General features: G+C 38.3%; 15 protein-coding genes, 1 long non-coding RNA gene, 2 other non-coding genes and 2 pseudogenes across 21 annotated transcripts; 9 read left to right on the top strand and 11 right to left on the bottom strand.

The window, feature by feature from the left end:
- Window positions 1–11,780: 11,780 nt before the first annotated feature.
- LOC126784972 (probable ATP synthase 24 kDa subunit, mitochondrial) lies at window positions 11,781–15,192 on the top strand. The gene is made up of 7 exons (XM_050510542.1): window positions 11,781–11,939; window positions 12,123–12,225; window positions 12,362–12,506; window positions 12,899–13,009; window positions 13,398–13,544; window positions 14,466–14,588; window positions 14,910–15,192. The coding sequence occupies exons 1-7, from the start codon at window positions 11,901–11,903 to the stop codon at window positions 14,971–14,973; spliced, it is 732 nt and encodes a 243-aa protein (XP_050366499.1). The 5' UTR covers window positions 11,781–11,900; the 3' UTR covers window positions 14,974–15,192.
- A 5,359-nt stretch (window positions 15,193–20,551) lies between these two features.
- On the bottom strand, window positions 20,552–31,446 carry LOC126804977 (RNA cytidine acetyltransferase 1). The gene is made up of 26 exons (XM_050532057.1): window positions 31,200–31,446; window positions 31,014–31,105; window positions 30,750–30,921; window positions 30,538–30,660; window positions 30,236–30,409; window positions 29,942–30,052; window positions 29,725–29,858; window positions 29,525–29,618; window positions 29,253–29,351; window positions 28,272–28,408; window positions 28,023–28,111; window positions 26,498–26,621; window positions 26,314–26,401; window positions 26,129–26,228; window positions 25,998–26,050; window positions 25,464–25,640; window positions 25,310–25,347; window positions 24,440–24,530; window positions 23,926–24,105; window positions 23,743–23,833; window positions 23,578–23,647; window positions 23,363–23,510; window positions 22,508–22,636; window positions 22,141–22,266; window positions 21,160–21,225; window positions 20,552–21,051 (listed from the first exon to the last, which is right to left on the bottom strand). Exons 1-26 carry the CDS (start codon window positions 31,302–31,304, stop codon window positions 20,779–20,781), a joined length of 3,084 nt encoding a protein of 1,027 aa, XP_050388014.1. The 5' UTR covers window positions 31,305–31,446; the 3' UTR covers window positions 20,552–20,778.
- A 1,312-nt stretch (window positions 31,447–32,758) lies between these two features.
- LOC126791285 (protein SLOW GREEN 1, chloroplastic) lies at window positions 32,759–36,045 on the top strand. Its single transcript, XM_050517721.1, has 4 exons — window positions 32,759–33,439; window positions 34,200–34,346; window positions 34,520–34,600; window positions 35,323–36,045. Exons 1-4 carry the CDS (start codon window positions 32,789–32,791, stop codon window positions 35,506–35,508), a joined length of 1,065 nt encoding a protein of 354 aa, XP_050373678.1. The 5' UTR covers window positions 32,759–32,788; the 3' UTR covers window positions 35,509–36,045.
- Window positions 36,046–37,438: 1,393 nt separating this feature from the next.
- On the top strand, window positions 37,439–39,809 carry LOC126794376 (violaxanthin de-epoxidase, chloroplastic). Its single transcript, XM_050521083.1, has 2 exons — window positions 37,439–37,711; window positions 38,158–39,809. Exons 1-2 carry the CDS (start codon window positions 37,700–37,702, stop codon window positions 39,478–39,480), a joined length of 1,335 nt encoding a protein of 444 aa, XP_050377040.1. The 5' UTR covers window positions 37,439–37,699; the 3' UTR covers window positions 39,481–39,809.
- A 96-nt stretch (window positions 39,810–39,905) lies between these two features.
- Window positions 39,906–39,976, bottom strand: TRNAG-GCC (transfer RNA glycine (anticodon GCC)). The gene has a single exon. It is a non-coding gene; the product is annotated as a tRNA-Gly (tRNA).
- Window positions 39,977–41,875: 1,899 nt separating this feature from the next.
- Window positions 41,876–41,946, bottom strand: TRNAG-GCC (transfer RNA glycine (anticodon GCC)). Its single transcript has one exon. It is a non-coding gene; the product is annotated as a tRNA-Gly (tRNA).
- Window positions 41,947–44,024: 2,078 nt separating this feature from the next.
- Window positions 44,025–45,230, top strand: LOC126802327 (F-box protein SKIP23-like). The gene is made up of 2 exons (XM_050529943.1): window positions 44,025–44,680; window positions 44,879–45,230. The coding sequence occupies exons 1-2, from the start codon at window positions 44,025–44,027 to the stop codon at window positions 45,228–45,230; spliced, it is 1,008 nt and encodes a 335-aa protein (XP_050385900.1).
- A 204-nt stretch (window positions 45,231–45,434) lies between these two features.
- Window positions 45,435–64,231, bottom strand: LOC126802336 (tRNA(His) guanylyltransferase 1-like; annotated as a pseudogene).
- Window positions 64,232–68,021: 3,790 nt separating this feature from the next.
- On the bottom strand, window positions 68,022–69,853 carry LOC126790665 (glucan endo-1,3-beta-glucosidase 8-like). Its single transcript, XM_050517027.1, has 2 exons — window positions 69,513–69,853; window positions 68,022–69,117 (listed from the first exon to the last, which is right to left on the bottom strand). The coding sequence occupies exons 1-2, from the start codon at window positions 69,851–69,853 to the stop codon at window positions 68,022–68,024; spliced, it is 1,437 nt and encodes a 478-aa protein (XP_050372984.1).
- An 897-nt stretch (window positions 69,854–70,750) lies between these two features.
- On the bottom strand, window positions 70,751–72,326 carry LOC126797696 (glucan endo-1,3-beta-glucosidase 8-like). The gene is made up of 2 exons (XM_050524391.1): window positions 71,992–72,326; window positions 70,751–71,855 (listed from the first exon to the last, which is right to left on the bottom strand). The coding sequence occupies exons 1-2, from the start codon at window positions 72,324–72,326 to the stop codon at window positions 70,751–70,753; spliced, it is 1,440 nt and encodes a 479-aa protein (XP_050380348.1).
- A 1,326-nt stretch (window positions 72,327–73,652) lies between these two features.
- On the top strand, window positions 73,653–80,102 carry LOC126803384 (S-adenosylmethionine carrier 1, chloroplastic/mitochondrial). 2 transcript variants are annotated; one of them, XM_050531225.1, is made up of 13 exons: window positions 73,653–73,732; window positions 73,817–73,901; window positions 74,221–74,328; window positions 74,578–74,660; window positions 74,914–74,990; window positions 75,683–75,773; window positions 76,139–76,192; window positions 76,271–76,366; window positions 76,550–76,639; window positions 77,406–77,457; window positions 78,570–78,631; window positions 78,817–78,897; window positions 79,796–80,102. In XM_050531225.1, the coding sequence occupies exons 2-13, from the start codon at window positions 73,835–73,837 to the stop codon at window positions 79,919–79,921; spliced, it is 987 nt and encodes a 328-aa protein (XP_050387182.1). In that variant the 5' UTR covers window positions 73,653–73,732; window positions 73,817–73,834; the 3' UTR covers window positions 79,922–80,102. The 2 variants fall into 2 exon arrangements, with proteins under 2 accessions (XP_050387182.1, XP_050387226.1); XM_050531269.1 differs by lacking the exon at window positions 73,653–73,732 and having other exon boundaries at window positions 73,819–73,963.
- LOC126803520 (probable fructokinase-4) lies at window positions 75,665–81,580 on the bottom strand. 2 transcript variants are annotated; one of them, XM_050531336.1, is made up of 2 exons: window positions 80,595–81,558; window positions 75,665–75,667 (listed from the first exon to the last, which is right to left on the bottom strand). In XM_050531336.1, the coding sequence occupies exons 1-2, from the start codon at window positions 81,537–81,539 to the stop codon at window positions 75,665–75,667; spliced, it is 948 nt and encodes a 315-aa protein (XP_050387293.1). In that variant the 5' UTR covers window positions 81,540–81,558. The 2 variants fall into 2 exon arrangements, with proteins under 2 accessions (XP_050387293.1, XP_050387342.1); XM_050531385.1 differs by lacking the exon at window positions 75,665–75,667 and having other exon boundaries at window positions 80,568–81,580.
- Window positions 81,581–85,556: 3,976 nt separating this feature from the next.
- Window positions 85,557–86,408, bottom strand: LOC126802342 (disease resistance protein TAO1-like). Its single transcript, XM_050529964.1, has one exon. It carries the CDS (start codon window positions 86,406–86,408, stop codon window positions 85,557–85,559), a length of 852 nt encoding a protein of 283 aa, XP_050385921.1.
- Window positions 86,409–89,252: 2,844 nt separating this feature from the next.
- On the top strand, window positions 89,253–91,393 carry LOC126803664 (uncharacterized). 2 transcript variants are annotated; one of them, XR_007673122.1, is made up of 4 exons: window positions 89,253–89,381; window positions 90,038–90,461; window positions 90,732–90,812; window positions 90,922–91,393. It is a non-coding gene; the product is annotated as an uncharacterized LOC126803664 (long non-coding RNA). The 2 variants fall into 2 exon arrangements; XR_007673123.1 differs by lacking the exon at window positions 89,253–89,381 and having other exon boundaries at window positions 89,946–90,461.
- A 3,368-nt stretch (window positions 91,394–94,761) lies between these two features.
- LOC126783424 (phosphoribosylformylglycinamidine cyclo-ligase, chloroplastic/mitochondrial) lies at window positions 94,762–98,598 on the bottom strand. Its single transcript, XM_050508897.1, has 9 exons — window positions 98,459–98,598; window positions 96,578–96,917; window positions 96,396–96,490; window positions 96,214–96,315; window positions 96,062–96,121; window positions 95,726–95,898; window positions 95,495–95,597; window positions 95,225–95,383; window positions 94,762–95,115 (listed from the first exon to the last, which is right to left on the bottom strand). The coding sequence occupies exons 2-9, from the start codon at window positions 96,900–96,902 to the stop codon at window positions 94,954–94,956; spliced, it is 1,179 nt and encodes a 392-aa protein (XP_050364854.1). The 5' UTR covers window positions 96,903–96,917; window positions 98,459–98,598; the 3' UTR covers window positions 94,762–94,953.
- Window positions 98,599–105,852: 7,254 nt separating this feature from the next.
- Window positions 105,853–106,368, top strand: LOC126802354 (uncharacterized). Its single transcript, XM_050529973.1, has one exon. The coding sequence runs from the start codon at window positions 105,853–105,855 to the stop codon at window positions 106,366–106,368; it is 516 nt and encodes a 171-aa protein (XP_050385930.1).
- A 6,555-nt stretch (window positions 106,369–112,923) lies between these two features.
- On the top strand, window positions 112,924–118,117 carry LOC126802363 (uncharacterized). The gene is given in 18 exon segments (XM_050529985.1): window positions 112,924–113,095; window positions 113,194–113,477; window positions 113,632–113,808; window positions 114,406–114,522; window positions 114,600–114,721; window positions 114,802–115,123; window positions 115,126–115,521; window positions 115,896–115,930; window positions 115,932–116,137; window positions 116,396–116,420; window positions 116,422–116,520; window positions 116,522–116,561; window positions 116,741–117,066; window positions 117,143–117,188; window positions 117,226–117,400; window positions 117,403–117,498; window positions 117,501–117,658; window positions 117,661–118,117. Coding segments are annotated over 18 exon segments (3,030 nt in total). The 3' UTR covers window positions 117,895–118,117.
- Window positions 118,118–129,503: 11,386 nt separating this feature from the next.
- On the top strand, window positions 129,504–133,468 carry LOC126788720 (probable WRKY transcription factor 13). Its single transcript, XM_050514739.1, has 3 exons — window positions 129,504–130,063; window positions 130,192–130,434; window positions 132,996–133,468. Exons 1-3 carry the CDS (start codon window positions 129,738–129,740, stop codon window positions 133,165–133,167), a joined length of 741 nt encoding a protein of 246 aa, XP_050370696.1. The 5' UTR covers window positions 129,504–129,737; the 3' UTR covers window positions 133,168–133,468.
- A 769-nt stretch (window positions 133,469–134,237) lies between these two features.
- LOC126797096 (protein BOBBER 1-like) lies at window positions 134,238–134,897 on the bottom strand. Its single transcript, XM_050523778.1, has one exon. The coding sequence runs from the start codon at window positions 134,895–134,897 to the stop codon at window positions 134,238–134,240; it is 660 nt and encodes a 219-aa protein (XP_050379735.1).
- Window positions 134,898–141,885: 6,988 nt separating this feature from the next.
- Window positions 141,886–142,546, bottom strand: part of LOC126802373 (2-alkenal reductase (NADP(+)-dependent)-like) — a 7,872-nt pseudogene continuing 7,211 nt past the window's right edge.

A 142,546-nucleotide genomic window follows, 5' to 3' on the forward strand; every position in this document is an offset into this window, starting at 1 on the left:
AGAACCATGGCCTTGGCTTCCTCAAGCATTGATTTAGATGCACAAGTTCAAGGAATAAATCAAAATAAAACCTAAAACCAATTCGAAAACCTACTGCCCCTATTCATCTAGCACGGCATACATACATATTTCAATGAATTCATACAATCAAAACATAAAACCAAAGAAGTCTGAATTTATGCTCTTCATATATAAAACCGAAAATCACATCCAAGAATTCATACAATGAAATCGAAAATTGCAGAAAACCAAAAGAAAAATTACAAGCCATGGATGAATCACACTTTAGAAACCTTCTAGGATGAAGCAAGGATGATTCGGATTTGGATGAGGAGGAAGATGAGCAAGGTTTTGTGGTGATGGATGAAGATTTTGTGGCTTGAATTTTCTGGATGTATTTGGGCAGCAATTCGGCTGTGTTTGTGGGAGAATGGAGATGGTGAATTGTGAGTGAGGCCGTGCCTTTTATAGAGGAAGGAGAAGAGGAGGGGCTGTTAGGGTTTTTGATGGGCTGATCCTCTATTTCTTTTTTTTTCTTTTGTTTCCTTCTTTTCTTCTTCTTTCCTTTTAATTGCCGGATGAACCTTCCCTCCTTTGAGGCTGCATACTTCTTCCTTTTCATCCCATTCAGAAACTAAATTACTTATTTCCTTTTTCTCCTTTTGTTTCCTTCTTCTCCTCTTTCTTTCCTTAATTTCCAAGCCATTATCTCTCATTTAATTCTGAAATAAAGAAAGAAAATAATAAATACAAATCACAAATGTTACAGAAATGTCGAATAATAAAAATCCTAACCAAACTAGGTTTCCTAGTTCGACAAGGAATACTACTCTATAGTACTCTCGACAATTTCTGTATTTTACACTCATTTTAGCACCAAACGGGAACGAACGTCACTAAAGACTCGTAACTCGACTCAATGACTCTATACTACAATAATAAGAGCTAAGCAAAGTACAAATGGAAGTAAAAATATGTTAAGAACGTCGCACAAAGTGCGCCTATCAAGACCCGCTCTCGCCAGTTCGTTAGAGTGTTGCTCTGTGGCTCGATTATATGTGGGGCGAACTTCCTCCCCCGGGGCGCCATCCTCACACACCCTTGACTCCCCCACTTTGGGGAGTGCTGGGGCGACCAGCTCGACAAGAACTACCTTCAGCACAACTTCCCATGCCTTAATGACCGAAATACAACTATCCTCCCCAGCAACTACATCCACATATTCGGGGTGATTTGCCCCGGGGCGATGTTCAGACACGATAACGTGTATTGAACGATGTACGCTAGTGGGAGTGTCACACTGCGCACCTAAGCATGCTCCGAAAGACAGCAGTTCCCCTCCGGGGGAATGTGAAATAGCTCCCATTCGGCCAGAGGCCTCAAACTAATACTCTTCGGAATCTGATACACCCTTCGGATTCTGACCAACTCCTCTTTCGTTGCCCTACGACAGGGCATGTCCACCTTCTAGTCGCCCAGCCAAAGTCTCGGGTCATCACCACTCGTGCTCGCCTCCTCGCCATTTCTATGCTTCGCCATTTGGATAACCTGCACTAAAAGAACGAGTGGTTTACTTGATGACCCTGCATCGTTCACCAAGGACAAACTCCCGGTGTGGCCCTCTCCCCAACTCACAGTTTGCTCATGATGAAGCATGGACACTTGAAGAAACATCTTCCCCACTCTAAATTACTCCAGCCGACTTCCCCATTTGCTACAACCCCTAAATCTATATATTAGCCCATATCCCTAAATACTCACCTCAAACACGAAACAACCAATAATTAGTTCGAGAGTGTACCTCTGGTAGTTGAATTCGGAGTTGACGTTGACGATGGTGATTGCAAACGTTGGGTTCTTCGCACTATTCTGAGTAAAACTGCCGGAAATCTCTCTATATTCTCTTTCTCCTCTGATTTCAACTTTTGTTCTCTACTTTCACTCTCAAACAACGATGAAAAGAAACCAAGTCTTATATCCCTCTATTTATACACGTTCGAATTCATCGGGGCCGTCCAACCCAAATGCCAACGCCCGTCGGATGACCGCCACGTGCCCCACTACCCACATGACTCCTCGGTTCTCAAACCAACGCGCCCCACGCGCGCGCATAACCTGATACACCCATAATTGAACCCCACTTGCTAAACTTCCCCATGCGTCCTACGTCAGCATTGCCTCGTTTCCTCAAAGGCCCCACACTTGTCCTTTGAATTAAATGCCAAACCCCCAGGGGCGGGCTGGCCACTTGCCCCGACCGGTTTCGGTGCATTTTGTTCGAGACGTCCCTTGGCTGGGGACTTTGGGGACTCATCACGATAAGATGGGTTGTGTTAAATCACCGACCCGGGCCAATCTCCAGATCTATGGATGCTCCGGAGGCTAGTTAACCCACATGCCTAGCCCCAAGATCCTAGGTTATTCCAGATCCATGGGTGCTCCAGAGGCTAGTTAACCCGTATGCCTGACTCTGATTGTTAGTTAACCCAAGTGTCTAACACTGAGACCCTAAGCCACTCTCCAGGTCCTAGGCCACACTCCATGTGCGAGGATGCTCGAGCATTCAGATAACTCATACCACTGATTCGGAGAACCTCAACCACTAGATCTATGGATGTTCCGAGGGATAGTTAACCCTCGTGCCTAGCCCCAACATCCTAGGTCACACCCCGGATCCATGGATGCTCCGGAGGCTAGATAACCCCCGAGCCTTGCTATGAGATCCTAGGTCACTCTCCAACATGGATGCTCCGAGTGTTAGTTAACTCATAGGCCTAACATCGAGCTCCAACGCCATACAACTGGCCGGCTCGGGTCCCGAGCATTTTGAACTCGGACATTTGGGCCAGAAATAATAGTACAAAACTCTCCACCCAAGGAATCTCCTCGATTGGGGACTTGTTAAAATCTCCCCCTGAATGGGGTTATTCCCGACTAAATCTTCTCTGATTCTGGTCGTCGGACTGGTGACCGGTAACGCCGAGAGTCATAATAGATAGCAAGGTAGCAATATCTTCGATCTGAACCTCGCCATTGACGCCGCCCAAGGTGGCACGTCTGAATAATAAATGCATCTCATGCTGGTTCACATTCCCACATTGAAGGAAGAACCCAACACTTCTCTCAATGCGCCTATAAAAGGTCCACGTAGACCACTAGAAAAAGGTAACGTATTCATATGTTATTAACTCTCGAACTTGAATTCCGTTCCGGATTCTTAAGCTTCGGAGGGGCAAAGACCGGAACACCATTGACCCTTTAACTTTGACACGTGTTTTGTGCAAGTCCCACTGAGCTGACACACCGGAATACAAGGCTACGAGAAGTTAGGTCCCCCAGATTTAACACTCGTAACACATATATTTTAGAAAGTAAAATGAATCATTGGCAATAATAATGGCCGGAATTTAAGAAAACTAGATTAATTTTGCAGGATATCTGGATGAAGATAATTGAGCTTAAAGATTGGATCCCTAATCTAATTAGTAATCACCACTACCAGAAATAATGACTTAGACGACGATAACATTTTGTCACCTAAAACTCTATTATTGTCGTCTTAAGTCATTAGGCGACAAAAATGTTGTCATCTAAGTTCCGTCAACTTAGCGTTGTCACTTAAGTACTTAGATGACAACATTTTGTCTTTCGTCACCTAAGTACAACGTAAGACGACAAAATTACTCTTGTCGCCTGATAAATAAAACGACAAATGTAAATAGTTAAACGACGAATATAATTCGTCGCCTTAGTTAATGAATTTTATTAATATCTGAATTTAATTGTTATATGAATGATTTTGTTTTTTTTTCTATTATTGCTTTATACTGTTTTTTAAATATTAATTAGTAAATATTAATATGTGGTTAATCAAATTATTTGGTACATTAATTAAGTTTCATTAGTCTTAATTGCCTTAATCAACCGCCACCTAAACTGTCACAACTCACCACCACATCGACTTCCCACCATTGAAACCATTACTACCACCACCGCGCCACCACCACAACCAAGCAATGGCAAAACGGCCTACTGCCTCCCTCCCCTTCTTCTTCAAAATCCTAAAACGACCACCATTTACACAGCGGAGCTCACACTAGATTACCAACACCACCACTAACTATCCGAGCTCGACGATAACCTAGATCCCAAATACACCAATTAATTTTAGAGCCACCAAAAGCCCATCCAAAACCCCAAGTTTTTGAAACTCTTTGATTCCTTACCTGGGTATTAGGATTAGTCGATGAATACGATGAGTGGGGCGATGAATGGTGACAAATATGTGTTGATTGTGGCGGTGCCGGAAGCTCTTGATTCGGAATAGTGGGTTTTGGGATCTAAATGGAGAAAAGATTGGGAAAGAAGGAGGAAGAAGAGGAGATCTGTGTGTTTCTGTGATTATAATGGAGGAGTAAAGAAGAGAGGAGATTAATGAGATAGATCTAGTTTATGTCAATTATAATGGAGGAGGAAGGAGATGGAATTTGGTTGTGTGGGTGAGTATGGAACGTTAGATCTGGGATCATCCAACGGCTTACATTATTGATCCACACCATGTCTTTTAATTGGAGAGCAATCTGCACCTTTGTTTTATTTTATTTTTCGATTAAAAGACCTTTATTTGATTTCTACACTAAGATTTCAGTTTCATTTTGTTTTCATATATTCTGATCGATTGGGGAAAGCAGGGACTTCACGTATAATGAATATACTATATATGTATGTATATATATATATCCAATTACTATGACTATTTTCAAAATTTCCTACCTTATATATGTGTTTAAATATACTAAATTGAATACTAACGGAAAGAAATAAAATTGACATTCTTAATATATCCAAATTTCTAAATCAGTGTTAGTGGGAAAGCAATAAAATGTTCCGAAATAATAACGCTATACGTCAATCAAATACATTTACAATGTAAATTTCCTTATTAATTGATGCATATGTAGGATTTTCTTTTAATAGCCTTAAATTTAAGAATTAATAGAAATAGTCTTTTTTATAGGGGATATGGATATGAGATTAATCTTAAATTTAAAAGTTTACCGTATAAATTTATCATAATTTATCTTAATTTTCTTTGAACATCAATGGAATAAAATAACGGCAGGGACTTCACATTTAATGAATATACTATGTATATATATATATATATATCCAATTACTATGACTATTTGCAAAATTTTCTAACTTATATATGTGTTTAAATATGCTAAATCGAATACTAATGGAAAGATATAAAATTGACCTTCTTAATATATAAAAATATCTAAATCAGTGTTAATGGGAATGCAATAAAATGTTCCCTAATAATACTCTATAGGTATCTATCAAATACATTTATAATGTAAATTTCCTTATCAATTGATGCATATTTAGGATTTTCTATTAATAGCCTTAAATTTAAGAAGTAATAGAAATAGTCTTTTTTTATAGGGGATATGGATCTGAGATTAATCTTAAATTTCAAAGTTTACCATATAAATTTATCATACTTTATCTTAATTGTCTTTGAACATCAATGGAATGCAATAATATGTTCCCTATTACATTTTGTGTCACTTTTGTTTTCTTTTCAATATATATTTAAATTTTGTTTCGTCATCTAAACTACAATTTTCGTGACTTTAGTGAACACTTAAACAACGAAATGTTATTTCGTCATCCAAGCTCTAACTTAGGTGACAAATTTATGATTTGTCATCTAAGTACTCACTATGATGACTAAAAAATGTGTTTGTCGTCTAAATTGGCACTAAGACGACAAAACAATTACTTAAGTGATAAAAATTTATTTCGTTGTCTTTGTTCGACTTAGGCGACAAAATTTTTTTGGTGTTGTCAGCTAAATGCTTATTTCTGGTAGTGCACACGCATCAATTTAAAAAAATCAGGCCAAATTAAGTGAAAGTTAAAAGCAGCTTGGGTAATTTATTGGCATTAGCTAACCTCAGCTGGCCTTGTTAGTTTTTCTTGTTTCTAAGCAACTTCTCTAATTCTTGTTCTTGGACCATAACTTTATACCCCTCTGTATTGAATTATTAGAGTAATAATAAAGTAAGCTTGTTGCTATATTCCAGAAAAGTAGATCCACTACCGACACTCCTTAGTAACATCTCCGGTCATAAATTTCCTGCTAGCCATCGATCTAGACCCACTCATAAGTCACATTCTACCATCCTTTGAAACAATGAGGCTATTACCATGATTGATAATTCTAGTGAAATCAGAGAACCTTTGTCATTATTCATAATAATTTGCAAATTGTGACTGAGCAATTTCACTATTCAAATCTATCATCAAACGATTACTATCGGTTTTCTAAAGTTTTAGGTGCTAATCGGTATAGGACGTTAAATTCAAAGTGAATGCAAACGACATTTCCATGAGATGATGCACTTATCATCAACTTCAATGCGATCAACACACTCTTAATAGTCATCGCAATTCATCATATATCATCCAGGATCGGATAAGGTTAGATTGGAAAACCATCACGGCATTACCTAAAATCAGATTCATCAATCAATTGTGATCAACTAATTAATAACATTAAAGAGTAAAGCAAAGGAGTATAAAAGCGTACCAAAGAAGCGCGTAACAATCCCGATGTCGTTCAAAACGGAAAGCCGAATTCTATATCCATCTTTGACAGGTCGGAAAATTAAAAAAAAAACATTTAATCACGAAAATGAAGAAAAACTCTAATTTGGTCGTTAATACTCTTTCCGACCAAATAAAACTGGTCATGCTCAACCACGAGATGTGGTGTAGTAGTTTCTGACTGCGGCAACTCTTTGACCGGGCTTAAACGTGACATTGGTCAAGAGTTCGATCGTTGGCGGAGACATTACACACCTCTTTGTTCCTAACTCGGCCACAATGGATCTGAGTTGGGGCATTTAGGACATTACTGTGGCCAAGGCATCCGGTTTCTGGACTACCGAGTTGTAACAATTTCACATTGATCCCGTCAGAGATTAGTCCCATGCCGGAGGAATTACCTTCGGTGTGCAACAGTGTACCACCGTGCATCAGTGGGGGGTTTTTCTCCGCTCGGTTTGCATTTGGGCCCCACATAGGAAATGTATTGGAACTGGAAATCAAAAAAAAAATGGTCAAGCTCGTTCGGTACTAACCCTATCACAAATACTCTTTTCTGACCATTTTGATGGAAATAATAACCATTTATGACCAAAGTTACCGTCGGAAACTTCGTTATAAATGTCACTCTTTCCAACCAAAAAACACTCGTCGGAAATGATCGGGAATAATATTATTTCCAACTAAGTATTTCCGACCATACCGTTATTTAAATATTTATTTCTGACAATTTAGTTCCGACCCAGTGTTTTGTTGGAAAATCCTTTTTCCACTGACTTTCCGACATTATTGGAACTCTATTAATCATATGAATTTTCTATTTCCAAATTACAGTAAAATTTAATAATTATATTGATCTCACTTTATTTCAAAGAAAATAAAGAAGAAAATAAATGCACAATGATGATTTAAACAAACAAAATTTCATTCATAACATCTTTACTAGTAGAAATAATACAAGACTTTATCCTTAACATCCATAACAGTAGAAATAGTAAAGAAATATTAGTAAAACAAGAGCAACGAGTTTAGTCCCTTAGAGCATCTTTAGCAATGCTAGTCATATTTTAGTTAAATTTTAACCAAAATAGCTTAACAAACATTTTGGCTAGTCAATTTAGAAATACGTCTGCATCAGTTCTCTCTATTTTAGATTTATTTGAATTCAAAATTCAAAATATTCATTACATACCCAAAATGTATTTTAAATTTAATTGTAAATTATATATAATTTCATACAATGAATGTTTTAAATTCAAATGTTTTAAATATCGCTAGACAAATTTGTCAAGTGTGATAGCTCAAAATTAAAGCAAAATTATAATAGAGAGTCTGATGCAGCTCATATTTATTGTAAAAAGCCAAACAGGTTCTCTCAAATAGCTAAAAAGTTATAATAGAGAGTGATAAAGATGCTCTTAGAGGCTACATTGCCTCATATTAGATATTTCTAGATAACTATATATAGGTGATAAGCAAACATATAAGGTGTCTAACAACTACAGTCTACTAACTCCTAATCAAGGTGCACGCTTCTCTTCAGAATCTTCATAAGTAGGTGAAATGATTGTGCCATTTGGAGGTGAACTTGAAGAAGCACCATGTAACACATAAATCCATGATAATAAGTACAAAATTTATAGCAACAGTTATTTATTTAAACTTATGTTTACCTATGATAACAGAACACATTCCCCCTAAGAAAAAAACAGAAGACACACTAAGGGGGGCATTGATTTGCTAAAGTAGTTTCAAAATTCATAATGGGTAGCACACTAGCACACTAGATCTAAACTAATCAAATTTATAATGACTATGAGATTGAAGCACTTGCTTCCCATCAACTTAATTACTCAATGACAACACGAACAGAGGAATACAAATACCCAATGACATTTCGGGTAAATCTACCTGTCGAGTTTGTTTTGAAGCTCCTTGCTGATAATCATTGTTAGAAGTTCAAATCCCAAGCTGATGGCATATTATGGAAAATGGTCACCAGCATCATTCTTTTCTAAATTAAACTGCTGACAACAATATATAAGAGAATAACTCAGAGAAGTTGATACACTCCTGTTGCAAAAATGAACATACATAATTTATAAAGAGATCGAGCAGTGAAACTATCTTTTAGGACACTACTCAAACGAAAGCCTTATTTAGTGTTAGCTGACCATAACAACAATGCCGCGCAGCCATGGTTTCAAGCCCCATGTATATTCTATCATTCACTTCTATTCCCCATTCTTCTTTCTGGTCTAACCTGCATAGATCAAAATTCCTTTTTTCCCATTGTAGGATGAGTACACCAAAATTACATTTGATGGTGAAAATTTCGATAGTTACATCATACTGACATACTTGGCAAAATATGGCATCTTATTGGAATTTATTTGGAGAAGAAATAAAGTTACCTTACACCAAAGAGATGCACCAGTACTAGCAGCTTTGTCTCTCTACTTGCTTGCTATTATGATCTTCCTGGCAAAGCACACAATTGACAATATGGAGATTCAAAATGGAAAACAGTACTACCTCAATTACGCCCCATCCAAAAGAGTAGCCACACTCTCATGATTACCAATTTACCATCCTCTTATATTTAGGAATTTGGTTGTTTTGCTCAAATTCGAGAAACCCGATATCATATCCTCTAGAAAAGAGGTGTACGTCCAACTCAACTATGAATCCTCAAATTTAGGGGTGGCACTTCCGAACCGAAAAACCAAAAACCGAGCCGAAAAAAACAGAATTGAAGCCGAAAAAAAACCGAACTGAATACAAACCGAACCGGAATTTAGAAAACTGAACCAAACCGAATCAAATAGTTTGGTTTCCGGTTTGGGCACATAAGAAACCGAACTGAACCGAAAACCGAACTATTCATAAAACAATGTCGTTTTACGTTTATCTTACCGAATATTTGATTTGATTAATGTGATTTTAGGTTTGTATCATATATAATTATATGTTTCTCTTTTGTAATGTTATATATGTATATATATGTAGGCCTATATATATATATATATGTTTCAAATAAGTTTGTTAAAACAAACATATATATATATATAAGCGGATCTGTAATTACAAATCCGCCTCAATATAATATAAGAATAAATATTTTTACATATATATATATATAAGCAGTTTAGAATAATAAAATATTCTACATGCATATTTTATTAGGTTTAGAATGAAACTATCGCATTATGAAGCAACTATATGAAGAAAACTTCTTGGGATCGATCGACACCGATCGATATGATCGGTATATATATTTAGTGACCCTGTAAAAATTTCATCAAATTCGGACCTCGTTTAACTGTCGGAATTTCCGGTAAACCGAAAAACAACACTAATATGTCATAAGGGAAGACCCATTACCAAAATGCGAACACCGAAAGCCATTTGCATATCTGAAATCACCTATTTTTTGTCACTAATCATGTGCGGTTTCACCAAGGAAACCCATTTGGCAAAACCCCGGTCAATGAAGATTTTAATATGTCACAACGCTTCTTTTTTAGTTGACTGTTGGTACGAACGGTCAAATCATGTCCAAAACGGACTAAATTTTTACGAAGTCACTAAATATATATATCGATCACATCTGCTGGTGTCGATCAACCATATTTCGAACTAGAGTTGGCGATCGCCTAAGTGTCCACTAATGTATCATAACCTTTATATTAGGTTTATAATAAAACTATCACAATATGAAGCGACTATATGAAGAAAACTTCTCAGAATTGATTGACACCATCCAATGTGATCAGTATATATATTTAGTGATCATTTTAAAATTTCATCTAATTCGGATCTCGTTTAACCGTCGGAATTTCTGGTAAACCAAAAACAACACTTACTTGCCATAAGGGGGAACCTATTACCAAGATGCGAATGCGGAAAGTTGTTTACATATTTGAAATCACCTAATTTTTGTCATCGATCGTGCTTGGTAGCAACGAGGAAACTCATTTGGCAAAACCCCGGTTAATAGGGTTTTATTATGTGAAAACGTCTATTTTTTTGGTTGACCGTTGGTACGGGCGGTCAAACCATGTTCAAAACGAATGAAATTTTTACATGGTCCCTAAATATATATATCGATCACATCTATTGGTGTCGATCAACATTATTTCGAAACTAAAATTTATTTGTGACTTTTTTAAAGAATGTTTTATAATAATTATTTATAGTTTAAAACTCTTAAATTAGAGTATTATATTTTTTTCCTATACAAGCCCGCAAAAGCCCGTTGACGAGCCCTAGATTCAGTCAGATTTTTTTTTTCAAAAAAAAAAACCCGAAAAAACCGAACCGAAACGAACTGAATTGTTTCGGTTCAGTTTTCAGTTTGGTCTATTGGAGAACCGCAAAACGAACCGAACCGAAGTTTAATTTCAATTTGGTTTCCGATTTGAGCCCAAAACCGAACCGTTTGGGCCGAATTCCACCCCTACTCAAATTGTTTCCCAGAGCACCTTTTTCCATTATCAAATCATATATATTGAGAGCTTTAGGAAATCTGCACAACAGTTTTGGTTTTTGTGGAAGAACAGACGGTTGTCTCCGCTCGTTTATGTTGAACATGGGTGAAGTTCCATTTAGTTGTTAAGAAAAACGACAACTGTATTAAATTAAAAGAAACGAAAATGCTGATTTTCGTTTTTTTTTTTCGATTCTATTGTTGTATGCGATGCGATTATATTAACATTGTGTCAACAAAGTATAATTTTTTTCATCGAAGTTCCTTTTAAAAAAATAAATAAATAAAGCAAGCTGGAATATGCAAATACACAACAACATCCATCGCATATTCTCATACAAGTGAATGGTACCAAACTGTCACCAAACATTGGCTCGTTTGAACATTTTCAGTGAACTTAAAAGATTCATACGTATTGAAATAGAATCTACCAAAATTACAAAAGTCATCGATCATCAAAAACTCCTTCTCATCCGATATTTGAATGTTTCAATCGAAAATTATTTTAAATAAAACAGATTATAATTGAAATTTTAATTATTTGAGTGTACCTATTAACTTATGCGTCGAAGCAATATTGTAATTAATAAGAGAAAAAATGGGAAAGTAAAAGAGAACGAAAACGACACCGTATGAGGTGAGAGGGTCCGCATATAAGCCAAACTCCACTGGCCGCGTTTATTTCACTCTCTAATAGCTCCCAGGACTCGGATAGAGGCCCCCCTAAAATCGAATCGAATCGGAACCCTAAAACAGCGAGGCAACAAAAGAAGACGACCACGACTGAGCTCCGATCATGGCCTTCTCTTCCCGTCTCTTATCCAAGTCCAGACAGGTACGGATTTGCCTCACAAATTTAAACTCTTTAACATTTCAGATTCGTAACTAGTTGATTATCAATCCAGTAGCATAGTCACAGTTGTTGATTTGAGATTTGATTGATGATCTCATTAGGAAATTAGGGTTTGATTATCACAAGGCCAATGAATTGATTTCTTTTTGGGTGGTAATGTTACAGGTGTGCGGCAATGGAGTCGTTCTCCGGCAGGAGCGTGTTATTCCGGTCCGTCACTTCGCCGACGAAGCGAAGTCTCCTCCTCGCCCAGTTCTCAAGGGTGACGGTGAGCGCACATAGGCCTTCAATTTGTTTATCTGCATTCTGTTTTCGTTGTCGATTTTGTGGATTTATGTTAAACATTTTATTGGATTGTATGTTTTGGAATCTTACGGAGGTTTTTGATGTTTGTGGGGATAAAGAGATGCTGAAGAACATTTTTCTGGATGTCAAGAAGAAGTTTGAGGTTGCACTCGGCATACTGCGCACGGAGAAGATCACCATTGACCCCAAGGATCCAGCTGCTGTGTCTCAATACGCCAGGGTCATGAAGACTATAAGAGAGAAGTGAGTTTCTCCTTGCTTGTTTGTTTTATGTGCATCTGCGTAGTTGTGCTTAGGTAGTGTGATTGGTAATGAAGACAGCTTTTAGTCTCTGTTCTGTTCCCTTTTTTGTATTATCTTGGACCATGCGTCTTTTGGGGCTAAAATTTTATGTCTGGGCAGTTTTATTATCTAATAGCGGTAGGGCACGGTATGTGTTAGTGGGAGCAAATACTCATAATCCCAAACTGCATAGCTCGGTTTCCAAAGTTTTCTATGTGTAGAAGTGCGGATACCTCTTTTCTTATGTGTGGTTATGTATTTTTGGTTTTGTTTGGTTGGACTTTGAATTTGACCAACATTTAGTTTTCTGAAATATTTTTAACGTGGCCGGTAATGCATCTTGTATCCCGTAGGGCGGGCTTGCTCGATGAATCCGAACGTATCAAATATACTATTGAAGAACGCACACGAGATATCCCAGATGTCAGAAGTTATTTTTTGGCACTGAAGGAGATTAGGATCAGGTATTTCCTATCTGTTCGTCAAGTGGTTGGATCTCTTGCAATATATCCCATCTGGTTAATGAATTAATCTGTCCACTTTGCCTGATCATTACCTTTAAATGTTGCCCAATAATGTCTATGAAGTCTGACATTAGCTTTAAATGTGATGCTCTGTTGAAACTGAGTGCAAGATTTTGGTCTTCATTAATGTGTACCCTTGATCTGAAGTTGTCAGCTTCTGATGAACTCTAGTAAATTATCATTCGGGGATTTTTTTATGTTCACACATGTATATGTGTCATCTTTCCCTCCCTTCCTCTCTCGCACGCTCTCTGTCTCACTCTCTGCAGTGAACATACACGCACACTCCCATAACTACATTGCTTAATTCTTTGAGTTCTCTTTTCAGGAGAGGTCTCACTGATGAACTCGGTGCAGAGGCTATGATGGATGATGCATTGGAGAAAATTGAAAAGCAACTGAAGAAACCTCTTTTGAGGTCAGATGAGAATGGAATGGCTCTTCTCCGGGCAGAGTTTGCCGTAATAAACAAAAAGTAGGTGCCATTTTCTTCTCTATGTTTTATGAAATTTGAAAAAAAATGATGTTGTTAAGCTGGATTAACTTCCTCTATTGGTATCGTGTACTAGTGTGATTGATTTTTGTGTAGTTTACACTCAACCTAATAATCTTAACTAATGTACTGGAAATCAGTAATGCATTTGCCAGTCTAGAAGATTATATGAAGGTGGGCTTGTACTGTTGTTTCTTTGCTGAATATTATCTTGATGTGGTTATATTTAACTCCATACTCTAAACTTAAGTCGCTATCTTTTGGTTCAGAAAATAGACGGGGGCCTATATAGAATATAGCAGCATTTGGTTGTAAAAATATCCATGAAATGATGATGTCCTTCGATTTTGTGACTTTTAATGCATTTTCTGTGTGGAGTTTTCCATCCACTCTCGATTTCTTCACTCTAGTCTGGTCTAAATATTTGAGGTGCTGATACAGCAGATTACTAGTGTCTTACCACTTTAATTGATAAATCGTGAACCACTCATAAAACTTGCATCTTGGGTAGCTCTCCTCTATCTTGTTTGATGGAGCTGGTGGTTCATTGTTAATTCTTGGTGGATGAACCTCAATATACAACTAGAATATCTTGCCACAGGAAGTTAATAATTGTGCTGCACCAAAACTTGCATCTTCTATCTCTCCTCCATGCTGGTTGGATGGAGCTGAGTGGTTCATAATTAATTCTTGATTAGATGAATATCTATGATTTTTTAAGGAACTTCCGAAATTCCAATGTATCTAATTTATTTTATTACTACAAAAATTCATGTAGAAATATTGGTTTTGTATCAATTTGGTTTCTTGACATGCTACTCTCTGCTGTTGACTCTGAAGTTAACATTGGATGTTGTCAGTTCTGCGGTTGGTGGATATTTATCAATTACCTTGCATTTTCAGGCTTGGAATTCGGCCTGAAGATCTACCAAAGTATGCAGAAGAACTAGAACTTAAGAAAGCCAAAGCACAACTGGAGGAACTTGAGAAGGAGGCTCTTGAGGCAATGGAAACTCAAGCAAAGAGGTAATCTATACACATCATTTCTACCCCTCTTTTGTCCATAAGTTTGTAGCTCATAACATTTAGGACAATGAGGGATATTTTTAATTAATATAATAATACCTATTAGATCAGTCCTTTTGTTCTGTTTCCGTGTGAGCATTCTTGGTCATTGGTAGATTGCTTGCATACTAGCGTAGCTTTCTTTTCTAATTCAGTCTAATTTGCAATTATTTGATACTTGCTTAAAACTGAGCATGGATAGATGGTGCAGATGGAAGTTTTGCTTTTGCATAACTAAATATCGTTACTCTTCTGAGTTCTCGTCTTTTTACCGTCTCTCAGGGAGGAATTTAAAGATGAGGCAATGGTTGAGGTAAAGTCTTTGGACATGCGGAACTTCATGTAAGGATGACATTGTTTCCAATTTCTTGTTTTGAGGTTCAACCCAATGATGTTAGATCTGGAAAACTGCCAACTATTATAGGGTATGGCGAACTTGCCCTCCTGTTTAATAAGGCCATATTGGTTTCAAATGCAGTTTTGTTCATTTATCCGATTATGTAATTTTCTGGTTTTGTTACGGTGCCAGGTTAATGCATTATATAAGTCACTTGACCGTTACTCATCTCTCATCTCTGTATGCTTCATCCTTTCCAAACTTAATTAGAGTTCACTGGTACTATTCCATTGGAGCTATAGAAGTACACAATTGAAACAATGTGGAATTGCAAGAACACCTCAGACCTTGAAACCCAAGACAGCTGCCCCCCAGACACAATCCTTGAAACCCAAGTATAGATTCATAAGGAAACAATGAAGACCGGTAGATTACCAATGTCAGTGGGCAAAATTACATCAGGTTTAGGAGCTTCATGGCCTAGATCTCACCTCAAATTGTAATGCCAAGGCGAGATACAAATAGCTCTCATCTTCTTTGGTTCCGTTTTCCTAGTTTCCCCCGTGTTATGCGGTATGTTTTTAGGCAATGAATTTGCTGCTGACTGCTATTTTTAGGCCGATAATTGGTCAAATGGTGTATCAGCATTGTTGATCTTACTTGAGGTTCAGAACTTCAGATGTAGATGGAAACACTGGTGGAAACTGAATATGCCTCCTCAAATTTAATGATTGTTGCATGGTTGATGGCTTCAGAATTATTACTCACCTTAACCGATTTAAAAGTGGAGGAAGAAACACATTTGGCACCACTGTCTTAGACCCTGCAGACTGCAGTAATTCAGCTACTACTGTTTCTCAGAGCATTACTGAACGGAATTAATTGGCTGGCTGATACCTCCGATGGAAGTTGATTTCTTTGTGCCCTTAAAAATACTGAACAGTACAGATATTAAAAAAAAAAAAACATTATGGATCGAAGGTCTAGCTTATTTTGGTTCTCTTTATTCCTGTTCTCTCAAACTCTTATCAATTAGCCACCATACTTCATCGTGGAGTGGGTAAGTAACTGAAGACGGTAAAGTCTAAATACTACATACTAATGGCTTTAATACAATTTTTCATCACAGTTCCAACTAGGAAGAAGAACACCAAGATTTGTTCTGAACAAAACTGAAAGCAGATAACTTCAGAAACCAAATTCAAGTGTTTGAATAGGGCTAAATGCATCCAAAGCAAGAAAGAAAAATGTATGTTAATGCTGTGAATCTTGTTGCTTTGCACCTGTTTTTCAGTTTTCAGATGCATTACAGTTTGAGAGGACCTTATAAAGTCGCAAAAAACAGTAAGGCTAAAACACAGGTTTTTCAATTTCATACATATATCATTGTTGCACTTACGGTTAAATAATCGTTCATTCATGAACGTACGTTTCACAAATCAATAACTTCGATTGAATCATAAATTTCTATCTACAAAATGTTGTCTAGTCCGTGGCTTGCTTAATTATTCCCTCAGGATAAATATATGCTTGATAATTTAACGATATTGACCTTCTCGATATTCACCTTCTTGTAGCTGAGTAGCTCCAAGAGCGGCTGCGGCTGATCGGAGAGTCATTTCGGCCATATCGCTATTATTTTGTTTAAGATAATTATCAGCTTTATGGACCGCATGAAGAAACATTGCTCCGTTTTCGCCACTACCTAAGTCTTTATTTTCTTGAACCATATGATAGAATCCGCGAACAATTTGTTGAGCTTTCTTAATATCATGACCTCGAAGAGCATAATAGGCATCGCTCAACTGCTCACCTATTTGGTTCTTTTCTATAGCAGTATCTGAAACAGTGTGGTGAGGGTGTGCTTGTTCGTGTAACTGCCTCTCTGTACCTGCTCGCAGTTGTCCATGATGCTGTACGAAAGTTTCTGCGATTACGTTAATGAGAGCTACAGCCTTGACTTTGTTGTCTTCCTCCACTGCCTCTTCAATTGCTTTAAGCATTTCTGCAAACTTGGCTTGTTTCTCTGCGTCAGACATTTTGGTAGCACCTAACCTAGCAGCAACTCCTGCAACCATGGCCATAGCTGTTTCATATTTGTCAGCTTGAAGAGCAACCTCGGCTCCGCGCAGAACATTTTGCCATGCTCCGAGCTCCTCCTCAGTTGGTGGCCTAGTATTCTCATGCCTAAATTCATTCATAAACAGATATAGTCATCAACTCAACAACACAGACATCAATGAAAAAACGAAGAAGAGCAAAATAAGTCGAAACGTACGTATACCGAAATGAAAATATAGATCTACTGGCTACTGCATACCGGACAACCCAAATACTGCCGGATGACAATGCCAGCCATTGCACCAGAAACACTCCAATTAGAGGTGAAAACTTGACCATCTTTCTCTTTTGTTCTTTGTTAATACTACTCTGGAAGACGAGAAATGCTTGCTCTGAGTTGATATGATCACTAGATCTATGTATATATGGGTCACTGAGTCACTGGTTGAGTAGTTCTATTGCGGAAAATCTGAGAGGCCCTTCATTTCTTCTCCACTTGTGAATCAAAGCTTTGCAGGTTTACCGCATATCGCGTGCCTTTGAACGAGTTTCCCACCGTGATTTGCTCTATTGAAATTCAAAGAGAATCGAAGCATGCAAGTAACAGTGTACGTAATACTCACTCGCTAAAAACAAGTATTTATGCATGTAAGAAATTTGTGAATGAATACGTGTAAGAAGTTAGCAACAAAATTGCAACTACGTATACATCCCTGCATCACTTTGACCAATAACATGTTTTGCATCAATTTGTTTTATTGCAAATAACATTAGTATACACTACGCTAGGAAAAAACAATAGTGTTAACTTTTAAGTAATTAAAGGACTCATATGATACAAGTTCTTAGAATTTACCCTCATAGTCCATGTTAATGGTCCAAAAATATTTACCATCAAGGCAATAAACCTGAAAATGATACAGAGTTATAATATTAATTACTCATCATTCGAACTCGATCAGTTTCTTTCTCACTCGCTCTTTACAATCTAGGCTCCATCAGATCGACATCAAGAGCTTACTTTACAAGACCGGAAGTTCATGTGTTTGGTGAGCTAGCTAGTGTAGCAATGGAAAATGAAACAATTCATCACTTGTGGATTTTTGTTCGCAATATCGTAGAATATATAAAGGCTTTGAAGAATTCGCAACTTTTGATCATGGTGACCAACGAAGGAGAATATATATGAAGACTATGCAAAAGAATATGATATCTTTGACAGGAGGTTCTATTTGCAACTCCAAATTTACTACATAGACCTCCCTTGTTTATTACACCTCTAAATTACTTTTTATCATACTTAAAAACCTAAATGAACCTCCTTACTCTTACCAAAATACCCTCAATCTATCTCTAATTTTATTTGCGTGATTGACGTATTTCTCTTTCACGAATAAGAATCTTTTTTTTATGTAGTTCTCTCCTCCATGATTGAGCAAGGTAAACAACTCGTGTTTCCCGTATTTGGTTCGTGCTTTTCTGATCAACTTTTCTTTTTACAAGTTTTGGTTTAGATCAAGCACCAATTAAGGTTAGGGATAAATTCAAGTCTCCATGTAAGAGTGATCGAGAGAAATTGATCAAAGAGAGAGAGGAAGAATAATTCCACACACCAAATTGTGATAATGAATCTTTGTCGAAATTTCAGTTAATATTGAATTTTTAAAGATCAGAAATTGAAATTTTGAATTTGTTCTTTTTTCATAGTCGAAAGCTTTCTTTGGGAACTAGGTAGATGTGAAAACAATTAGTTAAACTTAATCAATCTTCAAGTACGATTCCTGTTGTGCTTCTTACACAAATATATTTCGATAAAACCCAATAGTTCTATTAGATATGAGTACAATTATCATAGTTTCATGAAAGTTAAAACAATCCAAAACCCAATTCAAGGAATTTAAAAGCGAAAAGAAGATCATTCGTGTATTTGTGATTTAATTTCATTGTTATTATGTGTCTTTTCTTTTGAGCTGATAAAGTCAAATGAAAATATATATAAAAAAATAGAGGTGTGCATAGCCAATTTTGAGGTGCAACTAGAATCTCCCATCCTTGACGCAACCATAGTCTATGCCCGTTTCTGTTTTACGAATATTATCACACCTAATATAAGGACCATCTCCATAAGTAATAAGTTTCTAACCGATAATGCATGCAAGTTAATCAGTTGTTTTCGCTGATGAAAATTCCAGGGAAATTCAATCATACGTACAGGTATGTCGTACACATTTACGTAGAAATGTAACATTACGAGTTTAGAGTAGTGGGGTACGTAATGTTGAGTCTTGGACTTTTTTGCAATCTTAATTAATTCTATTTGTAGTAATTACATAGCTTACAACCTGACTTGTTACAAGTCTTTCAATGATTTCATTGTCGATGTGATTTTGATTCAATTTTCTGTCAATATGGCAATATTGTCATTGTTGTGATACGATTCATATACTTTGTAATTCGAAAGTTTACGTCAAATCAGTGTATGATAAACATCTTTGTAACATGCATGGCTTGCCTCCACAATGAAGATAGGTAGAGGCTAGGAATACAGCAGTGTTCTAACTTTTTAGCAGCATGATCTGAAGACAAAACCTGGATTGAATCATAAGTTTCTCGGATCTTAGCTACCTATTCCTGAATCATGGGCAATCCGATAGCACCGGCGGCTCCTTCGACAGCTGCTTTAGCTCTGCCATAATCTTTTGCTTTGACATACACATCAGCCTCGTCGATGGCCTCAAGCAACTTTCCTTCTTGATCCTTGCACAATTTCTTCTCCTTATTAACAAGCTCCTTCACTTTGGTGATAATTTCCTGAGCTTTGGCAAAATCCGTTTCTTGAAGATTTTTGTCAATCAATTTCAAAAAATGAACTAAATCGATATGCTCTTCTTCTGCAGTTTCGGCATTAACGACCGAAATCGCCAGCCAAAGCACCAGAAACATCCCAGTTAGGGTTGAAATTTTGACCATCTTATTCTCTCTTCTATTCTAATCTGTTAGATAATAGTTGCCCGGAAAGCAAGAAATGATTGCCCCGAGTTGATATGGCCAACAGATCTAATGTATCTATAGCTTACAGGTTGAATTGGATCATTTTCTTCTTGTGGAAAATCCTAGAGGCCTTTCATTTCCCGCTTCTTGCGAGCCTTTGAATGGGTTTCCCACCGTACGTAATCTGCTCTATTTAGAAATGCAAATAGAGACAGCAAATACTCGCCGGAAAATGGTAATCCACGTAAAATATAGGTTGCTATAATTGTTGTTTTTGGTTTTAACAAACTACATCAGGTGCTCTATTGGCTGCTCCATTCGCTTACGTTCTTCATTAGAATGTGTAAATTGGAAAACTAGGAAAAGCACTACTGTTGGATTTTTTGAAATTTGGAAAATATGATTTGCTTAGGTCCATGCACGTACCTGCTGATAATTTTTCTTGATATTAATCTCCACATTCTTCCTACACAAGTACCCCTCAAGATGCTGATCAACAAAATTTGGTTCCTTTCAAAAAAAAAAGAAAAAACAAAATTTGGTTCCTGAGGATTTAACAAAAGAAAGATACATATCCAATTGATTAATTGACATATGAGATACCAAGAAGTTTGGAGGTAAACTATGGCACAACGCATTACTGATACAAGTCTATTTCTGTCAAAATTGTGGCCTGCACACTGTTGTGACAGAGTAGGTAAATTAAAGTCTATCAGATCAAACAGATATATGTTTTCAGAGTTGCAATGTAGTAATCCTTCACTAGTGTGAAGATTTCCTCTTCTTTTTGGACTTAGAGGCGGAGCCATGCTCATCTCTACCTCGTCTGTTCCCACTCTTGTGTTTTCCATGCTCTTTATCTTTTTTACTTGATTTCACACTTATAACACCATCCCTTGGTATCTGTTTACCATTCTGCAGAGCTTTCTCAAACTCTTCATTTTCATCCTCAATTGCATATTCCCGAAATTCCTCAGGATCAAATGCATCTTTGTTGGAATTTAATGATTCCTTTGTCTTGGATCTCATTTGATTCTGTGTATGGATAATCATATAGTTTAGCTCTCACTCTTTCAGGAATCTAAATAATGGAGAAAGAATGGGAAGTCAGGGTGAACAAGAGCTAAAAGGACAAATGCATACCTCGACTTCTCTTGCAGCATTTTCGAGATCCTCATCAACAGAGATTTTGTGAGGTTCCATCAAAATCTAAACTCAAAATTGCCAAAGCACAGAGTTAGAGCAATAGAAATAGAATTAATAAAAAAAATTGATACAATTATATACATAAATACATATATCCACTGAAGGATACAGACATCATAATCTCACCATTTAACTTTGGATTATTGCTCTAGACAAGTTTTATAGCATTCTCTCCCCATAATTTCAAAGCAAACATATTTGATGGGTACTAGCATGATACTGGGTCTGGCTACATATCTAATCTCACCTGAGTATGAGAGAACCTTATCACTAATAGATGACTACTCAATAGTCTAATTACAAGTAGGATAACATATAACCTAATCTAACCATGGCACAATAGTCAATCAGTTAAACATCTGAACTGCTCAGCTTTTTGTGCTACAAAAAATTAAAGCCGATACTTCATTTCATTTGTTCCTTCCTGCATCTCTTTTTTCAGTACAGTATTAGGGCTTCATAATCATTAGCAAAAACAATTATTAGAAACCAGTGAAACACCAACTGTAGAATTGCAAGCATAGCTACCTATAGTAGATATAAACTGAACATTTGATAGATAACTAAAGTTAAGTTTGAAGAGAAACGTGTCCAACACTGAGCCTACTGAGCATGAGAAATTGAAATCCTAGTGAGGTGGGCAGTGAGGAATGAAGGAAATTTCCATTTTTGTCAAAATTTCAAACCAAGAAACCTTTCATGATAACAAAAAAAGAAAAGAAAACCCATAAAAAAATTTGCTCAACCTTCTCCTTTTTACATATCCTACAGCTATCAATTAGCCCCTTAGAATAAACCTACTCAGCTCCTAATTATTTTCCAGGCCACACAAAATCTTAAATTCTAGATGCAAGCAGGATAGCTAGTACTTGTACATATTGTTATGACAAGAAAAAGTTAAAAATTTGCTCAACTTACTTTTTTTTGTTGAGGCAAGGTTGACTGAATCTCCTCAGATGCAACAGAGTACAAGTACTTGTAGATCTTCTTGATAACTTTTATAAACAGTGACAATATCTGCTGCCTTTCTAATTTCATCACCCCCTGGAAAGAGAAATTTCAGTACTTAGAAACACAATCAACAAAGCAATCCACATTATATTACAATAATGTGAAGATGATACATGGAGTATGAAGATTTAATTATCGGCCAGTTTCATTCTTGGACTGGTTCAGAGGTGGGGGAACAACAAGATTAAAATAACTATAATTTCATGAGTATCTTAGTTTGCCCACATGCTCACATGTAAGCAAAAGCCCTGCAAGGAATAGTGGAAGAACAAACCTCGATATAGGAGATATCTCGACTTTGCAGGCCAATGCACAGTAAAATGGAAGCTTGAGCATATGACAATGTTACGGGAAGTTTTTCTTGAAAATAGAGATCTGAAATGGTCCGGACAAGATCCAAAATCTGTAAAGAAGACATTAATTAGTGATACACATGCACAAATGTAAATTACATTAAAGAAAACCTCTGAACATAATTAAATGAACGTGTATTCTCTAGTTATATGTTGCCTATATACAATGGTCAAAAGATAAACTGCAACTTTAACTAGAAAACTAGGATCAAAATGGTTTCATCATGAGAATGGAAGGCATCTGTTAGTTAAGTATTGGTCTTTTAAGAGTGGCTGATTTTGTTATAAATGTAGTTCTATTATGACTGGACTGCTTGTCTGCTGCTTTTACCAAGTAACAGTAATGAAAGTCTTTCTTTTTTAAACAAAAGAGGCCAAGTGTTGATTACCTTGAATAAGAAATGCAATTCTACAAAAGAGAATCAAGCGAGGTTATGGGAGTCGATCTACCGTTATGAAATTTCAAAAGAATGGCCTAACGGAAAACGAACAGCATAAAAGCTATCCATATTACAAATCATCCAGTCAAATCAAGTTAGTGAAGAAATCTTAACTCACCATTTCTACCACATTTCGATAAGCAATGTGAATATACAACATGAACAAGAGACATGGAAAGCATGATTCTCCTGTGTCACACCATAATTTTTTTTTTTTTACTGCAAATCATAGTCTTCTCTAATGAATCACATGACATGTATAGATCCCCACTTCCCCAACAAAAAACTAAATTGTCTCTACGATAATGGTCATGAACCATTTCTCAAATATCTTACCATATGAAAGTCAGCAAGATGGTTTGTATAAGCTTCCAGTCGCTTCATATCATAAGGTGAGAAGAAATCTTTAGTTGATCTTAAGAATCCATTTGAGGTTTCTGATGTGGGTTCCATCTCCTTGAAATTGATCTTCGGATCTAAGATGCTGAAACATTATGGAGTGAGCACTTGAACAATGAAGATATATGGGAGAAGGATAATGTATGTTCTACCTCATGGCAAGCCTATAATCCATTGCCTGAAAACTAACGCCTAGTAGTCTGAGAAACCTTCGTCTGAAATCTGGGGAATTAATTATTTATTCAGTTTTATCTGAAAGTTAAAGAATATGAATATGAATACAAGTAGAGCACTACGTTGTTAAAATATATACCCACCCAGGTAAAATGCATTAAAATCACTGACTTCAAGGTCATAACTGTTCAACGATTTCAGGACCATACATGTATGCTCACCAGTCACAGCACTCTGTCAAATGAAAAGAACAATGTCAGACTACCACAATACTAAAAACTACAATATAAAACGATATTCATTTGGGAGGAGGAATCCATCTTAACTGGAATATGCCCAATATAAAATGGAGCAAATTTATGTTTACTCCAGAAACGGAAAAGGTCCAAGGTCAGCCCAAAGGAGACACCAATGTAATGGAGCTTCTCTGGTCGTCTTTCACGAAGATGCACCAACAAATGAGGAAGATCTGTTCTGGGTTTTATAGTTTCCTCTAGCAATGAAACCTACAAGTAAAACAAAAATCCCGAATTCATCATTGAATACAACTGGTTGCCTTATCATCAGAGAAACTACCCAGTACACATTATGTGCTCATATGCTTTATTATAATGTTTTACAATGATGATTCATAATACTTTCAGACCTCTTAGAACAAAGAACCAAGATAGTAAATTTACAAAACTATATGCAATTTGAGCAATCTACCGAAATAAAGGTAAATAGTACCAAAAATGCACATACGAGGCTCCACACAAATATTGTTTTTAAAGCCTACTGAATTAAAAGATAATATAATAAAATCAAAGAAAAGCAAGCTGAGTGATAAAAGTTGCTTACTTTCTTGGCTGCTTCTATTATACTGACAGGTGGCGCCTCAACTTCTTCGACATCCATTTCGGAGATAGGAGCGAACTGTCCTTCATAGTACCTGACTCAAAATAATGATAAACACTATTTGAAATCTCTAAGAGCATATATTTGCAGCATCACATACAGAACCAAAAAAACATTACCCCACTGATGCCGAAGCCCAATGAAATTGCATATCCCAAGTAGCTCTTTTCCACTACTAACTAACCCTAGGGCCCACTGAATGGTAAGGTTACTCTTAGATATAATTTACCATTGTCCTTCAATTATCTACCACTTTTAACTTTCTTCAACTTGTTCAATCAATAACACTATGCCCACTCCTACAAGCTATAAAACTTTGGATGACATTTTCACATAGTTGCATCTTCCTGAAGTTAGTCCTGTCTTACTTCAGTTTCCTTCTCTTGGCGATAACTATCAACAGCCTCTCAAAGCCTCAAATAATCGATATTCCAATAATAAAACCAGAAGCATGACACATATTCCAACTTCATCCAATCATCATAGAATAATTGGTTTCGAGCTATGTCAACTGCATCTTTCCTTGCGACTTCCATGCACACATGTATGACGAAACGATAGAGTTTTGCACTACTGCTTTTCCTTTAATTATTTCTATCAATATCAAGTATTTTGATCAAAGGTATTTAGCATGCACTAGAGTACTAGAACCATTCTACATCCTATAACTTTCAACCCTCAATTTCAATGCAAGGAATATGGGGACAAAATAAAAATCAGTCACTTAGATTCTCTCAAGAACCTTAGGCAGCAACCTACAGATCCAGATCCTTTGTGATCTACAAAAATTGGTAAACTTGGCCAGGAACTTACCTTGTCAATAGTTCTACAGCTTGTGATCCATAACCAATCTGCAATAAATAAAACATAATAATTAGTATATGAATAAGAAAAATGACTATTTTCAACAAAAAGTTGGGGAGACAAAATCAAGCTGGAAAATACAGAATGAAATATAGAAAATTACCTTCATGGCACTTGGATGGGTAGCAATACGAACAATGCGAGCCCCCGAGAGAGTGGGAAAAACTGTGTCCTGAAATTGCTCACAGAACTTCCATGGGAGCTGATCACCGAAAGGTTGATGACCATCACTTAAACTTTTGATTGCAGATTTACGAGAAATCTGTCCCTCCAGGCTCACCTAAGAAAGGATGGAACACAAGTGTTATGCATCCAGAAGCCATTGAATAGATGAACCTTAAAACTCCTTTCAGAGGACCTTTGCCATTCATAAGAGGAAAAATGCTGAAGTGTGTGTGTGTGTGTTGTGTATGCGTGAGAGAGAGAGAGAGAGAGAGAGAGAGAGAGAGAGATCATATGAGAGAAGTACAAGCCTTAAGATTTAGTCAGAATCCAAATCTTAAAGAGAGCTTGCTAAAAATTAGGCACCAAATAAACCAAAAACTTTTGACAGAAGATGGGTAGTTTTTTTTTTCTAGTTCATCTGCAACCAAAAAAAGAAAAGAAAAAACTCATTTCTCTGGAAAGATGTGCAAACCTGAATGACACACAAAATATCAGGAAGTTGATTTTTTGACTCGTCAACAGGACCTGCACATGCAGCATGTAAAATCAAGGTCCATAGCAATAAAACTAAGCAATATATAGTTAAATACAAAACAAACATACCAAGCAAAACAAACAAGTGATGTGCTGGAGCATCGGCCATTAGTTGCAAATCATTTGGAGAATTCTTGTAGTGAGAGGCAACATATAGTGCCATCATTCTCTGCAAATAGGAAATATATAAGCACCAAACAAATTATATGAAACTTGAAATCAACTATAAACATCCAAGTTCAATATATGCTTACCTGTAAGAACATCTCACTATCTTTATGATATGAAAAAAGTGTATCACGGTTCACATAGTAGAGATCACACTCAGTAGGTGCAGGTAACCTGGTTTGAGAGAGAGAGAGAGAAGGATAGAGTTAATAATGATAATCAACATGGTTGATCTACCTCAGTTCTGAAGTTCACAACATAAATTGTTACCCGTTAAGCTTAGGAATGGAATTGGTAATATCCAAACAAAGTAAACCGCCAAGCCAGGCTTCAACCGGGTCACCAGAAGCATATCTGATTGATTCTTTTAATTCTATCTTTTTAAATAGTCGACCTGCAGCAAAGATATTTGTGAATTCAGCAAATTATGTACATATATCAGATACAAGAACAAGTAACATTGGTTGCAAGAGATCGTTAATAATTCCACAACCTTACAGACAAGATTATTACCGAACGGAGCCTAAAGGCTAAAGCTGTTGGGTTTTCCAGCCCATGTGTTTTTCCTAAGATGGTTTCTTAGAGTATAGTATTCCGGTAAGGATATGGAATCCTTATTGATGATGGTTTACTTGTAGAAAGAGGAGGCTTTACAGCCTACCACTATTAGGAATATGATTCTTATTTGGTGAGGAAACATGTTTGTCCTTATGGCTATATAAAGAGGGGTTATGCTCTAGGTTTAGGCATCACAGAGACAAAGAGCATAGTGTGTTCCATTCTCGGTTAGAGGGTGAGAGAGGGCAGAGAGGAGAAAGATAGGAAGAGAAGAGTCATTGTTTTCTTAGTCTTTCTTGTGTACCCATTATTAATATAGTGGAAGTGTGTTTTCGTCCGGTGGATGTAGGCAAAGCTATTTGCTGAACCACCTTAAATCTGTGTTCTTGTGTTCTTTTCTTTGTGGTTGTTTCTCTTGGTTTGCTGTGCTTGTTCTGTTTCTCTGACTAACTTGTTGACCGATTCACTACAAGAAAAGCTAACTGAAAAATTGAGTGACTTGGGTAGGTAGACTTAAAATAATCATAGTTATTGAATTAAGGGACAGCTTAGGATCAGGATGAAATGGGTAGTTGGTTACCAAGTAAAAAGAACGGTGATGGATAGTTACTTTGAACCAAATCAATTACATTCCCAGCTTAAATCCAAAACGTACTCTTATATCTACTCTATTGATGTCTTCGGCTTTTTTTTTTATTTCTTTAGAATTTTGATTCCTTATTCTTGAAAAGACAATTGCATTGACTACAATGTATAATAAAAACATTAAAGACCATATGCTTAGAGCCTTAGAGGCGCTGCCTTCCAATTTTAACAAAATTTGAGAAATAATTACTGGCTTCCAGCGCTTCATTACTCCTTTTTTTTTCTCCTACTCTCGCTACTTTTCCCTATTTTCTCCAGTGATTCATACTACATATCTGTGATAATGAAGTTCTATGGGGAGCAAAAGCTTCTCCAAAAGAAAAAATAAAAATAAATTAGACAGACAATGTTTCCTTCTGTTAGTGTTGGAGGGTTTACAAGAGCTTCAATCAGCAAGTCCAAGAGCACGAAAGGGGAAAACATTGCCCTGTACTCCTTTGCAAAGTTACAATTTCTCAAACCCTTAGTTCAAGGGGACAATTTTGTTCAAGTTGCCAATTGTGGGGAGGGGGGATAACAAATTAGCTAATGTCAAGATACACCAATAAAGAAACAGTGAATGCATGCTCAGGGAGGGATAAGATAAACATACTAGATATAGGGCGATTAGCAGACATCTGACTTTGCTCTTCCAATTGCTGTAGAAGCTTCAGAGACAAAGACCGACCGGTACCTTCATAACTTTCAAGTTTTAAAAAAAAAGGGCTTTAGTAGTTTCATTACATTCATGGTGATTTCATATATTTGGAACAAAAAATTTGGCATCACTGCCTAAATGGCGGAACAGGAAATGTAAAGCCAAAGTTATTTCTTAAACATAAGTTTAATGGACAACTCTTACCCATTGACAGTAGATGAAAGGAAGACCAAATAAGGGCCAAGTAAAGACTTCACAACTGGCAGTGGAATAGCAGCAGCCTCATCAACAACCAATAATTCAACTTGTGAAAGTTTTTCATGCTCATGGGGCTGTATATACTGCAATGAGATGTGGAGAAACAACTACTGTCATAAGCAATCACAGAAACATACCTATGCACTCAAAGTATAAATGTCTAGAATGCCTGATTAATTGAGCCCAGGAAAGTGGAGTGCCTCCATCCCATAAATGCTAATGGTATATTAAATTACAGAAAATGCCCCCAACAGTTTGACCATCCAGGAACATGCATTATATAGCAAGCTTCAAACTGTTGGTATACTAATATACATTGCACACACAATTCTATAACCATATACAAAAACTGTTTATATTTGTATACGGTCCCATGGCAACCGTTGAAATTTCAGATAACACCCAAACAAGGGATGTGTAAGGCAAGAAAGTGTGCACATTTTTCATATGTATAGTGACTGGGTAAGAACTTTACTCTTTCAACCTCTCCATGTCAAAGGGACATGACCAATACATCTCGTGTATCAACTGCCTAAACAAATCCCTTTCTAAATCTCAAGGTTTTTTCTGAACGGAAATCTCAAGGTTTATGAATCCACTTTATTTCATTGGTACAACGATAAACATACTCTTCACTAACCTAACTGATGCTTCCACAGTTTCACATCTTGAAATATCATATTATTCGTAATCATTTGACAAGGGGCATATTTAGAAATTCATCTATATATTGTGTCCACAGATTATATCTCCAGCTAGTGCAAGTTTCTCAATAAAAAAAGTAAAAAACACACTGTAATTAAGAAGTTCCTGCTAAAAAAATTATTGTACTGATTGCTACCTGAAGTTAGCTACCCAGTTTGTAAACTACTTTTAGACCCTGATGATGTGCTCATGTGGTATATAACAGAACGGGATACTCTTTACCTGAATTGTTTGTCTGTGCTGCTTGAATATGTTGATCTTTAGAGTTGCTTTCTTCATGGCAGGGTTAGAACTTTTCTCCACATCATAATCTAAATGTTCCTGAAACAGTTTACAATAGTGAGTTTGACAATAACTAGGGTTCCTGAAAATCTAAAAAAAAAAAGGTAAATCTTATTAGAAAAGGACAAACTTAAATCTCCAATTCCTATTTCTGACAAATGTTAGCCTATCGCTGGATGAGAATCACCCATGGGAATAGAGAGGTACTTTACCTTATAATCCAATGCATCTAAACCCTTGCAAACAAATTCGAACAATGTCTTCAAGTTCTCAGGGCTAGGTGCAGTAACAAAGATATTTGAATACCTGTGAATGCATACATGTCCAACCACAATCAGGTTCCAATCATGAAATTTGTTACTCGTGTTTCTGGAAGACATAGAAAATTAAACCACACTGTAAAAGCAATTACCCTGCAGCAACAGCTCCAGCAATAGCCAAACCAAGTGCAGCAGACTTCCCACGGCCACGAGCAGCAAGCAAGGCAACAGTACTTCGGAGTGCCTTATCCAATATTGCATCAAGAAATGTAGCAACAGCATTTCCCTGTTTAGAGAAATATAAGCATTTTCAAACTGACAGTACCAAATGGCTGAATGATGAGTAGTAAAAATTAGACAAATGTCTACCTGGTCAAGTGTACAACATTTCTTTATCATAGGGCCAACAGGGTAGGCATCACTTAGTTGTTCTTTTAGATCCTTCAATTCCCTTTCTGACTCTGATATTCCGTCAGAGTCCTTTTGATCCAAAATTACAAATCAGTCAGTTAAGCTTGTCTAAACAAGTATATCAATAACTCATATAAACTACCTAATAAAAATAGTGGACAAAAATACCATAGAGCATACACACTGCAGGCGAATTAACACCTTTTCAGCTTGCAAATTTTCATATCATAACATGTTCTACCAAAGAGTTACCTCTTTAACTGGAACTGGGTTAATTGTCCTTATATGAGATGAAATTGGTAGAATATTGAGTTCATCATCCATAACCACACATGCTTTGCACGATGCAAGTGATAATAAGAAACGCTCATTAAACCGGCCAGTAGCCTGAGAATGGGATTCGGTTCGAAACCTGTCATGGACATCCTGAAATCAAGAAGCCTTGCACATTAGTGTACTACACATATTTTCCACTTGAGAACTGCGAACAGCAGCACGTCTTGACTCAAGTAAATTGTTGTGATAACGACATTAATTCAGGAACAGATTCATACCATAACCATGGTGTATAAGTTGGTGAGTGAGGTCAGTGAACGAAGCAACAGTATGACCAATCCGCCACCCTCCACGGTCTCAATTGTTCTTGCTAGTAGATTCGGAGTCAATGCCTCAAAATCCTTAATGCATTGCAAACATCTAACTCAGTCAAAATAATAACTACGAAAGCAAACTTATAACATCATACAATATGCAAAACTTTAGCTACCTGAAGTATGCACATCCCGAAAGTATTACCGAGAACTCTCTCGGAATCCTTGTACTGGCAATACGTCACTCCGCTGCTCTCGATGAAGAGAGTGAAGGGATCAACCTTCTCGGGGTCAAGCAGACCCCTTTGCATTAGCTTCTTCACCTGCTTAGCACGCTTCTTCTTGTGACTACATCCACATTCACTCAAATACAATCAATATCTACCAAAGGTTGAAACTTTACAAGTTAAAAAACAGAGGCAGTGAAAAAAAAAGTAAACCTGCTGAGCTCAAGCTTGTCTTTGTAGCACCACAACACAGTAGGCTTTGATTTCTTCAACTCATTGCTTAACATATAATGAAGATTCACAATCTGAAATAAAAAGCAACAAGAAATTGTTAAAGGTGTGAGCTTTACACGGCGGCGAACTCGGAAAGCCGTAGATTGAATTGGGGAGGGCGGTTACCTGGTCACGTGACTTGTCGCCGACGATGACGAACATGGAGCGGTGCTTGGTTTTGACGCCATTGCTGATTAGGGTTCGGATGCGCTCGTCGACCTTCTTCCTCATCTTTTTTGGGTTTGAGAGATTAAAGGTGTGTCCTTTGGTTATGGAGGTATTGGGTTCGATGGTCTGGTCTGGGTTGGTTGTGGTTTTGTGGATGGTGAGTTTAGGGTTTATGGGAGGTTTATGGGAGATTGGGGAGGTGATATGAAAATGGGCGGTTTGAACTTTGAGTTATATGCCGCGGGGTTTAGCTATAATGTTCACTGTTCAGATTCTTTTTCCTTTTCTATTTTTTTACCATAGGTAAGATTATAAACTTACTGTCTTTTGACTCTGTTCCACTTCCCTTCACATCTTCGCAGACAATATGAGACATTCTCTCACTTTGCCATCAGTCAATGGTTTCGACTATTTTGTTGATGACTCGTTATTATTTAATTGTTAATTAGATTTATTTTTTATTATATTTTTTCATCTCAACCGTTTAGGATAGTAGGTATATAAATGTAGATTAAATATACAAATTTTCAATAAATTTAGTTATTATTAAGGCATCAAAGTAGATTAAATGAGTGCACAAATTGTCAAATATAAATCGTTTAAGTTCATAATGAGTAAATCACATTTAAGAATGTCTTAACGATCGTCAATTTTGATGAATTTTTACATGTATGATCTAGTTATATATTCTAAAAATTAAACGGTCGATATATGAATATGAGATTGAAAAGTGAGTGAATCAAATTGGTTCTCAATAAGTGCTCAACAAGATGGTCCTTATTGGAAAATATCACATGTAGGTAGTTGCAAAATTCTTACTCTAGCCAATTTACCTATGTTCTTAAATTCTTTGTGTGTTAGTTATCATATAAGTTATAAGTTTGTTGTTGTAATGTTCGTTTCTCTTAAAAAAAATATAAAAATATATGATAAGCAAAGTTTGACGCAAGTTTCGGGGACGCAATTAGTGCAAAGCTCTCTCCTATCGTAGTTCAACGACTTTTCACTGTGATGCGTTACAAATATGATGTCCATGCGGAACAAAATATTAGACCACAACTTTACAAGGTTTGAAGCAACCAGTTGCAAAGGACAAGCTTGTGAATCTAGCTCATTCTTCTTTGTCACATTTGTCTCGTGTTTAATTTTAATTGCATATTTGCATTCCCAACGGTTCATTTCAATCACACTGACAATCAGTATTTCTCGTGTATTTATCTTGTTGTATTGTTTGTTCTTAGTTGTCGGAAAAAAGCAACAAATCGTATTCTCATAGACAAATCGATGAGGTTCCGACTCGAATAATGAAGGCTTTGATTCAGCGATGGTAGATACCACCAGTAACTTTCTTTCTTTAGGTAAAACTTACAAAGATACAGTCTTTTTGGTCAGAGTGGTGACAAAGTAAAACCCTAAAACCCTATTAGCAAATTTAACCCAAGTAAGAAATATAAATTTACTATAAGACTGGATAGAGGTAAAAATAATTGATACAAAGGAGCCTCTTGTTCTTGAGCTTTGAGAAGAGCGAGAAGAGGACAAGGCAAATGGGTTCCTTGAGTAGTTTCTCTCTTCTTCAACCCAAAACACCCATCACCCAAATTACTACCCACAATCTCTGCTTCAATTCACTCAAACCCCAATTCCTCAATCCCCAACATATAAAGGACCCACCTTTTCCCCTACTCAAATTCATGTCTTCTCACTCAAACCCCCTTAAACTCTCCCCAAAACTCTCCAATGTCTGCTCTGCTCTAAAACCCCACAAACTTTTACCAACAATTTTGGTGGAGAAAATAGTGGGTTTGGTTGTTGGTACAGTTTTGTTTGTTGGGTGTTTCAATGTCAGAGCAGCTGTGGCACTGCCAGCTCAAACAAGCAGTTCCAGTGAGACTTTGGAGGAGAAGAGAGAGACCCAGAAAGGGAAGAGTGAGGAGGAAGAAATGTATGAGAGGATTCTGGAGGAGGACCCAAGAAATGTGGAGGCTTTGAAGGTGGTTGTGTATGGGAAAATGAGGAGAGGGGAGACAAAGGAGGCTGTAAAGTATGTCGAGAAGTTGATTAGTGTTGAACCGGATGAAGTGGAGTGGAGGCTGTTGCTGGCTCTTTGTCAAGAGATTATGGGGGAATTGGGTACTGCTAAGAAGTTGTTTCAGGAGATTTTGGAGGAGAGGCCACTTTTGCTTAGAGCTCTGCATGTATGTTTTTCTGGGATTTTCGCTTTTAAAGATATCTTTTTGTTGTGAATTTCGATTACTAGACGTTATTTATATGCTTGAATTTTGTTGTCTGATACTTAGGATTAGATAGTAGATATATGGAGATTTATATTGCCTTGGCAACCTGAAACATTGACATTGATTGATATGGATGAGTACCAGAGTCTAAAATGTGGTTTCTATGCATTATACTTGTCACATTGTCTGTAAACTAAGCTCTATGTAGGAATGATGTTAGCCTGTCTTGTACGGGCATTTCTGCCTTGCTGAGTCTGTCTCATAGTCTTGATGCAAGTAAAAACTTTGCAGTGTTTGAGGATTAAATGTGCCATGCATGTGTCCAGTGTTTATGGGTGGCTTCGAAGTCCTCGCGTTCAGTGGCAGCACTGCTATTTTAATAGGTATATGTAGATCACTGATCAGTTATCTATACAGAAATCAACCGACTGCTTAAAATGCTAAATATCAGTAGCCAAAGCCCCTAGTCAATGAATCAAGCTTGATGGATCCAACCTCGACTGCATTGCATAGGGTGCTATTTGTTCATGACACGATGACCATTTCTGGGCAGAATATTGGCCAGTTTAGTGAATCCTAGTTCAGTAATTTGTCAGTTGTATATTGATATAACAGTATGCAAGGTTTTACATACAGTATATTGACACCTCTTGTGTTGAAAGAAACGTGTCTTTGATAGAGATATACTTGACAGTTGACACTATATATGACCTCTTATCAGGGTCTAGCTTTGGTTATGCACAAAAAGCGTGAAGGTCCAGCTGTTTTTGTGATGCTTGACAAGGCTTTAAAGATTGCGCAGCGGGAAAAAAGAGTGATAGAGGAGAGAAATATTAGAATTCTGATCGCACAGATGCACGTTGTAAAGGTAGGCTCATCAGTCGCAACCTCACATGTAATATCTATCTGAAACCAGAACTGCTTTGTCAGTATATGATTCCATGTGGTTAAAATGATAAGCTTATACCAGTATGGTTATTGAAAATTAATATAACTAATGTGTTGTCAGTTTTGCTGACTCTCCGAATTTATGCCTTATAGGGACAATTGGAAGAAGGCTTGAATTTATTTCAAGATCTTGTGAATGAGGATCCCCGAGATTTTCGACCTTATCTTTGCCAGGTTAGTTGTCTCACAATTATCAATTGCTGTTGTTAGTTTGTGTTTGTCTTTTCTTAGATAATTAAACTGGTAACATTCTAACAACTTAAGGTCCTTATAACAGTGGTAAAAGGTACAGATACGTGTTTGATACTGTGTTCCTAACTTCCCTAATTGATTGCCTGTGCATTGGTCTTTGTAGTTCGAGAGTCCCAAATGTGAGTATTGTTTTGAAAATAAAACCCAAAAGTTTACACCTCATCCTAATATTCTTTAATACACAAGAAATCAACTTTAGTTTCTTGACTACCAAAGACTGTAGGGGTTGGCAAGAGGTCCAAGTCCTGTGCCAGGTTATCAAAGTAGGCTTGGCTTTCTGCATATCAGAAATAAAAGATATTAGTAAAACTGTAAAAACACTGAAGTTATATGCAGAGGCAAGAGTCGCAAGACATGCTTTGTTTAACGCTTGACAGACAAAGACTCAAAGCTGAATTTTTTTTTTGTACTGGTCTTTGCAAAAATGCCATGTGTTGCTTGTTGAATCTTCACATACTTTTTATATTGATGGTGGATATGCTGGGTAACAATAATCATCAAGTGAAACCGGAATAATTTCATTCTCCGTTCAAGTTCGTATAAGAAAAGGTGTAAATATATAGTACCACTGACTATAGTTATAAAGTAGGCACAGAGCTTATAAATTGGAACCAATTAATAATCATATTGGAAATATATGGCAGGGAATTATTTACAGTCTACTGGATCAAAAGAAGGAAGCCGGAGAACAGTTTGAAATATATAGGGCTCTTGTGCCCGAAGAAGTTTCTCAAAGGGGATTTCTTGATGATGTTGTGTTGGCAGCCAAAATGAAACCTGGGGAACAGCTTCAGAAGGAGTTTGATGCTGAGTTTTCAATCCAGAAGTAAAGATAGGCTTTTTCGCTCTGAATAAAATTACAGGTTACAAGTTAGACTGATGGGTTTGGGAACATATAGTTGTAGAGGAAATGCCGCTGAAGACAGGCGGTAAATATGCAATTTCAAGGGCAAAGTCAACCAATTGGCATCTGTCATGGAAATAATATACAAACTCTATGGGTTTCAAAAACAGAGCTGGATTCAGTTTCTATCGATTGGATTCAAGATGGGCGTTCTTGCGTACGTCATGCTTCTCCCTTGTTTTTTACTGGACTAGCTCCTCTTGTGAAATATAAGTGAGGTTTACAATTTACTTTTATCAGTATCTGCTGTCGTTTGAAACTTATTGTGTTATGCACTTAAAACTAGGGTCTTCCAGATCATCTGACAGTGCAGAAGTGGTAAGATTTCTCCTGTTAAATTATCTTATCTGAATTCCATGTTTCCTTGAAAAGTAACATTAGTATGCAAGTTCCCAATTATAGTTCTGTAGCGTATTTTTATAGTGAACAAATAATACCAGCTAGGAGGTCTTGTTTAGTGAAATACATTATACAGTATCTTTCAAAGCAGTACATGTTACAAAAGTAGCTGTACATTAGAAGCTGCTAGCTGATGAATTTATCTTTTTTAAAAAGAATTGCTAACTGATGATTTCAGTTGGTGTTAAAGTCGAACTTTGCATGTCTACATCTTAATTTGTAACCCAAAATGATTGAACTTCGATCTTTATCTAGTGAGAATTGCTGACTTTTCATGTTGGAAGGGGTTGAGTGAGTTTTGTGTTGGGTGATGGGAATTACAACAGTAAGATCAAGGAAATTTGCATATGCTTAGCTAATAATGGACTCGAAACTTTCTGCATATGCTATGCTTCGAATAATCGACTTGAAACACCAAGTATGTTGATAAATAGAAACTTTGTCATATTTGAAAGAGATGAATCCGAGCTCAGGAATGCAAACCAATGACTTCAACAAAGCCCTTCATACTGAAAGACCAACATTCAATAGGGGGTTGGCGAAGCATCTGGTTACACATTGTTGGTCTGAACTCTGAAGCTAAGCGCGGCCGCAAGAGGATTGCTAAAGTTGAGACTTGAGGGTGAGTACTGAATTATTCAAATCCTTTTAGGACTTCTTAGACAGTAACCAGATACCTATTTCAAAGAAAAACGAAGTACCATTCAATGTATACTAGAATTTTCCAAGTCATATATAAGGGCCTTTCCTAGCTATAGCCTTCAAGACCACGCTGATGTTTCCACTAGTGCTACACTGCTACTCAATGTGTCATTGTATCCACAGGAACGACTTTGGTACTCCACTTGTCTTTGCTACTGCTAAATCTTACAGCCTTTCCCATACGTACTTTTGGTTCTCAATTTGCATCACTTCATCCATCTTCTCCCTCCTTCTGAGTCGATTTCTGTTGTTTTGATTGCAAAAACCACATACAAGTCGGAACAAATGCATAGATTGACACATGTGGAGCAAAAAAGTTCAAATTTTTTTGATGGGGTTTCAGAAAAGCAATCAAATTTGGGTAAAAAACAGACAGTACATGAGGATTGCTGATCTCAAAACTACATTTTCTCCAAAATGAAAACATAAAACTACTAGTACAATCAATGTAGCATAAGAATAATTTAGCCTAGAAAAAAAAGAACTAATTTAGACTCATTTAGCCTGTAGAGTCTCATAGACGACTCATAATAGTGTGAGGATTTAACAACAGAATACCAAACTTGTTTGTATAACTTGTTACTGGTATATTTAACAAGATAACATTATATTATATTAACCAAAAAAACAAGATAACATTGTGGGCATGTGTCACACAGACAACTCTTCTCTCTGTCCCCTTCTTTTTCCATTATCTATATTCCTCTTCCTTCCCCTTGAAACTGTGAGTCTCCATCTCCCTCATGGCTCTCGAAGCTCCACTACTCCACAAACCCACAACCTCGTTTTCATCGAACCGCCGTGTCGCTGCCGCTTTTCTTCGACCTCATGGAGCACCTCATTCCTCATTTTCCGCTGGCAAAACTAGTCGTTCTATCCCAACAACCATATTAGCCGCTAAGGCGGGTGCTGCGACGGAGCCGGTGACGCAAGTAGAGTCGAAGCCGGTGAGGATAGTGGCCCTTGTTGGGAAAGGCAGCGTCAGCCCTTTAAAGGGTACGCCTTGGGAAGACGTCATGCTTCATACTGTGAGTGAAACACAATAAAGTTTCGAACTTTAAGTGAAAGACTTGTGCTTTAACGAGTATCAGTTGTAAGTGAAGTAGTAGTGTTTGCTGTTACTGTGGTTATAGAGGTAATTACATGTTAATGGAGTTGAATAGTGTAATGTGAGGTTTGGCAGTTGCATTGAGTCTTGCAATTTTTACTGAACAATATTTTGATCATTTGATGTTTGAGGTTTTGAGGAGGTACCTGCCTCATTTTGGGTTGTAGGTTCGGTTAGAGTTTAGTATAGCTTGTGCCTTTCTGTATTGCATTTTTTCTTTTTTATAGGACTGAAAAGGACCTCCATTTTGATGTTAGTGAGTTTAACTTAAGGTTTTAGAGCTGTAGCGGTTAGTGCTTGGTTAATAGTTCTATGAAAGGCTTAAGCTTTTGGCATCAATTTGACTGAGGCATTGTGTTTTCACAGGTGAAACGACTGAAATGGGTTGATGAAGATTATGAGATGCTTGTGTTTACGGATGATATCTGCCAATCTAATGATCAAAATGCGGTGAGTTTTCTGATGGAATTACAACGTGCGGATATATTGGTGATTGTTGCTGTTACGAAGCAGGAATCTGTCAGGTGGATTCGAACTAATAGTGGGGATGTTGAAAACATAATCTGTTTTGACTCATCTCCCGATTTGCAAAATAAGTTGGGGGGATCTTATATTTACAGTGAAGCCAAAGGAAGTATATTTGGCAAATTTTTTGACACTAGCAGATCAAAGGAAAGCAGTGAATCAATAGAAGTGGTACAGACCGTGTCACAGGCGTGGGAGCGGCATAATTCTGATGATATAAGGTTTTGTTTGTTGATTATAATCAATGGTTATATAAGGCCGGTACCAAGTCTGCAGAACCTAAGATCGAAGGGTCTTTCTACTCTGAGTTGCATGGTGAAAAACTGTGGACCTCAGATATTAAACTGTCTTCTGGATTCCAATTGTAGGAAAGCTCTTCAATGCTTGAATGAATGCAGTCCGGTAGATCAAGTGTGTAACTACAGGTGCATTGCTTCGTATGAGAGTCCAGTTTTAGAAGCGTTTTCATTGTGTGTGTTGCAGAAGCACAATTGCCTTGGGTTGGATGCAAAGATCCCTGACAAACCTTATGTGCCTCCCATGCTTAAATTTAGAGGAAAAGAGTTGTGCCACGAAACTGCTGAAGATCTTTTTGTTGGTTGGTTGGGAAGTTTGGATTGGAGTTGGCGTGTCGTGGCAGGGCAGAACCCAGCGTATGATCAATTCCCTTGCCAGTACCAACTATTTTACAGGGGCAAGGCAAAAGGTTCATTTTGGTATGAACCGGTTTTTCAGGTGGAAACACTGGAGGGGAAAATGGTTTGGAGAAGGCGGAAGTATCGTGTGAAAAGGAATAAAGTCCCAGGAACATTCCAATTTAGTGTCTTGGACAATGGGGTTGTTTCAAATGAGTCCTGGACAATTGTGGATGTAGCTGATGATCTTAGTTGGGGTTTGTTTTACTACTGTGGTGCTGCACGAGTTGCTGGACAATCTTATACTGGCGCTGTTCTTGTTAGTCCAGATGGAGCATACCCAAATGATGTGCATAGGAATAGATTAGTTTCCGCTTTGGATAACTGTGGAATAAAAGAGTGGGAGCTGTTTACAGTTAACAATTCTTCCTGTGCAAATCCACCGTTGGGGATTCCTGATGGTTCACGTTTGCATTCTGTGATAAAAGCTAATGATCAAAAATCTATTTCTGGTATGGCAGAGGTATGAACTTCATGTATCAAATCCCATTGGACGAGTCATTGACTTGTTAAAGATGCATCCTCAAGGGACTAGGAAAACTATGTTGGTGAGGTATTTTGGTGTTCTTGCCTTTTGCACCAGGAAAATAACTTGATGAAAGAAGCTTATTGAAGTCCCTGCTAGATCATAGCATATGCATCACTATTGATTTTGAGCTGACTTGACACTTGCCATAGAAAGTAAAAGGAGCTCAATAGATGCTTCAGTGTAAAACTACTGTAAATCGAAAATTATTTGCATGTATGCTACTGGTACTTGGACTAGATAGGATCAGTTCATGGAAATGAATATAAATGTATTTGTCAATGCAATGCAAAGCTGTGTTTTTCGAGTGTATTCTTTAGAGAAAAAAAGAAAAGAAATCCAAGAAAACAGAAACAAAAGAACATCATTGCACCAGCCGGGAATCGAACCCGGGTCTGTACCGTGGCAGGGTACTATTCTACCACTAGACCACTGGTGCTGGTTGATATTGCGCTTTGCTGAAAGCGGATATTCATGTTTAACTTTTGCAAACCTTTGTGATACCACAAATAGCAATGTGGAGTTCAACAATCTTAGCATTACAAATAGGGGTCAAAAAACCGAGAAACAATGCAAAGTACATATCAGATGCTAATTCCTAAATGTAGGACTTTAACCCGAGTCATCAAGCAAGGAGGCATCAGTTGTGGAGGCATGGACGCATGGTTGTCTATGAAGTGCACTCCATTGTCAGAATCCAAACCAGCAACAATTTAACTTTTACGAGGTAGAGAATATTTAGCTTTATGTCTGGATCGATTTGTAGAATTATTTAATTCAGTTGTTTGATCGGGGTTACCAATTTGACCCATTTTGTTTGCACCTCGACTTTTCGTATCACCAAATGCAGCTCAATAACTCCATATATCCAGCAAAAATGATGCTTTAGAACCTTATTTTTGTTACATAAAATCAAATAATAGATAACCATTTCTTAACTCATTAGCAACTGCCATGCATGATCTCTTTCTTCCCACCATAATCTTCAATAATATCACAGACTATTTTCTTCCATGGACTCCATGGAATTAATGAGATGCTAGCTAGGTTTCTTCATTCCTCAGATTGTGTCAAGAAATTACATGGAGTTTGTTTAGTTAAGAGCTCAACAAGGTCCACTCCAAAGCAATCAATTAACATCACTGGCCCGTGAATTGGCTGGATATATCCTGGCCGGACCTAGATAACCATATATGTACATTTTAATTAGCTAGTGCTGTAAGAGGTGTACGTGTGTTTTGTCAATGGTAATGGATATTGAAGTCCCAAAGTCTGATACTTAATTTGGCATTGAATATGTTACCTGACTTTATGTCAATCTTGATGGTAAATTGGCAAGCAAGTAGGAAAGAGCTTCCTTGCTTCTTATGAGAGTCCAATTTTAGAAGCGTTTACTCAATGTGTTGCAGGAGCACAATTGTCTTGCATTGGATGCAAAGATCCCTGACAAACCTAGCTTATGTGCCACCCATGGTTATATTTCGAGGGACGGACTTGTGCCATGAAACTGCTGAAGATCTTTTTGTTGGTTGGTTGGGAAGTTTAAAAGGAGTTGCGTACGTTTCGCAAAATCCAGCATATTATCAATTCCCTTGCCATGCAGTACCACCTTATTTTATTGCATTGTGATTTGTGAGCCAGTTTTTCAAGTGAAAACACTGGAGGGGAAGATGGTTAATTTGGAGGAAGCGGAAGTATCTTGTGGAAAGAAGCAAAATCCCGGGGACATTCCAGTTCAGTGTCTTGGAAAATGGCCGGCCGGGGTTGTGTCAAATGAGTTCTGGACGTTCGTGGCTGTAGCCGATGATCATAGTTGGGGTTGGTGCTGCACGAGTTGCTCTTATACTGGCGTTGTTCTTGTTAGTCCAGATGCAGGAGCATACCCGAATGATGCGCGCGCATAGGAGTAGAGTAGTGTCGCTTTGGATGATTGTGGAATAGAAGATCGAGTGGGAGTTGTTTACAGTTAACAATTCTTCATGTGCAAATCCACCGTTGGGGATTCCAGAGGGTTCACGTTTGCATTCTGTGATACAAGCCAACTAATCATCAAAAATCTATGTCGGGTTTGGCAGAGGTTTGAACTTCATGCATCAAATACCATTGTCCATGCATTGACTTGCAAATGAAGCTTCCTCATAGACTTTTGGTGTTCTTGCATGCTTTCTTGGACATGAACTTGATGATAGAAGATTATTGAAGTCCCTGCTGGATCAAGATTTGTTCATAGAAATGTAAATCGATTTTATGAATATAATGCAAAACTGTGTCTGTATTCTTTAGAGCAAAAAGAGAAGAAATTTTGATTTCAACAAAACAAGGTGACAAAAACTAACAATGCACCAGCCGGGAATCGAACCCGGGTCTGTACCGTGGCAGGGTACTATTCTACCACTAGACCACTGGTGCTTGTTGGTTGAATTGGTTAATAAAGACATAATTAACCCTGTTTGAGCATAGTACTTTAGCTTAATAAATTTTTTTTTGGAAATGAGCTTAATAATTTAATATAGCTACTCAATACTTCTTTTGTTATCTGCCTACTGTCTATGTCGAGTTGTCGACATTACTGGGGCTTGCATGCATATATGAAACGAAATAGCTTACTAATTGGTGTGTTACTCATGAATGTCATATGATCACACATACTGCCAGGGCTCTTCATGTGCGTACGTTCTGATTCCGGCGATGGCAGGCCGTAACAGTGCGACAAACCAGCACAACTGCACTACCAATTTCTTGGTGATCCCGTCTGTGCTGGCCGGAGGTCTATCTGCAACCCACGGCGGCCGGAATATGTAAAAATCAAGTTTTTGGGCAGATTCTGGCGATTTCGCGATTTCGGCCGCCATAGGTCGCAAATAAACCTCATGCCGGCACAGACGGGACTGCCGAGAGATGGGGAGTGCGGCTATCATGGTCCGCCCCGCCGTTGCAACCTGTCCTCGCCGGAATTGGCGAATCAGTACCTTACGTAAGATACAGAGTCTGCACTTGAAATTTCTCCCACATACCGCTATCAAAAGTGAGATCGACCAAAGGAATGAACTGGTTGTCTTATAGAAAGTGCATTCGCTAATTATATATGCTGGCTCCATGGCCCTTCATTTGGCACTTGGCAATGAAATTATGAACGGCAACTAGCTACTCTCCTCTAGTAACTAACGCACATATATTGATGTTAATTCCAGTTTGTGTTTTGACTTTTGAGATTACTTTTAGTTCATAAGTGGAAACTACATATTCTTTTCACAATGCATGAGTAACAACTTTATTATTTGGAATACGGCTAACTCTAGGGTTATGTTGTCCACTTTTGGTAGTACATGTCAGTGTTGCCTGTCTTCCCTGCCTAGCGAGTCTTCTAGCCCCGAGCACCCCTTTCTTTCAACCTCCTGGTTGTCGCACCCATCACCCTTCGGTCTTCCCTCGTCTTGGTGAGGTGAGGTGGCTCGACGGGGATGCGTCACTTTGGGGGGCGGCGTCGACACTCGAGTTTGATGGTAGGCCAGTTTGGTGGTCTTGGACTCGGATATGGGATATGGGTCGTTGTTGGCAGCGTTTCACAGTGGTTGATTGGTGGTTGGGAAGAGATTTGGTTGTACGTTGTGGTATGGGGTGTCAGATCTAGACCAGGATGGTGTTCTGCCATTATGATTCGATTGGGTTAGTTGACCGAATTAGGTGGAGCTTAGTTCCGGTCCGGAGCTTCTTGGAGGCGTCAAGGAGCTTTGGGCGGCAGCTGGGGTGTCGTTCCAGGGAGAAGATGGCGGTCGTCAGTGAGATGGTTGTTGCTCCAGTTTCTGGTCGAGTGCCGAGAGGAATCCTTGGTGCTCCCCGGTGGACTTGGTCCACTGTGGGCTCGAGTGGGGCTTGGGTGATACTGCCCATTCATCATTGGGTTAAGATCTGGGACCCTAGTAGTTGGGTTTGGCAGGTTTAGGCTCCGTATCTTTTCTTGGATTGGAGAGTTCGATTGCTAACGTCTCAAGAGAACCTCTCGAAGTCGTTAGGATGACTCTTGATTTCTTTGCACACCTTATAGAGCGAACCCATGGTTGGTTACGGTTACTGTCACAAAACTTATACTGTTTTGGCTTATGCAGTGCATCGATGTCATGCGACATCTAGTCGTACTTTTTCAAAAAACAAAATAACTTTATTATTTATTTATCATAAGTAACATTGATTACATTTGCAGTGAGTCCTATCTCTAGATGGTATTTCAATGGATTACAGTTCCTCTTTGATAAGAGCATTTGTCATAATGATGACGTGATGTGATGTATGCATCTAGGGGGGCGCCCCTGCGCTCTTGGTTTCTAGAACATTCCCTACCGTAATCGATCGGGATTATCTCATACTGTATGTAAAATGAGTTCTTCTTTCTTTTATCACTTAGGAGCCGTGCGAGGTTTGCTAACAATTAGGTTTAGGTATTTAGGGTTTTGTTTTTCTTGCGCCTGCTGCCTGCAACAGATGAATCGATGGAGCCTACAATGATGGCAGAGAGACATATCCCAGATGAATTGACCGAGATCATTCTGAAGCACCTTGATCTTAAGAACGAAATCCATGTCAAGCAATTTCGTGCCGTCTGTCAATCATGGCGGTCTTCTATTCCTCCATGCAAGCCTGCACTAGCTATTGGATTACCCTCCTATTGCTTGTGGCCTGAATCGCCGTCTAGATTTTATGAAATCAAGGAGACCGTAGTCTATCATGTTGTACCTCCTCCTCCGGCAGATGGTGCTGGGGAAAGGAAGAGGGGTTGGTTGATTAGATTGTACAGAGAGTTCCCACACCCAGAGGAATTACCAAAACCAAAGTTGATTCCGGCAATACTTCCTCCATCATCACGGTGGCCATTACCCACATTCCGGCCAAAGAGCATGAGCTTTTTGGACTGTGGCATATCTGAACTGACAGTGCATTATTTCTTAGGACGGTATGGTGGTAAAGAGCTTTATAAGTTGATTTCTGTATCCTTGAATCTAGATGCAGTCATGACGCTGAGGGATGGAATACTATGCCATGGAACCTTTTCTACTGCAAATCTCCGTGCGGTGAATCTGGTGAAGTACGATGATGAACCTGTTGATGATGCTATTTTCTACCAAGGGAAGTTCTATGCTGTCTCCAGGTATGGAAGAACGTTCTTCCAGAACTGAATCCAGGTGTGGAAGTTCTATGCCGGACAGAGATTGCGTCTCCAGTACTGTCATCTGGTTGTGGCAAGAAAAAGAAGAAGATGAGGAAGAAGAAAAAGAGGAAGAGGGAGAGGAAGATGAAGACCAATTTTTTGTGTGTTATCGTTTGGGGAGCTGCTTTGGGTTCACAGAAATGGGTGTGCATTTGTGGGAAGAGGTTGTTGTATAGACTATATGCTCAAGACTGAAGTTAAGTTCAAGGTTTATAAGTTGGATCCAATTAGGAAACACTGGGTTGCGATGAAAGCTTCAAATTTGAATGATCGAATATTGTTTGTGGGGGAGGACTGCTGCTTCTCAGTTTCAACTCGAGACTTCCCTGGATGCCCAGGGAGTAGCATTTACTTCTGTTATGAGTATGAAAAATGGGGTTGTCATGAAATCTGTAGTGGAATTGGAGTGTTCAACTTAGAAAATGGAAGGGGGCTGCGCTTAGAAGATTACCCACCCGGTGCTAATATATTAATGCCACCCCCAAGTTGACCTAATCTACCAGAAGCTAAGCCAGTCATTCTCAATTTCGAGTCCTTGTTCTGATATTACTACATTGTTTCAGTCTGTTTTGAGATTACTTTTATAATTTTTTTATCGTCATATACAGTACTCATATTTTTAGAAGAAAACAATGACACTACCGCACATAACGAAGAACATTTAGTTCTTTATTTTCTTAGGATCTAAATAATAATATAATGAACTCACCCCATTATATATTCTCTGTAAAATGAAACAGTCAGCGAGCAGAAGAACTTTAGTGGACGACTCGCGACAGATCATGTTCATGTCTAATTCAAAACCTCAGAAGTGGTTTTGGTCATATTGACTCCTTGATTGGTGGTGAAATTTGCATCAACAGTTTATTGCAAGTACCAAACTGGAGCTACTGCATGAGGGATATTCTAGTGGTGCAGAGACTCACATTCTTTGATGGTTGTACCACTTCTGTAATTCTGAGTCACGTCATTGATAGAGATTTTGTGTTGGTACGAAAAATCTATATCCAGTGCCTCCAGCATCCACGGTTATGAGTTAAGAATTGTTGGGTTTGTACACCAAAAGAATCGAGCTAATATGTTGCAATGTTCTACAACAACATTATTCTGAGAAAATAAGAGAGGGATATCAAAGACATGCATATCAATGGGTGTTGTGTAGACTCCCCTAGATCTTTTACTAGTTACTTTACAATATAAGCAAAACTATTGAAAACATAAACACAACACAAAAATTTATAGAGGTTCAGCAATGCCTATGTCCTTTGTGTGTCTCTTTTGAGAATCACTAGCACTATGAAGAATAACAACTTGATTACAAGCACTTTGGAATCCCTATGCTACTCCCATCCCCTTGCTAGATCTCTCTATCACCCTTAGCTCCCGGTTTTCTGTGCTATCTACTTTATCCTTAAAAAACCCCCTGCAGCTCCTATTTATATCAATAGGGGTTGCTGATACAACATGATTTTGGACTCCTAAACCTAATAGACCAAGTCTATTATACAAATCCTAATAGAATCCTAAAAGACCAACTTTCCTAGAGCTTATAGAAAAGCTGCAGTGTTGTCTTCTTTCTATTATAAACTCAGATTTATCTAATGAATCTTACAGTTCCAAATTGTATCAATGAGTCAAAAACACAACAATCTCCACCTTGGTGAATTGATACCAAATGATCGATGCAACCTTCAAGATGTCTTGTATCTCTTGAAGTAATCCTGAACAAACCTCCAAGAGCCTTCACCTTGGCAGTACTCATTTTGCCTCATCGCACCTCAAGTGAGGAGGTGCTCCACCTCATCGCAACTCATTTTGCCTCATCTGAGACATTCCCCCTTGAATGAACTTCCTCAGTTGTTCTCTCCCCTGAGCCGACCCAACACTTGTTGTAATGACCTTGAACATCAACATGTTTCATCTCTGCTTGAAACACACGAATCCTTGTCAAATTGATGACACCATCCTTCACCACAACTCCTTGTTGAATCTCAAACTCACTCATTAATCCATTAAGCCATAACGCCTATGCAGAAGCTTCTTTTAGTGTCATGCAATCTTCTTTAATGGTAGACAATGTTGTAACTGATCCCAAAGTTGCTTTGCACCTTCACCGCAAGTAAATACATTACTTACTGTAGCTCTACCTTTGTCAAATTCTCCTACCAAATTTGAAACCTCATGACCGGCATCCCATGTCTGTTTATGTTGTCTTTCAAACTGAAATACACGATCCTTGGTGTCCCTCAAGTAATACAAAACCTACTCCACTGATTGTCAGTGTCGCCTACTTGGATTCGCCATATACTTTGACACAATGCTCAATACTTGAGCTATACCTGGTCTTGTACAAATTCTAGCACACATCAGATTTCCTACCACTTTTGCATAAGACACATCCATCATCTCATCCAACCCTCGTGTAGATGATCTTTGCACACACAACTGAAAGTGTGCTACTGCTGGAGCAAACATGGGTTCCGACAACAACCATGTGTTTCTCACTTCTTTGTATCTCCTTGTTTTTACTCCTAGGATCTCTTGTGCAACTTCTGGACCCTTCAAGTTGAATTCCCTACTTAGTAGTTTCTTTAATTTCAAAATTCTAGATGTATCCAGACATGTAATTAACACGTCACCTACATACAGTAGCAATAATAAAACCTTACTATCCTTGAACACATGATGATAAATGCATATGCCTTTTTGTGAGATCTGGTCATACTTGACCTTTTCTTTATGCAGATCCTTTGCCAATACTTGATCTTTCCATCTCATGGCTTCCTTATCATGCATTCCTTGCTTTTTCCTATAAACTCATTTACAGCCAAACTGATTCATTTCTTTGGTTTTAGGAACCGACTCCTGGACCAAGGCCTTATGTATAGACTTCTTCATCTGCTCAAACATAGCTCTCATCCAACTTTCCCATACATAATTTGCTAACACTTCTTGATACGTGGTTGGATCTCTTGGCTGAAACTTAGAGCATACTTGTCCAACACTATGCTTCTCTGGAACTCCTGCCCAAGTGACTGACGAACTGAGTCGTAGGTTCGCAGTGTTAATAACTCCACCTGAGCTTGTATTACTGACTGTTGTTATCGCTCTAAGACTTATTCCTCAATAACTCCTTTATAATGCTCCACCTGCTCAATTTGCTCCACATGAGCTTGAGTTTCTTCCATGACCCCTTCGGTTAGAGGAACTATTGTTGCTTCTTCTACAACATCAGTCTTCTTCACCTCACTTGTCTTCACTTCATTCGACAACATAGTCTCATCATAACAATTGACGTATCTACTTAAAACCTCTTTCTTGCTAACAAAAACCCTACTACTAAATATTCGTATATTTGAATTGCCAGCTAGTTCTCTAGACCTTACCTCCTCTGCACAATTTGAAGTCTAAGACCTTTGATGGTGACTGATTAACCATGTAACGTGTGTGGATAACTGCATCTTCCCAAAACGTGTATAGTTTTCTTGCAGGCAACAACATGCCTCTTTCTCTCTCTAAGAGACTTTTCTTCATCCTTCCAGCAGCCCAATTTTGTTGTGGATCCCCCTTCACCGTGATGTGCCTTGTGATTCCTTCAATCTTGCAAAATTGTAAGAGCCTTTTCATTTTATATTCACTGCCGCCGTAACTTCTCAGATACTTGATTTCTCTGCATCTCAGATTTTCTACTATTGTTTTCTCCTCCTGGAACTTGATAAGAACATTGTATTTCTCCCTCATATAGTAGACCCAAATATTTCTCAAAAAAAATCCTTTAGAAAAGTAACCATCTTGAAGCTACCCATAGACCTTACTGGTGTCGAGCTCCCTACATTTGAGTGGATATAATTTTGCAGTTCTTTGCCTTTGTTTACTGATGCTGATCTCCCTACATCTAAGGTCATATAATTCAGCACTTCTTTGCTGTTGTCCTCACAATTTGCCAACTTGAATGTCACCTTCTGCTTCCCATGACTACAATCCTTGCATATGATAAGTTTGCATAGACTGCCACCTTCTACCTTATCTTTCTCGTTGAGTTCATGCAATTTTCTTTGACTCATATGCCCTAGGCCTTGATGCCATTGCTCAGTCTTGTCATTTACTTCAGCAGACGTTACAGCTCCACCTATTATTGTAGTCCCTTGAAGCTTGTATAAGTTGTTAGGTTTAATGTCGCCCTTTATCACAACAAGTGATCCCTTGACTACTTTGAGTCTTCCTCCTTCAGAGCTATACTTATATCCAGCATTTTCCAAAGTATCGAAAGATATCAAGTTCTTCCCTAACTTAGGAATATATCTGACATTCTCCAACGTTCTAACAACATCGTCATGCATTCTGATTTTCACTGATTCAATACCTAGGATCTTACACGGTGAATCATCTCCCCTAAAAACTTCTCCGTTGCTGCTCTCCTCAAATGTGTCCAACCATTCTCGGGTTGCGCACGTGTGGAATGTACAACCGGTATCCAAAATCCAATATCTGAAAGCATTAGAGCTGGACGTTACCACAAGCAATTCACAATCATCCTTTTCTTTTCTAATGACTACTTTGGTTGTGCTTGAACTTCTTGTCGTCACATTTTCTTTCATCTTCTCTTTTTTTGCAGTCTCTTTTCAAGTGGTCGGCTGAACCACATTTGAAGCAACCTTTCTTGCCTTTCTTCTTGGATTTTGAAGTACCCATGTTACCAAATTTACCCTCCTTGCTCGTCAACTGACCTTTCTCCTTGCCCTCTCCTTCTTGAGAGCTTTTGGTCTCGCTACTCATCTTAAAATAAGAATGAGTGGCCTCGATAATCTCATCAAACTTGAGAGAATCCTGATCTGAAATGAGTCTGGTGATGTGGTGCTTGTAAGAAGCTGGTAAAGAACTTATCAGCAAAAGTCTCCTCATCTTCATATCTCACATCCGCCTTTGATAAATTGGTAATACAAATCTGAAAATTATTCAGATGGTCATGCAGCTTCATGCCTTCTTCCTCTGAAGACTATAGAGTTCATCTTTCAAGAAGAGTTTATCCGCGTCAACGTCCTTGACATCCAATGTCTTGTTGTTGTTCATATTCTCACCAATATGAACCTTGTCCGCATAAACCTTCTCAAGATAATCCCAGGTTTCTTTGCAGCTCATATTCTCACTACCACTAGCCAATATATCAAGCAATACATCTTAGCTAGTTGTAGCTTTATAAAGCTCCTTGCCCTCTCGTCCATCTTCTGCCAAACCTTGTCTGCCATATCACTGGCCTTATTCTCTGACCCGAAAGTAGCCTTGTATAGACCTTGTTGAATTAGGACACGTTTCATCTTCCTCTGCCAAAGTATGAAGTCGTCTTTGCCATTGAAGAGCTCAATTGACGTACTCACATCTTCTGCTTCGACCAAGCCTTTGTTGTTCTCCATCGCAAAGATACCTTAAACCGCTCTGGTACCACGTGTCGTGTAGACTCCCCTGGATCTTTACTAGATACTTTACAATATAAGCAAAGCTAACAGATGAACTTGAAAACAGAAACATAACACATAAATTTATAGAAGTTCAACAATGCCTACGTCCTCTGTGTGATCTCTCTTGAGAATCACTAGCACTATGGAGAATAACAACTTGATTACAAACACTTATTGGAATCCCTATGCTACTAGCCTACTCCCATCCCCTTGCTAGATCTCTCTATCACCCTTAGCTCCCGGATTTCTGTGCTCTCTGCCTTATCCTTATAAAACCCCATGCAACTCCTATTTATATCAATAGGGGTTGCTGATAAAACATGATTTTGGACTCTTAAACCTAATAGACCAAGTCTATTATACAAATCCTAATAGAATCCTAAAAGACCAACTTTCCTAGAGCTTATAGAAAAGTTGCAGTGTTGTCCTCTTTCTATTCTAAACTCAGATTTACCTAATGAATCCTACAGTTCCAAATTGTATAAATGAGCCAAAAACACAACAAGTAACCAGGAAAAGTTAGTCCATTGAAGTTTCATAACCATCGTAAAATACTATTTGGATAATATTAGGAATGGGACAGACTGGTATCTGTATCGATTGACCTTCAATTATACATCCTCAATTCCCGGCCGCAAGATATGGTTTACTCAGAAAATCTGAATTGAATATGATGTATAATCTGGACAGATGGTTGTCTTTGTGAGCTAAGTAACATGGAATTAGTGATAGTTTTCTCTTTGTGAGCTAAGTAACATGGAATTAGTGGTAGTTTTTCCCTTGAAAATATACACTAAGAGACATTGCATATAGAAAGAAACCTTGTCCCAGTAAATGGATGAACCTTGGCGGAAAATGTCAGGCAATTTGCTGTAGTTAATACCAAATTGCTTAAGAAGTTGATCTTTATCACCTGCTAGAGTACCCTGTAACAAAAAATGCCTATTGTGAAAGACTTTCTTGCTGAAATGGATTCTGAAGTAAATACATCATAGGTGTAGATATGTGATGCATCACATGGCAGACACAATCAGGTAAAATGAGTAGATAGTTTTCTCACGAAAAAGGAGTAGCGATATATAAGTAGAGACTAGATCCACGGAGTAGAAACTCTATACGAAATGACTGCACAGGTAAAATACCTTCAGAAAATTTTGAGCTTCACTTTTGCTCTTTCCAGACTTAACAAGCTGCCAAAACAAGTGTTGTATTGATTGTTGATGTGGCCTGCTACCCAAAAAGTCAAGTTTATGTGAGTGTGTATGTCTGTTTATACATATTGAAGAAAAGAGCCTTTGTAATCCATTACAGATATTTTGCAAATACCCATCATGTGTTGAGTATCTTAAGAACCAAATTAATAAGATAGGATGAAACCGTGAAAGTGTCAAATGACAAAAAGTGTCAAATGACAAATGACAGAAAATAGGGGCAAGAAAAGAAAAACAAGCCGAACCACCCACACTCTGCCTCAACACCCACATCCCTCATGTGTGTGGATATTTCCAGTATATCTGATGCCAATCTTGAACAAGCTGAATGTGTTCTGCTTTTATAGCTCTTATGATTTAAAAACTGAACTATCCTCTTATATTATCAAATAAAAGCTGAAAGTTGTAGGTGAAATATTCACAATCAAGTAAAATACTCACAATCAACTTGTCTCCATGCCAGATAATCTTGTATAATTTCAGTTGATGGATAGCATACAGCACGGCCATCAAAATAAGGAGGGCATTTCAAATTGCTCTCAGGAAAGAAATCGTTCCATTTTTTGTGTACATGGAGGTAAAGAGTGAAACAATGACAGACACTATTTCACTGCAACAGCTATAGATTGTTAGTATATCTAAAGAAGAAGAAGAAGAAAAAAAGGTCATTTGCATCTAATAATACATTGATAAGTATCACCTCAAGCATACAAGTCAATGACCCAACGAGGCAACAAGCAGGAGAAGACTAGTGAACATAATTTTTGAAATAAGCTTTCAAGCCCACGCCCTTTCCTTCTACCAAAATGTATCTTTAAACTCTAAAATATTGACTAAGCATAATAAATAAAAAAGCCCCTCTTCCCATGACTTCTGTTGGTGTCTTTGCATAAGGAAAGGGAATTTGCATTATAAAATTACTATATTAGAAGAAGCACCTTCTTGGGATGACACAGCTAGTATGGCCAAAAACTTTACTTGGCTAAACTAGACAAGCTTAAGAAGAATTAGCCTACAGCTGAGAGAACAAACAATAATTATCTAAAGTATGAACCGCAGGTAAGAACATGATCAAGAAATCTACTATTAGCAGGTGACCTTCTCAATCAGGTCAATCTTTCATCAACTTCCAACAGAAGCTCTTGCATCATAAAGGATTCCTTTAACCAGAATTTTCTTAGGTGCAGCTTGCGTTCAGTTTCCAAATGCATTTATCTATCGTCACACAAAGTAATTAAGAGCAGATAATCTAGGAACAATAAAAATGATATTAGGAAAAAAAAAACTTACTCGCCTTTGATTGAACTTCAAGTCTTTCTTCAAAACAAAGCTGCAGATAACAGAACTAATGAATTAGAGATGCAGAATCACATAGCTCAGATAGAAAAGATCAATTTTGTACCTGTATTCATCACTGACACCATAGGCAAACACTGTGTCTTGAAACTCTTTTACCACAGCCACTGCAGATAAATTCATAAGGTTGAGTGCCTGCTCATCATTTAGCTTCACAAATTTATGAACATCAGTAAACCTGCCAGAGGCCGAAAGTGAACAATAAGCATCATTCTTAAGTCTTAGCAGGCTAACATAAAACTACAAATTGTGTGAATCCTTTTAGAAAATTTGATTATCAACTAGTAATCTATTATTTTTATTTTGTGGGACATGGGTTGCAGACACTCAGTTAGACAAAGCTCAAACTAACTAAACTTTCTGGCTCCTCTCTACTTGATGAATAGGCAACAAGTTAATAAGACAATGACAGTCTGATTTCCCTAACAGGTGAATAACAAGGCCATGGTGCACAAATTGTGCCCACTTAAAAGAGAATATATCAGCTGTAGGACACTACCAACGAGTCATTCCGCCTTCCACTGATGTGAGTAGCAGTCCAAGAGAACTTATACAGACTAACTGCAGCAACTCTACAAATGACTCTATGTAACATATCACATAAGTGATAGTTTTACCTGTGAAATGGCAGCCACCAATTCTAATGACAATCCAAGTCGACAGCATCAATCTTTTATCAAACTGGAAAGACTTGAGAAAACCTGGTTCAACTTTTCCAATGTCCTTTGTACAGATACCCAGTTCCTTCAGAAGACTTTTGTGCTTGTTCCAAAAGCTTATACTTGCTATATTCTTTGAGTGGACTATTCTTAATTTCTTTCCAAGTCTCCGGACAGGAGAACCATTCACATTGTGCTTAACTACGCCAATAACCTGTATTCAAACTTTTTTTCATTCTTTTCATTCAGAAATTTAAGTAATTCTTCGCCTTTCCTTCAATTGTTATGTAAAGTTGTTTAGTACGAGATCACTTCACACCTCGTATAGATGGAGGTCTTATGAGAAGTTGGCGTTTTCTAAATCCAGACATGAATAAAATGCACATAAAATAAAAACAGTAGACATATGACTGTATATTATAGAAACTGTAGCGATCCATCATCAGAGTGATCGTAATCCAACTAGAGAAAGAAAAAAGAAAAGAAAATTGCCTTTTTTTCCAGCCAAATTTAAAATCAAAGTTTGTATCAACAAAGACATTTGATGCTTTTCAGAAACTGAAGCAAAACTAGGACTCATAGCCAGTAGTTCTCATAATCCATGGTGTAAATAGCGGTCAACAAACATCTACTCTCAGCTAGGGGTGGACACGGGTCCATTCGGTTCGGTTTTGGACAAAACCCATAACCCAACCCAAATTTTAAATTCGGTTCGGTTCGGTTCGGTTTTTCTATTTTAGAGACTGTGACCCACAACCCAACCCAACCCGTACGGTTCGGTTCGGTTCGGTTTTTTTTTTCGGTTTTACCCGTATGTAAAATACGTAATATTATATATTAATTTTAAAAGTATAAAATTTAACATAAAGATGAAAAACTAATAGTCTAATGATTATTTCATACCTAATTGACTTATGCCTCATCATTTATCCCGTGGATCTGAAAAGCTCGCCGAGGCCCGCAAGCCCGATGGGTTTTTACCCGAAAACAACACTAATATGTCATAAGGGAAGACCTATTACCAATATGCGAACACTAAAAGTCGTTTGCATATATGAAATCACCTAATTTTTGTCACCGATTGTGTGCGGTCGCACCAAAAAAATCCATTTGGCAAAGCCCCGGTCAATGAGGATTTTAATATGTCAAAATGCCTTTTTTTTTACCATAAGTATGGACGATCAATCAATATCCAAATCGGACGAAAATTTTACGGGTTCCCTAAATATATATACTGATCACATCTGCTGGTGTCGATCGACCATATTTCGAACTGGAGTTATCGATTGCTGAAGTGTCCACTAATGTATCATACATTTATATTAGATTTATAATAAAACTATCGCATTATGAAGCGACTATATGAAGGAAACTTTTAGGGATCGATCGACACCATCCGATGTGATCAGTATATATATTTAGTGACCATGAAAAAATTTCATCCTATTCGGACCTAGTTTGACCGTCAGAATTTCCGGTAAACTGAAAACACCACTAATTTGTCCTAAAGGAGAATCCATTACAAATATGCGAACACCGAAAGCCGTTTGCATATCTGAAGTCACCTAATTTTAGTTACCTATCTTGCGCGGTCGCACTGAAGAAATCTATTTGGCAAAGCCCCGGTCAATGAGGTTTTATTATGTGAAAACGCATCTTTTTTGGTTGACCGTAGGTACGAACGGTCAAACCATGTCCAAAATGGACGAAATTTTTACGAGGTCCCTAAATATATATACCAATCACATCTGCTGGTGTCGATCAACCATATTTCGAATTAGAGTTGACGATCACCTAAGTGTCAACTAATGTATCATAACCTTTATATTAGGTTTAAAATAAAAATATCGCATTATGAAGCGACTATATGAAGGAAACTTCTAGGGATCGATCGACACCAGCCGATGTGATCGTTATATATATTTAGTGACTCTATAAAAATTTCATCCAATTCGGATTTCATTTAACCGTCGGAATTTTTGGTAAATCGAAAACATCACTATTATGCCATAAGGGATGACCTATTACAAATATGCGAACGCCGAAAGCCGTTTGCATATCTGAACTCACCTAATTTTTGTTACTTATCATGCGCGGTCGCACTGAAGAAATCTATTTGGCAAAGCCCCGTTCAATGAGGTTTTATTATGTGAAAACGCCTCTTTTTTGGTTGACCGTAGGTACGAACGGTCAAACCATGTCCAAAATGGACGAAATTTTTACGGGGTCCCTAAATATATATACCAATCACATCTGCTGGTGTCGATCGACCATATTTCGAATTAGAGTTGACAATCACCTAAGTGTCAACTAATGTATCATAACCTTTATATTAGGTTTAAAATAAAACTATCGCATTATGAAGCGACTATATGAAGAAAACTTCTAGGGATCGATCGACACCAGCCGATGTGATCGTTATATATATTTAGTGACCCTATAAAAATTTCATCCAATTCGGACCTCATTTAACCGTCGGAATTTTTGGTAAATCGAAAACATCACTATTATGCCACAAGGGATGACTTATTACAAATATGCGAATGCCGAAAGCTGTTTGCATATCTGAAATCACCTAATTTTTGTTACTTATCATGCGTGGTCGCACTAAAGAAATATATTTGGCAAAGCCCCGATCAATGGGGTTTCAATATGTGAAAACGCCTCTTTTTTAGTTAACCGTAGGTACGAACGGTCAAACCATGTCCAAAATGGACGAAATTTTTACGGGGTCCCTAAATATATATACCAATCACATCTGCTGGTGTCGATCGACCATATTTCGAATTAGAGTTGACGATCACCTAAGTGTCAACTAATGTATCATAACCTTTATATTAGGTTTAAAATAAAACTATCGCATTGTGAAGCGACTATATGAAGGAAACTTCTAGGGATCGATCGACACCAGCCGATGTGATCGGTATATATATTTACTGACCCTATAAAAATTTCATCCAATTCGGACCTCATTTAGTAGTCAGAATTTTTGGTAAATCGAAAACACCACTATTATGCCATAAGGGAGGACCTATTACAAATATGCGAACGCCGAAAGCCGTTTGCATATCTGAAATCACCTAATTTTTGTTACCTATCATGCGCGGTCGCACTAAAGAAATATATTTGACAAAGCCCCGGTCAATAGGGTTTCAATATGTGAAAACGCCTCTTTTTTAGTTAACCGTAGGTACGAACGGTCAAATCATGTCCAAAACGGACGAAATTTTTACGGGGTCCCTAAATATATATACCAATCACATTTGCTGGTGTCGATCGATCATATTTCGAATTAGAGTTGTCGATTTCCGAAGTGTCAACTAATGTATCATAACATTTATATTAGGTTTAAAATAAAACTATCGCATTATGAAGGAAGCAAGACGGCTAAATAATGCGCCTCTTATACATTAGGTCAATTAGGTTAGAAATTATGTGCGGCTGTGAGGCCGACCACACTATTTTTTTATTTAAAAAATAATAATAATGTAAAATTATAAATATGACAAAATGATGTCGTTTTGTAACGTTGACCATTGACTTCGGGTTGTTCGGGTCGGTTCAGTTTCTAAGGGACTGAACCCAAAACCCAACCCAAATAGAATCGGTTCTGTTTTTTTATTTTCGGTTCGGTTTGATTCGAGTTTCGGTTTGTTCGGATTCAGTTTGGGTTCGGATCCGGTTTTTTTCAGTTTTCGGGTCAGTTTGTCCACCCCTACTCTCAGCCATCTCTCTTAGATCTCAGTATGCCATTTTGTGTACACAGAACCAGAATTCTGCCTGGGATGGCTAAAAATATCAAGGAAGATCAGTAGCAAACTATGTGCATAGTACCCTAATACTTTATTAAACTTCAAACTAACTGTAGACTATTTTAGTTGTCTAGAAATGAAGCAACTATTGGACGAATATATACAACATTGACTGCTAGATAAAAGATAACCTCAGTTTTTAAAATGCAGGATCCTTGACGAAACATTTCATCCAACTTTTGGTAATTGATCCCAAAGTTGTCAAAAAGAAGGTTGTTCATCTCTTCTTTACTGGTGCCCTGTAAATACATACACCCCACAGAGCTATATTAACAATACATATAAAGCTAACTATTAAAGTAAACATAACCACATCTCAGAGCAAACAAAAATAGCTTCCTATCCCACAGGTCTTCCTAAATAATCAGATTTAAAAAAAAATAAGTATGAAGGACAGAATAGAAAAAATGAAAGGCCACAATTTGTGAAAAATTAAAGGAAATTGTTATCTAAGAATATAAATTGCAAGAAAAATTAAACCAACATATTGAACACTGCTATGTAAATAGACTGCAACATTTAGCATATAACAAGTATGAATATTAAATTCCGCCACCTTTAGTAACTCTAGTGCTTTGCGTTCAGTCTTTCCACTTTTAATTAGCTCCTACAGGCAAGTACTCCACAGGTTATTTGTATTGCACAATACAACATGTAGTTTATCACTTGAAGATGACTACTGTACAGTTATAGACTTTTCATAACACCTTGTGGGACTACTTACATTCATTTTGTCTCCACAAAAGATATGACTGAAGGGCTTCTATCGTACCACAGGGTATAACCTTTGCATGGAATGAGGGAGGGTATCCCAACTCCTTACAAGGGAAGAATTCTCTCCACTTCATCACATATACTGAGCTGAAGAAAGATACTACAATTGACTCTACTTTGCTGCACAGATAGTTTGGAAAACATGGTTTGATCAAAATGAGATCAAGTACAATCAAAGAATGAAACATGTGTAACAAACATTGCTACAACAATCTGAGATGCATCAAAGACCATGAGAGATGAACTATAGAAGGTTAAGTATGAAAACCTTGCACGCCTCAGGTGAAATTTGGATGTCTTCTTAAAGACAAAGCTACAACCATTAAGGAACATCATGGTGAAACTCTTATACAACAAGTTGAAAATAAAACAAAGACAGGTGGTCTACATTACATGCAAAGTACCTGTATTTGTTACTGAATCCATACGAGAAAACAATGTCTGGAAACTCCTCCGACACAGAAACTGTGCATGAATTCATCAAATTATATGCTACCTTGTCATTTGGTTTCTCAAACTCATGCGCTTCTGCAAACCTGATGAAAAAGTAAATTCTCTTAAGCTCACACATCCAGAGTAAAGGAAGCATGTGTTAGTGGAATGTAGTAGGTGAATGAATTAGCCTATATATAGGAAGCAATTTGTATATGAATCATTAATCAAAACTCAAGCAATTCAACTTGGTATCAGAGCATTGAGCTCTGTTTTTTCTGGGACTTTTTTCCCGTTTTTTTTTTTTTTTTCTTCCGGTCGGGTTCTGCCTTCCATTTCTGCTTTCATCTCTTCCGGTCGGGTTCTGCCTCCTTCCCTGCGCCATCCAACGATCTCCGGTGATCTTACTCGACCCGAAGTAGTCTCTCCGCTCTTCGTCGCTGCTCGCCGCTACTCGCCGCCGCTCACCGCTGCTCGCCGCCGCTCGCCGCTCCTCGCCGCTCCTCGCCGGACGTCCTCAGTCGCCGCTGCTCGCCGAAGCATTTCCCCGATCTCTCTACACCGACCCGGTTAGAGCTCGCCCCGGCCCGGCCCCAAAAAAACGCTCTAGACCCGACCCGGTCAACAGATTCGACCCGGTCATCCGACCCGGTCCACCAACCCGACCCGATACTCCGATCCGACCCGGTACTCCGACCCGACCCGGTCCACCGATCCGACCCGGTTCGCCAGATTTTATCAGTTCATACTCACCGTCAGTGCAAATACACCGACGACAGATTGTTCTCATTTTTTGTTTTTTGTTTGCTATCTTAATACCTTGTTTCTTTTCAATGGGTTCTGGACACGAAACTGAGGGTTCTCAGCTCCCGACCTTCGAAGTATCTGTCAAAAGTTCTGATAGTGGATCATTTGGGGGCACCAAACTCAACGGAACCAATTTCCGTAAATGGAAACGACTTATGACTGCTCATCTTCGAGGCATGCATAAGATGGGACATGTCACCGGCGTCACTAAAGCTCCTAGTCCTGAGGATATTGTTGCCTACACTAAATGGGACGACGATGATGGTCTTGTTATGTCAGTCTTGTGGAAAGCTATGAATGATGAGATAGTTGATCTGGTAGAGGCATGTGCTACCGCACAGGCAATATGGGAGACACTAACTAGCTTATTTAGTAATGACTCTGATTTCATACAGGTTCATGAGTTGATGTGCACAGCTTTGGCCATACACCAGGATGGGCAACCGGTGGCGCACTATTTCACCAAACTAAAGAATATTTGGGCTGAGATTGATGTGAAACGTCCTTGCATGATTCAAAATCAAGAGGATATCGTTTGGTACCAAAAGGAGAAGGAGCTTGAACGAGTTCACCATTTTCTGAAAGGTCTTGATGCCAAGCATACCAGTGCGAAAGGCGAATTGCTCCGAATGACCGAACCACCTAGCCTACTCACCGCTTTCACCTATATCCGAAAGGATGAGTCTCAGCAAGAGAGTATTCTTCCGGCACCGGCTGTCATTTCCAGCCTTACTGTTCATGCTCGATCTCCGGCACCACCTCTTCCGCAAGCAACTTCCGCTCCCCTTCATCGACATGGACCACCACCAGGTTTCGGGAATCAGCCCCGCCCTCCTTGCTCTTATTGCCATGACACCAACCATGCTCGTGCGACATGTTGGAAATTATATCCACATCTTAGGCCCAAAAGGCCTAATTATCGTCCCCAGGCAAAGGCAACAGCAGCTCTTCACTTAGTTCCGGAACTCGATATCTATGGTGTGGTTGGGCAGGATCATCATACTGCTGGAGGAGCACCTACCGCATCCATCGTTGGCCGTGGTCAAATTGGTATGGCATTCAATATTTCTCACTCTATTAGTTCTGATACCTGGATTATTGATTCTGGTGCATCTGATCATATGACTTATGTCAAATCTTATTTTACCGTATTATCCCCTCCACCCGTACCCTATGTTACTAATGCTAATGGTGAGGCATTCCCCGTATTAGGGACAGGGTATGTTCGTATTACTCCCACCATAGAGCTTCACAATGTACTCTTTGTTCCTGCTTTATCTCATCATTTGATCTCTGTTCCCCAATTGAACGCTGACGCTCAGTGCTCTGTGACCTTTTTTCCTATGTATGTGATCTTTCAGGATCTTCTCACCAGACGGGTAATTGGTCGGGGGTATCTGAGGGGCCGGTTGTTTCATCTGGATCTGACATACGCAGGGGAAAAACCAGGGGGACCGTCTCAGACCGCTTTACTCTCCACTTCTGACAAGCTAAGTGAAGTTTGGTTATGGCATCGTCGCTTAGGGCATCCATCCTTTAGTGTTATGAAAAAATCCATGCCTACTTTATTTATTAATGTGGACGAGTCTTGTTTATGTTGTGAGACATGTGTTTTGGGCAAGAGTCATCGATCTACTTATTCCCCTAGTACTTCTACTAAAAGTTTTCTTCCTTTTGAATTAATCCATTCTGATGTTTGGGGACCCTCGAAAAAGTCAACTGTATCAGGAATGCGATATTTTGTGTCATTTATTGATGATTGCACACGTCTCTCATGGATTGTTCTTCTTAAAAATAAAAATGAGGTTTTTTCAGCTTTTCGTGCCTTCTATACCTCTGCCCAAACACAATATAATGCCACCATTCGCATTCTTCGATCTGATAATGGGGGGGGGGAATATGTGAATCATGTCTTTCAGGAGTTCTTTAACACACATGGAATTGTTCATCAAACAACGTGTCCTTACACACCTGAGCAAAATGGGGTTTCTGAAAGAAAAAATCGTCATTTACTTGAAATGGCTCGGTGTATTCTCTTTAGTGCCCACATGCCTAAATACCTTTGGGGTGATGCTGTCATTACTTCCGCCCACCTTATTAATCATCTTCCATCTCGTGTCCTTCAAGGGAAAGTTCCCTATGAGGTGCTTGCATCTCATGTCTCCTTACCCTCTTTTCATAATCTTCCTGCCCGTGTTTTCGGTTGTGTTGCTTTTGTTCATCTTCCACAACATCAGCGTTCTAAGTTGGATGCCCGGGCAATTAAATGTGTGTTTGTTGGGTACGGAGGACATCAGAAAGGATACCGGTGCTATCACCCCCCTACTCGGAAGTACTATGTCACTATGGATGTTACCTTTTTTGAGGATATGAGTTATTTTTCCTCTTCTGATACTACTCTTCAGGGGGAGAATTCATATTTTGAAGAGTTATATCATGGAAAGGGGGAGACAAGTGAGCCAGTCGATGTGGTAACAGGTCCCGTTGAGATTACCCAAGTATCAGCCACGCAGGCGCCACCAGAGGTTGTTACTCAATCATCAGCCACACAGGCGCCACCAGAGGTTGTCACTCAATCAATTGAGACACCAGAAGCTGACAACACAACTGCCCCTCATATCTCCCGTATCACTGTTTATACCCCTGACCAATGCCCTCCTGGTACAGAAGATCACTCACCTGAGGTTAGTCATTCTATTAGGGATACTAGTAGACAATATGTTTTGCCAAATAGGTCTACTCGGGGACAACCAACAAAAAAATATGAGCCTACCCTTCAGACTAAAGCCAAGTATCCAGTGGCAAACTTTATATCTACCAAAAGATTATCTAAGTCATATGAGTCATTTGTGAATCAAATATCTACTGTATCAGTACCTAACAAAGTGCAGGATGTATTGGGAGATCCAAAATGGAGGAAAGCAATGGAGGAAGAGATGGAAGCATTACAAAAGAACAATACTTGGGAGCTTGTACCTCCACCATATGGCAAGAAAACCGTAGGATGTCGTTGGGTGTTTACAGTGAAACATAATCCAGATGGGTCAGTAAACCGGTATAAGGCACGCCTAGTAGCGAAGGGGTACACCCAGACATATGGCATAGACTATGATGAGACATTTGCACCTGTGGCAAAGATGAACACTATCCGGGTATTGATCTCTGTCGCTGCTAACTTGAACTGGCCACTTAGGCAGTTTGATGTCAAGAATGCATTCCTTCATGGAGAACTAATAGAGGAAGTATACATGGATCTTTCGCCTGGATATGTGGCCACCTCCCCAAGTAACTCCGTATGCAGATTGAGAAAGTCCTTGTATGGTCTTAAACAGTCACCTCGTGCTTGGTTCGGAAGATTCTCACAATTCATGAGGAAACTTGGCTACAGACAAAGTAATTCAGACCACACGTTATTTCTCAAACATCAACAAAGGAAGGTAACAGCCCTAATTATATATGTTGATGATATGGTAGTTACTGGGAATGATACTGTTGAGGTGGATAGATTACAGAAACATCTTGCCACATAGTTTGAGATGAAAGACCTAGGTACACTCAAGTACTTCTTAGGCATTGAAATAGCCCGGGGAAGCAAAGGTATCTATCTGTGTCAAAGGAAGTACATCCTTGATCTACTAACAGAGACAGGTATGTTGGACTGCACTCCCATTGATACTCCTATTGAGCAGAACCACCGGTTAGCAGAGTATCCAGATCAAGTCCCTACTGACAAACCGCGTTATCAGAGGCTAGTCGGGCGCCTGATTTATCTATCATATACCAGACCAGATGTTGCGTATGCAGTAAGTGTAGTAAGTCAGTGAGGACCAGTGAGGACCACATGGATGCTGTTGTAAGGATCTTGAGGTACTTGAAGTCAGCCCCAGGGAGAGGAGTAATGTTTTCTAATCACAACAATATCGTTGATGTTTGTGGCTTCACAGATGCAGACTGGGCTGGAAACATTACAGATCGGAGGTCAACATCAGGGTATTTTACCTTTGTTGGAGGTAACCTTGTTACATGGAGGAGTAAGAAACAAAATGTGGTAGCTCGATCTAGTGCTGAAGCAAAATACAGAGGTATGGCTCAAGGAGTGTGCGAGTTGTTGTGGATTAGGAATTTGCTACAAGATTTGGGTGTTAAACCTAAGAATGCTATACAACTATACTGTGACAACAAGGCAGCTATTAATATTTCACAGAATCCTGTGCAACATGATCGTACAAAACATGTAGAGGTTGATCGTCACTTTATAAAAGAGAAGTTAGACGCTGAGATCATTTGCTTTCCGTTTGTTCCTACAGAAGAGCAACTTGCAGATATACTCACCAAATGAGTGTCCAAGAATGTTTTTTATGACTCACTTTGCAAGTTGGGCATGGTTGATGTGTATGCGCCAACTTGAGGGGGAGTGTTAGTGGAATGTAGTAGGTGTGAGTAGTAGATATAGTGGTGGAGATAGTGGAGTGAGTAGGTGAATGAATTAGCCTATATATAGGAAGCAATTTGTATATGAATCATTAATCAAAACTCAAGCAATTCAACTGCATGCACATCGATGGGGCGGGGGAACTGGCTAAGAGTCACAGAGGTATTAAGAACCTTTGAAAATTGCGGCCATCAATTCGAACAACAATCATATTAGGCAAGAAGATCTCATCTTCAACTTCACAGGACTTCACATACTCAATTTGCTGTTTGCCATTTCAACACCCTTAGCTTAATCTCACACAGAAATCCTCAACAGTCTGTAGGCACAATCTATCCCTTCTTCTCAATGCTCCAGACATACGCGTGGCCCCCTACAAAATGATAAAACCAAATACAAAACATCAGTTTGAAGAGATCAACACCACAACCAAAACTTGCCACCCAAGAATGAAAAATTGCATCCAATTGAGCCCATTGAGTAGAACTCTGCTTAAACAAGACTTCCTGCTTTCCCCCAAACTGGCATTGCAAACTCAAGAACTCACCCCATAAAAAAAATTCACAGGAATGCAAAACTCACACAGTCTTGAGTTCTTACCAATATAAAGTCACATTCATGCAATCATCTATATCATTTTGTTTCTCCTCGTAAATCTGAACCCGACAAGTTCCCAGAAACAACAGAATCCAACTCAAGCTCTGTAACGACCCCAAAATTTCGAGCTTAAAAACTCAAAATTTCAAAGTCGTTAAACACCAAACAATTTCAACGAATCGAAATCATTTAAAATGCCACAGCGGATCATCTCTGAGTTCAAAATACAACTCAGTTAAACCGATTATTACAACCCAAATTATAATTCAATATTATAACAAATGGAATTGCGAAATCCTCACTACAAACTCACAAGATAGTCACACAAAATCCTCACACAAGCTGGAGATAAATAACTTCAAGTCCTCTGAGCGGTCCGTCAATTTCCGCTAATCCACACTTGCGGAGTTATCCACTACACCATCGAATTGGTGCACCGGGATTGTAAACACAAACCCGGTAAGCTTTACAGCTCGTATGAGTAAAATGAAAATATATAACTCGCATATCAATATATACGAAAATCCAGAAATCAAACAAATATAAATGCACTCATGAGTCAATGGACGGCCCATCTGGTCGTCCCAAAGAAATATGAAATAAAACGCTCATGAGAAATTAAGTAACCCTTCTGGTTACCCAAATGCATTTATATTACGGGTACCAAGAACGCTGGTACACATCTGTTACCCCTCTCGTAATACACCGCCGATATTGGATAGCCACCCGCTACCCAACATCCAAAACAATCTGAGTACCCATGAGCAGATAACCACCCGTTACCTCACATGCAGTACTAAGGCAGACAGACTAGAGCTCTAACTGTATCGTAACTTTCGCCCGGCCAAAGGCTAGGTTCCGACTTGCCAAACACGTACAATAATCTCACATCATATTGTACCAAATCACGTCCGAAGACAAATCAACATTTTAACAATCTCAATGTTAAAATCACGTACAATAATCTCACATCATATTGTACCAAAACATGTCCGAAGACAAATCAACATTTTAACAATCTCAATGTTAAAATCACGTACAATAATCTCACATCATATTGTACCAAAAATCATGTCCGAAGACAAATCAACATTTTAACAATCTCAATGTTAAAATCACGTACAATAATCTCACATCATATTGTACAAATCAAAATCACATGCTCGATATATAAATCTCGTCATCGAAATGACATAAATCACGATAAAATCATAACAGTATATTATATAGCAAACTATATATATATGTACATATTTACCATTTATACAATATATATATAATCCATTATATCATATACATGTCATATTTCATAAACACGTCCGAAGACAAAAAAAAAACTCGTCCGAAGACAAAACATTTTAACAAACTCATGTTAAAACCACGTACAATAATCACACCTCATATTGTACAAAAATCAAATCACATGCTCAATATTTAATTCTTGTCATTCGAAATGACCAATTCCAATGAATTCATAACAGTATATAATATAGCAAACTATATATATATGTACTTATTACCATTTATACGATATATATGTAATCCACTATATTGTATATGTGTCGTAATTCAATATTAAAAACTCTTGCAAAATCTTGAATCACCGCAAGGGTAGATTCGTAAATAAGTGAGATTTTACTCACCTTCTTTCCTGCGTGCAACTTCCACGACCCTGAAAGTAATTTCCTCACTCGTTTCGTCAGTCACCTAATAGCACGATAAATGCTTAGAAAATGATACTTAAAATATCAGGTGACGAGTTCAGCACAGCTAAATGTTGTTCATAAAACATTGTTCACGGAACACTGTTCATGTTTACTAATCACTATTTTTACTAAACCACTGTTCACAGTTACTGTTTTACCATAACACTGTTCAAAGTTACTGTTTAACCATGAAACTGTTCACATTTACTGTTACAGATCACTATTCATGCGGAGTTACTATTTACAGTTACTATTCATTCGGCGTTACTGTTCACCGACCGCCACCAATCATCACCAAATTTCACCACCACAACCTAAACAACATTTCCAACAACTTCCTAGTTGACACCAAGGTCTAAATCCGAGTCTAAACAGTCCAAACAACGAAGAACATGAAATCGGCACTATTCACAAACCCTAGAAAAATTGAATCACACTTCGATTTGGCTCGATTCCTTTTGTGGGAATGTTGCTGGGACTGAGACAAGCAAAACCCCCCAAGAATCTCGAGCCATGGTGGCCGGAGGAGGCTGCGCCGCCACAGCAGTAACTTCCGGCGGTTGCTACACCGTGTGTGGTTGTCGCCGGAGTGCAAGGCGTAGCCCAAAAGATGGAGCTCGTCGAGCCCGTCAGTTTGATAGGTGGCACGACACGAGGCGACGTTGGATGGTGGAGAAATCGGCCGGAGGTCGGGTGAACAGTGCCCGAGCTCGGGTGAACAGTACCCGAGCTGATTTTTAGAAAAATCTGATTTTCTGATTTTTAATCTCATCTTCTTCCTTTTATACTATTTCCAAAATCGGAAACAAACTTCCGACGTTAATAACTTTCGCGTCCGACGTCCGATTCGAACGCATGACGTGTCCACGAATTCGTATCGATGAGCTCTACGACTTTCGTGAAGGAAGTTTTCGCAACCGAGCGACGGAATAAAAGTCGATCTATACGTTGCGGTAACGTTACGTTTTCTAATTAAACGATCCGATAACGTTTCCGTTTTCGTTTCGAAATGTCGCAAACCTCTAATTGTCGTCTTGAATTAATTTCACAAGTTTAACACTTTGAAAATACTCGACATTTAGTTTCTAAAAAATTCGGGTTATTACAAGCTCTCAGTCTTGAGTTCTTACCATATAACAGAATCCCAAACACAGAAACCCAACTTTTCAAGAAACCAACCATATCATATACACTAATTTAGCAACAAATACAAGTAAAGAACTAAACTTTTCAGAAACCCAACTCTTACATCAGCAAATTACAAGAGACCAACTTGCATTCAGTGAATCAGAAACATAAGAAATCATCAAATTACCAGAAAGGAAACGAAAGCCGCAGCCTTTATCAAAATACAGGGAAAAAATCCAAGCTTGGTGGATTCCCAGTACTCAGTGATCATCAATTTGCAGTGCCACTGGTTTTGTTTATACTTCAGATTGAATCAGGAAAAGAGGGAAACCATAAAACAAGAACCCAATATATACCATGTTATGACCCGACTTGAGAACCCGGTATGCAACTGATTGACCCGACTTTGCATATTTTTTATTTTTATTTGATGAGAAATAAAGAATTGCGCACCACTTAAACTCGACGATTGAAGAACACGGACCAATAAGTGTTTAGGACGCGGTAAATATGAATAATAAGATCATCGACGACCTCTCTCCCTTTTTTAAGTAGGGGTTGCAAATTAATTAGTCCAATTCTTGTGTCATTTTATTTTTCATGGAAATTGTAAGAGTTTAGTCAAAAGGACTTCATAATATAGGAAATGATACTTAGGCTCAGATGATGATTCTTTGACAGCCCCACAAGGGTGGATCATTATGTATACTCAGTACATCTGATCTTAGTGATCTATAATAGAGTTGACACTTGAATATACAAATTAAAGTCGGAAACCTTAGACGAAAACTTGAATAAATGATAGAGGTCATCCACAGATCTTGAATAAAAAGATAAAATAATACGATTTATTCTAATCTCAAAGAGTACATGACATGCAGTTGAATTGAAAGATTTAAGTACCATGCTCATTAATGTAAGGAAATCATCAAGACCAGTCCTGCAAATATACTCAGTGCAAAAGTCAGTTGATGCCTCAAACCAGCACTGTAAATCTGTATATTGAATACACAAGTTCCTTTAGAAGGATCGGTGTTTGCAATGGTTCCCTTGCCATCAAAATTGCATGTTCGAACATCTTGGTCTCTGCTTTGGAAGAAAGAATTGAAAGCATAGGAGACATTCCCTTGCATATTCAAATCACATGACCTTCCAATTCCCAAAGATGTGCAATCTGTCTGAGAACAAGCGTAATTGAGGTCGTTCAATAAAATAGTCTCATTTCGAACATCACTATTAACAACACACCATTTCTTGTCCATGTACTGCACTCCTTGTACCTCCTTGAGCATTTTATCATTCCCTTTTCCGGTGAGGTCCATCGGAAACTTAGGCTTTCCGTCATAGCTAAATATGCCCCAGTGTCGCTCAAAGTCCCCTGGTCCGATACTCTTTAAGTCCTCGTCAGTGAGCCCAAAGAGGTACACTTCCAAGTACCCTTTTCGAAGAGGGGTTCCCTCTCCCTTTGCCAATTTCTTGAGAAGTCCATCATAAAATTTCTTGGCCAAAGTTGCATTTGCATTCTGGTCACCATCGGTAGGCCATCCGGCTTCTCCAATTACTATGTCCAAGTCCTGGTAACCAACCTTCTTGAGTGACCAAACAAGTGTGTCATAATTTGCATCAAACACATTGGTATATTGGTTATTGTTGTCTTGAACAGGTTTGTTAGTACCATCAAAGAAGGCAAATTCTCGGGGGAAATCGGAGCTTTGCTGGAGACTAATGAAGGGATATATGTTAACGAAAAATGGAGACTTATTGCTCTTGAGCAGACCTAAAATCTTGAGCATCTCAACCCTAATGTCTTTTCGGAATTGCCCGTCCGATGGTTTGTCGGAAGAAGCTTCATAAACATCGGCATTGAAGGGCACTATGGCTTTGATTTTTTGTCTAGTGCCAGCTTCATCCAGGGCTTTCTGAATGTTTTGCAATGCTGGGAAAGTAGTCTTAAGATATGTCCCATTATAACTAGTTAAGAATGGCTCGTTTCCAACAGCCACATAGCTGTAATAAGAAAACAAATCAATTAATCAACAATGCACGTCCAACAACTAAAAGTACGTAGATAATCAGCAATAGTTTAAGTGAGTTCAACTTTTCAGCTGGAGATTTTGTTGAAAACATTCAACTCTCATCTCTAGTTTCTTTTACTTTTTTATTTGTGAAATTGCAATTAATTCGAAAGGTAAGTATACGTTATGCTAGCATAGGTAAATGGATGAAAACTTGGGAGATTTAGCAGAATTGAGCACATTGCTTATACATAGCTAAAACTTACATATTTTTATATAGAAATGTGAAAATTAGCTTAACGAAATATGAGGTGAATAGACAATTTCACTAAAAGACTATTGTGGCTATAGAAAACAACAAATCTGTGAAAATATACAAGTCCACACCTGATATCAACGCCCCCATTATGATCATAATTGGTGATATTTTCTTTCACCCATTCTGTTGCATGTTTGTAAGCTGAAGAAATTGAGGCCAACTTATCATTAGGAATTCCAACAATGACAGAAATACCAGACCCAGACAAGGCTTTCATGGTGGCAGGCTCTGCGTCGAAAAGCTTCACTTTCTTGATCCCATTGTCCTTCAGCATCTTTACTACATTACCAGGATCCAAAGGGTGTGACGCCATTGATCCCCAGTTGATCCCTAAACCTTGAACATGGTCGGTCAAGTTCACCAACATGATGAAGATGAAACATGCTAAAAGAATTGAGACTCGGACCATGGCTTCAGCAACTTGGATATGGAGCTCTGCCGAGAAGAAATAAACCGGAAACTTTGCGGGTGGAAGCAGTGTTGTCTTAGTTAGGGCGCCTACTAGCCAGCTTCTGCATGGGCAATTTTTGATCAAGTTGTAGAATGTTAATGGTGGCAATGGATTTTGATAGTGCACAAATGGAGGACCTCACTCTTAATGAGAAAGTGATCATCTAATTTTAGCTAGTACAGACGAACGGTAACTTTAGTGATCAGCAACGGAATTCTAGTGCAAATATAGGGTGTGAAACTTTCTCATATTGTTGGCTCTCGCTTTTAGTTTGGCGTCAAACATGTTCTAGAATTTTCAACGATCTTGGAATCTTAACCTCAAAACTAGAGTCTAAAATTTAGGTGGTTTGCATGAAATTAAGCTGCAAATTCGGATATTTCTCTCTTGGAAGTTAAGCTTAAACCAACCTTTATTGTTTTGATCAGTTTTTTCCTTTAGTTTTCATTGATATATAGAGATTATATGAGCCAAAGTGCCAAATTGGAGAAGAAAGGATGAGACCTTTAGAGAAGAATAAGTAACAATAATATCATTAATAGAAACTAAAGCAAATCAATTTCATCATTTCTCCCTCAGTTGTTCCTTACACAGTTACACGAAACTCAGCTTTCGGTTCTTCTCCCACATACTTAAATTTAGTTTTATCATCTTATTCGAATGCGTTAAATATATGTTGCAATTAAGATCCCGTGATGAATATCACCTTAAGTGAATGATCATTATCATCAAAATCGTGCAGAACAAGACTGACAATAATGTTCTGCATATACTAATATACATACATTAGTAATAGCATCCAATTTCAACGAGGATATATGAATATGCTAGCTAGTGGCTTATATATGTGTTCTCTTACATTAATGTGAAGAAGCTCATGAACAACAATAGTCCTGTAGCAAAACTCAATGCAACCAAATCCGTAGCACTACTTTCTATCTGTATCGGAAATAAACAATCTCCTTTTGAAGGATCTTCTGTAACTTTTGTTCCCATCCCATTAAAATTGCACGCAATCACGCTTTGGTCTCTCAATTGGAAAAATGAGTTGAAAGCGTAAGAGATTTGCTCACTCGGTTCAAGCCAACTGCATGAGCTTCCATTTTTAATGCTTGTGCAATCTGCATTTGAGCAAGCATAGTCCTTTTCTTTCATTGCCTTACTCAAGTTTTTCACATCGCTGTTTAACACGCACCATTGCTTGTCCAGCATTTCTACCCCCTTCACCGGCTTGAGCATTTGGTTTTGCCCCTTTCCGCTAAGGTCCATCGGAAACTTAGGCTGCCCGTCGTAACGAAAGATGCCCCAATGGCGCTCAAAGTCTCCTGGAGCAATACTTTTGCTGTTCTCATCAAAAAGACTAAAGAGGTACACTTCTACACTTCCCTTCCGAAGAGGGCTTCCTTCCCCTTTTGCTAGTTTCTTGAAAAGGCCGTCGTAAAACTTCTGTGCCAATTTGACGTTGGCATCCTTGTCACCATCCGTAGGCCATCCGACTTCTCCGATTACAATTTCCAAGTCCTGGTAACCTTCTTTTTTCAGGGCATAGTGACATGTATCCAGATTTGCATCAAACACATTTTTGTATTGGATATTGTTGTCTTGAACCCCCTTGCCATTTTCATCAAAGAAAGCAAATTCCCTGGGAAAATCACTGTTGAGGGCCAAACTAAGGAAAGGGTATATGTTTACAAGAAATGGTGACTTCGCTTGCTTGAGGAAACCTAGAATCTGCACCATACTATCCCTAATGTTTTCTCGGAATTGAGCATCTGATGGCTTGTCTGATTTGGATTCATATACATCCGCATTGAAGGGAGTGGTGACTTTGATTTTCGAACCAACATCGGAGCTATGTTCATACAGGGCCTTCTGAATGTTTTTCATAGCGGGATGAGTAGTCTTAACATAACTCCCATTGTAACTTGTTAAGAATGGCTCGTTTCCAACAGCCACATATCTGTAAATCAAGTTGAAATAACATGGAAAAATTTAGACTAGCAAAGATTTCTCCAGAATGATAGTCAAAATTTGGGAACATGAAAATTAGAATAGATTAATATATATGCCATATATTCAACCAATTAAACTCATACTTGATAGCAACGCCCCCATCATACAAATAGCTGGTAACATTTTCTTTCACCCAGTCTTTGGCACTTCCATAATCACTAGCAAGTTTTGACAACTTATCATTGGGGATTCCGACCATAACCTCAAGGCCTGAACCAGCCAACGCGTCCATTATCGATGGCTCTGCGTCGAAAAGCTTCACTTTCTTGAACCCATTTTCCTTGAGCATTGCAACAACTTTTTTAGCAGGCAAAGGGTGTGTAGTCATTTCACCCCAATTTACACCATAACCTTGTGCAATGTCGATGGAGACTAACATCATCGACAAGAGCCACATAAGAACTGCGGCTCGAGCCATGATATGGGGAAGAAACTGATCGAAAACAACGGTGGTTAGTCTTATATTGGCTAGGGCTAAGGGCAAATGTACGTATGGAAATTGGATAGGGGGTTAGGGAGATCATTTATTACTTGAGGTAGAAGGAAGAGTTTAATAGAGATTGGATGGCGGCAATGGAGATGGGCTCCTGGCCGCAATTAGAAAAACGAATCAACCAATTTTCTAAATTAAACTGAAGTTTAAGGTGTAAATATCTTCTTTGTGAAACAAGCTATGGTGTTAATTTTTCTCAGATTGACTTATTTGTTCCTCTTTCTAATTCTGGCTCATACATCTTTCCTAGGATATCTAGCTAGCTTTAGAATTGAAAGCCTTGAATTCAGGGTCTACTACAATTTAGATGATCGTATATATTAGTTGCAGATTTAGATATTTTGGTGCCTTTCACAGAACTTCTAGGACATGAATATCTCACAGAAATTACATCATTAGTCCCCGTATATATGATTCCAAGGATCGATATGTATTGGCCAGCCTTTTGAACTACAAATACAGGATTATAACCATGTATGACAAGTGTTTCTGTGAATGTACAAATTGGGTCATTGACTCATTAACCTTCATGATCTTGAAGTTTCAAATGCTTGATTGGTTTAGGACTTTAGGGTCTTCTGTTGTCACTTTTATGGTTATGTGCCTCAAATGACCTATAATAATTTTTAAATTAAAGCTGTTTTCTATAAATTTTATTTACCAATTACCATACAGTACATCTAAATCCCAACACTCATTTTAATAATTACATACCTTTACTGTTATTTACTGATTTATAAACTAGCAACGGTGGTTAAAATTGAATATGGGGTAAAATAATCGGGTTTGGTTTGTTTTAATTTTGTTTTGTTTTCTTGTGTTCTTTTATAGTTTCCTTTTATAATAAATGAATAATGAGAATATTACCATTTAAATAAGAGGAAGAATGTGTCTTTTTTGACCCTGTATGTAACAAAAAAAAAAGCAGACTATATGGAGGATATCAAACTGGTGCATATATTTAGAAAATTGAATATGACTACAGATGTTCTAGCCAAAGTCAGTATTCGTCATGATTTGGGCACGATCTACTTTGGTGAGCCTCTTAAACATGCTGTTCAATGTGTCCTTGATAATTTATGTGCCGCTATTAGCCAAATCGTCTTATGAGTATTAGTTTTTCTACTTTTTCTTGTTTAGGTCTTTTTTGACCGTCTGTAACCCAAAAAAAAAAAGTAAGAAGAAGAATAACATAGGACAAGATAGGAGGGGATTGAAATTGAAAGGGCTATAATTGGTATTTATTTTGTCATAGCCTTTGCCGGCTCTTGCTTCTTCCTATCCTACTCTGTCTATCTCTCCTGTTTTTGCGCAGTCCTAGTAGTTTGGAGGTAAAGATCGAACCTTTATTCACTTTTCCCAAGTGCAATGTTGTTAGCAATCTCAAACAGTTTCATGCTTTGTTTTTCGGACAGGTGCTTATTGGGCCGCAAATGGGTCCTCTCACTCTGGCACTCAATTCCGATAGCTTCCCCGCCGCTGCTTCTCCTTCTTCTTCAGGTAAAACCCATTCCCATTCTCTCTGAAGTGTTCAAATTTCTTAAAACCCATCATGCATTGTGGTAAAGATTGGATTTTTATTTGTCTTAGAATTAGGGATATTCATTTTTGTTTTCGGGTTTTTGTGTAAACTGAGGTCTGAGGGGAGCAAATGCAATAGTTGGTGTGGTCTATTTTAGCGTTTAGTCAGTTGAGTGGAGTTTATTTGGTTTACTAGAGAGGAGTTAGAGTTGTTTGGCTTTTGGATATTTAAATGATGGTGTGGATAGAGTTGGTATGCTATTGGTTTTATGATTGAAGAGGTGATGTGGTTTTGCAGATGCTTCTAGCAAGAAGTTTCTGAATGTTCCTATGGTAAAGCGGAAGGCTTTTGCATCGGTGAGCATGCAAGAAGATAAGCCCTTTGATTTCTTACGAACTTTATTTGGTATGTATATACTTTTGCAATTGAAGTTAAATATGTATCCAATGCTAGGTTGCAGTTCACTATGCATCATTGTTAGAAAGTTTGATTTTCTTGAGTCAGGTTGTAAGAAGGCTGCTGGTTTATAAAGATTTGAAAATTTGCAAGTATCCTTCATATATTCTAAAGACGTCAAGTTGTAAGATATTAAGTCACAAAACTGTATATGTTCCTACTTCAGTCGAGATTTAGCTTCTCTGGTGAATTTTGCAGAGGGTGTTATAGCAGGAGGTACAGCTGGTGTTGTTGTTGAAACAGCTTTATATCCCATTGATACTGTAAAGACAAGATTGCAGGCAGGTTAACTATGCAGATAAATTGAACTTATATACATAATATCTCTCTCTCTCTCTCTCTCTCTCTCTCTCTCTCTCTCTCTCTCTCTCTCTCATATGATATATTACAGTGGCTCAGGAAATCAGTAATCTAGAATACTCCGTCATTCTAATTCTTTTTTATTTCTTTTTTCAGTCATGAGTCATGACCACTTGGTGTAGTTTTGAACTTTTTTTTGAAAAAAAAAATCATCTTTCCAATTGTTGAATGCAGGCTGCTCGTGGTGGTGGGAAAATAGTCTTGAAAGGACTTTATTCGGGACTGGCCGGAAATCTTGCTGGTGTATTACCGTATGTACCTTCTGAATACTTGATTCAATTTTAAGTAGAAGTCTAGGTCACCATATTTAACAGAATGACACAGACAAGGCTTGTTGAGAATCTGTCCTGAAATGACTCATTGTGTGTTTTTGATAAGTGATACTGTGATACTAGTTTTTTTGGTAGTCAAAACTATCTAGAACAAGTAGCTCCTTGGTCTCGAGTTGGGCATTCTCAGTATATGGTCTCATTAATTTTTTATTATAAAATTGTGTGTTGTTTGAATTTCAAATTCTCTTTAGACTTGAGTGGGTGTTAACAATTTATACCAGCTACTACAGCTTGCTATTAGTTTCAGAAATTGCCCTCTTTTTATTTTATTTTATTGTACTTTTTATTTTTATTTTCTTGGTTCAGTATTTTTGGAGATCTCTTAGTTCATTCAGTTTAGTATTTCTTTTACCACCTTGGTTTGCTCTCATGTGGTCCGGGTTCGAAACCCTCTAACATTACCTACCTAGCTATTTTCTAGAGTTTCATGCCACCTGAAGTTTGTTGGGTTTGGCAAGAGCCCCCAGTTTCGAGCCTGGTTCTGCGAAGCATGTTTGCGGGATTTGGTAGCAAAGAAGGATAAGAGTGTTTACATGATTCTCACTTGTTTGATTACGTGTAAAGGAATTTAATTTATCTTTGAGAAATGATAATTACTCCTTTGTATGCAGGGCTTCTGCAATTTTTGTTGGAGTTTATGAACCTACAAAGCAAAAATTGTTAAAGATGTTTCCTGAAAATTTAAGCGCTTTAGCTCATTTTGTAAGTGAATCTTGTCTCTGACTTTCTTTATTAGACATAATGTCTTTTCTATATGTATATGAGGATTGAGTGGTCTATGAGGTTTACCGAGCTTGTTGTTTGAATTTAAAGGTGTTTGACAGCAAAAACAGTGATGCTGTCAGCCTCATAATGCCTGTTCGTCTATTTTAATGCATGCTTCCTGGGATCATTTTTCTTGTACAGTTTACTATATAGGAAAAAAAAAGGTTTATCGGCTATTTTAATTAAATCATTTTGTTTTTTTTGTCTTCAGTGGAAATCACATTAGTTAATTGACTCTTAAGCTGAACATTTGGCATTATTAAATCTTTCTAAATCAACTTTGTTTTCCAAACTTCATGTAGACTGCGGGGGCTTGTGGAGGAATTGCTGCTTCACTCATTCGAGTTCCAACAGAGGTAGAGTAAATTATGGTACTCACTCCATACCCAAATTTGCTTGACCTCATGATCTATTTTTCTCTTTATAACTTTTAGGTCGTAAAGCAAAGGATGCAAACGGGGCAATTCACATCCGCCTCTGCTGCTGTTCGCCTTATTGCTGCTAAGGAGGGATTCAAGGGACTCTATGCAGTAGGTGTTTTCACTCAAAATACAAACCATAATACTAGTTATTGCTTTGTTCACCTCTTTCCTTAATATAAAGATACAAATTACTTCTTTGTTGTGTTACATAAGTTATTGTCAATATATCTTCTCCAAAAAAAGAAGTTATTGTCAATATAATAACTTTCTTTATCCTTTTTGAGATGCTAGGGATACGGATCATTTTTACTGCGAGATTTGCCGTTTGATGCAATTCAATTTTGTCTATATGAGCAACTTCGAATAGGTTACAAAGTGGCGGTAAAGCTCCTCATTTTTGCTATTATATGCTTGCAGATATAATGTATAATAATGTCTGGATTTATAGCAGTGATACGTGAACTTTTAAAATCTAGGATCTGTGGCACCATTGTGATTAACCATGTTCTGAGGGATAAAATCTAGGATCTGTTTCTTTTAAATACGAAAAATTCCTTTTGGTTGAACCCTTAACCAAAATGTTAGGATATGTAGGTCAGTGGTCACTTTCTCTTTTTTAGTTCACTTTGGATCCTTATAAAATAATCTATATACAAAAAAGTATTCTGTGCAGTTATTTTCATGACGTTGTTCTACATGTGTTATTTGATTATATCACGTCTAGAACTCTGTTTAGATTTTTATGAATTAAAGGATGAGTCAGAAATGGAGAGATACTGAAGAACACAAAGAACACTTGCTTGTTTACTTCCCAAAGTGGAATTCCTAAAACTCTAAAAATTCTCTGCCCGTTCAACTTCCCCATCAAAATACCAATGGGAGAATAACAAATGTTAGGCTATCTTCTAAACCAAATTCACAAGTGATAGCCCAACCGTGAGTGATAATCAAGTCATATATCACGAAATCTTAACTTATATAACAAATATTCTGCATGTGAGTGAGCCAACATGTCTCTTGAATGCTTCTTTAAGATACGAATGCAATGTCTTTATAAGTTTGTACGTGTTAGACTTATGTGTATTGCATTTTCAGTTTCTTTATCTTGATATCTATTATTAACTTTGTGATCTTCTCTATTTATCAGGCAAAGAGAGAGCTCAATGATCCTGAGAATGCTATAATTGGAGCTTTTGCGGGTAACTACCATTTGACTCTTCCGTTTCATAGGAAATCGGTGATCATATTATTCTACTTTAAGTCTTTTCAACTCTAGCTCTTTTGAGAATGGTTGTGGGATCTTTTTTAACATGCATTATGGTAATCCAGTGCGTACCTTTGTTTTTTTCTTTTCTGAGTGCAACTGATAAGTAGAGTGAACTTGGCCTCAGGAAAAGATTCCACATTAGTCCTTGCCATCTTACCTTACCTACAGGGAACCGATTAATGTTTCCAAACAATATTAGGCTATTATGCTATAATCCATGCATGCCTACCTAGAATGCATCCATGGACTATGACTCAGTCGGTAATAGTTATACATCAGATACTAATGTTAATAATAGCTGGTATTATCCTTAGCAAATGAGAAACTCAGAGTCCACAACTTCATATGTATGGAGATGCTCATGACACATCAATGATTGATGCAATACCCAAAGGGTGATGTCTCTAATGGGGTCTCTTGTAATAGCTTATATACATAGACCGACTTAACACAACTGTCAATTTGGATCTCCCCAAAACCAGAGTCCCATACAGAAAAAATAAGGGTGCCATGGTTATTTTTTCTTACTTGTTGGGCCTGACAACTTAAGCTTCTTCTGCCTTGAGTACTGCTCAGCCTACATGGGGTGATAGTAAAATGCCTACTACTGTTTTTTAAAACATGAGATACTCTGATATGAGTTTTTACTATTCGGTGTGGATGCCTACTACTCCTCATGCTCCTATTGACTTGTGTAGCTCCAGGAAAGAGTCGGCATATATACAGTATTCGGTGTACAATCAAATAATTTCTACATAAATTATAATAAAAGTACTATGTAGTATCATACTATCTCTGTGCACTTAATGTGGGCACCATAGGATAATAAGATAACAATGATGCATTTTAATTCTTGTGTATTTGAGATAAATATGATAGGTTATGGTGAAAAAAGATACTTTAAGTCTAGAACGAGTTCCTGTCTGTTTGATTGTCTTCATACAAGAGTATTGTTCATTGTCTTTTACTACGCATAGAGTTAAATTCATTATCCATCTGTTGACCTAAATTAATTCTGATACATTTAATTTTAAACTCTTGTAGGTGCATTAACTGGAGCTATAACCACTCCTCTTGATGTGATTAAAACTAGACTAATGGTACAGGTAAGGTCATCTGCTGTTCTGCATGAGGATCTGTCTGGAAATGCTAGTTCCATATAGTATTTATTGTAACAGTCCCATATTATCTTGTGATATCATACATATGAGGGGCTGTATATTTTGGGCCATATTAAAGTTGATAACTAACAACACTGTGCCTGTTTGCTCTCTGTTTTTTTTTTCACAAGGGATCTGCCAACCAGTACAAAGGAATTGTTGACTGTGTTCAGACTATTGTGAGGGAAGAAGGACCTCCAGCTCTTTTAAAGGTATGTATTGAGCATCTTTTATATCCCTTGTCATATTAAATATGATTGCCATGTGTCTCATTTGCTGTCCTTAATAAAGCTATTTAATTATGCAAAATTTTATCTTCTAGTTATTGAGTTTTTTTTTTCCTTCCATCCTTGTAACTTATGTTTCTTGTGGAAGTGAAATTGATTATTGAGTCTCATGCCTTGTTCTTCGGTATGCTGACTTGACTTACTGGGGAGTACAATATGTACCTCAGATAACCCGGCTTCATGTAGTGCCTAGTTGTCAGAGAAATATAACCTCTTTGCTTGCCAGAAAGTGGGGAACTGTATTGGGAACGGTGTGATATGATAGTATCTTGGGAGGTAGAGTAAATGTAAATATTACCTTTGAGGGAACTAGGTGTGAGGACTGAGGAGGTGGGATTATTTAGGATAGGGTTCTGAGATTCTTTTGGACTCTGTCAGAATTTAGAAAGTGCAGATCCATTAACTCACTCTCACCCGTCTAGTTGCCCAAGGAGCTTTCAGATGGGCATTTTGTTTCATGGTACTATTTCTTTATCACTCAAAATTGTTTAAAAACACCAGACTTGTTTATTTCACTTTTATCCATTGCTTTATCTTTCCAAGTATGGTTCAAATATCCAAGCATGAATACAGACTTGTGTTAATTTTAGAAAAGAAAAGGAACAAAGGAAACTAGTAGTTGTGTGTTGGTATAGTCGTATAGATATGCCTGGACTAACATCATTTGCTTCCTCTTTGTATGAAATCATTACAAATCAAGAAGTTCTCTCATGTTATTTTACGTATTTAATTTATGGTCCCTTTTGAGTCATTATGAATCATGGCATGATTGTGGATGAAGGCAATCTGATTGCTGCAAGTTTTGTTTACATATATTCTTCAGGGTATTGGGCCAAGAGTGCTATGGATAGGGATTGGTGGTTCAATCTTTTTTGGTGTTCTCGAGAGAACAAAGCTCTTACTTGCTCAAAGACGACCAATCGTTGGGGAAGACAAGAAGCAGGATTAACATTTTCATATGGATTATCCCGTGTTCTCCAATTTTTTGGTGTAAAAGGTTCGCGGGGCATTGAAATTGCTTGAGTGAGCTTTGATAATGTCATTAGTTTGTACCAGGAAGTAAATCTCACTTTAGGCTATGGTCGAACACAGTTTTGACATTGTTATATAAATTTCCTTTTCACCTGTTCTTTTCATTGCATTATGTATTTATATATTAATGCGTTGTTACACCATCAATAAGTTGCTTTGATCAATGAACTCAGAATCGGATTTCTTACATTTCAAACCTTTGCTGCCATAGAGGCACTACTATTTAGGACAGAACTGAAGATGCAAGTCCACTAATTTCCATAGAACAATTAAGATTTCTTATCTTAACAAAATATATTTGTCAGTGACTGGACGTCAAATTATCTAAGAGAGATAGCATCATCGGGTATAAAAAAAAAACACATTGTAGCTTAATTAAAACACATTCTTACTTTATTTATATTTATTGAAAGGGCACACATTCTCAAATTAACAAACAGCTTCTTATTGCAAACCAATTTCCTACAAACACCCTAAACAGAAATCATAAAAAATAATAAACAAAAAGCCAAAAACTAAGAAACCATATCTTCGAAAGATGGAAGAACAACAAAACTAAAAATCTATGTCGCGTTCATCAGGGCGAGGACTTCGGACTCGTTGGGGAGTGCAGGAATGGCTCCCTTCTTCGTAGTCGTAATTGCTCCACATGCGTTTGCGAACTTGAGTACTTCCCTCAACCTCTGCTCATCTTCAAGAACAGATTGGTCATCAACAATCTTTGCAAGCAGAGCACCCACAAATGAATCACCAGCACCAGTAGTATCCACCGCAGTTACTTGGAAAGCTTCCACGGATCCACGGAAGTTCTTCGTGTAGTATCTGCAACCCTTTTCACCAAGAGTGACAAGGAGGAGCTTCAAGTTAGAGTGCCAGAGACTCAATGCAGATTCATCATCAATGTTAGGGTTTCCTGTGAGGAACTGAAGCTCAACATCACTGACTTTGATCACTTCCGCCTTGTCCCATATACTCATGATTTGTTCTCGTGCCTCCTCAGGTGAGGGCCACAGTGGCAGCCGGAGATTAGGGTCGTAGGACAACAAGGTACCTGCTTCTTTGGCAACCTCCATTGCTTTTAGATGAGCCGACCTGCATGGCTCCACGATCAAGCTTATTGATCCGTAGTGGAACACTTTGGCTGATCTAATCAGCTCCAGATTGAGCTCTTCGGGATTGAGCAGCATGTCTGCGCTGGGGTTCCGGTAGAACATGAACTCGCGCTCACCGTCGGCGCGTAGGGTCACAAAGGCCAAAGCAGTGCGTGCACCTTGGTCGAACAAGATGCCTTCTCCGGACACGTTGTTCTCCTTTAAGATTCCGGCCAGCATATGCCCAAACTCATCGTCACCGAGCTTCCCGATGAAGGAGGCCTTGCCGCCGAGCCGAGAGACAGCAATTGCCACGTTGGCTGGGGCGCCACCGGGAGCTTTCAAGAACCCTGGAGCTTCCGCCAGCGAAACACCTGAAACTGTGGGGACGAAGTCAATCAGCATCTCCCCGAAACTGACAATCAGACCCTTGTCATTAGCCATGATCAACAACTGAGAAACAGAGAGAAAGAGAATAGAGGAGAGGGTTAACAGAAGAAGAGATTTGGTGGGTATGGTAGAGGAGGGAAGGCTATGCATGTATTTATAGAGACCAGAAAGAAACAGATCGTGAGGAAGAAACCCAATCGGATTGGCTAACCCTACTGCTCATTGAAAACTAATTCGTATTTCATTCAATTTACAATTTGTTTCGCCAATCCTAATTCTCGATGAAAACTAATACATCGAGTGATTAACTGGATCTATAACCTATAGCAACATATATGCAAACATATCATTATAACTGGAGAAAATTGTAACTCGAGCTATGATAGTTTCAAAACTTCCATATGACCGATGTAGTTCACTTCAAATTATAATACACATTAATAATGCGTTTGGTGCAGCTTATAAGTTACTTTACTTATAAGCCAAAGTGAAATCGGTGTTTGGTAAGGACATGAAAAGTGACTTAACTTAAAAGCCATAGATGTTTTTAGCGGATAAGCAGAAGTCAGTACTACTTTCATTTTAGAAATAAGCATAAGTCGAAAAACACGGAGCTTTCGACCCGAATTAATGATATTTTTGTAATTACATTGGGTACCCTCATGGAGATCAAAAAAAATTACAACCCAACCTCTCCTCCTTCTGAAGTCTTCTTCTCACTTCTTCGTCGACTCTCTCTGCGCGTTGTTCCTCTATTGCCTCGCCTCCTCTTCTATGTTGCCTTTGGCCTACTTAAGTTCGGTAATCAACAATTCTGATTTCATGGGATTGATTTTTTTACTTTATTCAGTTTCATTTTTCTTTGATTTTCATGATCATTCCAGATCAGTTTTGCTGTGGGTTTAAAGGATATAAGTGGTAGAGATTGTGATTTTATATAATATAGGATGTGTGATCTACATGTCGTAGATTATCATTCCAAATAGGGATGGTGTAGATTGTATTGGAATCTTTGTGAATCGAACTTGGCTTTTGTTTGGGTTCTAGTGTTTCTTTTAGGTTCTTGTGAATTCATATGTTCTAGTTATGCTCAAGTCTGGAAGTTCAATTGATACGAGGAAATATTGGATGAGAAGCATTTCTGGGGTTTTGTTTTTTCTTGTAAGGATTGAAAACGAAATGTTGATGAGTAGCATGAATGAGATGTAAGCTATACCATATGTATCTGGTGATTGAACTTAGTTGGTACCTGGGAATTTGGGATCTGTTCTATTTGTGGTTTGATAGGTTTCTGAGCAACCTATATACATATGCTCTGATGGATGAATTCAGTTTAATTTCAGCGCAGATCTTTATTAATATTTTCTAAGCCTAAATTTTCATTTCCTGCTGTGGCCGCTACTTTTCTGAAATCAGGAATATATATATATATATATATTGCCTTTATCTATATTTGGATCATACCACTGTTAATATACTAGTTTTATTCTGAATCTGTAGTTGAAGTTTCACTTACAGTTCGGTTGTGGATAAATTTTGCAGTGGGTTATTGTTCCTTCTATGGGAAGAAGGAGGACCCGGAGCCAGGACTCTGCAGGAGGACTGATGGCAAGAAATGGAGGTGCTCAAAGGATGCATACCCCGACTCAAAATACTTTGAGCGCCACATGCACCGTGACCGCAACCGTTCAAGAAAGCATGTGGAATCACAAACAATGACACAATCATCATCCACTGTGACATCATTGACTGTTGCTGGAACCAGCAGTGGAACAGGGAGCTTTTAGACCCTTCCATTGAGTTCCTTTGGGGATATCCAAGGTGCCAGTTCTGGAACCAATTAGTCTCATTATCAAATAGACACCATTCCCTTTGGAATCCCAAACAAAGATTATAGGTATTTTCATACGTGCAAGAAAATGTTATAGTTATTGCAATTTATTCAATTATTTTGCTTGACCTGGTTGTGTGAAAAAGTATTGCCTATAATAGAAATGCAAGTTTGAATCCTCAAAAAATCAAAACACAAGTCTTGCAGCTTGTTAATTTACTTTTAGTTTACTCAGTTTAAATTTGGTTGTATTGGAACCTGAGCAGTATGAAACACCAAGTTTTGTCGAGTATAAGCCTGTGAAATGAAAATAGGGTGCTAACTTTCTCGATGTTCTTGTACATATTTCTGCTGATAGAACTTTTTTTTGTGATTAAATAGATACATGTAACACTAATATCCACACAATTTCATTTTTGAGCACAAGTAAGACTGTATAAACCCAATATCCATATGGCAGAAATCCTAATCGCCACACCATTTGAATGATATTGGCCCATGTAACACCAAGTGATGACGGTTATAACAACTATGACAATTATTCGGATTTTTAGAACTTAATAGGTGCTGCCTTTTTCCTGTGATCGTTTGATAGAACTTGATATGTGTTCCCTTTTCCTTTGATTGTTTCTGCTGTTAATGTCAACCAGTTACCAGTTCTCAATTTATGTATTTAATGCAATTATAGATTACACACAGCAGTATGCAGTGATTTGATTGTATGTTTAATAAAAGTCTAATGAGATATCATTTGTAACAAGTCAGAGTTAGGAAAAAGCTATTAGTTTTGTTGCCAAACAAATTTTTATCCGGCATGAGTCTTATTTTAGGAGATCAATGTGAACAATAGCAACACTGAGAATAATTTGAAGGTAGTGTATTACATATTGCTTTGCATTTGGATGCAAAAGTTTAGTACTTTATATTTGAGTTCTTAAAGTAGCTGAAGGTATATAGAAATCTGTTTGAGTAATTTGAAATTCTATTGGGACGAATTTGGAAGCACTCCTGTTGATCTTAAACATGAAATGTACTAGTAGTTGCTGCAAGAAAATTAAGAGATAGTGGACAACTTGCAGTCATTCATTGAGAAATCCTAAACCCTTAAATGAATCCGGTTTTTGTGATATGCCATTACAATTCGGTGGCTTATGAAGTATGAAGTTTCCTATGCTTGTGTCCTTGTTTCCTAAACCATTACAATTTATCGATATGCATTTTAACATTGTTTGCTTCTTTGGTTGATTTGAAACGGTGCTTGTTTGGGAGGTTTGTATAGTACTTTCTGGATGGAGAAATATGTAATCAAGAGTTTGTTTTGTTATATCTGATGTTTAAGTAGGGACCTTTCTAATATAGGTTGAATCAAAAGCGAATCAGTGCTAGCTATGTTGTTTATGTGATTATTAAAATTGTACTTTGTTACACATAATTTAAAGAATTTATGTATTAACTATTCAACACCAATTGAAGCAGGCATCAGATGCAAACAATGACTACAAGAGTTTGGGGATAATGCACTAATTGCTTATGGTAATTTTGTTAGAAGTATATCGCAATGTGAACGTCCTGGCCAGAAAGCTAGTAAAGTGAAGAGTTGTGTTCCTATCATGGTTGTGTTCGGAAAAGATACCATGTTTGGGTAAAATCTATTAAAATCCAAATAAATCATGCTAAAAGAATACAGTAGAATCTATATAGAATTAAAACAATCCATGGAGTCTATACATTCTATAAGAATTCATGGATTATTATAAGTTTGACAGAATCATTTAAAATCTAGATTGAATATACCCTCATACTTCATGACAGATGCAAGGTAAAGAATTGTCAACAAAATACAAAATGAAAAGTTCATTGTTACGGAGAATTTATTGTTGCTGACTTGCTATTAAAAATCTCTATGAATTCATGGTCATTAACTTGATACATGAATCATTGGATATACTAATTAAGCATCAGTTTTAACGTATCAAGAGGAATTATATGAAACTAGAGGAGATAGCTATGAGGTTAAAAAAAGAAAGAAAAAAAGACTTGGAAATCATTTGGTGTCCAAATTTGTCATTACACACACAAAACATAAGCCAGTTTAAGTTTATCAAACATTCTGCACAACTTATGCTACTAAAAGTAACTTATAAAAAATCAATTTACTAAACAGTCAATTACTTTACTTATCAGCAACTTATTCTCAAAAATAAGTATAAGTCAGTTTTCTTATAAATCACCGTTTTTCATCATCGGCAGCTCCTTAATTGGTTGATCATTGATGTATCCTCCTCGTCCGTATCCACATCAAAGTCGACTGTAATTTTCACCTCACGTGTGAACTTGGACTCCTTGGCTTTTAATTGCCTTCTGCAACTCCTGCTTAGCTTGGGACAATCGGCAATCTTCAATTCTCGCAACTCAGTGAGGCAATGCATCCCATGCGGCAAACCCACCAAATTGGAACAATCTTCAATCGCCAGATGCTCGAGGAATGTGTATTTTTGCAATTCCGAAAGTTCATTTAGATTATTACACCTCTCGATTGCTATGCTCTGCATAACATTTGAAGAATCCTCAAGCCAAGGAGGCAAGGCAGCCAAATCTGAATCAAAGATCCCAAATGATCTGAGACCTTGAGGGCCTTCTGTGTTTTTCATCAAATCAAGCTTTACACAATCGCTGATAAATAAAGTATCCAAAGCGGTCAAGAGGTTCAAATCTGGCGACAATGATTCTAAATTTTCACAGGATGAAATCCACAATTGACGAAGGTTAGAGAGGAATTGGATCTCTTCGCCCAAAGATGTAAGATTGACACATCTATGAAAATAGAGAAATTGGAGAAAAGTGAGGTGCCTGATTCCTTTGGGCAAATAGCTTCGGAGGTTGATAAGGTTCCCAATGCCTTCGGGTATCTCCTCAAGTGCTGTACAGCCGTCAAGGTTCAACAACTCCAAATTCAGCAACTTGCAAATGGAATTTGGAAGCCTTCGTATCTTATTATTGCTATTCAAGTTCAGAAACTTGAAATGAAACAAACTACCAATGGAATCTGGTAGCTCCTCAAGAGGCGACCCACTGAGATCTAGCACCCGCATATATTTAAATTTTGAGATGCATGTCTTCACAAAATGTTGATTTATCTCAGCATCTTCATCAGGAAATAGAAATGTTCGCAATTTGGTTGACTTGAGCATGAAACAGGCACTTGTGAGTTGTGGCTGTACTCCAAGTAGGTCTTTTTTGGATAGCGACACAGTCGAACCATTTCAAAAGCACTAGAGAGTCTAAAATTGACTATGGAGTACTCTATTTTAGGGGTGGCACTTAAGACCGAAAAACCGAAAATCGAATCGGAAAAATCGGACCGAAATCGAAAAAAACTGAACCGAATTGAATTAATCGGTTTGATTTCAGTTTGGGCACATAACAAACTGAACCGAACTGAAAAACCGAACTATTTATAAAACAATGTCGTTTTACGTTTATCTTACCGAATATTTGATTTGATTAATGTGATTTTAGGTTTATATTATATATAATTATATGTTTCTCTTTTGTAGTGTTATATATGTATATATAATCACCTATGTTTATATGTATGCCCATATATGTATGTTTCAAATAAGTTTGCTAAAGCAAACATATATATATATATATATATATATATATATATACAAGCGGATGTGTAATTACTAAATCCGCCTTAATATGAAGCAACTATATGAAGGAAACTTCTCGAGATCGATCGACACTAGTCGATATGATATATATATATATATATATATATATATATATATAGTGACCTTGTAAAAATTGCATCCAATTCGGATCTCGTTTAACCGTCGGAATTTCCGGTAAACCGAAAACAATACTAATATGTCATAAGAGAAGACACATTACCAAAATACGAACACCAAAAGTCGTTTGTATATCTGAAATCACCTAATTTTTGTCACCAATTGTATGCGGTCGCACCAAAGAAACCCATTTGGCAAAGCCCCGGTCAATGGGGATTTTAATATGTCAAAACGCCTCTTTTTTAGTTGACCGTTGGTACGAACGGTCAAATCATGTCCAAAATGGACGAAATTTTTACGGGGTCCCTAAACATATATACATATCACATCTACTGGTGTCGATCGACCATATTTCAAATTGGAGTTGTCGATCGCCGAAGTGTTCACTAATGTATCATAACCTTTATATTAGGGTTATAATAAAACTATCACATTATGAAAGCGACTATATGAAGGAAACTTCTCGGAATTGATCGACACCATCCGATGTGATCAATATATATATTTAGTGATCATTTTAAAATTTCATCCAATTCGGACCTCGTTTGACCGTCGGAATTTCTGGTAAACCAAAAACAACACTAATATACCCTAAGGGAGGACCCATTACCAAGATGTGAATGAGAAAAGTTGTTTACATATTTGAAATCACATAATTTTTGGCATCGATCGTGCGTGGTCGAAACAAGGAAACTCATTTGGCAATACCCCGGTCAATGGGGGTTTTATTATGTGAAAACACATGTTTTTTGGTTGACCGTTGGTACGGACGGTCAAACCATGTTCAAAACGGATGAAATTTTTACGGGTTCCCTAAATATATATACCGATCACATCTACTGGTGTCGATTGACCATATTTCAAACTTGAGTTGTCGATCGCCGAAGTGTCCACTAATGTATCATAACCTTTATATTAGGGTTATAATAAAACTATCACATTATGAAGCGACTATATGAAGGAAACTTATCGAAATTGATCGACATCATCCGATGTGATCATTATATATATTTAGTAATTATTTTAAAATTTCATCCAATTCGGACCTCGTTTGACCGTCGGAATTTCCGGTAAACCAAAAACAACACTAATATACCCTAAGGGAGGACCCATTACCAAGATGCGAATGAGAAAAATTGTTTACATATTTGAAATCACATAATTTTTGTCATTGATCGTGCGTGGTCGAAACAAGGAAACTCATTTGACAAAGCCCTGGTCAATGAGGTTTTATTATGTGAAAACACCACCTTTTTAGTTAATTGTTGGTACGGATGGTCAAACTATGTTCAAAATGGATGCAATTTTTATATGGTCTCAAAATATATATGTCGATCACATCTATTGGCGTCGATCGACAATATTTTGAAACTAGAATTTTTTAAAAAAAAAAATTAAAAAAAACTGAAAAAAAACCGAATTAAACCGAACCGAACCGTTCGGTTCGGTTTTCAGTTTGACCTATTGGAGAACTGTGAACCAAACCGAAGTTAAATTTCAGTTCGGTTTCCGGTTTAAGCCCAAAACCGAACCGTTTAAACCGAATGCCACCCTTACTCTATTTGTGCCACTGAAATTGCTAAATCATGAACCAGATCATGTATTTTAAAAGTTACTATGGTTTTGGCATCTCTCTCGACTTGCAACAATGATCTAGAGGCAAGTTGCCTTATAAAATCTAAACCTATTTGTCCAAAATTTTCATTTTTTTTACTTGTTTTAAGATAGTCTCGTGCTATCCACAATGGGATCAATATGGCACTATTGAATTTAAAATCCTTTGGAAAAAGTGAACAAAATGCAAAACATGGTTTCAAGTATTGGGGTTAGGGGTGGCACTTTCGAATTGAAAAACCGTGAATTGAGCTGAAAAAACCGAGCCGAATCCAAAAAAAAAACTGAACTCAAAAAAACCGAACCGTAAAAAAAACCGTGAAAATCAAAACAGATCCGGTTCGGTTTCAGTTTGAAGTTCAAACCGAACCGAATCAGCTGAACGGAACCGAACATATCTAAAAAGATGTAAAACGGCGTCGTTTGCATATATATGTGAAAAAAACCTTTGCAGCCGCAGCCTCACTCTTGTTTCTTTCGCTCTCTCTCTCTCTCTCTCTCTCTCAGAGGCGCTTTAACCCTTTCGCTCAACCTCGCTATGTGCTCTCCGGACGCTTAACAACTCAACGCCACACTACCTGGCCGCGGTTCTCTCTCGATCATCCCTGATCATCAATGACTTACTCCTCGCCGTCTGCAAGCTCATCTATTTCGCAGGTTAGCTACTCTCTCTATCTCTCTCTCTCATAAATAATGATATCAACACAAGTATGGGTTCGGTAAGTGGGTATTGGATTAGTTTGTGCAGTATAAAGTGAGAGTGGGCAAGTACATGAGGGACGTCCATTCACTTGAGACCCAAAAGCAAGAATTTGCAAGCCGTCTAGAGTCTCGATGCCAAGTTCATTGTTGTTCTTGTTACTCTCTATCCCAATATCCATTTGTCTTTAATTTTATGTGTGTGTGTCTACAACAGTTGACTGAGAAACTTATATTTTTTCTTGTATCAGTGTTTGATCTTATTATAACCATATTGTCTTTGCCTTTTTGAAGAATTGGTCGAGACTAGGGATATGTATCTTAGTGGTCGATTGGTAGGATCCAAATTTTATATGCATATCCTCTTATGGTCTAAATCATATTTGATATAGTTACTTGACTGCTTGAGTATTATTCAATTCTGAGCGTTTTGATTTGCAAGAATGTATGGAACTTTACTTTTGATTGATCTTAATTGGTACATCAATGAATTGCACCTATCTTTGTGATTTTACTCTGAGGTCTGCTTTCTATTGAAAAGCCACGTTAACACCTGATATTGCGCTCGTTTGTAAATTGTGAGTTTGATGATGTTCTTTTGTATTACTTCACAGGTTGTTCACTTGTATCCAACCTGATTTATCTTCAAGGGAATTTGTTGCATTCTCTTCATATTAGAGCTTTGGAAAGGCAGCGTTAGGCATCTGCAATAGTGATCTTGACTGAAGATATTCTTAGTGAGGAGATATGTATTGCAATCTTTGAGTATTTCATAAAGTGTTCTATTCATTGTTTGAAGTGCTTGAATACTGCATCAATGATGAGGGGAAGATTTGATCCGGCCCAAAAGAAGCGCACAATTACCATTATGTCTGTCTTTGATTTTATGACTCTTGTTTTGGTTTCCTCTGCAGAGGTCTTGTTTCAGGTCTAGTGTTTTCATATGAAGATGTAAATAGGAGGGAAGCAGCCCTCAGCATAGAGCTTTTATTTCTCTTCTCGCTGAGCAAGTCCATATTGATTTAACCACATCACAATGTAAGTATTCCTTTCAATTTTATGATTATAATAATGTCTTTTAAAAAAAATTATTCATAGTTTAGTTGGGATCACTCAGTATTCTATTTCTTCATTGAAAATCCTTTTGGGTTTTGATGTGCATCAACTTATGTAGTTCTCATCTACTAATTCTGTTTATGTAATAATGTTGATACATGATACAAATCGTTTTAGGCTGATTAGGTTTCACGTACCTTCAAATTTCTCACAACTATTGTTTGCAATTGATTACTTCTTCTTTTTCTCAAGAGCAATATTGTGAGCAAGAACAAACATATGCTACTTGGACGTTTTGATGGATCATTTTGCAGTATCTCATGGAAAGTGGAGGTATGAATTTTCCAATGAATTGAATTCTAGTCTAGTCTTCTTTATTTAGTGACTGGAATTGCTTCATAACTAAAGGTATTTAGTAATTTTGTATCCTCTTATTGTACAGCTCATGGGACTTATGAACTTGATCCAATTTTACATAATGGGTGAAGTTATCCTATCATTACACTCCTTAGATAACAGTCTTGCTTCTAAAGGGGTTCCAAAAACTAATCTTGACAGGCTGCCACCAAGTCTGCTATTATCCAACTGGAGCTTTGTTTCTCACTTAATTTACTATTTGTTTTATATTTTGATGGACAACTATTGTCATGTTCTATAAGTAAGAAACGCTTAAAGCATCTTGTTCTATTAAAGTTGAGAAGAGGCTAGGGGTTGGTGATGTTGTATGTACTTCAGCAGCTTTGGAGCAACAGATTCTAGCTATTTTATATTATTAGAACTTAGTAGTTTGTAGCTTATAATCCTTCCTTGTAATAATTATGTATACTGGTTTCTCTCTTCTTCTTTTTAACAGAAATAAAAACAAAACCAAAAAAAAAACCGAACTAAATTGTTCAGTTTTGTTTTCAATTCAAGCTGTCGGAAAACTGCGAACTGAACTGAACTGAACCGAAAGAAAAATTCAGTTCAGTTTCCGATTTTAATCCAAAACTGAACCGAATTCCACCCCTAGTTGGGGTAATGCATCATAGCTCAATTTGAGTGCAGCTAGAATACACTATCATTTCCTATACTCCTCATGTCATCATTCCTAACATTCCACCATTGGTGCCGCTCTCTATTCAAATAAAGCATGCTCCCAAGAGTAGCTACAGCTAAAGGAACTCCACCACACTTCTTCACTATATCCTCTCCGATTTCTATCAAGTGTTGAAACCGGTGCTCCTCTACCCTATTAAACGCCCTTTGGAACAAGGACATACAATCTTTATGGGAAAGACATTCTAAAGAATGCATGTATGAGGGATTCACAAGTTTAGCAATTGATTTATTTCTTGTTGTTGTGATGATTTTACTTCCTCTAGCTCCCACATTTAACAGAGTTTTTAAATCAATCCATTTTTCACGGGTTATTCCAACTAACTCTTTATCCCATACATCATCCAACACCAACAAAAACGTCTTGCCCCTAATGGCATGTTGCAACTTTTTCCCATAAGATCCAAACTTTCATCCTCACATTTTTCATTTGCAGCATTAATAATGCCTCAGATTAATGTTCGAAGATCAAAGTTGTCGGAGACTCATATCCACATTTGCGTCTCAAAACTTTCTTTTATCATTTTATCATTGTATACCAATTTAGCAAGTGTTGTTTTACCCAACCTTCCTAACCCAAAAATGGATATAACACACATTCTCCTCAACTGACAAATCATTGTCACTAAGGAGATGCTTGATAATCTGATCTTTATCCTTATCTCTCCCAATGACTTGTGAAGCATCAACATTAGAGGTAGTCATCCTCCTGTCATCGTGCCCTTGTTGAGGTGCATGATGATCTCCACCTAGTTGTGAGACTTCAATAAGAGCCCATTCACTCTTTTCTTTATTAATTTCATTTAGTCGCTCTCTAATCTCTTTCAGTTTCTTTCCCAGTTTGAAGTTGGTTACTACAGGATTCCAACGCGAGAAAATTGGCGTACCTTTCCCTTGACACTCCCATGGTTGTTGACCAGCACCTCCTTGAGTTCCTTCTGCAGCTTTTGGAACTCCAGTTCGTCAAGAACATCATCAACGTCATAACACACATCTTTTAGATTCCCCAACCAATGAGTGATTAGGGGATCCCTCACTTACTTCTTCTCTGCATCTTGGAGCACTAGTTTGATGGTGGATAAGGTCTTGTTGAGCTTGATCAGCTCAAGTCGGGCACCCCATGCCAAGTTGAACTCTTGGGAAGCATAGGAAGCTAGCCTATCCAAGACGTTCACTGCAATACGGCTGGCAACTCCATAAAGATCGAGAGAAAGAAATAGAGAGGTAGTATGAGGTCTATGAAGTAGGAAATAGAGATACATGCAAGTAGTCGTAGTTCAGCCCAAAGTTGATTATAACGAGTGGATGATGTCTCTAGTCAACCAACTCTTCCACGGTATAACAAACTACTTAAAAATATCTGACAATAATTTGGTTTATAAAAAAACTCACTTCTTCATTTGATAGAGCAAATTAAGACCAAAAGTTACAAATAAAGACAATATGATCACAAGTTGTCACATATCATAGAATATTTTACTTTTTATCCCTCTTTGGCCTATAGTGTATTCTACTGTTGACTGGGTAGTTATTTGCTATTGTTAACTATGACTAACTGCACTATCGACTTGATAGTCACTTGCTACTATCGATTATGAATCTAGCTAGTTGCTACTGTCGACTTGAAATGTGCTACTATCGACTTGGAAGACACATGCTACTGTCGACTTGGAAGGTATATATTACTATCGATTATGAATCCAGCTGCTACTGTCGATTGGGAAACTAGCTGCTATTGTATTTTTGGTGAATAAATTATAAATTTCAAAGTTTCTCGGAAAATATATAATATGATACTTATATGACATCACGTAAGGAACAACTATATATCTTGGTTTATTTCTAAATTGCCGGTGGTTTGGTTGGAAAATTTAAAATTGCCGAAAAAGAGGAGAGTGAAACTTGTTAGATATGAGAGTGACAACTTAGTAATTTCGCGAAAATAGTGGTATTTTGAACATTTCAGCATTAATTATTTAATTATTTTTGGATCCACTCATGGTCTAGGCTTATGTCCTAATTATACATAGAATATGAATTTTTCGTTAATTCAAATATTATATGGTACTAATATGTAATTTTCTATCGTCAATATGGCTCAGAAAGAAATAGAGGTAGCCTGAGTTCCATGAAGTAGGAAATAGAGATACACGCAAGAAGCCGTAGTTCAGCCCAAAGTTGATTATAACGAGTGGATGATTGCTCTAGTCAACCAAGTCTTCCTCAATATAACTCAATGTTTCTGTTCGATATTTATTTGAATGGATGACAGCCATTAAAGTGGCTTGAAATATTAAGTGGGTCAGTCATGTCTTCTCTCCCCCTTTACGTCAATTATTAAAGCAGGCATCAAATACATGAATATCGTACGTAGCCTTCGGATTTGTTTTGAATTGTTTCTGCCCAAATTGTCACTCTCCAAATTGTGTAGTGTCCTTCAATTCAATTGACGTGTTGTCTGATCAAGTGTGTTGCTCAATAGAACAATAGAACTTGTTGCAAGAATTACTGAATTAATTAAAAGTTATTTTCATTATCTACCCTCAACTGTTATTGAAATGTGTGCAACGACGTCAGATTCATAACTTGATGTTTTTTTTATCTGCCAATGAACCACAGTACCTGATCGCTAAAGTAAATTTGTCTTCAGAGGGGGACAATTAGCTAAAACCGTTAATATCAAATACTTAGATTAAAGCTTTAGCAAATTAGAGATTTAGGGGGTACCAAAATAGAATGCAGGTTTCATGCGATAGATGCTCAAGAATGGTTGATTTCTTGAAGGTCCATTTATAAGTAACTACGGTGTTGATCACGACCAGAGTAACCCTAAAACTAAAATAGAACGACGAAATCAAATTCACTTGTCAACAAATTCCAGAAGTTGTAATTTGAAGGGGAGATTGTCTAATGCCCATTACTTTTACCCCAGTATCTCTTGTTTTATTTTCAGTCCGGTGAACAACCCGGCTCTCAGTCAAGGGTCAGTTGAGCTGCGAAGATGTCAGCTGGTAAAAACCGGAGAATCAACTAACTGGTAGCACAAAATTACATACTCTGGAATGAAAATCACTCTTCTGTAGGGTTGGGTTTAATGCATTCCAAGCAACTGGAACTGCAATCACCAGTTTGACCAATTAAACAAAGGGAAAAGCATAAAAACAACAAACCATGGAAGGGAAGACTTGGTAAAGTTGAGCATGGATTGGAATAAGAAAATTCATTATTTGAAGAGCTTAACAACACTAACAAATTCCTATAGAACAGTGAATGTCAAGATTACATAAAATAACAGCAAAATCAAGCTGCAGTAGCTTGCATCACAGCTTGTCAAATGGCCTGAAAAAAGGAGCAATGGAGCCGCATATTATACAATTCATCTATAACTCACTCCTTCACCAGTTATAACCTCACCAATGCAGTAAGCTCCATTTTCTTCCTCAATTATTCTCTGGGATGCCTCCTTACTCACAACAAGAACCATCCCAATACCCATATTAAAAGTTCGCCTCATTTCAACATCTTCTATTCTTCCAGCCTAGTGTTGGCATTAGATATAAAAAAATGAAATAAATGAGATCGATACTTAAATGCCAGAGATACGCTCAGAGTTAATATAAAAAAATGATACATAAAAATCTCATTACCTCTTGGATCCATTTAAAAACAGCTGGGATTTCCCATGAATTATTGTAGATTACAGCTCCTAAGCCTTTTGGAAATACTCTAGGTATATTGTCAGTGAAACCACCTCCTGTGATGTGGGCTATCCCCTTCACACCACCCTTGCTAATTATGTCGAGCACCTGTTTAGTGAGGAAAACCAAAACGCACAAAACATTTTCAGCAGCTAGTTGGAGACAAATCATGTAAATGAGCACAAATGCATGATATTCAGCATTTCATTTCAAGTTTACCTGCTTAACATATATCACTGTGGGGGCCATTACAGCTTCACCTAATGTTACAGAGTTACCCGGTAGTTGGTCCTTCAGAGACAACCCACTATGATCTAGTACCCTATATAGACAGAGCAAGGAAAATTTTGTGAAGTGTGAGAACCGCAGGGTAAGACAAGAAAAAAATACACAGTTCACATTAATAGGATATATAAAAGCAAGGAAAACGTTTTTCGTTTCAACACAAACCTTCTTACAAGAGAGAAACCATTGGAATGAACCCCACTGGATGGTAGGCCAATGAGAACGTCTCCAGCCACAATGCTTTTCCCATTAATCACTGATTCCTTTTTCACAATTCCAACAGCACAACCACTGAGGTCATACTCACCCTCAGCATAGAAACCCGGCATCTCAGCAGTCTGAAGATATATGCAATCTAATGAGTGCTTTCTTATCAAAAATATGAATGTATCTTTTAAACACAAGGTGAACAAGCAAAATTTAACCTAAGAAGACAGGCTTAACACATGGAATCCTCAGCAAACAAAACTGAAAATTTCTAAACTAAGTCATTTAGAATACCTCTCCACCTAAAAGAACACAGTCAGATTGTTGGCAACCATTGACAATTCCCTTGATAACCTAAAAAACAGAATATAAGTAAGCTGTAGAACAGTCAATTGTATGTCTTTTATTTTATTATAAAAGCTAAAGGGCACACAGCTGACATCTACCTTTTCAGCAAGATCAACATCAAGGCGGCTTGTAGCATAGTAATCAAGGAAAAATAACGGCTTGGCTCCAGAAGTTACAATATCATTGACACTCATCGCAACCTGATAATCAAACCTGATCAATACAGAAACCAACACATCTTCACTACCACATGATTCAACTCGGCTATAATTATTATTACCAAATCAATACCAATGGTATCATGAATGCCAGTATCAAACGCGAGCTTAAGCTTAGTTCCCACACCATCAGTACCAGCAACAAGATACGAATCACCTGTTTCACCACACAACTCAAATCATCCAAAACATCAAACTCAAACTCCACATTAAATTCCAACACAACTTGAAAAAAACATCGTACCGAGAGGGAAAAGCCCTCCAAAGCCACCAATTCCGGGGGCCATCTTGGCAATTCTCCTAACGAGCTCCGCCCCAGCATCTATATCCACGCCGGCGTCCTTATACGAAAACCCACCATCCTGATCAGAGCCTACATTCTTCGAAACAGCGCATAGGCTTCTGCTCTTAGAAGGTCCACTAGAGGAAGCTACAGAGAGGCCGGAGAAGGTCAAGGATGGCAGTCTGGGTAGGTGGGTGTGGGTGGAGTTGGGTTTCGAATATGAGGGTCTTGAAGAGGTGGCAAAGCTGAGACTGAGGTCTGGGTTTGGTTTGAGGGCGGTGGACATGGCCTAGTGTACAACCTGGGAGTTAGAAACATACAGAGGTAGTGAATTAATAGCAATACCCAATAGTAAGAAAATTTAAACATTAGAAAAGATTGAAAATTGAGAAGAGCCCATGATTGAGATGAAGAAGAGAGAGAGAGAGAGAGAGAGAGAGAGAGAGAGAAAGTTGAGGAGATACCTAAGAAGCACGGATACGGAAAAAGTCTGTCGGTATTGGACACAATACGATACTTGGACACGGCAAATGAAATTTTTATTGGACACAGACACGTTCTGGACACGTTAATTAAATATTATTTTAAATATGTATACCTAATTATGATTATACACTGAGTTGGCCAGTGTAAAACAAGTTCCCTTGGAAAGCTAATACAATTCCACCCACATATACAGTTGAAAGTTAACTCCATAACCTCTTATGGCACAATAGGAGATAGATTATATACTAACACAAAGCAGTAGCATTCATAATGAAGAAGACCATTGTTGTTTAATCAACAGAACTAGTTTTACTACATCGTACTGTAAGTAGAATCGGAAGATGAGTAAACCACTATGTACTTCCCACAAAATATGCAGTGAGCAAACACTAACTTTGAAAATACCAAACTGAAACAACACGGCTCTTACTACCAAAAGTGCATGGAATTTCCTACTTCGATCAGGAATAGAGTTCTGGATCATAATGTTAGCTAGCAGTTTAAATGTGAGTTGCAGAAGATTGATATATAGGCCAACCATGTCTTGTGTTGTTTCAAAGCTGAGTAACGGAGGGGAAATTGTTTATACCTGCATGTGTATTCCACCTTAATGACAAAAAGTTTTAAATGACTAATCAAATTTTGATATTTTCTTCAGTAAAAGCGTGAATGCATTGTAGCGTCCAAATAAGGAGTGTGTGTTAATCACTGTTTATGAACCAAGAAATGTACTTGCAGGTTTACTGAAGTTATATGTACCTGTCCCTTCAATCGATTCAAAAACCAGATGGGATGCTCAATATGTTATGCCTCCATTAAATCATCTCAGAAAGTAAGATGCAGCCATCCCATTTATTTTAGCAACTGTCCCCCTCTTTTTGGTTACATATTTATGATAATTTCCAAGGTTAATGTAGGTCAAAACTCAAAACTGAACTAATTTAAACCTGAGGGTATGTAAGACACATAGCATGAAGACTGAGTGAATATTAGCTTGCACCCCATGACTAGGAGTCTAGGAGCTACCCATTCTGATATGTCTCACACAATAACTATATCTAAGACATAAAAGACCAAATACAGTTCCGCCTAGTATATTAGCTTGTTTGTGAAATTCAGTCCCCAATTTAAACCAATGGTCGAACAACCCAAGACTAAACTTGCTTCAATATTTATTGAAAATTCAATCAAACCCATAAATCCATAACTCGATTACACCCATAACTCAATTCAATCAAACCCAGAACCCAATTCAATCAAACCCAGAACACAATTAATCTTACAAGTACACAAATCAAAAACACCTTAAGTTCTTAATTCAATCAACAGAAGAAGAAGGAGGAGGAGAGACTTCACCTTGCCGACGAGATCGCCGTTGGCGGTGGTGACGACAGGGGGAAGAAGCTCGGCGACGACGGCGGTGGGGACGAAGTGGTCGGAGGTTGAACGTGTCGGGTAACAGAGAAAGAAGAGAGACGAGAGTGAGGGAGTGGGAGAGAAAAAGGGGCGGGAATAAAGTGGGGGTATAGCTAGGGTTTATGTGTTGGAAAAAGTTTTTAACAGTTTTACCCTGTTACTACTACCACCCTAACACACACTAGTGACACTACAGTGACTACATTCTACACCACGCGCGCGCGCACACACACAAAGTTACAACCTCTTGTCGCAGTGTCCAACGATTTGATTTGATTTCTAATTTCGTTTGGTAATAAGAATTTCGAGTTCTTAAGTGATAAAGTGATGATGGCTTGTAAACTTGTAAATGTAATAAGAGAATCAAGCTTAACGTCCATTAAATCATTGTATACAGTAATTTTATTAATTAAGACTGGAAAACAATTATACCATTTGACATTATTTAAAAATAATAATAATAATAATAATAATCCGAACTCTGATGAGAATTGTGTGTAAATTTTTGTTCCATGAAAAAAGTTATGTATTATTTGCTCACCAAGATGACTGGAGGTGTTGTTTGGGCTTAAAATAATACTCCGATATTATTAGACTCCTTAGGCTCGTGGACCGGTTATTTGGGGAAAATCTATCATAGAGCAAGATTACATTCCGTATTGGAATAGATTTAGGGGACTAATGCTGTATAGAATCTGAGTTGAATAAGGAAGGTGAATCCAAATCAACTAAGAGGTTCTTGAGACTTGATCCGCAAGAAAGAACAATTTGTGTTCTCTATATAAAGGGGTCGAATGTGCAGAATAACACACACAACGTCAAACAAACTATCGCGCAACCGCATAGTCAAATCTCCCCACGGAGTAAAAGTCTGATTAGCTTCGGCAACCAAGTCTCCCATCGGAGCGGAGCTACCCAGATGTACGCCTCGCGCTGCATGTAGCAACAAGTCTGATTAACCTCGGCAACTAGAGTCAAGTCCATCGAGTCGCTAGCCTAGCTTCTAGCAAACACAAAAGTCTGCACTAGTCAGCAATTCCCTACAACGAGAGAGTCACGATATCAACGACACATTATAAGCTCTGCTTTTTCCCAAGCAGTCTAAAGTAAGATCGGCCATCTACTTGAGGTGGAGTGAAAGGTACCTAGAAACTCCGGTTGTGTATAGGTCATTCGAACTTCAGCGGTTTATCAGCAACTGCGGAGCAATCATTTGAAAAGAAGACAGTACGTGAGCGCAATTATCATCAACAAAGTAGGAGTTGTACCTAACTCAAAGGTACTGGCACGCCAAGCAACAACAGAGAACAAAGGTTAGAACCACCTAGGGTTCAAAACCGGGGCTTGCTGATTGTTCCCTGAGGAGATCTTTTTCCCAGCTCGAACATTTGGCACGCCCAGTGGGACCGTGTCAAGATAGCAAGCCGGAATCCTTACTCGCGAGGATATCCCCCTTGCTTGAAACCAGAGCATTCGCAGTGTGTTCCTCACAACACAGCGACTTGCAGAGGTTTAACAACGGTTGAGGCATTACTGAAATTTGGAGTGATGGCGACACCGGAAGATATGCAACTAGCTTTCAAGGAGTTGACAAAGGTAGTCAAGTCATTGGAAGAGTCATTCGGCGAGCGAATGACTGCGGTCGAGAGAACATTGGATAATGTGTCGCAACTACAGTCGACACAAGGTCAGCGTCTGGCTGAGACCAACGACAGACTGAAGAAGCTAGTTCTGGGTGCTAACGAGCACGCGAACAATGCTCGCTTAGAGTTTGAAGGCCAGGATGAGCGGTTCAAGCAAATCGAAGAAGCGTTGGGAATCCAACGGACTGTCGCCGGGCTTTATGAGAAACAGAACCATGACAGACCTAAGGCCACCAAAAAGGCTAGGTCCAACAAGAAAATTAGCGCTGGTAACGACGACGGCGGTGAAGAGGACGAGGTCAGAGGTGATGAGGCTGACAAATCAGATGTAGAGCCTATCAAACTCTCAAAGAAGAAGAAGACGAAGGCAAAAAAGGGAAAGTTCACGTTTGGAAGTTCAAAACGGTCGTACACACCCGAGGTTGAAACACTTCAAAGGGCATTGGCACTTCTTCAACCAATCGGAAGACAAGAGCGTCAACACCAGTTCCGTCGTGAGCGGCAAGAGGAGCATCGAGAAGAACCTGAGCAAGAAATAGAAGAGGGTCAGATCCTTACCAAAGAGCAGGTTCAGAAAATGATCCAAGAGAGTGTGAGGACCATTCATGGTCATGCTGCCGCGAACATATCCTATACAAGTCCATTCCCGGAATGGGTGACAGCATGTCCTTGGCCCTCGAGTTATCGACCAATCAAGTTCCAGACTTTCTCGGGAGAGGGTTCCGAGAATGCAGCTGAGCACATCTCGCGTTTCCACAGTGATTGCGGGCCATATGCATCTGATCCAGTCTTCAAGATGAGGGCTTTCGGTTCATCTCTGTTAGGACCGGCGCTATCTTGGTTCTCCAAGTTAGCACCAAGGACTATTTCAGATTTTGGTCCATGCTCGAGACAATGTTTAAAATGACTTTTGGAAGTGTTGAGCCTGAAGTGGATTTGTCATCTTTGACTTCTATGTATCAACAACCAATGGAGTCGGCAGTGGAGTTCATGAAGAGGTTCAAGGTTCAGCAAGCAAAGTGCAGAACACCGCTCGCGGAACAAGATGTCATTTGCATTGCTATAAAGGGTTTGGAAACCCAACAGCGGGCCAAACATCATGATGCCTACTTTTCTAGCATGGCGGACTTAATGAACAAGGTAGGCTCCTACCAAGTGTTCCTCAGGGAGATGGAGGACAGTGCCACAGCTCCAAAAGAGTCCACCTGTGTCTTATCACCCTGGTACTTTGAAACCACGTTATGCAGTTCCATTCGGAGCTAAGAGGGTTTCAACTATCTACTCGCATGTAGATCCATTCTACACACCATATCCATACGAAGAGCAGTGGGTCGATGAGGTAGTTGATGAGGTAGCGGCAGTAGAGATAGCCGGAAGACAAGCATTGAAGTCCAAGGCTTTGAAGATGTCTAGAGACCCTGTCAAGATCTCTACAGCAGCATTCACCAAACCTGAGTACGACTCGTATACGTACAACACTCACAAGGCTCCATAAATTATGGATGAATTGTTCGCAAGTGGAAGAGTGAAGCATGATACTGCAATGCCTACCGCAGCGCATATAGAAGAGAATAAGTACTGCAAGTTCCACAACTTGTTCAATCACCACACAGCTGATTGTGTTAAGCTCAAGGATCAATTGCAGACCTGGATTAACAAAGGCATGCTTGGGGTAGACACTGAAAGAGCTGCAGCTTGGGTCGATATTGATCCCTTCCCTACAGTGTCAATGGTGGAGGTTACACCATTGACAACACCGTTGAAGACTCATCGCCCTTCCAAGTTTGCTGAGTACACTTATGATGCGTCAATGGCTCATGAGATCTTGGACAAACTTATTGCTGAAGGTGAAACCATTGTACCATGGACTGAGTTCCCGACTGTGGAAGAAGTTAAAGGTAAACGGTATTGTAAGTTTCATAACGTTTGGACTCATGATACTCGTATTTGTATACAGCTCAAGGACCAGATACATCAGTGGTTAGATGTGGGAGTGTTGTCTTTTGCTTCAGAGCCCGAGCCGGGTATGAGGACAATAACGAAGGGAATGCCCGTGGCGAAAGAGGTTGCAAGAGCCAAGCAATCTGATCAGGGTAAACAAAAAAGCGTTGTCCAGAATAAGGAACATAATGTAGCAAAATCAAGAACTTATGTCCTTTGTAATCGATGCAAGAAAGAGTGTTCCATAATCTGTGACAATGCTGGTAGACATGAGGAATCGCGAAGACATCGGAGGCCTCGCTCGCTGACAAATCTATCCGAGAGGGAGAACCCCAAGAAAGCTAGAATTCAGACAGACACTTATGCTCAAGTGTTGAAGAGGCCACACTCAGGTCTTGGTGGGGTCGCGAACGTCCCTGGAGGGCAGCGATTTGGGGCGAATGTGCCGGAAACTCAAGCTTCGCGCGAGGCGCTGCAGCGGCCATACATACCGCCTACACTGAGGTCATTAAAACCAGATGTCTGGTACGTTCAGGAGCATGGAAGAGATATGGAGGCTACGAAAACTCAGAAGAGGAACGTACAGAAGAGATGGGGAAGGGCCAAATGAATGTTAGAGGCGTATAACAGAGGAGAACTCTCTCGCGACCAACTAGAACAACCACCTTGGTTGTTGCGAGAGACAGTTGGAAAACTTAGTCTAAGGCCATACGTGCACATTCGTCGGAATAATAATCACAGGAATGAGCCATACCCCAGGAAAAGCGTTCATGATCGAATTGAACGACCAATGGAAACTGCTCCTAAACGAAGAGTTTCAATCCATAATAGGTTGTCTTACGCATCTACTGATAGCAGGGCAACAAGCAGACAGCACGTGCAGAGTGTTTCTATTCAGCAGAAACAATAGCAAGATAGTATTGCGCAACCTACACAATAGGTTGTCTTACGCATCTACTGATAGCAGGGCAACAAGCAGACAGCACGTGCAGAGTGTTTCTATTCAGCAGAAACAATAGCAAGATAGTATTGCGCAACCTACACAATATAAATGGGTTCCAAAGAGTTCCGCGAGTAGGCCAAGCCATTAGGAACCAGCTCTAGAAAAACTAAAGCCAATGTTTGAATGGAAGTTAAAGATTAAAGAACCAACACCAGTGGTTCAAATAGTAAAAGAACTAACACTTGTAGTTCCAGAGATAGGCGAGGCTGCGGTAGTCGTTACTCATCCAAAGGCTCATCAGGAGCAATCGCTAACGGAGTATATCAGAAGCAAGTGCCCCTCGCGAACACCAACTGGGTCAATTTCAGATGACAATATGGAAGAACCAGGTTGTAATGAGCAAGGGTTAGAACTTTCTGATCAAGAGGACGAGCTTGAGGAAGGTTATGATGAAGAAATAGCAGCTACCCCAGACTACAACATGTTTAACCTTTGTCATGAAGATAACGTCGTGGAAGGAATACCGGGGCCAAATACTGTTCCTAGCTGCAACATGGTGTTCACTTTGTCCTCGAAGTATGCTCTTCCAAGGCCAATGTCATCTCATATATTCATTGGAGGTGAGACACCTACCCAGGAGGTGGGTACAGTCGCAGAGTTGGCATCTACAGAGGTGCCAACTGTTGATAAAGACACAAGGAAAGAGGGAGATGCTAAATCTCACACGATGACAAAGCTCCAACGATTCTTTATGATGTTCACAAAGCCTACAGCGACCATGACTCAGCACATTAAACCCTTATACATATCAGCTGAGATGGAGGGTAAGAGAGTGAACAAAATCATCGTCGATGGCGGTGCAGCAGTTAGCATTATTACAGTGAAAACAGTCGAATCACTTGGCATTGCAAAGGAAAAGGTTCTCAGTAGCAATCTTAAGGTCAGGAGTTTTGCTGGCAACTTAACTAAGACCTTGGGAGTTTTGATCCTCAAAGTCAAGATAGGACCTTCCGAGCTGTTCCAGACGTTCTTCGTTACAGACTGCACCGCTCCATACATCATCATACTTGGTAGGGATTGGATACATAGAGCTTACTGCATCCCTTCTACTCTACACCAAGAAATGCTGATGTGGGATCCCGCAACTGATAAGGCAGAGCTAGTGAAAGCAGATGATAGACCATACTCAGTCGCTTCCTGCATTTTGGATGCTGAGTACTATTATGGTGACATGAGGCCTTTAGGAGTTGCTGGAATCGATACCAAGGGTCGTCCAGTTGGGGTGACTTCTACAGAATTGACATGATGGGGTTTAGTACAGGTCAAAGCAGATATAAATAGACCTGGCTTCATCGTGAAAACAAAAAATAATCATCCATGAGTATATCACTTGCCAAAGAGCAAGAACAAGCCTATGTGTCCTTTCTCCAACGCTTATCTATTTATAGAGAGGAACAAGAGGCTTGGGGACAATCGCGCTAGTGGAATGCATTGAGAATGATTTAACTAAGATTCAAGGAGAGTAGGAGTTTATTCAACCAGCATCTGCAGCTTTGAATGACACTCCACCCAAAGTGAAAGATCTAGTGGAAAAGATTAATCTTGGGACTACAGAAGAGCCCATGGAGGTTGGAATAAGTAAACACTTGAAAGAGGAACTGAGACAATGTTTGATAGAGTTATTACAAGAGTTCCGCGATTGTTTTGCTGAGAAGTTTGAGGACATGCCGGGCTTGTCTCCAGATTTGGTTTGCCATCGTTTGCCCATAATGGAAGGGTACAAACCGGTACAACAAAGTCAACGGCGAATGAGTGCAGACACAGCAGCAGCAGTCAAGAAAGAGGTTCAAAACATGTTTCAAGCCGGTATTATCCGACCAGCTAAATGAATTAGCACAACTTGCTACTGGTATCCGCTTGGCGGATGGCGTTCGCGAGAGGATTTTGAAGGTTCAGAGATGCACATTACCTTCCTTCATGGCAAGGAAAGAAGTTAAAGATGACTGGTTGGTCGCTGTTATTGACGCTATTGATGTAGATTGGCGACAACCGATTATCCAGTACCTCACTGATCCTTATGCACTGGTGGACAAGAGGGTTAGATATTTTGCTACTAACTACATCCTTCGAGGCGGTGAACTATTGCGCAGGGCAGAAGACGACTTGTACCTGAGATGCATCTATGAAGCTGAGGCCAAGAGGTGCTTACGAGAGGTTCATTGTGGCAATTGTAGTTCGCACCAAACTGGTCCTAAGATGAGATAGCTCATTCGACGATATGGTTTCTATTGGCCTACCATGCTCAAGGACTATATCAGCTTGGCACAGGGTTGCATCGAATGTCAAATGCATGGGCCAGTCGAGCATGTGCCAGACGTTCTTCTGCAACCAATAATTAAACCTTGGCCAGGTCGCGGCTGGGCTTTAGACTTCATTGGGGAGATTCATCCAAATTCTTACTTACAGCACAAGCACATTCTACTTGCTACATATTTCTTCACTAAGTGGGTAGAGGCTATACCAGTCAAGACAACGTCTTCAGAGGTGATCACTGACTTTATCTTCAAATATATTATCACCAGATATGGCATCCTAGAGTGTTTCGTAGCAGACAGGGGGGCAGGTTTCATGGATGAAAAGACTCAGAAGTTCTTAGCTGATTATGGAATCAAGTTTCTGCATTCTAGTCCTTATTATGCTCAATCGAATGGCCAGACAGAAGCTAGAAACCGAGTCATTATGTCTATACTCAAACGAATGTTGGATGCAAATCCGCGATCTTAGCATACAGAGTTGGATCACACGTTATGGCTTATAGAACTTCCAAACGAACTCCAACTGGTACTACACCTTATGCCTTGATGTATGGACATAATGCAGTACTTCCTATTGAGATTAATGTTCAGTCGCTGAGGGTTCGCGAGCAGCACCAGCTGATTAGCGAGGACTATGTCCAGGCTATGTATCAAGAACATGAGGACTTGGATTCTCGACGGATGGAAGCTCTCGACAGCCTTATTGCAGAAAAGAAGAATATAACACGGCTATATGACAAACGCATGAGAGGACGCAGCTTTGGAGTTGGGGACTTAGTTTTGAAAGCTTGTTTGCCTTACGGTGAGCGAATTGATGGTCGTGGTAAATGGTTTGCTAAATGGGAAGGTCCTTTTGTGATTGATCAAGTAATGGGTAAAGGAGCTTATTACCTTCGCGATACTGATGGGAATGTTCACAAAAATCCTATGAATGGTCGCTATCTTAAGAAGTACTTCCCTAGTGTTTGGGAGTATGAAGATCCACCGGCAGCGGTGCAGGCAACATAACTGGTGTTTTGACTTAGTGTTTCCTTGGTTTCCATCCTTTCAACCAAGTAAACATCGAAGGAAACATGGGGGCAATACCATGGATAATCAGTACTTGATGGTCGTGATTGTTACTGAGGGTCGCGAGTGTTACAAAGGGTCGCGAGCGTTACAAAGGGTCGCGAGCGTTACTGCTGGTCGCGAGCCCAAATTTTTTTTGAAACTATCGAGTTTCTGAAACTTTATGAGTTTCTTAATCATGCTCCGGAATTTTTTGTAAACACATTGGACCAATACTTGTAGTCCAGAATTGGTTGTAACTTTTGTTACGCAGCAATGAAACAATACAAGTGTTTTGTGAAACAAGTTGTGTTTTATTCATATGGCTTTGTGGCCAGGAACTTTACACAAGACCTATACTATTACATATGATCTTTAACAAGCTCTGATATCATCTATGTTAGGTGGAAAGGTCTTCGCGGTTTCTCCTGTTCATCCCACCACCACGAGAAACTCGAGATTAAGCTGCATTACTTGAAGGCCAATTGGAACCAGCTTGGTGCCAAACATAGGTTCTAATTAGAGGACTGGTGGTAGCATGAGGGATCCAGAGCCTTGATTTGTACACTTCTCCTCGCACTCTTGTGGGCAAGGGAGATTGGAGGATATTGCACATAGGAGATGCAACAGCTCGCATCGCGTATCAAAAGAGGTATGAAACGAGCATGAAGCACCTATTGGCCCTGGTCCTAAATTTGGCGACTAAATAATGTTGAATGGGGCTCAGGAAGGGCTGCCATTTCCTCTCTCACTTGTAATCATGCACCGGGAAGAGCTCATAATGCAAGGCAGTTCCCTAGTGCTGAACTACAAAAAAGGGAGGATGTGAGGGTGGAATAAGACTCCCACCTCACATTTGAGGGTAGAATAAGACTCCCACCTCACATTTGAGGGTAGAATAAGACTCTCAAAAGTTGTTATAGAGTTTGCAAATCTGGGGGATGAAACTTAAGAAACTTAAGGGGTTTCGAAGGAAGAAATGGAACAGACATGGTTGGAGGCTGCAGAAGAGAGTGTTTTGTGTTCTTGCCTTAGGGTTTCGTTTTATAGGAGAAGAAACTTGGATTCAAAGGCTGAGATTAGAGATACAGATTTAGAGATCGCGCCCGGGATTTATTGCATCAATAGTGGTCAAACTGAAACGGTTGGTGCGTTTCCCGATATTGATTGCTCCTGTTTTCGAGAGTTTGCATGTAAACTTGGACGGTAGCGAGTTAAGCTGGGCTCTGGCCTTGGGCCTTTACTTGGGTTTTTTTTTTCGGGTCAAGGAGACTCAAGTAGGGTGAGCAGACAGAGATAAATTATAATTCTTATTACTAAAATACTTTGGTGTTCAAATTACATTCTATGTCCGACAAGGCGTATATCTAGGAGTAATTTTCCAGTGTCACTGGCTTTATCACAAATCAGGTTGTTGATCCTCCTTTCCTCAGCCTCAGAAGCTACTAGTTGCCTTTTGCGCTCTTGTACTTGGGGGGCAACACTTCTTATCTCTTCCTCCACAGCCTTAAGCTCTCTAGCTTGCTCAGCTTCAAGCTCCGCTATCTGTGCTTCTATCGCGGCTTGTTGTTGCCGCAATGCACTAAGTTGTTGTGAACGGCTGGTCTTGGCATGCTAAAGCTTGGTCTTAAGTTGGGCAGGGCCTTGAGCAATGAAGTTTCTAGCAGCAACATTGTGTTGCGACAGACTCTGAGATTGGTTCCTCAAAGCTTGACATTCTGCCATGAGGCATAGAATGGTTCTCAGTGCCTGTTCTGCCTTCGCTACTATGATGGGATCAGTTAAGTATAGTTTGATGCAGTGAAGGGCATTTTGGACCTTAGTCAGGCGCGCTGGATCAGCTAGATCCTCAGCGGATACCTCCGCAAGTTGTGCACGGGCCTGGACAAGTTCTTGAGACTCTAGGGGTGTCAAGGGGCTGGCAGGACCTAGCATATCATCTAGAAGGTCTTCCAGAGATGGACTAGAACGATTCTCTGATAGATCAACAACTGGTGTCGATCCAGAGGCTCCAACAGTCAGCATAATTTGCGAGCTAGAAGCGGTCGCGATTGCTACAACCTGCAGATGGTAAAGAACAGTTAATAAGACAGTTAAGTGTTTACAAAGGGGAAAAGAAACATATAAACCAAGATGTGGTTAAGTGTTTTACCCCATCAGTTTGAGAAGAGGGAACATTGTTTCATGGAAGGGGGTTTGGTGCAGCAGTATTTCTCGCTGAGTCCGCGTTCGCGAGGGAATGCTCCACATTTTCACCTTCTCGGTGAGAGCTGGTCACACCTGCTTCATCTCCTACCTCATTCTCCAGATTCTGAGTTGAAGAGGAGTGGGAGAGTACTGCTGTTGGGTTGATTGACGTTTGTGGCTCCAAGGTCCGAGTGCTCGCCACCGTGTTGAGGGGAGTAGCTTGAATTGGTTCTCTATACGCGATCAGAGCTTGTTGGATAGCAGTCGCGACTCCCATGGTAGGTGACTGAGCTTCAGCATGAGCCTGTTTTAAAGACAACATAGTACATCGTTGATCCACAGACGAACAATATAAGATAAGGGAACTATATCCTAGAAAATAATAAAGTGTTGCTTGGGGGGCAACATGGTGTTTAACTACTTATAGAAACATCTTCCATCGCGGTTGCGGCAGCTTGAGTGGTGGACGGAGGTGGTGAAGTTGGGTTCTCGCAAACCTACAAATCAAATAAGAATCAGTCAAAGTGGTTCATGAGTGAATAGCCAATTGGAACAAATAATGTGTTCTTCTTACCTCAATTGTTGTTTCTGGGTTATTGTTCCCAGTTACTGGCTCAGGGTTGACCTGGTCAGTTGATGCGCGTGGTATTGCATCAATCGCGAGTGGGGTAGAGGTGCTTGAGGCAATTATTATTCTCCTCTGAATCAACTGATGATCACAGACGTTGGTTAGTGGTGAAGGTTGCAACAGCCTTTAATGTTGTTAATCAAATACGGATGAAGACTTATAGGATTGAAGTCTATAGTGTCAGGGTCGTCCTCGTCGTTGTCAAATTGCATTATTCTCCCTCGTTTATGGCCTTGGAAGGAGGAAGCACCAGTTGTGTCCTCAAAAACCTGCAACATGAACCGGTTAGTGGTTTTTAATCAGTGTTGGAATACAACTGTGGGAGTTCTAAGAAGAGTTAGGATTTTACCCTTGAGTGAACAATTTTTGCGGCATTTGGAACTACTGTCCGCAGCAAATCCTCATCACCAAGAACCTCAGAATCTTCCTGCAAGTATCGTCTAAGCCCAGCCTGGAAGATGTATTGAAAGATGAATCGCGATCGTTGCTCCCACTGGCCAGAATTAATCTTTTTCCACCATTGGGGGTAAGATTTGTCGACACGGAAGCAGCGAAGGATACTTCCACTTGCTATCACAAGAAATGGTGTGGGTCGCAGCTGAGACTGGTTCCCAGGATTGTCGGCAGTGTTGGGAGCCATGGGGCGTCGCCATGATGAAAACAAGTTCAGACTCTCAATGGGAGGGAATGGAACCATCTGAGCCATGCCTAGTTGCCTCGCGAAGAGATGAGGGCATAGAGTTACACTCCAGTGCAGGGGTGTCGGGGTAAGTCCGCCATTGAAACAGCCTGTTCAAACATATGTCGGCTCTCCCCGTCATAGCGTCTGAGGACTAGAAAACCTCCGCGAAGGGCGTCAGGGTGAGTGTGGTCTAGGAGCAACCGTGCTGAGTCAAGAACAGAGGCATCCGGGTTGTAAAAGTACTCAAAGCACGCTGCATAGCGAAGAGTGAAATTGGGTTCCAGACCAACAAATGCTTCTTCCAATACTTGATTCAGACGAAAGTCCCTTGCATTTTCATTCCGCAATTGTACAAAGTAGACCCGAATCCAGAGGTCTATGATCCACATGGGCCCCGAGAGCTTGTGATAATCAAGAGGTTCCATAGTGAGTGAACGCATCATACGATAGAGTTATGCAAGAACTATTTGTGTTAAGCCCACAGTGTGGCCATTGTAGAGGAGGGTTGCGAGTTGCAGGTGGCGCCCAGTAATCTTCTTGGAGTTGGAGCAAAACATAAGAGGGCACTTTTTAAGGTACACACGTACTGACAATAGTGATTGTAACATGTAATCAATTTCTTATGTTTCAAAAACAGTTTTTGTAATCCATACTGATGGTGAAAATTTGAGGTTTGAAATAAGGATTGTTGTTTTCTGGTACAAAGGGGTTATACAAGACTATCTCGGTCAAAACTCTAGATGACACCAATCGCATAATACAAATCCATGTTCAACACCCAAACTAGAAAAAATTGTAAACGAAAACGAAAGAGAGAAACTATGCAAACAGTGTATGAACTTTCACACCAGTGACTTTGGTATCTCACGTTTTAACAAGATCATATAAAGTTTCAAATAATCAACATCAGTTCATAACTCTATTAACTCTGTAACAGATTTATTTTGTTTTAAAGGCTATTTTATCTTTTTTTATTTTTTTTATTTTTTTCACATTTCTCGATTCTTTATTTTCTTCTTTTCTTTATAAATATCACATCCTTCTCCTGTGTGTGTGCTGTTCAAAAATCATATCATTTTGCTCAACAATCTCATCATCACATCATTCTAATAGGTAATATTTGACCTTCAATAATCATTTACATTTACAAACATAAAGCAATTGGTTACCCAAACTTTTACTTTGTACAACCAAATCGAGCATTGAGCATGAGCTCACATCCTGATTTATTTGGCACACGGAATAAAGAAAGGGAAAGATTAGACAACTTTGAACAAAATCAAATGCATATGCAATACTAAACTCATCAATTTAATAATGGTTCTAAATATCAATGCTTGAAGTAGCATATAATTTTTCAAAATTCATCAATTCGTCAGGCTAACAATTTTCTGTTAATTAATCTATTAATCATCAATTCTTTAGGTAATCAAAGTTCTTACCAATTGAGGGTGGCGAGCACAGTAACAATTTGGGTTTTATCCTAAATTGGAAGAACGACAAAATTCGAGATTTACCGGCACGTGCGTGACATGTGCGGCACTTCCTCAAATACATCTTCTTCTCTTCTCCTTCTTCAACCCATCACACCACCAGCAGAGTCACTTTCGGTTCTTCTCCGTCTCTGCATCACCGTCTCCGGCAACCACTCCGCCGCAGCGCGATTCTCATTCCACTCGCCGGTGCTTCCTCTCCGCCCTCGCGGAGCTTCATTTCACCACTCTCAACCTCACCCCCAGTCATCAACCGTCCCAAACTCCTCCGTTCCGAGGAGATTGAGAGTTTCGTGAGCTCTGGAGAAGCCCTAGTGATGGAGACCGCTTCCGATTTTGCCACGTGATTGCTCCAATTGAGCAGTCCATACAAGTTTCCGATGCTTTTCTCGAACCCTCTCCTCTTGTTTTTTATATTTGAATTTTCCATACTGTTCTGCTTTCAATTACTTTCATTTCGGATTACGATTAGTTTCAAATTCGGATTAGGAAATCTTTTGTTTAATAAGATTGTAGTGATGTTGATTTGAATTGTTACTTCCAGTTGTTTAAGCTTAGGTTATCATATCTGTTTGGCTTAGCTTAGGAATGTAGTGCACGTTTTAGTAGGTGGTACTGGGTTAAGTAGCACTAGCTAAGCACCAAAAGATGAGATTTAAGGAGGCAAACAAAACCTGCACCTTAGCTAAGACGGGAGAGAGCCCCCCGTTCTATCTTGTTCAGTCTTTACCTTGCTCTCTCTTAAGCATGCTCTCTTTGATCTTCTCCTTGCTCCCAATATTCAAATTCTGATGGTCAATCTCTGCTCTTCTTCCTCCCTCATCCTCTGCATAGCTTTTGACAATACTTAACCAGAACTGGTGAGAATAGTTGGTTTAGTTACAAAGAAAAGATTGATTTCATCCATCTTTTGTCACTCAAGTTTAGATTTTGAAGGTAATTGGGAATTTGGGTATTGCAAATTTGATTTGAATTGATGAAATTATGGGTGATATGAATCAGATTGGTTTCCTGTTAATTGGTTTGTTCTTGGGTCTTCCCTTTTCTTAGTGTCAGTGGACTTTGTGATGTTGATGGGGTTAAGGAGAAGCATGTAGAATCTGAAGTTCTAGTCTAATTAGGATTGAATTAGGGAAAAGAGTTAGTGTTCTAATTCAGATTTGCATAGGTTCAAACTGCTGATTGTTGCGAATGATAAGTTGCAAAATATATGGCTTCAGTTGAATTTTACTTGTAAACAAATCAATGACTTCGGTTCAATCTAGTGTTTTATTGTTCTGCATACAATGCTTGGTTCGAAAGTCACATATACATGCCACCATTCTTAGCTTTTATTTCCTTTTCATCCTGATTTATTGTTTAGACATCAAGTGAGGTTGCACTAATTTTGTTGGTCTTATGGTATTGGTTGCCGAGTTCTGTTCTTGCTCTTTGTTCATAATGGAGTTATGAGATTCTGTGATAGTCTATCCTTTCAATTTCTATTACCTAACTCTGATATACTTTTATACACGTAAAGGATCAAAATGGATATGTCACTGGGTGATAAAGGACCTGCTATACTTCAGTTGCTCAAATGGGACCCTTCTCAGCCCCAGCTAAACTTGTCAGAGTTCCTTGTAGCTTACATTTCACCTACAAGACAGTTACTATTGTTGCTATATCAGTGTGAGGCTTTATTGTTTCCTCTACTTACAGGTTAGTTTCTAGTACCTTCATTTTCATGTGTTTTATTTGATACTTGTCATATCATTGTTTTCATTTCTGTTTTTGTACGTGTCTATGGGTTTTTACAGGTAATTATAATTTGGAGAGTAATTTTGATGAAAGTCTCCAAAGTCCAGAGACAGAGCCTGGTAGGTCAGGTTCGACAAGGGAGGATTTGCCGTGCACTTCTGGATCAGTTGGAGATGTTAATAATGATTTGAGTTTTGGAGGGGATAGTTTAAGAGATCAGAGTTACCCTTTTGTTGGTGATGTTAACTCTCTGGCTTGGGGAATTTGTGAGGACACTTATAATCAGCACAATGATGCGTTATTTAGAGAACTTTTGTTTGTGTGTGGCAAGCAAGGTATTATGGTCCATGCTTTTGTTGAATCCAACAGAAATACTTCAATTACTAGCACCGCACGGGAAGGTGGGTATAGGCAAGGGAGGTGGGTTGAGTGGGGGCCTTCTGCTTCGTTAGTTGGAAATATGGAGGTGGGGGAACCTACCAGCTTGAGTTCTGAAGCCACTATTACGAAAGGATGATGCTTTGCAACTGGGGAATGAAACTCTAGATGATGGTGCACTTGCAACAACACCGGAAAGTAATAGGCACTGGGAGCAAGCACGCAACTGGGCCAGACAGCTGGAGGCCAGTGCCGGAGTTTGGAAATCTGTTGTTCATCATGTAACTGAAACACAGGTAATCTAGTATATATATCTTCTTGGCATAGTATCTTTCTAAAAGACTATTGAATAGAAGGTATCCAATTATGTGGTGTCAAGTTTAGAAATTCCATAGACGGTGATTACACAGCTTGATTTCACTAAATTTCTGTCTTGATTTGATAAAAAAAATTCTGTCTTGAGAAAAAATAAAGACAATTAATGGAGATGTATCGTGCATTCTTTTAGGAGTTGAGGTCGGTGCTGGGCAAGTCATGTTGAACTTAGTATCCTATTTCTGTCTTTCACTGTTATTAGGACACACTACATAGAAGGCAACTTTTAGTGGATATATTTTTTGAAAAGATACTCGATAAGTCATTATATATTTTGATCATAGATTGATACTGATATTAGTCAGTTGACCAGTAACCTGTCCTTTGGAGTGTAGTTTGTTTACATCCTAAGGACTCAGTTGAGCTATGATGATAGTCATTATTTTAAATAATAAAGTTAGAATCATTATTTTAAATAATAAAGTTAGAATCGTAATATGCTGTAAATTCTATTAGCATCTCTCTCTCTCTCTCTCTCTCTCTCTCTCTCTCTCTCTCTCTCATTTTTTCTTCTGTAGGCTGAATCCATGGTAGCTGAGTGGAAGGAATTTCTTTGGGATGTTCCCGAGGAAAGGATCGCTTTATGGGGGCATTGCCAAATCCTGTTCATCAGATATTCCTTCCCTGATTTACAGGTACTTTGTTTGAGAAACTGTTGTCACCAGATTTTTCTTATTCTTGTTTCTGCTAAATTTGCTTAGATGATTCCCAGGCTGGGCTATTTTTCCTCAAGCATGCAGACGCTCTGGAAAAAGATCTTCCAGCTAGGGAGCTTCATGAGCTGTTGCTGCTTTCACTACAATGGTTAAGCGGAATGATCACTCTGTCCAAACCGTAAGATGATTATAACATGTTTGTTTTTTTTCGCAACTTTGGTTGCTTAGTTCTTCACTGATTGGTGCTGTCTTCATCAGAGTTTATCCACTTCATCTGATTCGAGAAATCGAGACTAGAGTATGGCTGTTGGCTGTAGAATCAGAGGCACAGGTTAAGAGTGAAGGAGACTTCAATCTAAGCAGTTCCATCCTTGATCTCATTGACAGAACAGCAAGTATCATAACAAAGATGGACAATCACATTGGTACATTTAGAAACAGAACCGTAGAGAAACAGGATGCAAGGGAAAATAACCAGGGATATCACAAGAACCAAGTATCAGATGTTAGCTTTCCAACCACAACAGCAGGGAGTACAAAGACAAAACGAAGGGCAAAAGGCTATGTGCCATTAAGACGGCCAGTAGCCCAGTACTGGACTCACTAGACAGAAGTGCTGATCCTGATGAGGGTTCTAATTCTCTTCATGTTAGATATGAGCTGCAGTCTCAGGATGAAAACTTAAAAACAGACATGTCATTTTCACATTGGGAGGAAAGGGTTGGACCTGCAGAGCTGGAAAGAGCTGTTCTTTCTTTATTAGAATTCGGACAGATAGCTGCTGCAAAGCAACTCCAGCACAAGCTCTCTCCAGTAAAAGTACCTTCAGAAATTTTACTTGTGGATGCTGCGCTGAAACTTGCCGCTATGTCCACTCCAAATAAAAAGGTATCTGTAGCAATGCTTGATGAAGAAGTACGTGCAGTTATTCAGTCCCACAATATTATGACCATGCAACATGAAGTTGATACAGTGCAGGTTTGTGTCCAAATCTCTCTTGCCAACTACACGAGTGTTGTTTTTCTTCAGTGCTCATGTCCTACACCTTGTGTGTCTAAAGGATTGACTAGGATTTTAATCAATGTTTTAGTAGATTTTATGGGATATTTCTTCTTGATTTCACGACATTTGTAGCTGTGGTGGTGTGACTTGTTTGCGGGTTAGCTTGTTTTGATATCTTTTCTTATTGGATGTGGTTTGTTCATTTTGTTGTGAATTGTGAGACTGAAACCCCAAGTTTGGACCCCTTTTTCGTTTTTGAAGTCAATGCAGTGTTGCTTCTCAGATAGGCCAGGGGTATAGTTACTATATTATAATCTGTTCTAGTACTTAACTGAATTTTTGTGTTACAGGTCCTGGAGAGTCTAGCAACTGTTTTTACTGAAGGTAGCAGTCAACAAAGCAGCATGTATGTTAGGTCTTTCATTTTCGGAGGCATTTGTTAAGCAGCCAATTGAATTACTGCAACTGCTTTCCCTTAAAGCACAGGAATCGTTTGAGGAGGCACATCTCCCTGTCAGAACTCATACAATGCCTGCAGCCAGTATTGCTCGGATTCTTTCAGAATCCTTTCTAAAGGTTGGGCTTTTCACTAGTACTTCACCTACCTAGATTCAAAAAGTACTGGCCTGGTTTAATATATGTTTGAATTTGGGTCTTTCAATCAACATTAAAGAGTGATACGAAGTTAAATTGGTATACTTTTAGTTATATGAATAGTCCTGTACAAATTAGGGGGGTTTAATATTAATCTTTGGTGCAAAATTAATTATTTTAATTTAAGGTAAATTGGGATAGACATACAGTTACAAATTATGGTTTAATGTTTGTTTGAACTGCGTGCTCCTGGCAGCTCATCGTGGAGGATACATGGATTCTAAAAAAAAAAGGACCTGCTCCATTACTCTGGAGGTTTTCAGACTTCTTAAAGTGGGAAGAGCTTTGTCCTTCGGAACAAGAAATTGAGCATGCATTAGTGCTTGGTTATTACTGGACAAGAAGTACCACATGCCTGTGACGTACTAATGCTAGAGACAGATCTTTTAATTGTCCTGTTTGCACTGGTTGATCAAATTATTTGAGCAAAACAACGAAGTAACATTTTTTTTCCCTCGATAGACAAAAGTGATGTGCAACGATTCATGAGATTTTTTTTTCCATTTCTTCGGTTGATGCTCATCTGTTATCAATGTTTCAGGTTGAGCTTCTAATATTGTCACACCACTTCCACAAACTATCATCCTGCCTTGATGGAGTTGATGTTCTTGTAGCCCTTGCAGCTACCAGAGTCGAAGCTTATGTGTCTGAGGGTGATTTTTCATGTTTGGCCCGTCTGATAACTAGAGTAGGGAACTTCCATGCCCTCAATTTCATTCTTGGAACTCTTGTTGAAAATGGCCAACTGGATCTCCTTCTTCAGAAGTATTCAGCTGCTGCAAATACGAATGCTGGCACTGCTGAGGCCATCCGTGGATTTCGAATGGCTGTTCTGACATCACTTCTTAAAGTTCATGAGAATTTAAAGTGAATATGTTGTTAGGGCAATGTACTGGTATACCAGCTACTCAGTTAGCTACTTCATTGTATCAGCTTGAATAAGGCTATACAATGAATTTATTACTTGCCTATATGTTGAGAAACAATTAGTTGTGAAATCTTGTTTCCTCACTCCTTTTTCCACAGGTCTACAACCACTTTGACATGAAACATGAAACGGCTGCTCTTTTGGAGTCACGAGCCGAGCAGTCATCAGAGCAGTGGTTCATTCGTTTTGACAAGGATCAGAATGAGGACCTTCTAGACTCCATGCGTTATTATATTGAAGCTGCTGAAGTTCACAAATCCATTGATGCTGGCAACAAACACGCAGAGCATGTGCTCAGGCCTCCTTGTTGTCCCTTCAGATTCGCATGCAAGATTTCCACTGGCTGTACCGATCCGAAACCAATGCCAGGCGGGCCTAGTTGAGCAGTCTCGTTTCCAAGAGGCCCTCATTGTTGCTGAAGCCTATGATCTTAATCAGCCAAGTGAATGGGCCTTGGTACTTTGGATCCAGATGCTCAAACCAGAAGTTCTGGTAGATTTTGTGGTTGTTCTTCCCCGCCAGCCCTCAATGCTCTGGTTGATCTGGCAAGGTTTTATAAGGCCGAGGTGTCAGCAAGAGGGGACCAATCTCAGTTCTCAGTTTGGTTGCCAGCGGAATGGGCGAAGGATCTGGGGAGGTCGTTTAGATGCTTGTTGAAACGGACAAGAGATTTGAAGTTGCCGTTGCAGCTGGCTACTGTAGCAACTGGTTTTGGAGATGTCATTGATGCATGTACAAAGGCTTTAGAGTTTAGACACGATCCCTGAGAATGTTGAATTAACCAAATTTTACACTAAAGCCTTTGTAAATTAGCGATCTAATTTAGGAATTTGGTTTAAGAATTAGGACGTTAGTCTTTAGGGTCGGTGATAAAAATTAAGTGATTTCAAAAACGACTTTAGGCATTCGTATCTTGGTAATGGCCTTCTTTAGGACATATTAGTGGTGTTTTTAGTTTACCGGAAATTATAACGGTCAAACTATATCTGAATTGGATGAAAATTTTAAATTGTCAATAAATATATATACCGATCACATCGGCCGGTGTCAATCGATTTTGAGAAGTTTCATTCATATAGTCGCTTCATAATGCGATAGTTTTATTCTAAACCTATGTAACATGGACACAGATACGAGTGTTCGTATTAGACACAGATAAATTAAATTTTCTTTGGACACATTAATTAAATATTAATCTTATATATATATATCCAATTAGAAAAAATACTTGAAAGAAAAAATATGGTCCAAATGTGCGAGGACACAATATGTTGATCTCTCTCCCACTGGGCACTCTCTCTTTATCTCTCACAAACAACAATGATAAACTAATTCCCTCAACCACCGATCATCTCCTACTTCCCACGTAGTCTTTCTTGATTCATCTCCTCCGTATCCCCCTTTTCATATTGGTTTTAACTAACAGAGCAAAGACAACACAGTGCTCCGACCAGTATCATAATCGTCTCTAGTTTCTTGATCCTATATATCATGATCAGTTCAGTTTCCTCATCCCATCTCAAATCAGATCTAATATTATACGGATAGAGTAAGCTACTTCTATATATGGATATATGCATCTTCTGCAACATGGGCGATTCTTTATCTGCTTCATACATCCACATGGTAAGCTAGATAGTTGCTTCTACTCTCATAAGATGAAGTGAGGTTCCCTGATCGATAATAATCCTTTCAATCAGGGACGATGTCGAGGTTGCAAGAGACTCAAATATGAGAAGAGGTGCGAATGAGATTCATCTTTTTTGCTTTTCTTGAAACTCAAAAGAGGAAATAACCCAGCGTATCGTGATTGTGTCCGTGTCGCGATACTGAGTTGTGAGGCATATCAGTGCTGCTTAATTCTAAACCTAATATAAAAGTTATCATACAGTAATGGACACTTCAGCGATCGGAAAATCCAGTTTGAATATATGGTTGATTGACACCAGCAGATGTGATCAGTATATATATTTAGGAACCCCGTAAAAAGTTCGTCTATTTTGGACATGGTTTGACCGTCCATACCTATGGTCAACAAAAAAAAGCGTTTTGACATATTAAAACCTTATTAACTGGGGCTTTGCCAAATGAGTTTTCTCGGTGCGACTACGCATAATCGGTAATAAAAATTAGGCGATTTCAGATATGCACCCCGCTTTTGGTGTTCGCCTCTTGGTAATGGGTCTTCTCTTAGGACATATTATTAGTGTTTTTAGTTTACCGGAAATTCCGCTAGTCAAACGAGGTCTGAATTAGATGAAATTTTACAGTGTCACTAAATATATATATACCGACCACATCGCCTGGTATCGATCAATCCCGAGAAGTTTCTTTCACATAATCGTTTCATAATGCGATAGTTTTATTCTAAACCTAATATAAGGTTATGAACATTAGTGAACACTTTGGCGATCGACAACTCCAGTTCGAAATATGGTCGGTCGACACCAGCAGATGTGATCGATATATATATTTAAGAACCCCGTAAAAATTTTGTCCGTTTTAGACATGGTTTGACCGTTTGTACCTATAGTCAATAAAAAAAGAGGCATTTTGACATATTAAAACCTCATTCACTAGGGTTTCGCCAAAATGGTTTCCTTGGTGCGACCGTGCACGATCAGTGACAAAAATTAGGTTATTTTAGATATGCAAACGGCATTCGCATCTTGGTAATGGATAATTTCTTATGACATATTAGTGGTGTTTTCAGTTTATTGGAAATTCCGACGGTCAGACGAGGTCCGAATTAGATGAAATTTTTACATGATCATTAAATATATATACCGATCACATCGGATGGTGTCGATCAATCTCTAGAAATTTTCTTCATATAGTCGTTTCATAATGCGATAGTTTTATTCTAAACCTAATAGACTATGTATGTATACTATTTTATTCTTTGACAGACTTTTACGGACCGGGCCTTACGGGTTTTTGACGGGCCAGACCGGATTTTACACCTCTAAACTAAATCCGGCCTTCTACCCACGAAAACAGGCTTTGGCGGGTTTTCTTGCGGGCCGGACCGGATAAAAACTCATCAGACTTGTAGACTTCCATGAATTTATCGAATCCGAGGACCAAATAAGGAGGCCTAACTGAAAATATGACCATTCAAAGCCAATCACTCCAAAGAACATCTCATAGTAGGAAGTCGTAACCGAGGCTCATGTAGAAAAGCCAATTAAATTAGACAAAAGCCTTTCACTTCAATTAACCCTAAACGCCTTTAAAAAATGGTCTCTCTTCAATCCCATCCATATTGATTTTAGGTACATGGCTACATGATTTTCCTTATATTTACGTGTTACATATGAATTGGTATTTATTTCTGCTCAGAGTACGATATGGATATTTAAATGGGCCATAGGTATACCGTATACTTCACGTACGTAAGAGATATTCTGCAGCAGGAAGGCTCCAAATGGCAAAGAGTTTGTTACAATCGAAGCTTCACGCCCGGAGACCCCAGTGCAGTGGGAGTATAAATGTATAATTACAGATACCGACAATGTGGTGAGGTTAGTACGCACGCATATGTCAGCTGCTTCTGAATTCTGATCAACTTTTCAGCTCATCACTAGGCATACATAGCTAATTAGTTCTTCTGAGTTCTGACGCTAAATTCCCCCCACCGTCAATTATTATCGAACTGTCATTTTTCAAAGGAAATGAATGTCTTCCATTAACTATACGTACGTACAGTAAAAGTAGATTGAACTTATATACATATGCTCATCACTCATGAGTATGACTGTACCTATAGTTAGTCACTTTAGTCCCCATGCTTCTTCGTCCTTCCTTTACCTGAACAGTACGTACGAACTGAGACTAAGACTGGCCAGAGCCGCGAGGCTACAGCTTGGCGTGGAGAGAAAGGCTGTCTTCCTCATATGCATGGTCTCCTCGATGCGTACATATATATATATAGGTAGCTAGTTTAATTACTATTCAGACCAAGAAGGAAAATTATTATAACTATTAGTCTATTAGATTTGTTTTTTGGATGAACGGGGCCAAAAGGCAACAACGTACGTACGTACAAACATAGCGCTAAGCTCATAGGGCTTCACTGCTTCAGAGCTACTTGTAATCATTTCTTATTATTTGGGAACTCAATCACACAAGGGTCACAAGTGATTAAGAAGCAGGTTTTCCTTTAAAAAAGAAGAAGCAGGTTTTCAGTAGTGAGAGAGAGAGATAGTTCACTAATAAACCGAGGGTTCCTCTAAGAACTAATATCACGTCGATCGATCTTTATTTGTCACAGTTAGAGATCGAGATGTAGCACTTAGCAGTTGAAGATGCCGTCGACTAGAACCTGGATTTTTCTCTGACTTAACCAAACTTATTCTAATATACATGCGTGCATGACATGGTAATAAGTGATATAACATATGACCGCATATTCGCATTTCTACTGGGTACGTAGCATTTGAATTTATACTGTAGTGTACGTATTATCGAATCGCACAAACCTTTGGATCATGCTTGTATGGAAGTTCTGTTATTTATCAACCCTTACAAAAATTCAAGGCTTTGAATAAATTGACTGGATGTTCACATCAATCACATGAGAAAACAACCAATTAAATTGTATTAATCCTGGTTACTTCTTTGTTATTATCTTCTTATGACATGCTCCACTGCTCCGTCATGTATAATCTGATGTCATATATATCAATCATGAGTCATGACAACTTAATCAGTTTGGACCTATATTTGGATTTTCGGAGCGAATGAATATCCAATAGTGGATTGCATGGGATGCCTCTGCAAAAACAGGATATGAAGAGATCGCAGATTGATGGATGATATATCGAGAAAGCTAGCCATACCAGTGATGTTCACTGTGATGTTAATCATAACAATCAGATTTGATATATTCTTTATTGTATGCATGAAATGCATCAGCTCTATTTTCTTTAGGATGCTAGAGCATATATATGATTAAGGTAACTTAATTAGCTTATTATTATTATTATTATTATTATTATTATTAGGATAAATGGCACCACCAGAAAGTCATAACTCCAACTTATGAAATAATTTCCGGAAGTGTTTCGATCCAACTGCAGATTACTATTCAACGATGGCTGCGAGGACAGATTATACAACTGTGATTCTATTATGATTATTCATGCATGTGTCTTCAAGCAGAGCCAGAATGATATTACGGGTCCCTATAGTTTTGTTTTCATATTTTCCATTTGACTTTTCCCTTAAGTGGCAAAGCTAAATAAGCGATCGAGCAACAAGAAGTCTCATTCAGAGGCATTATTATTTAGCCAAGATACAGTAGGGATGTAATCTCAGTGGAATAATGACTACCTACAAACAGAGACAAAACGAAATGATGTTTGTTTGCCACCCCACTCAATGCCCTATATGAAATTATGAATGTATCAGTTTTCTTCTCCAGCTACAGAAGTTACTGGTGGATTAGATACTCTTCCCCAGATAATTCATTCGTATCATATTTCTGACATCATAGGCACGTTAGCTCCACGCCAGCCATCACCAAGTCGAGTTAACCTAATTAACAAACGTCTCACACTCAAGCTCCTCCTTTGATTTCTCTTTCACAAGAACCCTTTTCCCTTTTTCTTGAAAATTGAAGAAAAAAAAAATTTACATACGTAATTCTACAGTACCAACCATGTGAGTTTTAGCTTTTTAATTAACAAGTTGATTTGCTAATAATTAGTTATTAAACAAGTTACTAGGAGCAATTTTATATCATTCTTCATAACAGGCGTTCATTAGGAAAATCAGAAAATGTGGTGAAAGAGATGCTGTAAATGCTTTTGAAGGATATACCGATATAACTAGTAATTGTTTTTATTTTTATTTAATATGTTCTTTTTCATTTGTTTGCTAATCTATAAATGGAAATAAATTTGTCGACTATCTTTTATTTGTATTTTTTGTGTCCATCTTTTTAAAATTATGTTACGTGTCCAATTACTTAATTATTATCTAGTCATGAGTTGAGAAAAGACATGACATGAATTTATAAGAGTGAGCACAAAATGGATAAATGAATGGTGATCAATAAATTTGCTTATGTCGATGAAGATGCTCAAAATGTGTACATTCTGAAAGATAATGGGTTGACTCAACCAAGAAGGGTCACTCACTAGCTAATTCAGATAGCCAAGAGCCCTAAGACCAGAGAAGACTGACCTCGACGCTCAGCATAACAGGCAATTATACTCTCTTTGTTTCTATTGAAGGGGTAGAACGACAGCCATCGATCGCCAACTCATTCATACTTATTTTCGCAAAAGAATTGACATGACAAAATTCTGAATTTTAAGTATGACGATCTAAGTTGAAGTCATGAATTCTTAATTATTGTGAATGAGTAATGTTAACACCTTTCCTGAATTGGGTAATTCCTGGTAGGATTCCCCTTATTTCGGCCGCCAGACCGGCCAGAGTTAGCCCAGCATAGCATGACAGATTACGTCACCTCTAGCTCAAACGTCATCGCCGGCGCTGCCAAAGTAGCTCACAAAACAATAAAAACATATTGTTCGAGCATTCTCTAATATCGAGAAATGGAAGCAACACTTCCCCCAATGCGCATATAAAAGCAGCCAACAGAAACTTCCTAAAAAAGGTAACGTATTCTAAGTCCTTAACGTACGAACTTAAATCCCGCTCTGGATCTAACTTAAGCTTCGGAGAGTCATAAACCAATGCATTGCTGGTCCTTGATTTTAACCTCGATTTTGTGCAAGTTAATCGGACCAGAGATTGAATACAAGCTGCATAAACAAGACCCCTGGATTTTATACCCGCAACAGATAATAGTGTAACCATAATGATATCTTACATGCTACATAATATATCATTAGATATTCCTAAAATGTAAACGTTAGGTCACGTAGGTGTTAAGGATCATATATCATTTGTAACCATCCTACATGGTATGGCGGTGAGCCACTAGACTCGCAATCGATGATACATGATACATCTTTACGATTTCTCTATGATGATCATCCTCATACCAAGATACCGAGTTTACCGACCCTGCATGAAATAAGAATGATGAACTTGTATTCACCAAATCAAGTTATAAGTTAATCATCTCATCTAAGTTTAACAAACCATTGAAGTACAAAACCCAAATTATTCTTAAATTATAGCTAGGAAATAATAGTAATGAGACTATACATTGCTCATAATTCTAGTGAACATACCAGTTAAAAGGCCCACAATAATTTCTCACTTAGGGAAAAAAAACTTAAAAAAAGATCAATTATAAAAAAAACATTGATTACCATACGCAATTGAAGAGATGATAGCAATATAATAGAAGATCATAATTTGGGAAAGAAATGGTGGTAGATGTGGGGTTGGGCGAAGCAAAACAAAATGAAAGTTAATATTTAGCAAAAGGAGATTAGAAAGGTGAGAAGCTTTTTTTTTTTCTGCCAAAAGTCAAATAGAGAGAGCCTAGCTAATCACTAATCATATCTTCACCGCCGATTCAGAGAGCGTTAGATTTGCACCCAAGATTCATCATCATTTCCCTAGCTAGCTCTAATAATATTTCTTTTTGGTGCCCCAAAAGAAACCCTAGAAATTGATAGATGGATGAATTATTACTCTCTTATTTTATTTTCCTTTTCGATCTGATATAGTTTGCGGTGACATAATTATATGTTCACTCGATATTTTTTATATGAGTTACTCCTAACACTGTGACTCATCTAAAACCATCTCCGACCCAAGCTTATTAAGAATTTAAGATATAAAAGGCTAAAATTTAGCTCTAAGAGATAACTCTTCTAATTAAGGGATTAAGAGTTAACAGATTATAATGAGAGGACGAAATGCTTTTGAGTAGATTTTGATTTCATTTATTTATTTAATAGATTTCTATATCTAATTATAATTATAATTTTATATTAATATAATTAATTTAAAATTTAATGATTAGTACAATTATTTTAATTTTAATGATTAACACAAAATTTAAATTAGTATTAATTTTAAATTTTGTTGATTAATACAATTAATTTAATTTTGATGAATAATACAATTTAATTTAATTTGTATGATTAATAAAATTATTTTTTATTTTTATTGGTTATTAAATAATTAAAATTAAGAATGGTCTCCACTTAAATGGATTAAAGAAAATAATCTATATATTTATGTGTGTATAATAGAGGTGGCAAACAGGCCGGCAGACCCGACCCATTTAAGCGGGCTAAAATCGTGTTCGGCCCGACCCATTTATTTTTCATGCTGAGCTCGGGTCGGCTCATTTAATTAAATATTAAGCCCGGCTGGGCCAAAAAGCGAGCCAGCCCAGCATATTAGTATTATAAGATACAATTAACATAAACAAATCGTGTAATTAAAATATTTGTGTTATATAACTATTTAGAATAATAAAATAAATAAAATATTATAATAAATTTAATAATCTTATTTTTAAAACGTTACATATGTCAAAACGATGACTTTTTATCACTATTTTGATGATATTTGTGAAATAATGTAGTTAAAATAATAAAGAAGTTTATAATATTCAATTCTCATTATTATAATTATTTAAATATTCATATAAATAATATAAGTATGTGTTTAATGGGCTGACCTATGCATTTATTGTGTCTGAACTATGCCGGGCCCATGGGCTAAAATATCTAGGCCGAACCCGACCATTAAAATAACAAACTCGGGTCGGGCTGCTAACGGGATCAGGTTGTGCTGGGCTCGGACTTTTTGGCCCACTTGTCACCTCCACGTGTGTGTATATATATCCCAACCTCATTATATTTCTTCCTTTGAAGAAAAATGGCCTATATGAACTTCACTTTATATATATATTCGAAATAAAAAACTAAAACAAACTTATAATACTTTTTTTTAGAATCGACGCTAGAGCATCAATATATTAATGTGAGGAAATGTACGAGACAATATGAACACACTCCGCCCTCGCGTGTTACAATATAATTAAAAATGTGCATAACAATCAAAATTCTAAACTAGAATTCCAACTATCCATGTGCTGAATTTCGGAGGTGGGGGCCAAAGTAACCAGTAACTACCACAAAGGGACCAGAAAAGCATGTCACCTAGGGGAGTGAAAAATGTAGGTCTGCATCAGAAACATGGAATGACCATGTAGGCCACCAAGAACCATGCGAAAAAACCCAGGAAAAGCCCAAGTAATCTCAATGTTGCAAACCCTGAAACGGAATCCACGCGTAACAAGAGAACTAGGTAACAAAACAAACAACTTTATCCTGCTACCAGGATCCCAAATCCTAGCCTAAGTGTGTGCATGCCTTGAGTACAAAATGGGTCTCATCAGCCAAACACCACCCAAGCGTACCCAAAATTGCTTTGGGCACCCAAGGAAGAACAACACCCATATGTTGAGGCATCCACCAGCTCTTTGAACGAGACCAACGCCGGCGCCACTGCCCAAACCACCCAAACGACGAACCACGCTAGAGTTGAGTCACGGAAAGAGGAAAACCAGACCATACCCCAGGTCTTGTCGTATACTCGTATACCACCAACGAGCACCACACGCTATTGGAAACACAATCGGACAAGAGTCATGGTATCTCCGATCTATCAACCAAGGTATTGATAGAAACAAACCCGCCGGATCTGCATCCCTCCGACGAACAACCCGAGACCGTGACAACTACGAAATACCTTCTGCAGCACACCACCGCCGGTGACTTGAATCCCAAATCCGGATCCACGCTCCCCAAGCCAGGCCCGCAACGACCCAGATATGTGTTCTTGTCTCCCTTGGCAGTGTAACCCCACCAAGTGGCTTCTCCGACCACCCGACAACATGCTAGATCTACTCCCCAATCCAAGAAATAAACTTCCCCGACGCCTGAACGAGATCTCTCCCTGGTTCCGTTCCCATAAGGGGAACCCCTTGAATGCCCCTATTAGAGAAAGCAAGGTTGCCGAAGTGACTAAGCCACCGAAGGCTGCCACCCCCTAACCCTAGCAAAGCTTTGCTCGTATTCTTATAAGAAAAGATAAAAATAACAAAATCATAATACTTAAACATATGGTAACATATTCAAATATTAAAATATAATTTAGAGCTAAAAATTTAGCCATGCTTGTTAGATACGGTTAATGTCACATCAATGAATAATTTTATTTTAAAGAGTTGGTTTTGAGGCTTTTTTAGTCTTTTGAATTGGAGATAGAGTAACTATTTTCAGTTCTTTATATGGCTGTTAATTTTAACATGATCTCATAACACGACTCGAAACTTACATGAAATAAAACAAGGTTAAACCTGCACAATTAAAAAACGGGATAATCACGGAATAACCTAAAGACAACAGGTCATCTAAGAAATTACGAGGTTAATAACGAGTGGTGTGTAGCTCATTTGTCATATATCGAAACACACTAACACGCTTATGACTTATGAGACATGCATATTGATAGGAGCACTTTGTGCGACGTTTTTAACATGTTTTTACCTCAATTTGTACTTTGCTTAGCCCTTATTGTTGTACTATTGAGTCATTGAGTCGTAGTAAGAGTCTTGAGCGGTATTGAATGCATTTTTGTGCTTACATGAGTTAAAACACATAATTGGTTTAGAGTCCTAGTTTGACTAGGAATCCTTGTTAGGTTTTAAAACTAATTATCTCTTACTTATGATTTGATTTTCTTATTTTCAGATTGGATTGAAGAGATAATTAAAGAAAAAAAATGGAGCCAAGTCATGCAACAATTAAATAGAAGATGATCATTAGAGGCATAAAACATGGCATGTTTTAGGGAATAAAACATGACATGTTTTAGGGATTAGAGCATGACATGTTTTAGGGAATAAAACTTTCCATGTTTTATGGATTAAAGCATGGCATGTTTTAGGGAATAAAACTTTCCATGTTTTAGGGATTAAAGCATGACATGTTTATAGCAAGAAAGAAGCAATTTCAAACCCTCCATCTTTCCTCTATATATACATGGCTTCACCTCTCAAATAGGATCACTTCTCATTAGCATTCAAGAGCCAAAACTCTACCAAAACACTACCATAAACTTCCCTCACAAATTAGCCAAGCCGTCCACCCCAAAACCATCATCATCTCCACCGAGTTTCACCATTGAAGACACACCTCCAAGGTTCCTACAACGTGTGATTCTCGCAACTCATCTCCATGGCTTCGTCTATTTGTGTTAATCTACAATTATTTGTCTATGAAGATTGTAAGTTGTTGTTTATGTGGAAATATTGGTTTTGTATTTGTTTTAAATTTCAGTTGTATTTGATATTTTTTTGAGACTATGCCAAATCTATGTTCTTATAATTAATGAGTTTGTATTTCTATTGTTGTGTTTTAATCATCTTTCTCATATTTTTAGATAATTTTCAGATATGTGCATATGAATTTAGTGGTTGGATGCAATCCCTAAGATTGTGTTTGAGTGCTAGATTCATCAACCATATTGACACAAATCGAATCATGCCCTAAGTAGGTTCGGTTTGTGTTGATTAAAAGTGGTAAAAATTCTGGAAATTTGCATGTGAAACCATGGTGGGTGACGGCACACATGAAACATGTCTCCAACAAAGATTTGGTGCTTAAATGTAATCTTGTTTGATTTCTACTCTAAGTGTTATTGAATTCGATTGCATGCAAATTTAGATTAGGCCCTAAGTCAATCTAAATGTTAATTGAAATCTTGCATGATTAGATGATCCCCTAAGGCTCTAATTGTATTGGTGTCTAAAAAGTATGTAATTGGTCGAATTAGAATGCATGATAGGTTCGAACTTGTAATTATGTGGTGTAATGGTAAATTTGGTTTAAGTTTGTTAAAGAGAAATCGATCATGTAAATAGTAATTTAGGTTTTATTTTAGTAGTTAATAATCAATCTCAAACCCCCCATTATTTGTTAACACTAAAAGTTTAGAGTTCCCTTCAATTCCCCGGAAAGAACGATCCCTGCTTATTCTATACTAACAATGATGTTTTACAGAGTTTATTATAGACGTTTTAACAAAACGCTCTATCACATATTTCATGTTTTTGAGGTCAAATGGCAACATGTATTGCACTCGGCTTCATCAGTTTTAAGGTCTCTTCCTTAGATTACTTACACTCTTTTTGGAATTTGTGTTCTATCTTCATTTTTTTAATCATGGACTTCATCTTTAAATTTCAAAAGCGACTTTTAGAGAGAGAGAGAGAGAGAGAGAGAGAGAGAGAGAGAGAGAGAGAGAGAGAGAGAGAGAGAGAGAGAGAGAGAGAGAGAGAGGTGTGAATTGTGAAAGCGGGGAAAAGCAACAAGGAAAAGTGGTAAGGTTTTTGGTTACTTTCAATCTTAAAAAATAATCCCTTTTTGTTTCTGTATATCCTGGAAGTTTCAGAGAGACACCCGCAGACTCATGTGCTTTTAATCCATAGCACTGCTGCTACTTGGTCTCTTTCGTATATAGATATGCTTGGATAGTTCAAGACTTCAAGCTACTTTCTTTTTTCGTGAAGCTACTTTCTTTTTCGTGATCTAAGCACTTCACTGTTTTAGAGAGAGAGAGAGAGAGAGAGGCGGGAGGAGGAGAAGAAGAAGAGTCATAGATGACATCCACTACCTCACAGGCCGTGGTGAACCAGCAAGGCTTGTTTGATCAGAACCAAGATCAGGCTCCTATACAGATGGGTTTGTTTTCTTACCCACCAGATAACTTGACCTTTTCTTCGCTGGGATGCCAACAATCTCTCAAAGCATTGAGTTCCTTACCTTCTTCACTTGGTTCTGATTATCACCATGCACCTTCAACCAATCTTTCTGAAACCCTAATCCCATCTCTTAATACTCCTCTAAAGCATAGAGAGGCTCATATCACTTCTGAATTCGGAGGATCCCAGCTCCTTTCTTTGCAAAGATCTAGTGCAAATCTCTGGTAAATATCGTAAAATTTACGTGCAGTACTATTAACTAATACTAATCACGATCTGTTAGAATAAAAGTATAATATTAACTAATTATTGATCATGATAATGATGGCGTATATGTTCTTCATCGATTTAGGGCATGGGGGGATCAGGTGAGTGAATGCCTGAACAGCAAGAGATCATCAAACGATATCAACGATCATCATCATGTAGGGCTAGGGGTTTCAGCGTTGAAGATGAAGAAGATAAAGGCGATTAGGAGGAAAGTGAGGGAGCCCAGGTTTTGCTTCAAGACAATGAGCGAAGTTGATGTGCTTGATGATGGTTACAAGTGGAGGAAGTACGGACAGAAAGTGGTAAAGAACACACAGCATCCCAGGTACATATCTCATAATATCGATTATATTTCTATTTGTAAGATTTATGTACTACTGCACATTGTTTTTCTGTTGTCTTTTTTTTTCTTGCTTTATGAATCAGTTGTATTTTTCAAAGAAAAAGTTCAAATGTCCCGATGGATTTTAGCTCCGGTTGTACCCCATACACATGATATGTTTGTTCCTCTCTCTCTCTCTCTCTCTCTCTCTCTCTCTCTCTCTCTCTCTCTCTCTCCCTCTCTCTCTCACTATTATTGACATTGTTATGATTATGATCATTAGGCTTTTACAGGCTTTGATGCCGGAGATTTGATGGGTAGATGTGTCTGAACAATTTACAATATAATTGAGAAAAGTAATTAACTCCGACCAAAAGAAAAATGATAACAGATACACTTATAATTACATTATAGAGCCGTTGTCCTTGCCAAAAAGAACTAATTATTAGTACTCAGAAAGTAAGTTCTTAATATTCATAAAGATCATCACCGTCAATTGCCGATTTTGCAAACTTTCAATGATATATAATGCTTAACTATATGCAATAGAATTTAATCCACTTGGAAAAGATTGAATAATGTATTTCGGAGATTAATTAGCTTCTGCTCATGTGGAGGGTACATGCATTCACAACAATTAATTCAGTGTAATTAAGAAAATGTTAACAAACATCCTTGTATCTTTGTAAGAATTAAGAAGCTGGAAACAATATATCTGTGCATAAAGAACTTGCATGCATGGCTTGATTTTCTTCTTGGTCTGAATGGCAGTAATTAACTTGAAGGTTATTATTTTTGCTTAAAGTGATTTCCATTCAAATTCGTTCATTGCAGGTTTATATACAAATATTCACTAGATGTTTGTGTTTGTGTGTCTCTAGTCAAATAAATATGTACGCTGGTGAATAAGTTATCTTACATTTGTGTGTATACATATATAATGTACCTAATACAAAATCCAATATCGAATAACAGAAGCTTCTAAGCAAATTCTATCTGCAGATATGATGAATTCATAAGCTTGTATGTCCAAAAACTCCTAATGTTGCATCCCCAACTACAAAGTGTTGAACAACTTGATTGGAACATGATAAAATGCCATCTCTTTAAAGTAGTTGCAACAGAAAACATATAAACAGCTAATTTGAAACTCATTGTGGATGTATTGAATTTTGTGGATCTTGAGGGAAGTGGCATATCTACAATATAGGTAGTGAACTCAGTTGTATTCATTTATGAATTTATATGTTTTCCTTGTACCAGCCATAAACTCTTAGATATTATTCAGCTTCTACTTTCACTGAAATTTGTTTGTTTGGTTGTTTAATTTTTAGTGGGGTAGCTGTGTCAATTGTTCTCATACAGGTTTCCTCTTTCTGTGTCCACATATTTCTGGGTCTTGTACCCTTAATTAGCAGGGCCTTGAAATATTATAGGAAGGTTAAATTTGTGTACATATGTCTAACATGAAGATAGTGCCATTGGCATCTGTAATCATGATTACTTAACTTGAAATTCCTGCCATAATTTTCCAACATATGCATTTGAATAAGTCCAGCCGCAAAATTCTTTTGAAATCGTCTGAGCATTAAATATGCATGATTCCTTTTATGTCCAGCATAATCATGCATGCCTTCTCCAATGATTAGTAGTTGATTGTTTATGCTGTTTATTGCTGTACAAAGATCACTGTCCAAACTACAATGTCAAAAGTACTTCCTCTTAGAATTTTTTTCTAGCTTGAACTTGGCTCCTTTAACTGCTGGACTAGGAACTTCAATTTATGTCAATGATTTACCAACCATTCAATTGGAGTTCACCAGTACTGAAGGTCCTATGACATTACCTATTATAAAAATTTAAGCCAAGATCGGTGTGGAGACCGAGTGAAGATCAGATGAAATGCATGCCGCATTTTAGAAAGATATATGGACTCTAAATAGTTAAACTATTAGAACATATGGATTTTTATGGTCTAAATAAGATTTTAAGAGACTTTGCAGTAACAACAGTGCATGAAGGAGATGATTCTAATGATATATGCATCGAGAATCGGCTTCATTAATCGAATCAGAAAAAAAAAAAACTTGCATCACTAGGAAACCGGTGCAGTGCAATTTCTGGCTACTTATATATATATATATATATATATATATATATACATATATGTTTTTTAGATGTTGTGTGTAAAAGTAAGCAGATAATCTATTTGGAGTTAAGAATTAGAGGTTAAGTTCTGTCCCCAACTAATCTTCTGCATGCTGGGATAATTTGTTACTTCATTTCCCATTGATACATGATACTTAATTTTGTAAAGAAGCTCTCCGTTTCTTCGAACAGACCTACAATTATAACTGTCTAAGTTCATAGAAGAACTGTTGACATTTTCCTGGGTGATCTTTAATTTATGTACCTCAAGTTTGATCCATAACAATAAACACTGATGATGTCTCTCTCGAAATGCATCGATCATGTTCCCTGCTCCCTGAAGCATCGTTCTAATTGGTTCTGTATGATTTATCATATTCAGATGGTCACTAAAACTCGTATATTCATGCATGCAGGAGCTATTATCGTTGCACCATGGACAACTGCCGTGTAAAGAAACGAGTAGAAAGATTAGCTGAGGATCCGAGGATGGTGATTACAACATACGAAGGGAGACATGGACATTCTCCATCTCATGATCTCGAAGATTCAGAATCCCCATCTCACCTAAATAACTTCTTCTGGTAGACTCAAGTTAATGCATGTATGTGTGAAATATTACGTGTCAGTTGAGCTAATGAATTTGTGAAGACGTACATGTGATCAACGTTGAGCATTAGGTTTGGCCTGCGCTTTGGTTTTGTGTTTATTGGCAGTATCGGAGATTGAGGATAATAACGGTAGATGGATATGGTGCTCCGATGCCCCTTTTAGTTGGGACTCCAGTCTCCGACCCCTACTGCTGTTTTCGTAATGAATAAAATAAAATGTAATTTTGCGCATGTATTGGTTGCACTACTGGAGTTTAAACTTGCAGTACAACATTGTACAACATATCGTTGAATCGCAATTGCTCATGTTTCATGAAACGTAATTTTTCTGTTTTGCATACTTTTGTACTCTCCTCATTCATACATGGATTTATTTAGTCAATGATTAAAAAGATGTAATCTGTTAACAACAGAAGGGACTCAAGGGATGAGAGCACTGGTTAATGGTTAATCATTAACCACTGGGCCAAATGGTTAAGCATATCATATTATCATTCGATACTTAATTTGTGCTACTAGCTAGGTTAACTATTGCTATAGACTTTTTGTGTTGATGACAATAAGCCCGTTATAGAGAAGCGAATAAGTGGAGAAAACACCTTGACGTGAGAGTACATATCATGTTATATACATTATGTACTACACTGAAGGGAAGCGAGGTAAAAAAAAAGCCGATTGGTAACATATTGTCAACAGTTTCGATCGTGAACATAGACTATGTATTAGCTATAACATGATTGAATGTTTAAAACTACAAATAATTATCGATCATTCATCGTGATATATTTGAACTTTTCGTGCATAAGTTCGTTGAGGCGCCGCTCCAGGGTCTCTCGCCAAGAAAATAACTATGTTCTCAAAAATTCAATTCACTTTATTGAAATAATATTGAGCAAAGCATGAAGAGCAGAACATGATCAAACTCTAAAATACTCTAGAGCAGTACAAGAAAGAAATTAAGCTAGGAAAAGAAAGGCCACCACTACAGTCCTATTTTCGATAACGATGTAACATATCGATCTAATTATTTAGTGCGGTGATTACTGATTATTGCATCATTTTAACCTTTGAAAAGTCCATGTTCGGATTCTGTTCCATGAACTTCTTCATCAACTCCTGCTGCTGCATCTCATCACTAGTTGGACGTCCCATCTGCTTCTGCCTCTGATCAAACATCATCTTCTCAATCGTCGCGCGCGTCTCGGAATCCAGGTCGGATAGTTTACTAGGCTCCGGTTCAACCTTTTGAGTATCAATCTCTGGATCACCTTTCATCAAAGACTTCCACCAGTCTGTTTGGTCTTGCTTTGTCAGCAGAATTGAGACCGCACTTTGATCCTCTATGCTCCACAAACAGTCATCAGGCATAATAGACTTGAACAATTCACCGTTGATGATTGCTGGCTGACCCTTGAGTCCAAATTTGAGATGCTTCGCCTTTGCCTGGTACACAACATCCCTTGATTTAGTTCCGGCAGGCACTGGGATCACTATAGTAACTTCTTGTAGGCTCTGTGTCCAGGAGTACTTCTCCATATCAAGGCCATTCCCTTTGTTCGGAACTAGTTTCGAGCCTTTGCCTTTGTCATCCTCTTCCTTGGCCTTTGTCTTCTCTACCTTAGGCGATGATGATGACTCAGAGGGTGGTGCGGTGACTTTGGTTTGAGTTTCGGTTTGTTCTTCTTGGAAGTCTGATATTATCGCCATGGATCAACGAAAGTTGTGAAAGAGATTTAGAACTGAGATTCACGTTCTTGATTGAGAGATCGAGCAACTCAATTGTCTTGTTAGTTTATTCTCTACAAGCGAAGGTATTAATTATAGATAACATTATCAACCAAACTTGGTTAGGTTATGGAGAAAAACAAAAGAAACCTAATCACACTAGGACTAGAAAAAATATAATCAACCTGGAAAAGGAAACCTAGCTACACTAGGAATATATAACTTAACAGTCTTTGAGTTGAAATATCTGGTTCCTCTCATAATCAACCCAGCGCGCCAACCAATTACTATGGCGGATTGGAAACTAACTACCTCTTATTCATAAGTATCCTTAATTATGTGACATATCATGCATGTTTCTCTAACCTGTGCACAGGATTATAAAATTTCTGGGTCATGCACGTCTAGCTATTGTAGAAGGGTGCATAATTTGAATTGCTATTGTAGAAGAAGTTAATACTGCTGCGTTTACTGTACGTAGTGAGCAGCAATTTTCCTTTTGAAAAGGTTTTTGCAACAATAATCCCTACAAACATTGAGTGGATCGGACAAAGACAACCGAAAATTTAAATGATGTAGATCTTGTCAAGCATTGCTTCTGAAGGAGAGAACCAACTATATATGTACCATTTTTACAGTGTATATCCAGATTTGACCTTTTAAGTATCGAAATTTGCCAACTTTTGAGATTTTCTTGTGGAAACAAAAACTACTAATAAACGATAATCGTTGTATGCAATACACTTTAGCGCATCTGGTGTAGTGGTATCATAGTAGCTTCCCACGGTACTGACCAGGGGTCGATGCCCTGGATGCGCATTTTATTTTATATTGATAGCCCATCATTCTTTGCTGTTTTTTCTTTGGCAATTTAAGCAAAACCATCACACATGAATATAAATTTTGAAGAGGTGAATAGTTACAGTCCTAAGCAGTTGAATAAGTACACCTCATATTGAACAGATCATGTGGCTTCTGCTCTTGTTGGTGATCTCTTTGATAATTAGTTAATTATTTAATGAGAACTTGAGAAGAGGTGATAAGCTAGTCCTAACCAGCCCGTTATGACACGTTACGATTACGAGGCACTCATTAGGTCAAATACTCAAATTTATACCAGTGAAGTCGAGGCAGCATTAGCTGCCAATATAATCAACAAGACGATAATTTCATTTGTCTTAGGTTGACCGTAAAAATGTTTCCTTTGTGAGGTTATTCTATGAGAAATTATTATATATACCCGTCACATATTTCACGTGGCGTACCCCTTAATGTTATTAGTCCATTTTTACTGTGATTGTTTCTGATTGATTTTTATATGTAAATAATTTGTCATTTTCACCGCGTGCATTTTAATTATACCATGGCGTAATATGATTGGCTGGGTACACCACATGTCAGTGTCATGTGGTGTGGCAGGTACACAGAATAATTACTCGTTGTTATATATTTGCATGCAGTAATGCTTGTACAAGTTCGAGTTAATTAACTTGGATTGTTCATAGTGTAGGGGTTTGGACTTTTGGTGAAAAATTACTATAAGTGAGATATGAAGGTAGTTTTTGTTACGGGAGCCAAATCCGGGGGGATCAAGATTCTCGTAGCCATGTATTCTAATGTGTCAGTTCAATGAGACCTGCACACAACACAAGTCAAAGTCAAAGGACCAGCGGTGCGCCGACATTTGACCATCCGAAGCTTAAATTAGTATCCGGTATGGAGTACATTCGAAAATTAAGGACTTAGGAACACGTTACCTCTTTTACATGGTTTATGCAGCCTATTTATAGGTGTATTGTGGAATGTGTCTGACTATTCTTTCGATGTGGGAATATGTGTCCGGACATAGCGCCCATCATTTAGGCGAGCCACCATGAATGACATTAATGGTGGTATCCGAACAAGCAGAGAGGCTATCAGATCAGCTTGCCTGCCTACTGCGCCTTTTAGGTCTACGGCTACTGGTCCGACGGCTGGAATAGGAGAAGATCAATCCAGAGATCACCCCATTTAGGGGTGGTGTTAACAGTTTTTATTGACAATTATAAGGATGTTGTCTCTGGTGTTGCCGAGTTAGTAGCTTGCCGTATTGACATATTACTAGAATTATCATATTGCTAGTTTGTGGGAGCTTTTTTCTTGTTTAAGAACAAGCATCTATCAACAAACTAAACGCATAAGGTTGTTGTAATAGAGTAGGCATAGATCATAATACATCCATAAATTAAACAATACAACATATATAGATCTTCACATATACTAACGTTTGAACCAAGAAATGCCCATGGCCGACACTCACAATTCCTCAGTTTCCAGCAGCAAAAGCAACCGCCTTATATGTTGGATCTAATCTCCTCAGTCCTCACAACGGCTGTCGACCTCATCCAAGTAGATCTCATGCATTTTTATCCTTGCGGCAATGAAGGCCTCTTGCTCTATATAGGGAGCCAGGTCTTTGGCCTTGTCCATGGACAAGGTGCCGAAGTGTCTCAACTTCGGCGAGGAGCCGAGGGCCGGGACCGGGGATGTTTTCGATAATCATGTCCATGATTTGCTTGCGCCCGCCCGTGGCCGGAAACAGCAGGGTGCCATTTCCAGCAGCAGAATAGCCGACATTCGTGAAGACCTCCACATTGTGTGCTGAGTTGCTGACCTTCCTAGGGTATATCCTATTGATCATCGTCATGGTGGCCGTGTCATGGCTAGGCCTCTTGCTCATTGAGTCATTTGAGTGTAGCCTGGAGTTTGGCCTCATCAGAGGATTTGGGAGTGGTGAGGGCATCCACAAGATGGCACATAGGATCACAGCCAAACAGTGGATGCCCGCAGTCAGTATAAAAGGCTGAAGGTGGCGTCAATATGCTCGTGATCGGCATTTGATTCTATGACTCCTCCTGGACTTATATTGTTGAGCATGCTTCCTAGCTGCCTTGACGATAGAATCTTCCTCCTTAGAAAAGAGCTTCTTCCTCAGCCAACAACGCCATTCTCTTGGCAGTCAAAGCATTAGGGTAGCGGTGCCAGCGGTTCCAGATCTTTTTATGAGTTAACATCCTTCTGCCGCGAGACATGTCATCAAAGGCCACCTGGACGGCCAGGAGTGTCCTGCCACACCGGGGGTTACGGGAGACGGCACAGCCGGTAATCCCAGACTCCGCGGGGGTCTAGTGGCAGGCCTTCGTAGAGACGGCGTAGCGCTGGCGGCTGTTATTGGACATGTTGGAGTGGACGAAGGTGACAATGTCTGGTCGGATCGACACCATCATAACGTCGGGTAGGGGCTGTAGGGCTAGCTAACTTCTGCACATGATCAATGACCGCGTTGTGTCTCCGTCGACGGCTTGAGAGACTCACTGACCCAAAACATACCCTAATCCAGATGTAGGGATGTTAGTTACCTTAAAATTACACTTGGATTTTATTCATTTAACCGTGGGCTTTTCTTATATCTCAAAAGACCTAAGGCCTTCCATTAGGGTTTGTACGAGAGTACTTATGTCATCGACATTTGACAACCAATTGTTTCCCTCTCCTCACTTTACCTATTATCCTTCCCAAACTTACCCAGCCGGTGGCCAATTTAGGATTAGAACATATACAGAGTCCACTTCGACTTTGGCCAAAAGGCAAAAAAAATATTGTCAGTACAAGTATATAACCATGTAAAATGTAGACACGTTAATAAGTCTTCAAAATAAAAGCGAGCGTTAATGAAAGTAGAAAAATATTGTGAAAATCAAAGACAAATTAAAATATCCAACAAAATTATTTTCAAATTGATTAGATTGAAACTTTTAATAACTCATACTTGTAATTTCATATTCAATATATAAATGAAAGAATATTATAAAAGTTATATTAGATGATTTTTTTTAAATATTATAAGAAGAAGACTATTTTATAGTGAAAATGTATACTAAAAACATAATTTTGTACATACATATTTTTTTTTTGAGATAGCACTAATATAGTAACATTTTTGGCTAAAAAATGTTGCATGGGCTCCAGCTCTTGGCTTGCCAGGGCTGGATCCGCCGGTGTACCCAGCTCCACAATATCTGAATTCACCATAGTAATACATCAAGCCCCATATTTAGATTTTGCATACAATTTAGTTTGATGGTTTTTTGGAGTCTTGGTCAGTGTCATATCAATCAAGTTGTATTCACAATGGGTTATGCAATTCCTATTCCTGGTACACCTGGAAGCTTGGCAAGGATTTAAATCATAGGTATGAACACATCTTTTAATTTAGGTGTATGTGCATGCTCTATGTCTTTTAAGTTTAGACTTTGCCATGGGAAACGTCTTTGCCTTACTCATAAAGAAAAACCTTCAGATCAGAGGAAGGAGAAGAAAGAAAACAAGCATCACGAGCAAAACTGTGGTTCTTCTGCTGACAGAATCAGTGATCTCCCAGATGAATGTTTTCATGAGCAAAAATCTCCCAGATATACATGTCTTTATCTCGACGACGATGGAATGATGTATGGTCTTCCTATCCCATCCTTGACTTCTACGAGATACTTAACGATAGTGAAGCTGACCATCACCAGATAAGAACAAGTATCATCAACACAATATTAGGTCGCCATGAAGAAAACTATGATATACTGTACCCGTGCCTTAAAATTTCCATCCCAAGAGTTGGAGGGGTTTCGAACCAAGGATTAAAATATCCATAATTTTCTCGATATTTGCGCGAAAGTTTTTATTTTTCGACATATAGATATATCTATTACATACCAATCATTTTTAGATATGAAATTTTTGAAATTTCTCGAAATTTCCCGATATATCCGGAAACTTTCGAAATTTCCCGATATTTTCATAATATCGCCACGTGTCAAGTCAACTTCAAATAAAATAAAAAAATCACTGGTTAGGAGAATCAAACCTCGAATTCATCATTTTGCAAGCACAAAGTTATAGTCAACTCTACTACACCAATTTATTGTTATATATGACGTTTTTTATTATATATTGCATTACATATCTAAACATTCATCTAAAATTGAAATAAAACGAACTAGTTATTGAAGGGAATCGAACCCTTTTGGTCTAGGAGGAAGCAATGATGGACTTTATCCTTATGGGGGAAATTCAACATGCCTTATCCACCATATTTATTCTCTAATGAGATGCAATCAAGTGAAAACATATGGACACAATCTGATGCACAATCTTCACAAATCTATGGTTATGGTCAAAGTCGAGAAATGTTTGATCTAAACGGGAACTACCAGTAGCAGAATCCACAGTTAATCACTCATGACTCATATGGTTGGCATATGAGTCAATATATGCAAAATTAGAAAGGAGAGGTGTCATTTAATGACTATTCTTCACAATATACTCAAGATTTTACTAAAAAAATGATGAAAATAGTGAAAATTTTATACCTCATAGATCATTTATGTGATTCTAAATCACTCATGTAATTTCATATTTAATGTATCATTTGTAAATAAGGTGTGATAAGCTAGTCTCTCTTTAGGTAAATATATATATTAAGTAGATTTTTAATAATGCTCGACCATTATTTCATCTCAAATTACTATAACTCAATATAAATTAATAGTTATATAATAATTCTTTATGACATATAGTAGATAATTGATCAACTAAACATTTCTCAAAGTTTTATTCAAAATTTTCATGTTTTTATATAAATTTTCATCAATTTACTTAATTATTTTTAAAAAAAAATTTCCCCGAAATTTTCAATTTTCGGATCATCGATATTTCCGTTCTCGGTGATATTTCATTCCTTCCTTCATACTTTGTCTCTGACTCAAGTGGATTTCTCGGATAGTAGGGCTTAACGTACGGATCTATTTTCTGGTTCTTCATTCCCTTATCTAGAAAATTTGAACTTGAGGTGGGGCAGAGGAAGGAGGGATCTCAAAATTTGCTGTCCAAACCTAAAACACATAGAGGTACGTATTCTATATGGACTTCAAAAGCCTGGACATTTCAGGAATGAGACTAGAAGAGTTGAAAGTCTGATTTTGTTTTAGAGAGTGCATCAATAATGAAAGTTCTGTCAACATATTTACACCGAAACTACGATCATTTTCTTGGAAACATTCAGGCATAACTAAATTGTGCTCGATCAATCCAATGCTCAAAAGATCTTGCATGAGTTTATATTCATGGTCCAGCATTACAACGAAGAAGATTAATGATTAGTGTTGTCGATCTTTTTTCCGCTAGCTTCATCTCATGTTGAAAACTTTGAAATATGCAATGCATACCTCCAGATTCTATCAGAAATATATTTTGAACTAGGGAGTCTACCATTCTCATTTGTGAAGATGAAAAACCTGAGACTTAGTTGTCCAATGAAGGAAAGATATATACCGGGTATTGCATGCCTGTTCAAGAGTTCTCCGATCCCGTGGTCCGCAGCCTAGAGATTTGGTTTCACTCTAGTGAAGAAAATGATCAGTGAATCAAGCATTGCTTTGATTAAGCGGTTCCCCAGGGCATCTTCAGATATCAACTTCTCAACCTTCTGCTACTGAAGCTTAAAGAAAGATCGCTTTAAAAGTTTAAAGGTAGCCTGCAGGTAGAAATGCAACATGAGCTAGAGATTACATGCTGCTAGATATACGGAAAGTGTTTTTTACGTATAGGCTTTTTATTAGGTAATACTTAGAATTTCATTTATCCTGATTTGCGAAGAAATTTTTTGATTCGGACCTGTTAAAATTAATGGAGTTTGTTACAATTTTGTTTAACTGGTGAACACGCATGCACCAATCCTTCTAAACTCTCGCTTCATAATCTAAATCTTGCGTATGAACCATGTATATTAGAAATATTGACATAACTGACTGAACAATCATGTCACCTAGCTATATGCATGTGTCACCAGACATATCCAATGGAACTTTTCTTTGAACAAGATACAGTATACAAAAGGCAAATGCAAGAAGCTAGAACAGACTACCAGACCTGATATTGATTACTCATGATCGACCACAATTACTTGCTTTCCGACGTTGTGACCCTTAAAAAGTCTAAACACAAGAATGGTATATTACATTTCTTGATCAATCTATACAAACTAAGTCCTATATATAATAAACTAAGCATACACTTTAACAACAATTCTCCTTAATTCTCTCCGTGATTCACGGAGCCATTCACGCTAACACTCCCCCTCAAGTTGGCGCATACGCATCAACCATGCCCAACTTGCTAAGTGAATCATAAAATGCCTTCTTAGACACTCCTTTTGTGAGCATATCGGCAAGTTGCTCTTCTATATGAACAAAATGAAAACTGATGATTTTTGCGTCTAGCTTCTCCTTTATAAAGTGACGATCAACTTCCACATGTTTTGTACGATCATGTTGCACAGGATTCTGTGAAATATGAATAGCTGTCTTGTTGTCACAGTACAGCTGCATAGCACACTTAGGCTTAATACCCAAATCTTGTAGTACATTTCTAAGCCATAATAATTTGCATACTCCCTGAGCCATACCTCTGTATTCTGCTTCAGCACTAGATCGAGCTACCACTTTTTGTTTCTTACTCTTCCATATAACAAGATTACCCCCAACAAAGGTAAAATACTCTGATGTAGATCTCCGATCTGTTATATTTCCAGCCCAGTCTGC

Source organism: Argentina anserina, chromosome 1 (genome assembly GCF_933775445.1).
Source record: "Argentina anserina chromosome 1, drPotAnse1.1, whole genome shotgun sequence".
In the NCBI taxonomy this organism is placed as follows: Eukaryota; Viridiplantae; Streptophyta; class Magnoliopsida; order Rosales; family Rosaceae; genus Argentina; species Argentina anserina.

Bases quoted from the DNA above. Each gene is read 5' to 3' on its own strand.
- LOC126784972 (XM_050510542.1), top strand. From the start codon at position 11,901: ATGGCCTTCTCTTCCCGTCTCTTATCCAAGTCCAGACAG. The intron at 12,507-12,898 runs GTGAGTTTCTCC...TGTATCCCGTAG, and splicing joins ATGAAGACTATAAGAGAGAA to GGCGGGCTTGCTCGATGAAT. The intron at 13,010-13,397 runs GTATTTCCTATC...TTCTCTTTTCAG, and splicing joins CTGAAGGAGATTAGGATCAG to GAGAGGTCTCACTGATGAAC.
- LOC126804977 (XM_050532057.1), bottom strand. From the start codon at position 31,304: ATGAGGAAGAAGGTCGACGAGCGCATCCGAACCCTAATCAGCAATGGC. The intron at 30,410-30,537 runs GTATGAATCTGT...TCTTGATTTCAG, and splicing joins ACTTATACACCATGGTTATG to GATGTCCATGACAGGTTTCG. The intron at 23,834-23,925 runs GTTAAGATGGAT...TTCATTTGACAG, and splicing joins TTTATATTGGGCATATTCCA to AGTGCTGTGACTGGTGAGCA.
- LOC126791285 (XM_050517721.1), top strand. From the start codon at position 32,789: ATGGGTTCCTTGAGTAGTTTCTCTCTTCTTCAACCCAAAACACCCATC. The intron at 34,347-34,519 runs GTAGGCTCATCA...TATGCCTTATAG, and splicing joins CACAGATGCACGTTGTAAAG to GGACAATTGGAAGAAGGCTT. The intron at 34,601-35,322 runs GTTAGTTGTCTC...AATATATGGCAG, and splicing joins TTCGACCTTATCTTTGCCAG to GGAATTATTTACAGTCTACT.
- LOC126802327 (XM_050529943.1), top strand. From the start codon at position 44,025: ATGGAGCCTACAATGATGGCAGAGAGACATATCCCAGATGAATTGACC. The intron at 44,681-44,878 runs GTATGGAAGAAC...TTGGGTTCACAG, and splicing joins AAGTTCTATGCTGTCTCCAG to AAATGGGTGTGCATTTGTGG.
- LOC126790665 (XM_050517027.1), bottom strand. From the start codon at position 69,853: ATGGTCCGAGTCTCAATTCTTTTAGCATGTTTCATCTTCATCATGTTG. The intron at 69,118-69,512 runs GTGTGGACTTGT...TTCTTATTACAG, and splicing joins AATGGGGGCGTTGATATCAG to CTATGTGGCTGTTGGAAACG.
- LOC126797696 (XM_050524391.1), bottom strand. From the start codon at position 72,326: ATGGCTCGAGCCGCAGTTCTTATGTGGCTCTTGTCGATGATGTTAGTC. The intron at 71,856-71,991 runs GTATGAGTTTAA...CTTGATTTACAG, and splicing joins GATGGGGGCGTTGCTATCAA to ATATGTGGCTGTTGGAAACG.
- LOC126803384 (XM_050531225.1), top strand. From the start codon at position 73,835: ATGGGTCCTCTCACTCTGGCACTCAATTCCGATAGCTTCCCCGCCGCT. The intron at 76,367-76,549 runs GTAGGTGTTTTC...TTGAGATGCTAG, and splicing joins GATTCAAGGGACTCTATGCA to GGATACGGATCATTTTTACT. The intron at 78,632-78,816 runs GTAAGGTCATCT...TTTTTTCACAAG, and splicing joins AAACTAGACTAATGGTACAG to GGATCTGCCAACCAGTACAA.
- LOC126803520 (XM_050531385.1), bottom strand. From the start codon at position 81,539: ATGGCTAATGACAAGGGTCTGATTGTCAGTTTCGGGGAGATGCTGATT.
- LOC126802342 (XM_050529964.1), bottom strand. From the start codon at position 86,408: ATGCGGGTGCTAGATCTCAGTGGGTCGCCTCTTGAGGAGCTACCAGAT.
- LOC126783424 (XM_050508897.1), bottom strand. From the start codon at position 96,902: ATGTCCACCGCCCTCAAACCAAACCCAGACCTCAGTCTCAGCTTTGCC. The intron at 96,491-96,577 runs GTACGATGTTTT...GTGGTGAAACAG, and splicing joins TGGAGGGCTTTTCCCTCTCG to GTGATTCGTATCTTGTTGCT. The intron at 96,122-96,213 runs GTAGATGTCAGC...TCTGTTTTTTAG, and splicing joins ATGTTGATCTTGCTGAAAAG to GTTATCAAGGGAATTGTCAA.
- LOC126802354 (XM_050529973.1), top strand. From the start codon at position 105,853: ATGGCTTATAGAACTTCCAAACGAACTCCAACTGGTACTACACCTTAT.
- LOC126788720 (XM_050514739.1), top strand. From the start codon at position 129,738: ATGACATCCACTACCTCACAGGCCGTGGTGAACCAGCAAGGCTTGTTT. The intron at 130,064-130,191 runs GTAAATATCGTA...TCATCGATTTAG, and splicing joins AGATCTAGTGCAAATCTCTG to GGCATGGGGGGATCAGGTGA. The intron at 130,435-132,995 runs GTACATATCTCA...TCATGCATGCAG, and splicing joins AAGAACACACAGCATCCCAG to GAGCTATTATCGTTGCACCA.
- LOC126797096 (XM_050523778.1), bottom strand. From the start codon at position 134,897: ATGGCGATAATATCAGACTTCCAAGAAGAACAAACCGAAACTCAAACC.